The sequence below is a fragment of the Pseudochaenichthys georgianus genome, chromosome 6, assembly GCF_902827115.2.
Source record: "Pseudochaenichthys georgianus chromosome 6, fPseGeo1.2, whole genome shotgun sequence".
Taxonomy (NCBI): domain Eukaryota; kingdom Metazoa; phylum Chordata; class Actinopteri; order Perciformes; family Channichthyidae; genus Pseudochaenichthys; species Pseudochaenichthys georgianus.
In genome coordinates, this window is record NC_047508.1 from 44,809,867 (window position 1) to 44,954,045 (window position 144,179).

A 144,179-nucleotide genomic window follows, 5' to 3' on the forward strand; every position below is an offset into this window, starting at 1 on the left:
AATCTCTATACTTATACCACCTCTGTTTATAGCCTATAAAAAAAACTATTAGAGAACGAAGGCTAAAGCTAACGTTAGCAGATAGTGACAATGATATTGCGACAGAAAAACTTTTCAGTTCACATCACGCTCTGCCGCTCTGCTCTGAACACCTGAACGGCCCGTTCTAACAGCTGTTCACCAGCGGCTCAGTCTGTGCCACAGTGACTCCGCACAGTTAACGAACGCACCGTAGATAATGTAGCTGACCCTCATCCCGGAGCAGCAGAGCTCAGCCGGCCCGACAGGCAGGAAGACTCGAGCACACAGCTCGCGCTTCATATATTAAAAGATAACACCATGCGCGTCATGATGGCACATAACAGCTCGCGACCGCAGATTATTTCGGCGATTAGATAAAATGTAAATTATATTTGACGCAACTTTAGTTACATTTCCATGACTTTTCCAAAACTTTGGGAAAAATATTGTTTTCCAAAACTTTTCCAGAGCCTGGAATTTGCATTTTGAATGTCCATGACTTTTCCAGGTTTTCAATGACCGTACGAACCCTGTATAGTTTAGTTTGGCATCTGATTTAGGGGATTAAACAATACACTCGTTGTATTTGTTACCTGGTGGTTACTTACTTGGTCGTCACTAGGGCACTTTTAATCGTGCTGCTGCACCACACATCCGCCGTGGCCTGTCTGACTGAGTGACTGAGGCCCATTCTCAAACCGCCCCCTACACCCTACCCCTACACCCTACCCCTACACCCTACCCCTACACCCTACCCCTCCGTTTGCGCGTTCACGCGGAGGGTCCGCCATATTGAGGGCTGTTCCAAAGCAACGAGTGTGGAGGGGGAGTGGGCTATCAAGCCCTCAGACAGCGAGTCTGCAGCGGTGCTGACTTGAGACCGGTCTCTACCTGACCGGAGTCACGCTGTGTGTGTCCGTCAGGAAACAAGCTGTTTACAAGTAGTTCCAGCAAACATCCGCTGATAAACTGCGATGTTAACAACCTCATGATAACCTCATGTGTTTTAACTGAGGATCAAACTTGTGTTCAGTCTAGAAAAAGGTAAATGTGTGCATTTTATTATAAAGTTGTGTGTATTTACAGACCGTTGCAAAAACTAAGAAGCTTATAAACATCAGGTTTAAAACTAAAAGAGCTTTGAAACACAATGAAAGATGTTTGGAGTTTTATTTGAGTTATTCATTTAAACTTTTTGTCTCAGAGAAGCTGATTTGAAACCGTTGTTAGAAACAGTTACGGCACTTCCTGTTTGTGCCGGAGAGAGGGGAGGCCGTCCCAAAGCTTGCTGCTGTGTTTACTCCCTCCATCGGACAGGAGGGAGCCTCATTGAGCTGCGAGTGTGGCTGCAGACCGAGTTCACTCCGTCACGGAGGGGGAGGGTCGAGGGAGTGGTTTGGGCAACACACTCTCACTCCCTAAGCGTCCAATAGCGTCGTTTGGTCACTGTCCGTGGCGTCCAATTGTGACGCTCCTAGGCTCCTTCAGCGTCATAAAGGGACGCAAATAGCTTTCAACTGATTGCAATGTATTCCCATCTGCGTCGGGATTTGACGCTCATGGAAGCACGGCATTCGTTTATGCCGGCTGCCCTTAAAGGCAATGTGAGCATCCATTCCCATTGGATAACGGAGAATTTTACACCCGGAAGTAAGTACTCCTCTTACTGTCGATTGATTTTACAGTGATATCTGCACTACTCATGGACTAAAAAACACCAGATTATCCTTGTTAATTACACAACATTGATTGGTTTAAATTGTGTACAATGCTTTTGTATTTTTCCCCTTCGATTCGGAGAAACAAATATGTTTTCTGAGTAAAGGATGGCAGAAGACACTACACTACCCAGAATCCCCAGCTATCGTTTGGCCTACACCATGTGCTCTGTTTGACAAACCCCGTTTTTTTCACCATTCATTCCGATGGCTGGCGTCTATGTCACGTGATCTTCAAATGTCTCCCTGCAGAAAAAGAAAACATGGCCGAACTTCGTTTTATTCTAGGTGTAACATTTTAAAGTTAGTTTGGCCATTAAAATGCGTTTTGATGTCATTTGATGCGAGAAATATGAGTTGTTATTTCAGATTATGTGTGCAGTGGATGTACATGATCTTTAGTTTGCTAGTTATTACGAAGATTACTTCAGGAAATCGCGACGTTTTCATTGTTACCAAGGTGGTTGCTAGGGACGCTGCTATCGATATTATTTCTGTTATGTTGTGTAACTGTTTAATGGTGTTATCTTTATTGCTACCCCCTTCCCCGTCAATCTATAGTGTTGGTCCACAGCCTAAACATATTAGTTTAACAAAATCCGCATCTAAAGATAGCCTACGTTATTTCCCCCCTGTGCAATTCCAGTCTCACATCTCAGAGCACACCGTCATTAACAAATACCGGAAACAGACCGAAATAATAATAATACCTTATTCCGAGTGTGCTTGCTTTTCTCTTTGAAAGTCATCACATAACGGCATTGTAATACACGGTTCGGCTGCATTACATATTACATATCTGCCGTAGTTCTGTATTTATAGAGCCCTGATGAGAAGACAAACATGAGGAACTGAAAACGTGACGTGGATCATAAATATATCAGCCATTAAACAACATCTTACATTTCTTTTCACACAATGCGTCTCCTTGCAGTATCAACACTAATTCGGCTCACTTTTATATTTGATCCAATTGGTAGATAGGCTGTATTTACACCATAAAGGTGCACAGATGATATAAAGGGACACCTGGTGGTTAAAGCATGTTATTGAATTTCAATATTTTTATTATTAGATATTAATACGATCCCTATAAAGTATATTCATTACTCGTTATTCTCTACTAATTGTTAATTAAAGACTGTATGTAATGACTATTTTGCACATCCCTTTCAAGATTTCAAGATTTTCTAAGGTTTATTGACATATCATATAGGCCTACACAACTGTGGTGTAGTTCTGCACTGAATGAAAAACTTGGGTTGCAGGTTCCTCAATAGTGCATTACAAGACATCCAGCAATGTTAACTATGTTGAAGCACTTATTTTAACTGATATTATACATAATGTATTATACTCTTATAGATGTATGTAGATATTTCATCTCCGGCCTTGTCAGGTATTGAACAATCAATAAATAAAGAACACAGAATTGTTGAATATAAAACACAGAATTTATGTGATTATACTAAATGATTTTCAAATAAACACAACTGCATATTTAACTGTTACACATGCTGATGTAACGCAAATGTTCCAACTTGGGATCAATAAAGTATATCTTATCTTAAGCTGATCGATGGCTACTGCCATATTTGCAAAATGTGCCTCTGAACCTTGACAAGTGCATGTTTCAGACGCGGTGGACCCGTTCAAATCCAGTTTTGGACAGTCTGCCGTGGTTCCATCCCATTTCAAGTGCTGTTCGATAATCGGCTTTACCCTCGGAGCACACTCTCCAATCACAGAGCTTGAGGACTATCACGGGGTTTGTCAAGAGCACATGGTGTAGTCCAAACGATAGCTGGGGATTCTGGGTAGTGTAGTGTCTTCTGCCATCCTTTACTCCTGGGAATGGACGCTCACATTACCTTTAAGGGCAGCCGACATAAACGAATGCCGTGCTTCCATGAGCGTCAAATCCCGACGCAGATGGGAATACATTGCAATCAGTTGAAAGCTATTTGCGTCTCTTTATGACGCTGAAGGAGCCTAGGAGCGTCACAATTGGACGCCACGGACACTGACCAAACGTCGCTATTGGACGCTTAGGGAGTGAGAGTGTGTTGGTTTGGGATTGGGCCTGCCTGTCAGCTCTGCGCGTTCACGTTGAGAGCAGGGAAGGGAGGGGCTGTAGCCAGGGCACGTACGGGAGTGCCGCGGGGCACGTGTGGGGATGTCTGACAAAATTACAACGCGCATTTGGGGCATTGTTGTATATATTAGAAACTTTTAATCCAGAATTGATCGATGTTACCATGAGTAGGCTACACTGTAAAAAAAAAAAAAAACTGTAAAAAACGAACTTTCAAAAGGGCACATTGCTGTCCAGAGGGCAAAACGGGCAGGTGCTCAAGCACTACCTAGAGTCTATGTGTGCACGTCTCTGACCATAACACAGCGTTGTGAAATATAGCTATGAATCTCCAGATGTGTAAAGACATGTCCTTTATGTATTGAGAACATATTCCTACTTATGCTCAATTCACTATTTGAAAAGCCTCTTGGATCAGCTGTACAATGCATCGTCACAACAACCTGATCTCACCAGAATGCGTGACTCCACCACGACTGGTTGGACTGCTTCTAATGATTATGATCTCATTCTTCACCTTGAACACACTCCAGCACTGCCTGTACAGGTGAGACTAGGCTTGTTTGAGACACATTGCGGCTCGCCTCGAAAGTAGACGAGAGTAGCCGATCGCAGCCGGGGGAGGTGTCAAAAAGCTCGTCTGAAGTCGGACAGCTCGGACTCGGAGTCGGCTTGACTGGCTGGGTTTGCAATGGCGGAAATTCCATTTTACCCACTGTAGACAAAGGTGATCTCCATTGCTTTATATAGGTTTGTTAATTCAGTCATGATGATGAACCACACCAGTGACTGGGTTCCATAATTAGAAATGCTCCTCCCTCTTAATGTTTGCAAAAAATAGGTGGACAGGCTACAAATGATCAGTCCCTTCAGATCCGCACACATGAAGCTTCATGAGCATGCATTGAACAGACCTGCTGCTGTGTTAATTCTTTAGCTGCCACTTTAAGCTTTATGATGTGTACAACATGGATGTAATTTGATTTAATCTTGCCATTTTAAATGATGTATTCAATAAATAAGGTTAAACCAAATTATTACATTACAATAGATTTTATTTTAATGATTTGGTTTAACTTAAAGAGAAACTTTATTGTTATTGCACAGATTACAGGTACTGAGACAACGAAATGCAGTTTAGCTTCTAACCAGGTGCAACAAGCAGTGAAGTGGAAAGTAATGTACACAATCTACAGAATAACATATAGAATGCATTGAATGATGAATAAACAGTGGGGTATGAACACACTATATATCAGCCTGTGAGCAGTATGAACAGTGTGTATGAATATGCTAAGATATATAAAGTATGACAACGGTAAGCAGTATAGTATAAAATATATAGATATTAATTTCATGATGATAAACATTGTGGAACAATGATGAAAAATGGGAATGGATGTGGCGACGTAAAACTGACACAAAACAACAACAAACTTTTGCCAGCCAATTGGAGAGCTTCATCAGCAGCACGTGGTAAAAACCACCAATGAGCGCTCAGCTCGAGATACCAGCGAGCCGTTTCCCATCAAGCATTTAGCTTCCGCAGCTCGTGGAGAGCAACTGCGCCAACTCGCCTCGCCTCGCTCTCAAGGCTGCGGGCGTCTTTGTCCCGCGAGATTTCAAAGTCTCATATGGGCGAGACTCCAGAGCAAGTCGGACAAAATGACTAACCATCATGCAACGCACTAGCAAGACGTTGATCGCAACTGCGCAGGTCTGCGCAGGTCTTGCTTGTCTCAAACAAGCCTAGTCACTCAGTCAGACAGGCCACGGCGGGTGTGTGGTGCAGCAGCACGATTAAAAGTGCCCTAGTGACGACCAAGTAAGTAACCACCAGGTAACAAATACAACGAGTGTATTGTTTAATCCCCTAAATCAGATGCCAAACTAAACTATACAGGGTTCGTACGGTCATTGAAAACCTGGAAAAGTCATGGACATTCAAAATGCAAATTCCAGGCTCTGGAAAAGTTATGGAAAACAATATTTTTCCCAAAGTTTTGGAAAAGTCATGGAAATGTAACTAAAGTTGCGTCAAATATAATTTACATTTTATCTAATCGCCAAAATAATCTGCGGTCGCGAGCTGTTATGTGCCATCATGACGCGCATGGTGTTATCTTTTAATATATGAAGCGCGAGCTGTGTGCTCGAGTCTTCCTGCCTGTCGGGCCAGCTGAGCTCTGCTGCTCCGGAATGAGGGTCAGCTACATTATCTACGGTTCGTTCGTTAACTGTGCGGAGTCACTGTGGCACAGACTGAGCCGCTGGTGAACAGCTGTTAGAACGGGCCGTTCAGGTGTTCAGAGCAGAGCGGCAGAGCTGATGTGAACTGAAAAGTTTTTCTGTCGCAATATCATTGTCACTATCTGCTAACGTTAGCTTTAGCCTTCGTTCTCTAATAGTTTTTTTTATAGGCTATAAACAGAGGTGGTATAAGTATAGAGATTGTACTAGAGTAAAAGTAGAAGTACTCCGATCTATACTTTAGTAGAAGTACTCAGATCTTTTACTTAATAAAAGTAGAAGTACTCAGATCTTGTACTTGAGTAAAAGTAGAAGTACTCAGATCTTGTACTTGAGTAAAAGTAGAAGTACTCAGATCTTGTACTTGAGTAAAAGTAGAAGTACTCAGATCTTGTACTTCAGTAGAACTACCAGAGTGTAGGAATACTATGTTACAGTAAAAGTCCTGCATTCAAAATGTTCCTCAAGTGAAAGTAGAAAAGTATTATAAAAATACTAAGAAGCATGAAAATAAATGTTCAGTGCTGCCAAAATTATAAACTGACTGCTACACAATTAAAATAAATGCTTTTATATATTTCTATTAGATGTAACTCTTTGGCGTTTCTGTTATTATTACCTGCTGCTTTAGTTGTTCTGACTGCTAAAATCCTCTGTTATTCCTCATTTTAAAGCCGATATTCCGTGGGGTCGGGGGGCTCGGATCCTTGTCACCTTTTTCATACCTGATGAGTTTGCATCCCTGACTACAGTTGCTTTAGTCAGTTGCTCCCCCGGGAAGATTTTTTTAAAATATTGAAGTTAAAAGCATCAATCAGGTGCACTTTGAGAGCAACATTAAGAGATCTATGGATACATCTCTAGTAGTAAGCCTACTATTTGATTTGTTTTAGATAGGCATCAGACAGCATATGGTTATTGAAATAAATATATATGAAATTACGACATACAAGATGTGCCTTTAATAAATCTCACACTACTAAGGCAGCCGGCGGTTCCACCAGGGGCATCAATCCCGGGGGGGGGGGGTGGGTTTCGTCCCCCCCTAGCTTCAGATTGGACGCCCCTAAGTCATTTAGAATAATAAAAATAAATGTTAAAATAATGAATTTTTTGATAATAAATCAGTAAAATCAGGCAAAAGTAAGAATTAAATAACATAACCCTAACCTAACCCTAACCCTAAAACCGAAATAAAGTAACCAAAAACTGAAAATAAACTAACAAAAACCGCCATTATCCGGCAAATATTTGCGCACAATTTCAGGGCGCACAATTTCAGGGCGCACAATTTCAGGGCGCACAATTTCGGCGCGACTGCCACGACGACTCAGAAGGTGCCCTTTTTTTTTCTCTTGAGCACCTGCCCCTATAAATGTCTGTGCACGCCACTGTCAGGTTGGTCACAAAGTTAAATAACAAGCCTCAACAGTTCTTCCTCCACTCCCTCTTGGCAAACTGCCACTGAGAGGTGGAACCACATTGTAAGAGAAGAGTTTCCATTTCCCAGAAATCAAAGCTGTTGTTTGTCTGAGCGACAGCAGAGCAGCAGCCGAGACAAGTCTCTGATTCTCTGAAGAAACACTCAACTGAATCCAGCAGCTTCTTCTCAACAACACAGCAGGACTCTGCAAACACTGGTGAGTTCACTACAGACACATCACTGACAGTGGCGGCTGGTGGAAAATATTTTTGGTGGGGCTATTGATAGAGTGAGTAAAAAAAATTTGTTTGGGAGAAATGACCCCTTAAATTAGGACTTCTGGTGATGTAATGGCGCGTTTCCAGTGCAGCGCGGAGCTCGCTTTAATGCTGCGTTCAGACCGGACGCGATCTGAATATTCGCTTCGCTCTAAACTATCCTATCGCATCGCTCTAGTCGCTCGAGTTTCACCGCAGCTGCCAGCTGTGTTTACTCGCATCATTCAAACAAGACGCGCTGGCTCGGGAGCTACAACTACAACAACATGAACATATTTGACCGTGATTAAATTGTAATACACGTTTCTAAATGATGCCGACGTAACAACATACTGATACCGGTTAGTAAAAACCATGAATTAATGCTTTGACAAGTCTGCAGACAGACGGCAGGCGAAAAACCTTTTAGAATGCTTGTGTCCTGAATGGAGCTTGGCTAAGCTAACGCTATATATGCTCCGACCGTTCACACTCACAACAACGGCCTATACAGACATAAATAAACCAGCGACTGTATTCTCCAGTCTGTGGTTTGTACTTGTTTAACTTTTGTCTAGTTTCTGAACAGATCGTATCTGTCCCCGGCTGTTTGAAGAGCAAGCATGTGAAACAAAAGATAGCATTTACCTGTTTGCATCCAGCTAGCCATGTGAGAAGCCTTGTTGATACGTTTTGTCTTTTTCACGAGCTTGCTGTGATATATACAAATCGGGTTGGTCCGGTCCAAGGTCTTTAAGTATCAATTTATCTCCCAAACTTCTCCTTTCAAAAGGATTGGAGAGTAGCTCTTGGGCGGACCGAGGTTCCGGCGACTCCACCTGCACACCATTCTCATCCAAATACTGCGTCACCTTGGTCACTCACGAGTCTAAAAAACAACTCACCTCAACGCATGTAAGCAACATGGGCGCCAACGTGAGCGCCCACGTGACCAAAATATTTGACGGCGCTGATTGGCTGAAATTATGTTTCGGCGGCACAGTTTACTATTGAGACGTTTGCAACCTGCTGGTTGCTGCTGTTTCGCTCGGGGGCTCTGCCCGGTAATGATAAACTAATGCCATGGGCAAGGCCAGGCGACTTATCAGTAACTTTAGACATCGTAACACAATTTTAAACGAGATTGTATTGTAGATTATACATTTTTGTGATACCAATTGTATGATATTTACCTTGTTCATTAAAAATTAAAATATAAAATATATATTTTTTTTAAATATATTTTTTTTAAATATATCTTTTTTTATTTAATATTTTTCTTTATTTTTTATTTTGTATCTGGCAAGAGGTGGGGCGGCGCCCCTAGCGCCCCTATGGGCCGTCCGCCACTGATCACTGACTAAACATTTAGTCAAAGTTGGATTAAAATCTGACTGTATTACATCCATTTGACCATATAAATAATATTACACAATATAAATGTGTCGGTTAAGATAAAAACCTCAACATTTACTTTAGCAACAGCCACAAAACAACTACAATGTAAACTCTGGTTAAGTTAGGTTAGAGAGCATACAGTCAAAGCTAGCATTAGCTTGTACTGATTTTCCATATTTCCTGTATTTCAAAACATCTTTATAATTGACTCTATTAAAAAAAGTAGAATCTAAATAGTAGATTTGTTCTGGACTGTCCAAAGCAAGGGATCTGGTGTTATGTTACAAGTGTTGCTTATAAAAAGGCATGACAATTACATATTTCATCTTATAAATCGGACAAGTAAAATCAAGCAATCTGATTGGTTCTTAGCTGTGATATACTGAGCGTATACCACGGGTAGAATTGTAAGTTACTTTTCACAACAAGTCAGTATCCCTCCGCGTCTGAGAAAAACAGTATACCGTTGGGCTGAAAAGCATGCTTTTCAAACTGGAACAAGAAAGCAGCGGAGAAGTAACGGGGCAGAAACCCTCCTTTTTACGCAGCGGTCCAGACATAGACATAAAACGGCAAAACATATTCAGTGTGCAGTTCCTTTGGCATGAGGGCAGGGATATCTAGATACTTTCCATGGTTTGACATCATGAATTGTGCTACTTTTAAAGCAAGCAACGATGTTTTCAAATCTGTAATCGCGTCGGGCCGAACCACGCCCCTTAGCTGTGATATAATGAGCATATACCACGGCCTGTCATGAGCTATTACTTAATTATATCATTTGTACACACTGAGGTAAGTAGCCTTGAGCTTTGAACCTGTTTCTGTAGTAACTGCTGTCTGCCTTTTGAAGCTGATAACGTGTACTGTTTTTTAACAACTAGTATCAACTTCAGTGATGTTCAGCAGGAGGTTTCACTCCTCTGTTCAACAACGGCAAAATCCCCCAACAGTATTAAAGCTTACACATTGTGTTTCTTAGAGTTTGAACCGAATGCTGCTATGACTTTCCAGATTTCATTTGAACTTGAATTGTAATTCGTACAGACAAGAAACCTAAATGTGTTTGGTTGTCATTGGTCTACGTATGTCATTTCTAACATAAAACGTTGGGGTAGTTTACATTTTCGGGTTCATAGTAGGACTCAAAGAGAGAATATATAATTACAGTTTTTGGTTTTTTCACACGTTTTGTTCCCAGAGAGACATGTCTGCTGCCAGCTGTCTGCTGACTGAAGATCAGTGTCTGTGCTCCATCTGTCTGGATGTGTTCACTGATCCAGTCAGCACACCATGTGGACACAACTTCTGTAAAGCCTGCATCTCTCAACACTGGGACAGAAATGTCCCGAGTCAGTGTCCCAACTGTAAAAAGGTTTTCAGCATAAAGCCTGATCTGCAGGTCAACACTTTCATCTCTGAGATGGCTGCTCAGTTCAGACAGTCAGCTCAACAGAAAGCCAGCAGCAGCAGCTCAGAGCAACACGTTGTCAAACCAGGAGACGTTCCCTGTGACGTCTGCTCTGGAACCAGACTGAAGGCCCTGAAGTCCTGCCTGGTGTGTCTGGAGTCCTACTGTGAGACTCACCTGGAGCCTCACCTGACAAGAGCAGGCCTGAAGAAACATCAGCTGATCGACCCTGAGGAGAACCTGGAAGGCAGGATGTGTGTGAAGCACGATAAACTGCTGGAGCTGTTCTGTCAGACCGACCAGGTGTGTGTCTGCATGCTCTGCACTGTTTTAGACCACAAGACACATGATGTTGTTCCTCTGAAAGAAGGATATGAAGGAAAGAAGGCTGAGCTGTGGAAGACAGAGGCTGAAACTCAGCAGATGATCCAGAAGAGACGACTGAAGATCCAGGAGATGAATCGTTCAGTGGAGCTCAGTAAGGAAGGAGCAGACAGAGAGATGGCAGATGGTGTTCAGGTCTTCACCGCTCTGAAGGAGTCTGTTGAGAGAAGCCAGGCCGAGCTCATGGACACCATCAAAGAGAAGCAGAGAGAGACAGAGGAACAGGCTGAAGGCTTCATCAAAGAGCTGGAACAGGAAGTCTCTGAGCTGAAGAAGAGAAGCTCTGAGGTGGAGCAGCTCTCACGCTCTGAAGACCAGCTCCACCTCCTCCAAAGCTTCACGTCCCTGAACGCTGCTCCCCCCACCAAGAACTGGACAGAAGTCAGGGTCCGTCCACCTTCATATGAGGGGACTGTGAGGAGAGCTGTGACTCAGCTGGAGAAGACACTCAGGAAACAGATGAAGAAGCTGCTTGAGGTGGAGCTGAAGAGGGTCCAGCAGAATGAGGTGGAGGTGACTCTTGATCCTGATACAGCACATCCCAAACTCATCCTGTCTGATGATGGAAAACAAGTGAAACTTAGTAATGTGTGGAAGGATCTCCCAGACAATCCAGAGAGATTTGATACTTGTGCTTGTGTTTTAGCAAAGCAGAGTTTTTCTTCAGGAAGATTTTATTACGAGGTTCAGGTTGAAGGAAAGACTCACTGGGATCTAGGAGTGGCCAGAGAGTCGATCAACAGGAAGGGACAGATCTCACTGACTCCTCAGAATGGTTACTGGACGATAGTGTTGAGGAATGAAAATGAGTACCAAGCTTTTGCTGGTCCTCCAGTCGGTCTCTCTCTGAAGTCTCAGCCTCAGAAGGTGGGGGTGTTTGTGGATTATGAGGAAGGTCTGGTCTCCTTTTATGATGTTGATGCTGCAGCTCTGATCTACTCCTTCACTGGCTGCTGCTTCAAAGAGAAACTCTACCCATACTTTAGTCCTTGTAACAACTATGGTGGTGAAAACTCTCCCCCTCTGATCATCTCTCCTGTCAATCACACTGAGTAGAACAACCCTTTGATTTTCCTCAGAAAGAGTCACTCTCACTAAATGTAATAAATGTATTCAACTGGGGAAGTACATTGTACACACTGTTAATTTGTCCGAATCTGATCACATATGGTTCACCTTGATGAGACGCACAATACTGATGAGTATGTTCTAATGTACTCTAGTTTATTCTACGGATTGCACTTCCTGCCGTCATGACTTGAAGTGATCAGAAAACTATTTACTCAGAAATAAACTTTTGCCACTTCTTTATATGTCAGGGGGACAACAAAGTATTTATTGTCTCAGAATTGTGTGTTCATTGTGTTTCATACTTTCAGACATTACTAGTGGAAGTAATGCAGTCCTTTTTCATTAGTAAAATACTGTATATACACATATATTTTATAATTTTCAATTGAGGGGAACATGATGGGTCTCTGGTGTGTTTTAAAGGGGAAGTTCAGGATTCATTGTGTGGGTACAAAATGTATTGACAGTTACTTTGAACATCAACAATATCTGATCATTAAACATTAGGCTGCAGTGGTTTAACAAACGAGGGAAATTCAAATGTTACCTCTCAGCTGTCTGTGGTGTTATGGTAATTGTATTGCGTCCACCTCTCTGCACACTGCTTGTAAAGTTTGAACAAAGCCTCAATGGATTAAAAAAAAAGGAACAAAGAATGTTATTTTTTGTCTTTTTTTAAATGTACGAACTGAAGTACAGTTTTCACTAGTTCTCAACTTAGGGAAAGTAGCTTAAAAAAATGTACTTAACTATTTCCATTTCTACTTAACTACATTTGTCTGACAGCTTTGGTTCTTCTGAAGCTTTATAAACTATTTAAAACCCTCTTGGATCAGCCGATCATAGATATTAAGATTGCTGTATATGTCTGCTAGAAATAAGGCCATCAACTGGTTAGCTTAGCTTAGCATAAAGACTGGAAACAGGGGAAGCCAGCCTGTCCAAAGGTAACAAAATCCACCTATCAGCAGCTCTGAATCCAGTTTGTTTAATCCATACCAAATCAGAGGAGTAAAAACATCGATAAGACGTTTAACAGGGGATTATGTGTCGGGCTACTTCTTGACTGGGACCAAAACAAGTTGCCAAATAGTTTTTACATTTCAGTTTTCATACAGAGATATATTAAGTACACTTAAAGGTGTATTTTGTCATTTTTTGGAAAAAGCCAGGCTAACTATTTCCCCCTTTTCCGAGTATACATGCTAAACGAAGCTGATCTAAGTGTCTGATGGCTGCAGCCTGTGTCAGTGAGAGCGGGCTGACTGGTTGGATTGCTTCTAATGATTATGATCTCATTCTTCACCTTGAACACACTCCAGCACTGCCTGCACAGGTGAGACTAACTCTCTGCAAACGTCCCGTCTGACTGGAGATAAATAAAGGGTTTTTTAAATATCAAAATTGCATGAAATATGCTTGGTAAGTCTATGTTATTAATGCCCTGTTTATAAGATGGAGCTTATCATTTGAAATGTCATTATTTTTAAAGAGGTGGATGGTGAATAATATTACAATTAAAATGTTTTAACTTACATCATGACTTTGTTTTTTATTACAGTACACGTTTTCTGAAACAGATGTTATAATCCTTAACGCAATCATCAATAATCACTCAGTACATCTGGCTATTGATGATATATGAAGAAACCACTATTTTAGAAAGTGACAGGTGGACACGCCCCCAATTATGCAAATGAGCTAAGTCTGTCTCCCATTGGCCAATGAACTAAGTCCCGCCTCCCATGTCCCGCCTCCCATTCTTTGATGTCAGATTGGCATGAAAGGCCCCCCGGCGTGATTCTTTTGTTGTATCGATTAAGATAGTTAAGGTATTTGACCCCTGCCCCCGAGAGTGGAGTAATTGCCCCGCAATTAGATTAGCCCCAGGCACCCCCTTTGTGTATAGGTATTTTATTGTATCAATTAAGATAGTTAAGGTATTTGACCCCTGACCCCGAGAGTTGAGTAATTGCCCCGCAATTAGATTAGCCCCAGGCACCCCCTTTGTTCTATAGGTCTTTTGTTGTATTGAATAAGGTATTTGACCCCTGACCCCGAGAGTGGAGTAATTGCCCCGCAATTAGATTACCCCCAGGCAGTCCCTTTGTTGTATAGGTCATTTGATGTATTGAATAAGATAGTCTCTTTGACCCCTGCCCCTCAGAGCCCTTTGTTGTCTAATCTAATTAGCCTTTGATGCCTGCCCTTTGATGTGATGTGTAATTTCACACTGATGAAAGCCTCTGTATAAATGACTAGGCTACGACCAGTGTATAGAGATATGCTCAAAACTAAATTTAAAAAAGACAGACAATTCAGCTTACCAAGTCAACCGTCTGAAGCGCCAGTCAAGAAACGAATGCAGCATCGGGGGATGGGTTCAGAGTACAGCCTCTTTCTGGTCATGTGTGTTGGAGGAGGGGCTCTGTAAGGAAGTCTGAAGGAAGGGGGATATATTTCCCCCCCCCGTTTGTGTACTTTCAAATTATAGCTCACTCGAGATGGTTTCTCCAAAATGACAGGTTTTGCATACATAAAAAGTGTATCTTACAGTTCCTCTTGCGGAGGGGGCCTCGTCTTACGGAGGGGGTCTCATCTTGCGGAGGGGGCCTCAACTTGCTGAGGGGGCCTCATCTTGCTGAGGGGGCCTCGTCTTGCGGAGGGGGCCTCGTCTTGCGGAGGGGGCCTCGCCTTGCTGAGGGGGCCTCGTCTTGCGGAGGGGGACTCGTCTTGCGGAGGGGGCCTCGTCTTGCGGAGGGGGCCTCGCCTTGCGGAGGGGGCCTCGCCTTGCGGAGGGAGCCTCGTCTTGCGGAGAGGGCCTCGTCTTGCGGAGGGGGTCTCATCTTGCGGAGGGGGCCTCAACTTGCTGAGGGGGCCTCATCTTGCGGAGGGGGCCTCGTCTTGCTGAGGGGGCCTCGACTTGCTGAGGGGGCCTCGTCTTGCGGAGGGGGCCTCGTCTTGCGGAGGGGGCCTCGCCTTGCTGAGGGGGCCTCGTCTTGCGGAGGGGGCCTCAACTTGCTGAGGGGGCCTCGTCTTGCGGAGGGGGCCTCGTCTTGCTGAGGGGGCCTCGCCTTGCGGAGGGAGCCTCGTCTTGCGGAGAGGGCCTCGTCTTGCGGAGGGGGCCTCGTCTTGCTGAGGGAGCCTCGTCTTGCGGAGGGGGCCTCGTCTTGCGGAGGGGGCCTCGTCTTGCGGAGGGGGCCTCGTCTTGCGGAGAGGGCCTCGTCTTGCGGAGGGGGCCTCGTCTTGCGGAGGGGGCCTCGTCTTGCGGAGGGAGCCTCGTCTTGCGGAGGGGGCCTCGTCTTGCGGAGGGGGCCTCAAATTGAGGAGGGGGTCTCATCTTGCTGAGGGGGCCTCATCTTGCTGAGGGGGCCTCATCTTGCGGAGGGGGCCTCATTTTGCGGAGGGGGCCTCATCTTGCGGAGGGGGCCTCATCTTGCGGAGGGAGCCTCGTCTTGCGGAGGGGGCCTCGTCTTGCGGAGGGGGTCTCATCTTGCGGAGGGGGCCTCAACTTGCTGAGGGGGCCTCATCTTGCGGAGGGGGCCTCGTCTTGCTGAGGGGGCCTCGACTTGCTGAGGGGGCCTCGTCTTGCGGAGGGGGCCTCGTCTTGCGGAGGGGGCCTCGCCTTGCTGAGGGGGCCTCGTCTTGCGGAGGGGGCCTCGACTTGCTGAGGGGGCCTCGTCTTGCGGAGGGGGCCTCGTCTTGCTGAGGGGGCCTCGCCTTGCGGAGGGGGCCTCGTCTTGCGGAGGGGGCCTCGCCTTGCGGAGGGAGCCTCGTCTTGCGGAGAGGGCCTCGTCTTGCGGAGGGGGCCTCGTCTTGCTGAGGGAGCCTCGTCTTGCGGAGGGGGCCTCGTCTTGCGGAGGGGGCCTCGTCTTGCGGAGGGGGCCTCGTCTTGCGGAGGGAGCCTCGTCTTGCGGAGGGGGCCTCGTCTTGAGGAGGAGGCCTCGTCTTGCGGAGGGGGCCTCGTCTTGAGGAGGGAGCCTCGTCTTGAGGAGGGGGCCTCGTCTTGAGGAGGGGGCCTCGTCTTGCGGAGGGGGCCTCGTCTTGCGGAGGGGGCCTCGTCTTGCGGAGGGAGCCTCGTCTTGCGGAGGGGGCCTCGTCTTGCGGAGGGGGCCTCGTCTTGCGGAGGGATCCTCAAATTGAGGAGGGGGTCTCATCTTGCTGAGGGGGCCTCATCTTGCTGAGGGGGCCTCATCTTGCGGAGGGGGCCTCATCTTGCGGAGGGGGCCTCATCTTGCGGAGGGAGCCTCGTCTTGCGGAGGGGGCCTCGTCTTGCGGAGGGGGCCTCGTCTTGAGGAGGGGGCCTCGCCTTGCGGAGGGGGCCTCGTCTTGCGGAGGGGGCCTCGCCTTGCGGAGGGTGCCTCGTCTTGCGGAGGGGGCCTTGTCTTGCTGAGGGGGCCTCGTCTTGCTCAGGGGGCCTCATCTTGCGGAGGGGGCCTCGTCTTGCTCAGGGGGCCTCATCTTGCGGAGGGGGCCTCGTCTTGCTGAGGGGGCCTCATCTTGCGGAGGGGGCCTCGTCTTGCTGAGGGGGCCTCGTCTTGCTGAGGGGACCTCATCTTGCGGAAGGGGGCCTCGTCTTGCGGAGGGTGCCTCATCTTGCTGAGGGGGCCTCATCTTGCGGAGGGGGCCTCATCTTGCGGAGGGGGCCTCGTCTTGCGGAGGGGGCCTCGTCTTGCGGAGGGAGCCTCCACTGAGCCGATAATGTGGCAAACCTATGCGCTTATGCGGCGCAATTGGTGTGGCGCGGCACACAAAAATAAAGCCCACCCATTTGGAGGGAAGATATGATTGGTCAATTGTACTGTCACTTGACATTGCTCTCTCGTTGAGTTACCCTAGCTGGCTCTCTGTGAATTCATAGCAGGACCACCAATCAGCTCCTCTCTTCACAGTAACTCGCAGAGACGAGCTTCTTTCATTTAACCCTTCACATTCCAACAGAAACTGAACAGGCAGATTCGACGGATTTATTTATTTGGAAATGTTATTTTAGATACAATTAAATCAAGTTATTTTGGTAAAACTAATGAAAAATATAACTAAAAATATATTTTTCAAAAATATATTTATAAAAGATCTTGGGAATATCTTAGGCCCTCAGAGGCCCCGGATCAGGTCCTGGTAGATATGGAATTCCAACAAAGTCTGGAGAAACACACAAAGGATATGTGTTAAAATAGCATCCATCACCAAACCTCCATCAAGGATCCAAACACCAAGAGTCTGTTGTAAAATGGTTTACATTCATAACTAGATGTTCACCACACAGATATATAACCGTTTGTATTGAGTGACTTCCACAGGCTTGATACGATTAACTGAGATAGCACTAACACATATTTCATACTTCCATACATCAGCCTTATTAACACCACCTCGCGTTCAGAGGCGAGTGAGGGAGAGGAGCTCCATCTGGTGGATGAAGTTCAGCATCGCAGTCAGTCAGGGTTCAGTTGATGTGTATTTGCTCTGTCTCTCACAACACCTATGGATATACCTGAGAGGAGAAGAAGACAATAAAGCAACATGTTGTAATCAGTGGTGGCATGTTATCATTGCACTGCTGTGTTTCAGCATGTCAACTGAAGCATTATATTGACATGTTAGTTTCTGGTCCTTGCTGTTTCACTGAGACCTCCACGTGTCAACAGGACAGAGGTTTGCTGACGGAGGCTGCAGGTGGAGGCCGGAGGCTGCAGGCCTGTCATTGTAGGAAACGTGTGCTGGACCTTTACCGGCACTGGATTTATTGTGGTAGCCTGATTAACAACATTCATTTAGAAATATGTAAGCACAATATTGAAAGACTAAAAGTCTAAAAAGCTCTATCAGAAAGGTCAGGAAACAAACCCACCTGTTGGCCCTCATGCCAGGGAATACTGCATATGACCACTCTGATACTGAAACTAATTACATGAACGCATGACTTAAAGGTCCCATGTCACGGCCATTTCCACTGATCATGATTACATTGTTGAAGTCTACGAGAATAGATTTACATTGTTCAATGTTCCAAACTCACATTGGTTTCTCACAGCATCTCTGTAAAGTATGTGTATTCACTCTCTGTCCTAAACGGCTTGTTGGAACTCCTGCCCCCCCTCCCTGTGAGCCCAGTGTGCTCTGATTGGTCGGGACGTTGCGAGGCTCGTTGCTGCGATCTGCTGCGAGGAGCGGAGAGGCTTCCGGTTCGGCGATCCAGCGAGAACAAGCAAAACTCATCCTGAGCACTCAAACACTCACAGCCGAAGTAAAAACAATAAGTGTGGCTTGAATTTAAAATTCTTCTTCTCGCCTACAAAGCCCTTAATGGGCAGGCGCCATCTTACCTTAAAGAACTCATTATACCCTACTGTCCTAATAGGGCATTGCGTTCCAAGAATGCAGGTTTGTTGGTTGTTCCTAGAGTCTCTAAAAGTACAATGGGAGCCAGAGCCTTTTCTTATCAAGCTCCACATTTGTGGAATCAGCTTCCAGTTTGTGTTCGGGCGGCAGACACCCTATCCGTTTTTAAGAGTGCGCTTAAGACCTTCCTTTTTGATAAAGCTTATAGTTAGGGCTGATTAGATTCAGCCCCTAGTTTTGCTGATATAGGCTTAGTCTGTCGGGGGACATCTCACTTCTTCCTTCTCTCTGTCTGTACCTGTGTCCTCTCATGTTCCCATTAACCCAGCTTCCCCAAATGTCTTTCTTTTTGGTGTCTATATACGCCGGGATCCGGAGTCATGGATGATCCTGCGATCCTGAGTCCTGCATCGCGAGCCCTGGATCGCGAGTCGTGGCTGTGGTCCTGGATCATCGGTCCTGGATGGATATCCTAGTGGATTCATCTTCCTATTATACACACATGCATTTCCAAACATTTGGACTACCTATGTTGCAAATGTATTATCTTTTCAATTTACACACGGCATCTATTGCACGTCTGTCCGTCCTGGGAGAGGGATCCCTCCTCTGCTGCTCTCCCTGAGGTTTCTCCCATTTTACCCTTTAAACTGTGGGTTTTCTCCGGAAGTGTTTCCTTGTACGATGTGAGGGTCTAAGGTCAGAGGGTCTAAGGACAGAGGGTCTAAGGACAGAGGGTCTAAGGACAGAGGGTCTGAGGACAGAGGGTCTAAGGACAGAGGGTCTAAGGACAGAGGGTCTGAGGACAGAGGGTCTAAGGACAGAGGGTGTCGTATTGTCATACTGATATTCTGTACACACTGTGAAGACCACTGAGACAAATGTAACTTTTGTGATATTGGGCTATATAAATAAACATTGATTGATTGATATTGAGTAAGAACAAGGTTTATAACGCTGTGAGAACGGGTCTGCGGAGAGCATTTCTCCGCGATCCCAACCTAGCAGCCCGAAAAACGTATACCCATTTAAACAGTCGTGGTAGATACCTTGTATGTTTTAAACATCATAAATACACAAACAACAATGAATACTTACAGGTTGTGTACCCGAATCTCCTGCTGGTCCAAACCAAGTAGGAACAGCATCGTTCTTCAGTGCCCTACGCTGAGCATATCCGACATGAATCGCTGAAAGCTTTGGGAAGCTTTGTTTCGTGAAATGAGGGTGTGGCCGGCTCTGGGTATCCCCACGTCACAGTACCCAGGAAGTAAACAATGGAAAATGAGAAATCTCCAACGAGGCGTTTTGGGGCAGCATAGACTGTATTAGAGTTTTATTCGCTACAGGGTGTACTTTGAGGGGTTTTTACTTTTTTTCAACATTTTAAAGTCAAATGCTTCAATCTGGTGCACTTTGAGCACACAATTACAGAGACCTGATCTAGGGGGTACAACTCTAAACACCCATATGAGAAAGATCGGTTTACATTTTATTAATCAAATCAGTATGTGAACATAACCAGTAACCCGTAGCCAATAACAAATACATGTAACCTATTTTATTTGTGTGGTTCATTCATATCTTATTTTACCAGTTAACATTTTTTTTAATCTCTCCAGTTTTAAACGATATTTTTGGTTTACTGTCTTATAGTACACATTGACATGATTTCAAACCTGATTTTATTTATCACAATAATTATAAAGGAGTGCCTTGGAAATATTTGTTTACATAAATTATGACCAAACCGTTTGAGACCCACTGAGATAACTGAGGGCGCGTTCACACCTGCCTTGTAGAGTCCGGTTGAATCGAACCCTGGTGCGTTTAGCCGCTTGGTGCAGTTCATGTGGGTCGGTGTGAACACAATCCGAGACCTCTTAAGTGAACTAAACAACCGCACTCTGGTCCGCTAAAATAGGTGGTCTCGGAGCGCTTGCTTGTGAACTCTGGAGCGGTTCATCGCTGGTGTGAACGCAGTCCGCACCAAAACATAGGAAGCGTAGTATTTACGAGAACGCGGATGTCTTCAAAATCTTTAGCGAAAGAGTCTTTCAAGACATCCGCGGTTGTTCAGTTAAAGAGTGAAGCAGGATGAAGAGTTGAACAGTGTCATATAAAGTAAAAATTCTCCGTCAGCTACATAAAAGTAAGAACACCTGTCATCGGTGAAACGCCCTCCTGACTGCAGAACGTCTCTCATGTGTTATAATGTTTTTAACGGACGTTGTCTGATTATATAATCATATGCGCGGTCCACTAGAGTCCGTTGATCTCCAGACTAACAGCAGCACGAGAATAACCTGCCGAAAGTGCCGATGCTCCATGGCGGAGGCTCCTGTAGAAGTTGCCGGGATTTGCGTTTTCACCTCCTTAATGTCTGACCAATGGTTGAACAGCATTTCCGTGCACATGACTTGTGTTTAAAGTTTATAGTCCGTTTGAGTTTTGTGAACGCAAACCGAACCTTCTGAAAAATGAAACAATGTAACGAACTGTCGTCTGGTGCGCACCTGAAAGCGGACTATTAAGTGTGAATGCACCCTTAGACTAAAGTGAACTATCTAAACACTCAAGAGTCCTTTACCTCACTGAGCCTCTCAGTCTGACAGGAGAGCTCTCCCTCCACATTATTGTAGAAACAGCTTCTTTTATCCGTTAGCGCAGCAGAAGCTAACAACAATCCCCGCCCTGTCTCTCTCTCTCTCTGTCAGCTGCGGGCGCCTGATAAACCAACATCCCCCACTTTCATCACTTACAGCGCCCATCGTACAGGGTGTAACCCCGGTGTCGTGTCCCCTCGGCAACAGACCATTCAGAGCTGGTGATTACTTCAGTTTATTTACATACCTGCATTGCAATGGACAACATACAATGGACACGTGAGCTGCGTTTCTCAACAGATCCTCACGCGGTATCTCAATCTCCTTTACAAAATAGGTGTCCAATAATCAACAACACAACAATGATCGTATAGTGGTAGTATAAACAATGTGAAACATTAAACATAAAAAAACTGGTGTACAAAACTCACACCTGCATTGCAATGGACACGTGAGCTGCGTTCTGTTGGAGAGATAGCACCACGCTGACGTTAGCCTATTAGCTCAATTAGCTATTGACGATCACATTAATAAATCATAACACAAATAGCCAATCACACAAAGAACATGTTGCTGTGAGCATTAAACGACTAACATTAAACTAAACAAACACAACAGAACGTTATTGTCCTAATAAAATAATAACATACATTTTGTCCACCGACATAATACAATAGCACGGCCCGTCTACACTACAGGCATCAACAAATCTTGAAGCTGGGCGTGTCTGAGGCTTGGCGATTTCTCGCGCCCAAGGCGACCAACAACCAATCAGGAATCTCCCGCCCCCGGCATACAAAGCAATAGCAATGTTAAAATGAAGTAAACTGGATATAAAATCCCCAAACAGGCGAAAACCTACCAGTTTCCCCCACTGTCTCTGCCACCTCCCTCCATGCTGGTTCCTCCGGTTTGTATCCCGTTAATAGTTCTGGTCGTAAAGAACCGGGTGATTTGCTACCGTAATTTCTCGTTTGGAATATGAGGAAATGAACTGCGGTCTGGCTCTCCCAGCTTGCACGCGGTTTGATTGGCTAGCGCTTGTTCTGGCGGGATTTGCATAAACGGGATTTGATTGGCTGATGCCAGCTTCGAAAGCATCGGGAGCATCAAAAGTTGAACATTGCTCAACTTTTGATGCTCACGATGCTCACGATGCTAAGCCACGCTCCGCTCCCCACAATGCAGTTGGGTGAAGATTCAAAATCTTCTACGTCACCCCATTCAAATGAATGGGCGAAGCGTTGAAAGCATTTTTCGATGCCTGTAGTGTAGACGGGCCGTTACTCTCAACAGATCCTCACGCGGTATGATAACCTCCCACAATCCATTGCGGTAACAAAGCTACAGCAATGCAGGCACGCGTTTGTAACACCAGATGGCGTAATTCTCCAATTTAACCCAGATTTTACACCAACCTTTATAACTCTGTTAGGGCATATGGAAAATGTAACCGGGATGAAAAGGGTGTTATCTTTACTTAATTATGAATGTTGTTACATCAAGGCTGAAAATTCGTTTTTTTGTATTTGTATTATGTAATCTTGACGACGTGCAGATTCCCTGTCCTCCATCAGGGGGTGCTGCAGCACCCTCAGCACCCCTACTTCCCACAGCCCTGGTAGAGGGACTGCAAAGGGAGTGCTGTCGCCCATTTATCAGAACACACAGGATGCTCTTATCTTCCTCTGACCTCTTTTCTCACGTCTGTTTGTAATTGTTTTTGTCTGGTTGCTGTTTACTTCAAGCAACGAAGAAGAATAGACTCAAAGTAAACCACTTGTTACAAAGCTGAGTTAATGTCCTCCCCAGAGAGTGACACGCCCTCACTCACAGAGCTACACTGAGAGGAGGAGCAACACTGAAACAGGAGACCTCACAGAAACGAAAGTGAAAATTAGTGTGAGCAGAGCTGCGGTCCAGACAGCGTCTCTGTTTCTCTGAAGAAACAACTGAATCCAGCAGCTTCTCCTCAACCACACAGCAGAACCTCTGCAACACTGGTGAGTGCACTACAGAGACACATCACTCACTAAACACGAGACGAAGAACAGGAACAGCCAGGCGTGCTAACAGCTAACTAGCCTAGCTCAGATTGTTTGGGAGGTCTCTTTTTGTGTAGTCTGTAAGGGCACGACATTTACAGTGTACAACTTATTTAACTGTTATACACTTGGGTCAGCAGCCGTTAACTTATAACCCTTTCTTTCTCAACTTCTCTGGAGTTACTGCTGTCTGTCTTTGAAAAGCTGATCATATTTCCTGTGTTTCAACATCCGGTGTCCAGACAGCGTCTCTGTTTCTCTGAAGAAACAACTGAATCCAGCAGCTTCTCCTCAACAACACAGCAGCACCTCTGCAACACTGGTGAGTGCACTACAGACACACAACGCCTCACTAAACACGAGACGAAGAACAGGAACAGCCAGGTGTGCTAACAGCTAACTAGCCTAGCTCAGATTGTTTGGGAGATCTCTTTTTGTATAGTCTGTAAAGGCACGACATTTACAGTGTACAACTTATTTAACTGTTATACACTTGGGTCAGCAGCCGTTAACTTATAACCCGTTCTTTCTCAACTTCTCTCTAGTTACTGCTGTCTGTCTTTGAAAAGCTGATCATATTTCCTGTGTTTCAACATCCGGTGTAAACTCAAAACCACAGCTCTACTCAGACAGGAAGTTCCTCTCAGGGCAAATCTTCTTCTTCTTCAGCCCCGCCTCAGGTCGGTTAAATGAAATCCTTGGCCCTTTCTCATTTCATCACATGGTAATGTAGGGATAGGATTCACAGATAAATATTCTCACGACAACATTATTTTCAATGAGTTTCCCCTCAATATAAAATTGTGGCAATTAAATCTCTTTCCATGCCAATTGCTTAGCTTTTTATGTTGTTTCAATCATTTTCTACTTTATATTTTCCAATGCACAATGTTTTACTTGTAAAGGATATCACTGCATACTTTAAAGACTACTCGGTTTTATTAAAACTGAAGGTTTTTTTTTAAAGAATACGCCGACATTTCGTTGACGTGTAGTGATTTTAAATTGAAAGCAACACAAATCATTTATCGGCTACGCCGGCATTTTTATTTTAGAAATCGGAGAAACCGTCTTTTGAATTGTATGTAGTATGCTGTACATTTTTGTAATTTATCCTGCTGTAAACGTAAATCGATTTTTCTGCCGATAAAGACGTGAAAATCCCATGAAATGTCAGGTTTCATTTCTAAAATTGGTGAAGGTCACCCTCTGGTTTCAAACTGGAACACCTTTGATACCTTATCTTGTCATTTCGTAAATCCAAGTGCTGGCCCCTTGCCACAATACAATCTATTTTTACCAGGCAATTAAATTAATATCACATTACATTAACGGTAGTTAGGAATTTTGCCTGTGATCAATCGTTTTTGCTTAGAATACTATATATACAAATAACCAAATTAGTGGCAATTTATAAGTTAACGGGTGAGGCGTGTTAACACCGGTTGATCTTCAGCGCGACCTTTTAAACATAACAAGTATTATCTCTTCCATGAAGCTTGTCTACCGCTAGCAAATTATGTTTTTGTTATTAAAAAACAAAAGTTAATGCCAGTGAAGTAATATTCGGAGAATCAAAGCCGTATCGACCATGCTGCAATGATTTTCATGGTTGAACCCGTTAAAGCTGGTCCTGTATATAGCCATTTCAGAGACCTTATATACAGGACCGTCCTGTATATAGCCACTCCCACCAATGACAGCTCTGCATGCATCCCCTGGATATTATTTTATTAACTGCTTTCATCGCGACGCGATGTTTCCAGTGAGAACAGCTGTGAGGTCCGTGCAGAAAGCAGAGCAGAGTGTAAAATATATATCACTCAGTAGAACAGGCCTACTCTCTGTATTTGCTTTAGTTTAGTAGATATCTACAAACAAAGAGTCGATATTTTTCTAAAACCATTCAGTGCTTCACAATAAAATACACAACGGCTGTAGCCTGACTATGCTTTAGGAGCTGTATGTGCGTGTGTGCGTGTGGTGTAGGTGTGTGTGGTACAGTGTTATGTGTAGATGCAGCGGACAGACAGGTCTCTGTTGGTTTGGTGTCCTCTGCTTACTTTTGGCCCGTAATTTATTTCCCTCATTGTAGTGACCAGAGAGGGGGGGGGGGGGGGATATCCAGTCTCTGATAGTGTTACGTTATTATGAGAGTGCTCTGTTTGATTCTGAAATTGTGTGTGTGTGTGTGTGTGTGTGTGTGTGTGTGTGTGTGTGTGTGTGTGTGTGTGTGTGTGTGTGTGTGTGTGTGTGTGTGTGTGTGTGTGTGTGTGTGTGTGTGTGTGTGTGTGTGTGTGTAGCACATTAACATTTTAATAGCACTTAGTGACTGAATGACAATAAATTAAAATGTAAAACGAAAAAAGCGATCATGAAAATGTTTCCAATAAAAGAATAAAATGATTTGTGACCACGTTGTTGTTCAGATATATCACATGTTTGTAACTAAATGAAACATTAATTGAAACAAAACATGGTATAAACTGAGGAGTGACTCTCGTGGGGTTCATGTGTTTTCTTCACTCCGCTGGGAAACTGCTCTCATGTCAAGAAGCATGAGATCAGAGCATGCACTGCCTCGTCCAATCAGTGAGCGATACACAGTAAGGGGGCGGGGCGAGTGTCTGAGGATTTCATCGGTCCTCGATCCTCGGTCCTCAGGCAGAAATAAGAGCCATGGGACGGGACTCAAGATGGCGACAAATCAACTTCCGGTGAGACCGAGACCGAGGAGCGAGGAAATGAAAATAGTCGACCTGAGACAGGGGCCCTTTCTCATTTCTCGAACTCCCCTCCTCCACTCCTATCCTCGAGACTTAGTCCCGCCCACAGGAGATGCGAGCGGAGGAGCCGAGGAGAGAGGAGGGGAACCGAGGAGAGAGGAGGGGAAGCAGCAGGCGGTTAGAGAAAGGAGAACTCCTCTCCTCTGAGCGGTCATTTTAAAGAGACGTCCATTAGTGAGGACAGGAGGCACAGCAGCCTCTGTCTGATGGACAGATGTGTTCATGACCACTTCATATCTACTTTGATTAATTCACAGTGTGGTATAATGAGACAATAACAGGCTACAGATACACACACACACACACACATATAAATATATACAATTTCAGAATCAAACAGAGCACTCATAATAACGTAACACTATCGGAGACTGGATATCCCCCCCCCCTCTCTGGTCGCTACTATGAGGAAAATAAATTACGGGCCAAAAGTTTTATTTACACGTATTAAAAGTAAGCAGAGGACACCAAACCAACTGAGACCTGTCTGTCCGCTGCATATACGCACTGTACCACACACACCTACACACTGTACCACACACACCTACAGCTCCTAAAACAGGCTACAGTGTATTTTATTATGTGAAGCACTAAATGGTTTTAGATATCTACTAAACTAAAGCAAATAAAGAGAGTAGGCCTGTTCTACTGAGTGATATATATTATGCACACTGCTCTGCTTTCTGCACAGACCTCACAGCTGTTCTCACTGTAAACATCGCGGCGTGATGAGAGCAGTTAATACAATAATATCCAGGGGATGCATGCAGAGCTGTCATTAGCTGAGATAAGTCCGGCCGTGCATCATGACTCTTTGAAACATCTCTGTTCCCGGAAATGCATCCACGAAGGAGCCGTGGAGGACCGTGGAGGACCCATCAGTGTATCCTCGGTTATAGCTCCTCCAGAGAGCCTCCTCGACGCTCGATCCTCGGTCCTCGAAGTGCATTTAGAGAAATGAGATGTCCTTCAACATGGCGCACTGAAATTCATTTCCGGGTCGCAACTCTTAATGCAATGCATTAAGAGAAAAAAAAGGTAACGGATAACGGCTGGTCATCCAACGCGATGAATTCGGCTATCTTGGCTGTTATGTTTTTGGCCTTTTCTCTGTTCTGGGGCAGTTTCTCTTTCCTTTTAAAAGTGTCGGTTGTTTCAGTGCCGTTACCTGAGTGGCCGCTGTGTACTCGCCGTGTTGTTGTTGGTGTTTGTTTCTCAGGTAGCGTATTAGATTGGTCGTGTTGAACGTAGCTCTGTTCTTTCCACCACGCGGAACCTCTGCCTTGCAAACATTGCATCTGGCTGTTACACTGCCTTCGCTTTCAATTTTATAATACTTCCAAACTCCTGACATTTTCTCCGTCCCGACTCCCGAGTCACCAGCTGAACGTAGCCTCTCGTTAGCTTGCTGCTACTATTAGACACTGCGCCCACTCTGTTGCCAGCTTTGAGAGGAATAAGCAACCAGGTCTATGAAAACAAGCCCAAAGAAAGCAACACATACATGATGTTGTGTAATTTTAAACCAAAACGAAGTCCTCAGGATGACTTTAAGACGTGAACATGGTCATTTTTGTTTTGTAAAATTAAATTATAAAAAAAAAAATCCCGATCCTCGATCATTTCCTGGTCACTACCGGAGGACCGAGGAGTCGAGGAGGGGGATTTGATGAAATGAGAAAGGGCCGCCTTCTTCTTCTTCTTCTTCTTCTTCTTCTTCTTCTTCTTCTTCTTCTTCTTCTTCTTCTTCTTCTTCTTCTTCTTCATCTTGGAGCATATATCGCCACCTACTGTTGCTTTATTTAATGTTCATGTTAAGTCTTTGTTCTCAGACCAGAGAGGTTTCTCAAGCAGCAGCGTGGCGTGGGGAAACATTGAGGGGAAGCCAATAACACGTCCTTTCTTTTGGGTCGGGGTGTGGTGCTCAATGTAATAACGTAACCAGACGAGTGATGACAGCACCCGGTATCATTTTACACACATTTGTATCAGATGCAGGACTTGCACACGCCTGTTATCTAACCGACAGGTCCGCACGCACTCTCCAGCCCGAACTCTAATAAGCATTCATTCACAAATTAAATCAGGAGCCATCAGTGTCTCCTCGGTTAGAGCTCCTCCTCGATGCTCGATGCTCGGTTCCAGTGCAGTTTTCAGAATGAGTCTTTGTCTGTTATATTCCGGGCAGCTAAAAAAGACCTGATGTATTGTCTCTGGTTGTTGGCAACTATCACAGTTGCCAGTTGGATGTTGTCCAATCAGATGCAGTGATGAGTTTAATCCAGTGACCCAATGTCATCCTGCTGTTAATGTTCTGTTCTCTTCTACTACTCCCGAGTGCTTTCCCTTCCTACCTCCCGTTGCATCTGGTATAAATGTCTGCCTTTAGTGTTTCTGCCCCATAACCTTTGCCATTGTTGCTTGATAATACCTTTCGAAAATGATTTGACTTCTGCTCTACTGATGGGTACTATTGAATCGGTACCGCTTTACAATAAGACTACCCTTATAAAGGGTTTATGAATAGTTTGTAATTAATTTGTTAATTAGGTTGTGAATCTTTAATAAGCTTTGATAAGACATGAGAGAAACAGGGTGACTGTGACCGGTTGCTTGGTCTGTGCTGCTAAGCCTTATTAGAAATGGTAGTAACTCATTAATAAATGGGAATGTGTTTTACACTTTACAACAAGGCTACCTTTTGGCAGTTATAAATAATGATATAATAAAACAATACAATGTTAGTAACTCTTAAATAAAGAAACATCAAGATGGATGGGGGGAGAATCAACTCGGTGAACAACAGATACCAAGGATGCTGGCTGATGAAGAAGACGAAGTAAGCTAGGTAGCCAAGTACCTTTCCCACAATAGTTAATCAGAACTCAGATATATTCGCGTTCACACCAAAAAGCCCCCTGAACTAAATTAGTTCATGAGAACCTTTTCACCCCCTAGCAGGGAATGAAAAGGGGGTGAAAAGGTTCCTATGTCTGATTGGCTGGGCGGATTGCAAACCACGCCCCGTAAAACTCCCTAAAAGTTTGTGAAGCCGCCATTTTATTATCCTCGCATTAGCATTATTAGCATTAGCGCAGCGCAGAAATGCAGAGAGACTAACTTATGGCAACACAAAATAAAACATGGGAGCGGTGGAGATGAGGAGGTGTCGGCGTTCTGGTGATTTACTCGGAAGGCTTCAGTAGAAGCTGCTGGGAGTCCCAGCCGACACTGGTGTAGATCTGACTGCCCCACAGCATATCCTTAGTGCTTGTGCCTGGACTCTATCTAATTGTTGAAGAGAAGAGTATGCAGCTGAACCATACACTATTAGTCCATATTCTATGACTGATCTAATTAGGGCTGTGGATACATTCTTCAAAGCAGCTTTATTAGCCCCCCACTGAGTGCCTGCCAAGCACCTCATAACATTTAAAACCCTTTTACATTTATCTACTACTTTATCAACGTGAGTACTCCATGTGACTCTCTCGTCCAACCATATTCCCAGAAACTTAAATGTCTTCACTTTCTTTAGTTCTTGTCCATAAAGTTTTAACCTCCTCACTTATCCTTTTCCTCGTAACAAATAAAGTTTCAGTTTTCTCCACCGACAATCTAAACCCCCATGTCAGAGTCCATCTTTCAATTTCCGTAATGGCTTCCTGAATCTTACAATATAATTTACATTTCTGCCCCTTCTCCAAATAGCTCCATCATCTGCAAAAAGTGACTTACCTATATCAGATCCTACTTGTGTATACATATCATTTATCATGATAGAAAACAAAAGAGGACTAATTATGGCGCATTTCCACTGCAGCGGGTAGCCCCGTTTAAGCGTCCTTTATCGCCCTCAAGCGGTCAGGCTAGTTTTTGGTGGCCTTTCCATATAGCGTAGCATCGGCTAGCGGGTACTTTTTCCCTCTTTTTCCGGCCCCATAAAATTATGGTTCTATCAGGCCAGGGCCAGGGCTGAACTATTGACGTCAACACTCTCGACTGCTGATTGGTCGGAGAAAATCGTCACAAGATCGCGAGCGAGATCATCCCTAGCGTCGCATATATATCTAGAAGCAAGCTTGCAGCATTTTTATACACAGCATTTTTGTAAACGGAGGAGCTACAAAAATGGCAACGTCAAAGAGAAGCACACCGTGGTCGACCGAGGAGGTGACGACGTTCCTACATCTCATTGGGGATGATAAAATCCAGCAGGAGCTCGACGGAACAACTCGAAATGTGAACTAAAAAAAAGCCGATCGCCCCGCCTACACTGCGTTGCTACCCCAGGTCCTAAACTGTAATGGAAATGCGCCACGGCCTCCGACGGCCAGCGAGGCAGCCTGAGGCCTGAGCGAGGACGCTTAGGGACGCTTAAACGGGGCTACCACGCTGCAGTGGAAATGTGCCATTACACTCCCGTGCGGGGTTCCATTCTCAACTTCATGCCTTCGAGAATATGAATTGCCAACTCGGACTCTGATGGCACGGCCAAACAAAAAATCCATAATCCAATTACATACGTTACCTCCCAGACCCATAATGTCCAGTTTTATTAATAATCCTTCCTTCCACATCATATCATAAGCTTTTTCCACATCAAAGAATACAGCTACACCTAGGGATGTCCCGATCACCTTTTTTTGCTCCCGATCCGATTCCGATCATTTGATTTTGACAATCTGCCGATACCGATTTTTCCCGATCCGATCTTTATGCAATGCATTAAGAGAAAAAAAGGTAACAGATAACGGCTGGTCATCCAACGCGATGAATTCAGCTATCTTGGCTGTTATTGTGTTGGCCTTTTCACTGTTCTGGGGCAGTTTCTCTTTCCTTTTAAAAGTCTCTGAAAGTGTCGGTTGTTTCAGTGCCGTTACCCGAGTGGCCGCTGTGTACTCGCCGTGTTGTTGTTGGTGTTTGTTTCTCAGGTAGCGTATTAGATTGGTCGTGTTGAACGTAGCTCTGTTCTTTCCACCACGCGGAACCTCCGCCTTGCAAACATTGCATGTGGCTGTTACACTGCCTTCGCTTTCAATTTCATAATACTTCCAAACTCCTGACATTTTCTCTTTCCCGACTCCCGAGTCACCAGCTGAACGTAGCCTCTCGTTAGCTTACTGCTACTATTGACACTGCGCCCACTCTGTTGCCAGATTTCAGAGAAATAAGCAACCAGGTCTGAAAACAAGCCCAAAAGAACACATACATGATGTTACATACATGAGGACCAAAACTAGGTCCTCAGGATGACTTTAAGACGTGAACATGGTCATTTGTGTTTTGTAACATTAAATAAAATTATAAAAATATTTTATAAAAGAAAAAAGAAAAACAATCCCAATCCCCGATTTTTTTCTCCCGATTCCCGATCTTTTGAAAATCACGTGATCGGCCCCGATCACGTGATCGGATCGGGACATCTCGGATCTACAACACACTCCTTGTTCGCTTGGGCTTTCCTGACTTCAGATTCCAGGCACAACAGTGGATCTAAAGTACTCCGCCCTCTTCTAAACCCACTCTGATATGGAGTCATTCATTTTTTTCAACATAGTACGTCAGCCTTTCTGTTATCATTCTTTCCATAACTTTCCATAAGTGTGATGTCAGAGCTGTAGGTCTATACCTGCCTGGACTGGTTGGATCTTTCCCAGGTTTTCTAATAGGAATAATGACAGACTCTTTCCATATTATGGGCAGCTTCCCTTTCTCCCAGATCTTATTGTGCATCTCCAGCAGCTTTCCTAATGCAAAATCACTTCATTTGGCCGACATTATGTAACATACATTCTCTTTCCCAGGAGCAGTCATTTTACACTTACTTAGTGCTCTTGAGTAGAAAAAGGTACATTTACAACACTCTGCGTCAAATTTCTTTCCTCATATATACATTAGGATGTTCAGGGCAAATGTTTAACAGAGATCTATTTTTGATCATAGTAAATTATAATATTTGTGTTTAATTCAGTAGCAGCGTTATTATAATATTTATTATTATTTGTGGTATTATTTTCTGTTTACTGGATGAGTAGGGGTTTCATTAGATTACATTCAAGATTTCAACATGACACCAACAATTAACTTGCTCCAAAAATTACTTAAATGAGATAATACCAATTAATGGATGGTCTAGAGCAGTGTTTCTCAAACTTTTTCATACCAAGGACCACTTAACCAATAAAACAACACTCGCGGACCACCTAACTCCACAAATATCCAAAAACACATAGTTTTTTACAAATCGCCTGAAAATGGTACAAACAAGTGGCAACATGTGTGATGAAGGTGTTTATCTGGGCTATATCATGCAATTGAAAGTGAAACTTAAGCTCGCTCCATTGCGGAGATATTCCCGCGAGAGTGTGGAAAACTTAAATTTATTTATTTATTTCAAATGTGAATTTTTACCAATATACTCACATACCACTAGGGGGCGCTCACGGACCACACGTTGAGAAGCACTGGTCTAGATCTATATATATATATATATATAGATATAGACTTTATAGATTCCAATTTGGGAAATTATTTCGTTACAGAAGCTGCGGTGTGTTCAGACATTAAAATACAAATACTTAAAAAGTGGAATAAAGAATTAACGATACAAAATTAAATGAAACATATTATATCAAATATAAACAAAATCAAATATTCTGGATAATTAAAATGTTCTAAAAAAGTTCAAAATACAGCAGTACTAGGAATATAGGCTTAAACTACAGGAGCATGGACACACTGTACTAGATATTAGAGAATGACAGAGTTAATGAAAATGGTTTTCATGCTCGTGCTTTCAAAACAAACAAACACTGACAAAATCACCGACATGCCTCCCTTCACGAACGGACATAAAAACATGCACTCACACACATGCACTCCCAAACACGACGCACACGCTTAATATTGTGCTTAAGGGTTACTCAATATGTTTTGATTCTGGGTGGTTTTGTGGATCATCTCATCTTCGTAAATTGTGCTCCATGAGTCTTATTATAATATTTATGTATTTTACTTTTAATAGTTGCCTCTTTATGTTTGTTTGATTGTTTTTGTTTGCAACTGTCAGCTTTGAAACAATGAGCATTCACAACATATTTTGTAGTTTGACAAATAATCATTAAAAAGACTAACCATGGTTTTGTTTTTTCACTTGCTCTGTCCTCAGAGAGAAGACATGTCTGCTGCCAGCTGTCTGCTGACTGAAGATCAGTGTCTGTGCTCCATCTGTCTGGATGTGTTCACTGATCCAGTCAGCACACCATGTGGACACAACTTCTGTAAAGCCTGCATCTCTCAACACTGGGATAGAAATGTCCAGAGTCAGTGTCCCAACTGCAAAGAGGTGTTCAACATAAAGCCTGAACTGCTGGTCAACACTTTAATCTCTGAGATGGCTGCTCAGTTCAGACAGTCAGCTCAACAGAAAGCCAGCAGCAGCAGCTCAGAGCAACACGTTGTCAAACCAGGAGAAGTTCCCTGTGACGCCTGCACTGGAACCAGACTGAAGGCCCTGAAGTCCTGCCTGGTGTGTCTGGAGTCCTACTGTGAGACTCACCTGGAGCCTCACCTGACAAGAGCAGGCCTGAAGAAACATCAGCTGATCGACCCTGAGGAGAACCTGGAAAGCAGGATGTGTGTGAAGCACGATAAACTGCTGGAGCTGTTCTGTCAGACCGACCAGGTGTGTGTCTGCATCCACTGCACCTATTCAGAGCACAAGACACATGATGTTGTTCCTCTGAAAGAAGGATGTGAAGGAAAGAAGGCTGAGCTGGGGAAGACAGAGGCTGAAATTCAGCAGATGATCCAGAAGAGACGACTGAAGATTCAGGAGATGAATCGCTCGGTGGAGCTCAGTAAGGAAGGAGCAGACAGAGAGATAGCAGATGGTGTTCAGGTCTTCACCGCTCTGAAGGAGTCTGTTGAGAGAAGCCAGGCCGAGCTCATGGACACCATCAAAGAGAAGCAGAGAGAGACAGAGGAACAGGCTGAAGGCTTCATCAAAGAGCTGGAACAGGAAGTCTCTGAGCTGAAGAAGAGAAGCTCTGAGGTGGAGCAGCTCTCACGCTCTGAAGACCATCTCCACCTCCTCCAAAGCTTCACGTCCCTGAACGCTGCTCCCCCCACCAAGAACTGGACAGAAGTCAGGGTCCGTCCACCTTCATATGAGGGGACTGTGAGGAGAGCTGTGACTCAGCTGGAGGAGACGCTCAGGAAACAGATGAAGAAGCTGCTTGAGGTGGAGCTGAAGAGGGTCCAGCAGTACGAGGTGGAGGTGACTCTTGATCCTGATACAGCACATCCCAAACTCATCCTGTCTGATGATGGAAAACAAGTGAATGTTGGTGATGTGATGAAGAATCTCCCAGATAATCCAGAGAGATTTGATTTGTGTGCTTGTGTCTTAGCAAAGCAGAGTTTCTCTTCAGGAAGATTTTATCACGAGGTTCAGGTTAAAGGGAAGACTGACTGGACTCTAGGAGTGGCCAGAGAGTCGATCAACAGGAAGGGAAACATCTCACTGACTCCTCAGAAAGGTTACTGGCTGATAGTGTTGAGGAATGAAAATGAGTACAAAGCTTTTGCTGGTCCTCCAGTCCGTCTCTCTCTGAAGTCTCAGCCTCAGAAGGTGGGGGTGTTTGTGGATTATGAGGAGGGTCTGGTCTCCTTTTATGATGTTGATGCTGCAGCTCTGATCTACTCCTTCACTGGCTGCTGCTTCAAAGAGAAACTCTACCCATACTTTGGTCCTTGTTACAACGATGGTGGTGAAAACTCTGCCCCTCTGATCATCTCTCCTGTCAATCACACCGAGTAGAACAACCCTTTGATTTGAAATCAGGTTCAATATCATGTAATGTTATAAATTAATGTGTTTTATGGGATGGGCGTTGAATACACTTTATTATCAGATTGTGATAAATGCATTTTTGTCTGTAAATATTTTCATTGAGGGAAATGAGCTCAAAGCTAAATCTGGCACTGTTACGCTTGACACATTTCAATGTTTCAAGTGTTTATTACTGTGCATTGTCCCTGCCAAACAAACGGTTAAATAAAAAAAATTACAACATATTCAAAATGAGAAGCAATTGTGCTTTCCTAACATGTCTCGATGCTAAATCTATCACTTGTATTGTCTAATCATTGATTATATAGGAAATGTTGGATATCGGCTAACACAACTGAAGAACATTTTATGAATAAGTCACAAAAATTTTTATTGTTATCTCTTTTCATTGGAATAAACAAAGTAAAATGAACGTCTGATGAAATGTTTCTGTTTGTTATTACAATGAAAAAACAGCTGATTTTATTATAACCAAATAATATAATTAAGAACACCATGAGCTGTTCTCAGATGAGCTGAACATACCTCTTCACAGTTGAGATAGTTTAGTAGGAAGTGTGCCATAATGTTGTTTATGATGTTGGGGTGTGTGTGAACAGCTGATTTGAATACTGCTACATCATTTGGAGGAGTTCATAACAAACTGGTCATATGAATACATGCTCTCAGGGCCGGCCCTCGGCATAGGCAGTATAGGCGAATGCTAAGGGCGCATCAACCCATAGGGGGCGCCGGAAATTGGGGAGAAAAAAATAAATAAATTAGAAATTAAAAAATATATCGGGAAATTGTGTTAAAAAAAATGTGTTCATAACAACACAATTTCCCGATTTTGGATCAACAAAGTACATCTTATTATCTTATACAAACAGAACTACGGCTATATTGCGTATAGCGCCCATACACACACACCCCCCCCCCCAAATCAAGTTGAACTTGAATTTGGGGGGGGGGGGGGGGCGCCAGCTAAAATGTTGCCTAGGGCAGCAAATTGGTCAGGGCCGGCCCTGCATGCTCTCAATAAATAACTACACAGACTGATGCTGAAGATGATACCATTAATACACGAGTCTGAGTGCTCCAATGAGGTGGCACTGCCTCGACGCGATTGTGACAGGTGAGACGCGATTTATAACGTCTCTGCACAATTTCTGAGTTGTTGTAGTTTGTGTTGTTGCTGTTGAGTTGTTGGTATTGTAATGGATCATTATGGAGCCAGCCAGGAAGAGAGTTCCTTCTGACATGTGGGAACACTTCAAAATGTGGAGAAGTTGTGATCGAGAAAAGATACCGGCTAAATCCCAAATCTGTTGGGAGCATTATGCACCTCAATTAAAATGGTTGAGTATTACCAATCCCTAAGAATCACCCCATTCCATAATTACATACTCTCACCCAACCTATGCCATACTTTCCCGGCACTTTCCTCAAAAACAAATACACCTTCATCAATCGTTAGCTCTAAATAGAACATGATATTCAGTCTTAGTGTGTGTGTGTGCATCAAAGACGTTCCGGTTTCTGTTGAGCATCTTATTTATTCAGAATTCTGTTTTTTTTGAGAATTTGGACTTTTGAGATTATTTTTTAAGAACTCCGATTTTCTTATGAGAAATCGAATTTGTTCAGAATTACAACTTTTTTGCTGAATTCGGCCTCGTTGAGAATTTTAACTTTTTTCTTAGAATTCTGACTTTCCAGATGTTTGGGGAAATTATGACTTCTTTTAGATTTATTCCTTTTTTTCAGCATTCTGACTTTTTTCAGATAATTTAATTTTTTTAAATTTCAGAATAGACTAAAAGTAAAACTCCTCTTGTTACAAAGCTGTGTTGATGCCCTCCCCAGAGAGTGATACACCCTCACTCACAGAGCTACACTGAGAGGAGGAGCAACACTGAAACAGAAACTTAGTGAGAGCAGAGCTGCGGTCCAGACAGCGTCTCTGTTTCTCTGAAGAAACAACTGAATCCAGCAGCTTCTTCTCAACAACACAGCAGAACCTCTGCAAACACTGGTGAGTGCACTCAGGGCCGGTTTTTGGCATAGCCTAGGGCGCCATATCTGGAGGTGGCGCTGTGCTGAAAAAACAAAAGTCTGCCCTTGATGTAATACATTTACATTAATAATTGAATAAAGTAAACCCCCTTTGCACCGCTGTAACATTTTTCATTTGCCCTGTACGATGGGCGCTGTAACTGTAAGTGATGAAAGTGGGGGATGGTCGCTTATCAGGCACCCACGGGCCGCGGCTCACAGCCGAAGTGATGCGGCAGCTCCAGCTGAAAGTGTCGGAGATCGCAACGAGAGGCACACAATTATCATTATGAAGAGGTCCAAGCCTTCAGGTGCAACGGGAAGGAAACGGAAAAAAGAACAGGAGGGAACGAGAGCCAAATACAGAGGTACGTCGGCTTGTGTACAAATAAAATCAGTATCTACGGCAGGGTAGACATTTGATTTGAAGCTAGCTAGCTAGCTAGCTGAGGAGGTAGCCATGATACAGCTTTGGTGCCATGCTAGCCGCGAGCCTCTGATACAGAAAGAATGATAAATACCAGCGTTTCCGCCAGAGGGGCGTCTTGCCGTCATTTTGCCTATTCAGCTCGGGACGCCCTGAACTCGAGCCGAGGGCGTCCAAAAATATTAATAATTCGAGAGAAGATCGAGAGTTTTTATCGCTTGAAATAACGAAAAGGAAAAAGGACATCCATCCCGCTGTTGGAGGGGCAAAGGAGTCTGGTGGGATTCTTTTCGGAGTATTGAGGATCGTTTCCCCGACATTGGCGGTGCCTGCCACAGGACAACATGGAACGTGCGCGATTCGTGCCACTATCCGCCTGTTTAAAACGCGCGTTTTACGCGCGAATAGGCTTTCCATATTGGCTTTCCATACTAGTGGAGCACGCGAGTGAGCTGCGAGCACCAGAGCCTCGCAGCGGCGAAACTGAGGCTCCGTGGTAAACTGTGGTAACATGAAGAGCCGCTTGGGAGCCGAAACAGCCGGCGCTTTAATGCGGCTTTCACACCAGCGCTTTTCCCTTTCTAGCTCCGAGCGGGAGCTTTTCTGATTCAGCTCCGGTTTCTCTTTTCAGCTCCCGCTCTGTTCACACGGCCCACTGGCGCCCGAGAGCTGCCCCTGCTGCGTCATGACGTCACCGTTTACATCGCTGATTTGCTCCCCAACGACAGCCATTACGGCGCTCACAACAACAACAACAACAACTGCGTCGGGTCGATGATCGTGTTGCTTTTAATCACACGAAGCCAGAATAAATTGAATAACGACTTCTCCAACCTTATACTTTGCTCCAGAGTGCCGTGGTTCATTGTTTATTAATGTGTTTCTGCAGCATTTACCGACCGCTGCAGTGCTGCTCTTCCACGGGAGTTTATTCTCCCGTTAGCTCCCGTTAGCTCGCACTGCAGCGGCCGCTCTAAAGTATTCACTGTCCGACTCACACAAGCAGCTGATGCATATCCCCAGTTCCCCTTAGCCTAAGTGAATGTGTGTCAGTCTGAATTGACGCTGTTTGGTATCACAACGCTGTTATGAAAGTTTCTCTGGTATAAAACGGGTGATGTTACCATAGCAACCGAAGCTAAACTGACTACTTGCATCCGATAGCTGCAACAAAGCAACACGTCTGCCTCTCTCCACAATGATCGATAACAGTGAACGGATGGTCAAAGTAAGGTACAAATAAACAGAATCACACGAAGCCTGGTTAGTGTTGCCTGACTTTATAAAGTGTGTTTATAGGCACTACTGCTTGTAGGCAGGCATGACAGTCGACCCATGGGAGGTGGGTTTAGTTTCCTGCACGCCTCGACGTGAGAGAGACGTAAGCGACGCCACCTCTTAGCTCCGAAGCTCTTGCCTCTAGACCAACAATTTTTTGGAGCTGGAAGTGAACCCGATTCCGGAGCTAAGAGCCGGCGCCGCTGCGGTGTGAACAGGAAAAACCAGCGCTTTTCAGCTCCAGCTCCGAGCCGGAGCTGAAAAGCTGACACGCCCAGCTCCAAGATTTTCAAGATTTTTGAAAAGCTGCTGTGTGGACGTACCGTTAATGTGGACCGGAGGGAGAGGGAGACGAGCAGAAGTTTCACTTTCCTTTTTTATTTCAATCCCAACTTTGGTCATGCAGAATCTGTTTCTGTGTTGTCCCCGTTCATAGCAACCTGAAGCCTCCTCCATGAACTATTTTGGCCTTGGTCATTCCCCCACGAATACCTCCTCCAGACCCTCTGCGCCCACCCTGCTGGACTCTTTTTGGGATGTGTCATGATCCTTGTTCTTCTGTTTAAATTTCTATTCAATATTTAGAAAAATTATTTTATGTTGTCTTACTTCCTGTCTTTGTGTTTTCTTCCACTATGTAATTGTCTGGGTTCTTTCCACCTGTGTGTGAGCTCCATGCTGCTCTAGTGTTTACCTGCCCTCTCCTTCAGGAACAAAGATTCTCTCTCTTTTTGATCCATTTCTATAAAAACCTGTCTGAAAATGAGCTGATCAGATGTTGGCCCCTTTATGATGTCATAACGATGTTTTGTCTTGAGTAACCATTAGCCAATCAGCAACAAGGTAACCCCCCCCTCCCTTATCACCTGAATCTCCTCCTAGAGCTCCATTGAGTTCTTTGTAACCAGATCTCTCTCAGAGGGGCGTGGGGAGGGGCTCCTTATTTTCATCTAAAGCAGGGGTGTCAAACTCAAGGCCCGGGGGCCAAATCCGGCCCGTGACTTCATTTTATGTGGCCCGCAAGAGCTTGTAAAGAATATAATATGTTTATTATACGGTTACATGACGATTTACAGAAGCACGTTGCCCATAAACTTCATGTCCCACAATGCATCTCAAATTTGACTTTTTTTCTCCGAAATTGACTTTTCAAAATGTCACATTTGGATTTTCTTTTTAAATCATTTTGTGACATTCTCACTGAAGACACTTTCAATGATTTGCCCTAGACTTCTGCTTTCAGACGTAGTTAATTATGAAGTTATTCCCCTATCTGATAATAATCCAATGCAATAATGTAATATAATACATTGTTTTATATATATTAAATATTTATATATGTATTTTGATATATTCTTATATATAAAACTGGCCCTTTGAGTGCAACCATGATGCTAATGTGGCCCGAGATGAAATTGAGTTTGACACCCCTGATCTAAAGTAACAGACAGAGAATCAGCCCCCCCCCGCGGGTCTGAAATGACGAAAGTGAAATGATGGAGCTATTCATATTAATAATAATTTCAATTTTTAATAGCGCCTTTCGAGAAACCCAAGGACGCTTTAAAATAGAAACAAAACAACAAAAATAATAATCACACAGATACAGGTTGAAAAAGAACAGGTTGCTGGGTACTGCCTTTTACCTGAGGCCAAAGGCCCGAGTAAACAGATGGTGTTTGAGTTGTTGTTTGAAAGTGTCCAGATAGTCGGCATTCCTGATATCAGAGGGGAGAGCGTTCCCGAGGGTGGGGGCTGCGACACCGAGCGCTGTGTGGAGAGCAGCTCTAGCCGGCGTGTGTGTTTATTTGCATTGACTGTATGTGGCAGGCTGTGGCTGCCGCTGCCATGGGACTTTGTTTCTGTGTTTGGGACCATGTGTTTTTATTCTGCTGTTTAAGTGGGAGTGTAGCCTCATGCTTAGTGGACTCTGGTTGATTCTACTTACTTGTATGAACAGTTGTAGGCCCCACCCCAGGCCTTCACAAAATGAACAGATCGAAAGAAAATATATGCACATGGTTCTATTGCCAGTTATCAGCACCCCATCACAACCCTGGGTGTGCATTACAATGTAAGGGTTTTATATATAAGTACTTTTACTTTTACTTGTAGATGCTACACTTTTGCTATTTCAAATAAAGGGCAGTACAATTAAACCTGGAGCAGACTGAGAAGACTTGGCTTGTTATGTTATGTAATAATGGTTTACTGATACACATGCTAATATGTAAATAAATGATCATTGGTTTTATTATGAGACCGGAAATTCTGTTTTCAACCCGTAGCTTCACGTGGAGGCTGCCGCATACCTCAAATCATCTTCGTAACATCCATCAAACTGTAGATCCTACATATCGACTGGACGTGGATTCTAAAAGTACAATATACACTTCTCGCCAGAAATCTAATCGAAAAGCGTTTTAATGCCAAACTATCCTACAATTTAGGATTTTCCAGAGAGGGTTATTTGTGAATAAACGACCATCTGTAACGTTTGCATTCAACGGGAGCACTAGAGGGCGAACACTTTAAAACGTAATTATAGGACGTATTAAGCGCTTGCACAATCGGCCCATTTGGTCGTATGAGTTGGAGGACTTGTTGGAATAGTAAGTTGCTCAAAACATGAAATAACATCGACTTGGTGTTGGCTTTTGTGAAAAGAACACATCGTATTCTGAGGCTGTTATAACCTACGGGGAGAACTCATTCCTTCACTTCTCTACAAACTTGAAAGGCCCACCTTAACCTGCCATCAGGCCCTGGGGCTGATAGGTTTTGTAGGCCCCCTATTTAAACAACAAATGAAAGTAATTGATAGCCTCGGCAGGCTCTGTGATCGCACTTCTCCACCAGTGGCGGCCGGCCCATAGGGGCGCTAGGGGCGCCGCCCCACCTCTTGCCAGATACAAAATAAAAAATAAAAAAAAATATTAAATAAAAAAATATATATTTAAAAAAAATATATATTTTATATTTTAATTTTTAATGAACAAGGTAAATATCATACAATTAGTATCACAAAAATGTATAATCTACAATACAATCTCGTTTAAAATGGTGTTACGATGTCTAAAGTTACTGATAAGTCACCTGTTTCCTGCCTGGCCTTGCCCATGGCATTAGTTTATCATTACGGGGCAGAGCCCCCGAGCGAAACAGCAGCAACCAGCAGGTTGCAAAAGTCTCAATAGTAAACTGTGCCGCCGAAACATAATTTCAGCCAATCAGCGCCGTCAAATATTTTGGTCACGTGGGCGCTCACGTTGGCGCCCATGTTGCTTACGTGCGTTGACGTGATTTGTTTTTTAGACTCGTGAGTGACCAAGGTGACGCAGTATTTGGATGAGAATGGTGTGCAGGTGGAGTCGCCGGAACCTCGGTCCGCCAAAGAGCTACTCTCCAATCCTTTTGAAAGGAGAAGTTTGGGAGATAAATTGATACTTAAAGACCTTGGACCGGACCAACCCGATTTGTATATATCACAGCAGGCTCGTGAAAAAGACAAAACGTATCAACAAGGCTTCTCACATTGCTAGCTGGATGCAAACAGGTAAATGCTATCTTTTGTTTCACATGCTTGCTCTTCAAACAGCCGGGGACAGATACGATCTGTTCAGAAACTAGACAAAAGTTAAACAAGTACAAACCACAGACTGTCTGTGTCATGGAGAATACAGTCGCTGGTTTATTTATGTCTGTAGGCCGTTGTTGTGAGTGTTGACGGTCGGAGCATATATAGCGTTAGCTTAGCCAAGCTCCATTCAGGGAACAAGCATTCTAAAAGGTTTTTCGCCTGCCGTCTGTCTGCAGACTTGTCAAAGCATTAATTCATGGTTTTTACTAACCGGTATCAGTATGTTGCTACGTCGGCATCATTTAGAAACGTGTATTACAATTTAATCACGGTCAAATATGTTCATGTTGTTGTAGCTCCCGAGCCAGCGCGTCTTGTTTGAATGATGCGAGTAAACACAGCTGACAGCTGCGGTGAAACTCAGCGACTAGAGCGATGCGATAGGAGCGTTTAGAGCGAAGCGAATATTCGCATCGCGTCCGGTCTGAACGCAGCATTAAAGCAAGCTCCACGCTGCACTGGAAACGCGCCATTACATCACCAGAAGTCCTAATTTAAGGGGTCATTTGTCCCAAAAAAAAATGTTTTACTCACTCTATCAATAGCCCCACCAAAAATATTTTCCACCAGCCGCCACTGTTCTCCACTCTGCTCTACGCGCGCCTGGTCCTCTCCTCCAGATGAGTGACGTATCGGGCTTCCCTCATGTATCTGTCCGGTTGCCGTTGGCTCCCCTCCACGTAGCAAGTCCTCGTCTTCCTCTCCATCTCCTCCCCTCCCTCCCTCCTGTCTGTTTTTCCTCTCCCGCTACTCCATCGCTATCAGAACCAGACGGCCTACTTGGCTCCGAGGCACCGCTGCCGCTCGGTACAGAACTCCTCTGTCCTTCCTCCTCATCCCGGCCTACAGGTTTAAAATCACCTGGAAGCTTCGGCATGCTTTGTAATAGCTGCTTGTCTCGAAACTCCTTTTCCCTCAACAATTTCCTTTCCCGAGCGCCACTCTCAAACTTTCTCTTCTCAAACTTTTTCTCCTAAACAACCTTCATCTGTCACTCAATCACTCGCAATTTGAATACGTCACATCTGAAACATATTCTCATTCTGATTGGCTGTTAAGTGGTGCCCAGTGACTGTTTCGGAGTCATCTCTGGAATCCATCGATCTGATTGATTAGTGGAGCAAATGATCAAAATACTACGGAGGGAAGCTGGGGGAAGCTCGCGAGTGTGTGTGTTTGTGTATTTTTGCGTTTGTGTGTATTGTGTTTGTTTCCCGGAGAAAACCCTCTCGAGAAGAACCGGCTGTTGTTATGCCTGCTGTGACGTCAAGTTACTCCGTTCTCCGCTTGTAATTATGCCAAAGTTGTATTTATCATCTGAATTTGCTGAAACCATTTTAATATTCTGAAAGTCAAGACTTTGTTTATTTGAAACCAGATGAAAACAAACTGTAACGGACCCTGCCGTGTTATCTATGATTACTATACGCTTACATTCATAATGTCAGCCGGAGGGAGGAGGAGTGAGTGGCGAGTGAGAGCTGTCATCTTCCCTTTACAAGCTTCAAAAATATATTTGTCGTGTGATTTTGGATATAAAAGTGTCATATTCTGAAAGCCAAGACTTTGTTTATTTAAATGTTTTTTTAAAAAAATAAAAATGTAAATACATTTTTTTTTTTTTACTTTTTTATTGGCTCATGATAGGCCCCTGATCTCCGTAGGCCCCTGGGCTTCAGCCCAGGTCAGCCCGTGTATTAAGGCGGCCCTGTGTGTACGAGACAAACTGACATAAGAAAGAATGATTATTCTAGGAAAGCATGTTGGTCCTTGTCAGCGTGGTCAAATGCCCCGAGGCAAACTGTACATCCGTGAGCAAACACGCCTTACAGTAAAACACAATCATGTGACAGGTGCAGTCAGCAGGGGGTGGGGGCTCGACAAAGGTGTGTCTCTGATCGAAGACATGCAAGGCTCGTGGCTTCGTCCTCAGTGGGATTCCCGTGGATAATAGGACAGCTGCTGCCGGCTCAACTTGGCTGCAGTCATGGCTCGCCTCTCCTTCTCAGAAGTGGGCCTGCTGCTGCTGTTAGTGCTGGCTTTGGTGAGTATTCATCGACACACTGGGGCATGCTGCAGGGCAGAATGCAACCTGTCTTTGCAGGGTTTATTTTTTAAGTGGTCTAGTTTGCAATTTATTCACTGAGGGCCACATATAGAAAAACATACGAAAGGCTGGGCCCCTCACTAGAGCTATAATGCCTGATAAGTTTATTTATAAGTTCGCAAAATCAACCAAATGTATCGGGGGGGGGTTTATGATATGGATGCGTTTCATTTCACCTTCCTGGTCCTGGAATGCGGGGGGGCGTGTTAAGGGGAAATATGTGTTAAACAAAGTTATTGGGCTTTTTCATCAACTAAGATTTGTTGTCAACTTTAATTTACTGAAGTTATTTGAAAATCGGGCTACAATGAATAATGTGTAATATCTTTTTTTAAATGTAAATATTTAAGAAGTACAATATAAGAGACGCAGAAGTTTCAGGTGTGGGCCATCATTCATTATCCTTTTAGAATTTGCTGCGGGCCAATTCGGAATGGACCACGGGCTGCAGTTGTCCTCCGGGCCGTAGTTTGGACACCCCTGCCTTATAATGTTGACATCTTGAACACTGTCTTCGTCTCTGTTTACCCGCATTTAATTGGTCCACTGCTTCAGTTGCGTGTGCTTTGAATACCCTTTGAATGAAAGCACTGTTCGTCAGTGAAGTATCATCAGTATTACCTTGATGTGCATGTTTTGTTTAAAGTTGAATTCATTCTAACTTGGATGCATGTCTTTGTCACGTTGTCTTGTAACATGACGTCACTTGTTCTTCACTGCCTGCACATGTGGGCGTGGCTGTGTTTTGACACACTAACTCAGAAGTTGATTTATATGTACAGGAAAAACGTCTGCCATAACATGAGAGCTCCAATAACCCACACCAACACTCACAACCAACACACACTTTATTTATCTACAGGGCGCTACATAGAACCAACACATGGACATACATGGAAGGGCTCAGCACAGTAAAAGATGGAAGAAAGAATTATATATATTCGATGAAGAATAAGAGGATGCTTCGGTAAAGGGAGTCCATTGGAGCCTTCGTGGCCTTGCTCTGTGGACATGCCGCTGCACAATCTCTACATGATTTATTGCTTGAGTAAAAAAATGTATGAACATTCCACTAAACCAGTCTGCTCGTAAACAAAGACAGCTACAATTCTCTCACTATCTCGTTCAGAGAGAATCGGTTGAACTGAAGCGAATACAATTTCTAAGCTGGTATAAATGAGGCATTAATGTCGTGTTGATTCAAAGTCCCGATCTGGATCTCGAGGCATGCTTAGAGTTTTACTTTGGTTACTCGACTCGTCTCTGTCTCTCAATGTTTTCACCTTTCTCTGAATTACAGCACATGTTTGTATTTGCTTAATGTGCATTGGACCAGTTTACCGATAGGGTTGATATCATTCGGTCTGAGGGAGGTGAACAGTTGTGTATTTTCAGCATAGCTATAGAAATAGTTGTGTGTTCTCTGAGGATATTTTCCAGTGCGACGTATAGAAAGTGAACTGAACACCGGAGCCACTGCCTCAAAACCAGAATCAGCTTATGCTGTTCCTGATCTCCTTCCCCACACGTTCAGGCTGTGGCTGATCAACTATGTTGACCTGTGCTGTCGTCTTTAAAGCCCTCACATCACCTTTGTTCTTAATCATTAGCTCCCGACAGTGGTTCATGTTTAAAGTCAAGCTTCTTAAATGTAGTTGGTGCTTTAGCGTTGAAATATATTTTATATTTGGAGCTCGTCTTAATTCTGAGGAAGGAAGGATCACTCATAACTAAAGTGATATATAATCATATTGCCCTGTTTCACACCTTGAAGCTGCTGACTGTGTGAACAGTTTGACAATGTTATTTCATATTTGTATAATTGGCAAAAAATGAAACATTCAAAAGCAAATGAAATTGTTCCGTGTGGTTTCCTTTCAGGTGCTCAGTGCCGAGTCGGGACCGAGAAGGCCAAAGACCCTGAGGAGGAAGAAGAGGGAGTGGATCATTCCTCGTGCCAAGCTCATGGAAAACACCGACTACCGACACAAGGAATTCATTGCCAAGGTTTGATCCAAATATTATTTCACACACTTTGCACACAGTCATTATAATGTGTAGACTGGATGAGCTTCGATGGTAAAAAACTAAATAAAAACACTTGTTGCTGTCACCACTTTGCCTGCAGTGAGCCAACCTGTTTAAACTGGTTTCAGTCCTCAGCTGCTATTGGGTGGTTTGGCCCCGGGCTGCAGTACAGGCTAACGAGGGGCGTTTTAACAGAACGTCCCCAAAAACGCTGAGATAAGAAATAGGGTATTGAAGTGTATGTAAGAAGCCACGCCTGCATTGGTGATTTATGAGTACAAATATGTACCCCAAGCAAACCTGTTATTCACTTTTATTTGTGCAGAGTGATAAATATGTATTGCTATGAATTAGCGCTTGGCAACGATTACCATTTTTAACCGTGATTAATCGCATGCTTTTCTTCGATTAATGCGCAAAATTCAATAATGTATCTATAACAAAAGTGCAATAACATTTGGTTTGCAAACACTTAATGTGCTTTTTAACAGCAGTATGTAAACACAGTAGCAGTTAAAAACATTTCTTGTAAATCTCAACATCAACATTAATTAAAGGTGGGGTAGGTAAGTTTCAGAAACCGGCTCGAGATACACTTTTTGTTATATTCCATGGAATGCTCTTAACATCCCGATAGCAATGAATATCTGAAGTGCTTTGACAACAAATCCATAAAAAAATGTCATCTGTAGAAGCCGTAATACTGTAAAAAGTACAACCAATCCGTTTAGCTGGGTTACAACGGATTGGATGGCCTACCTGCCTGTCAGCCTTCCATCGGGGCACAAACTGATCTCGTGCCCTCATTGGTCATGTGCGCATTGGTGTGTGGAGGAGGGGCTCTGTGAGGAAGAGGTAGATTTTCTCCGGTTGTGTATTTTCAAATTCTAGCGATCTCGAGCCGGTTTCTCAAACTTACCTACCCCACCTTTAATGTAATCAAATCAAATATAAAACCAAAGCTATGTGCCACTTAACATGTTATCAAGTTAAAGAGAGACAAGTTACCCTCAGAGTCCAGTGAGAAGACAATTAAACTTTTCAGTGTTTACAAATAACTCCGCCGTCAAATGTCCATGTTTCTGTCCTGCCACTTTCCTTCTGTTCCGCTCATGTGAGTGCTGCAGCAGTCTTAGGCCCGCCCCAAATGCTCTCATTGGTTGAGACGCGTAATGACGCCCATCCTAAGCCAATACTGATCAACATCCCACCCCCCTCATGGTTTGTCTGTATGTGTATTCAGAGCCAGTGAGCAACAGAATATTTAAATATTAATTAAAAAAACTTTAATGATCAGCCTTAATTCATTAAGGTCCAAAACCAAAGTGGCCTCGGTTGAATGTCCTGCAACACTAATGGTGGACTGAAGTTTGAGGTTTAGGTACAGTTTCAATCAACTCACTTTACTGTCGTTCCATCACACAGGATATGGATGTTATCGTCCTGAATAAAATATTGAAAGATTCTTAATAGAACTCTGGTTTGAAAGCTTGGCTTGGCGTCTCCTTCAAAGGTGCTATTGGTTCAACGATAGCCAAACAAGCGTTCGAATTGAACATTTAAACAGCAATCGTCATAACATTGTTAAAGAAGCCCTATCATGCAAATGTGTCTTTATTTTTTTAATGGCAGGCAGGTGGGGACATTTGGGGCGGAGAAACTCCCAGGGAACTCCGGGATTGTAGCCTTTGCAGACCATTCACAAAAACCTAAATAACACACTACATGAGAGGAACACCTGAATAGCGAGTCCATGATTCCTCTGTCTGTGTTTTGTTGTCAGATACACTCGGATAAAGACTTAGGTGAGTCGGTGGACTATTTTCTCGCTGGAGAAGGAGCTGACAAGGAACCCTTCAATCTCTTTGTCGTGGACCGAAACACTGGGTTTGTGCGCATCACTGAATTACTGGACCGGGAGAAATGCCAATTCTACAATGTAAGTCTTTCTTTAAAGTTCTGCTGTCCTGCAACCCGAGGAAGACTGGAGGGAGAATACTCTCACGTTGCTTCAGCCACAGAGCTTTACTGAATGTCACTAGCCTAGCCTTGTGCATATATTGTTTCAGATCAGATCATAAGAGGTTATTATACTTGAGATACTATAGATGAGATTTGGTAGGCTTCTCAATGCATTTAAAAATAACAACTAATACATGTAAGCAGGGATTAAAACAGTGATTAAAAACCGTTATAGCAGCAAAGAGAATACAAATAAAGAAGGCACTAGTAACGGCCAAATATTTCAGATGATTGTCCACGTTTTGTGCACGCAGATTTGTAATGTTAACGAAGCTTCAAATAAATGTAGCGATTAACCTGTATGTAAAGTTTGAACGAGGAAGTTACCTGGCTTAAATTCCCAGACCTTAAGAAACGCATTTGTGACAACCAAGCGCCATAGGGACGAAACATGCTTCCGCATTACAGTTTAGTTTAATAGGTATGCATTTTAAGAGGCTTGGCACACACACAACAGCAGCGATAAGAAAGTGCTGATGTGACAGCTGTGACATCCACCGTCAGGCAATGGATGAAAGTTAATTTTCTTTCTTCTGAACAAACCTGCTCAAAAATGCTCCGGAAGAAATCTAGTGAAGCAACATTGAATTGATTGTCTGTATTCTATCTTCAAAGATCAATAGTAAAGTGTTTCTTCGTGTAACGCATGCAGCTAACAGGGGTCGCAAGGTTCAAAGATGGGACGAAAGCAGAGGAGGATGTCTCACTGGCATTCACGGTTCTGGACCAGAATGACAACCCTCCTTATTTTGAGCTGCAAATGGGCAACATTGCAGAGGAGAGCAAACCAGGTAGTTCTCATTGAACTCAGAATGTGTTACTGTGTATTTCTGCTGTCAATCAAAAGTGACCAAAACACAGTCCACATCAGGGTTGGTCAAAGTACTCGCATACTTTACGTTTGACTTAAATCCGTAAAGCAACATTAAAAACAAAAAAGTCCTTTATTTAAAACTTAATTTAAATAAAAAAGGTTGACAATATAAATATTCTAAAAGTACTTATTTTTCCTGATAGCCCATACCGACAGTAACCAACTAGACACCCCTTGATTATGCGATTAAACATGCGGGGTTTTTATGCGATTTTATGCGGTGAAATTGCAGAAAGTTGCGAAAAAGAATAGATTTTTTTTTAAATGTTGGGCTGTCTTATTTATTCTCTCTCGCACACAACCTGCCACTAACGTTAAGCCCCTTTCCTATTCAATTAAACACATTCAATGTTTATTTATTGTAAAAGCAATTGGGCTATTTTAATCACACTCTCTCTCTCTCACACACACACACACACACACACACACACACACACACACACACACACACACACACTTCTCCGCCTCATTCTGTTTTCATTTACTCGTTCGTTGCCAGCTTCAATCTTGTAGGCTTCTCACCTCGTTTCTTGTAGCCCTCGAAAGGGTTTTGGAGGTCGATGCCTCGGTGAACGCGAGCTGTTTGGCTTTCTTGTCCGCAGCAGCAGAATGCATTTTCGAATGTTTGAACGAATCAAAGTGGGTCGTCACCGTCGATGTTCTCTTATGCTCCAACACACAGTGTCTTTCGTGCGAGACATCGGGAACTGCTTTGCCCCGTCTTTAGCAGAAATGTCCGTCGCTAAATTAAATGGATTAGATTTTTTCATCTTGGTGTTTTCTCTCTCGCGTGAGCTCCACACGTTCACTCTACGGTGTTGTTTACCATCTGTGATGCGCGAGCTGATGACGTCGCGTCATCATCATCATCATCATCATCATCATCATCATCATCATCATCATCATCATCATCATCATCACTACTTCACGTCAAGACGAGTTAACTTTTTTTTTTTGCTCAACTTTGTGTGGAAAAATGCAGGGATTATGCGGCCTTTTGATAAATATGCGCCATTTTGCCGATTATGCGGTAAATTCTGCGATCGCAGAATCGCGTTTTTCTGGAGGGTCTAGCCAACAGGGCCAACGCGTTACAACGGCCTTACATTATGTAGAAGACACTTCAGCTTTAAAAATTCTGCAAAGTTCAAAACTCAACGGAAACGGGGGAACTAAAAAGTGATGCACGCGGCTGGGGTCGAACGCGCTTGTTGATAATCGGGGATTATAAATTCGGCCATAAATTGTTAATTTTATCGGCATATTTTAACATGTGCTGTAATGGCATGATTCCTTCCGATGATATTGCAGATCTGCTGTAAACTAGCTAACGTAGCTAACCTAGCCATATATTATAAATATACTGACAAAGCACACAATTATGAAACAGGCTTACTCTGCCAACAGTGACAGCTAGACAACTTTATAATCCCCGAACGCCAACAAGCGGGCCGTTTCTCAATCTCGAGGATACTGGCTTCCAAGCCAATATTTCAAGGATGCTACGTCATCGAGTCCCGCCGAAGGACCGTTCCAATCTCCAGCATACTTGGAATTCCACCGAGGCCGCGTCCTTGGTTTGGGGAAAATGTCGAGGCTGCGCGTGGGTAGACTTCGCGTCCTTAAAATACCCACAATGCTTTGCGCACGGACCAATTTCAAAAACCCTTGCGGAGAATGGTTGAACCGACGCAGCACACATTGAAATGTAAGTATGTAGTGGCGTAGAACATGTGTTGGTAAATATTATATTATGTTATATATATACTGTATATATATATATATGGTATTATATTTATTTTCGGTACAGTTTATGTTGAAACCGTTAGAGAGAGTGGCACACTTGTTAGCCTGTTCCATTCTTCTTCGTTTTCCAAAGCCATGGCTTGGAAGTATACTTGCTTCGTTTCTGAAGGAAGTGACTTGGAAGTACGCGACGACCAAGCCAGCATCCTCGTGATTGAGAAACACCCGCGCTCTGGTCCTAGCTGTGTGCATCACTTTTTAGGTTCCCCGTTTTCATTGTGTTTTGAGCATCTTGCAGCGGTTTCTTTTTCTTAAGCGTTTTGTCTAAACCAGTGGTTCTCCTTTTTACACCAAGTACCACCTGAGAAAATAGTTCTCTCTCCAAGTACCACCATATGACCAATGATAGACTGTTACAGTCTATGCACACTTCATGCAGGACTCGGAGGCAAATGTATCATAATAACATTATTTATTGTCAGCCACAGCTACATGTACAAAGGTCTCTCTCTCTCTCTCTCTCTCTCTCTCTCACACACTCACTCACTCACTCACTCACTCACTCACTCACTCACTCACTCACTCACTCACTCACTCACACACTCACTCACTCACTCACTCACTCACTCACTCACTCACTCACTCACTCACTCACTCACTCACTCACTCACTCCTCCAGGAGCAGATGAGCCTAAGGGCTAATAGCTCGTCTTCAGTCTGCTGATGTTTGCTATCGCCATTTCTGTGGTGGCAAAGTAAAAAAAGATAACGATTAAGGACAAGTGTGTGCTTTTTCGGCTTTTGACCTCGGCCACAGCCTTCTCTCCATTCTTTGCGCGAATGCCTTCTTCCTGAGTCACTTCTTCGTTGATGACTGTCCTCCTCATTCACTTGTTCACTTTGGCTGGTGATATTCTCCTCTGTACCTCTCTCACAACATCATTCAGCTTTCTTCTTTCTTTAGCTTGCTTGCAACGTTCGCTAATCGTTCGCGGGTAGTATGGTCGTCAATAGCAACGCCAGAAATTTTTTTTTCTAAATCTAAAAACAACAATAGCCTATAAGAATTTATTCAAACCACAGTTTCAATTATCTCAAGCTTATTTTCATTCGTTGTAGTATTTTGATAGTATGATTTATTTTTTAATTAATGTTATTCAATCAAGCCTCAAACTGATGTGCCTGTTTTAAATTGAAGTTGTCTGAAGTCCTTACCACCAGCTGCTCTTGCAGTAATAAGTAGTGTATCTTTCTTACTGTCCTAATGTGCACAATGTAGTGACTGCTTTTCGTCTTTTTGTTTACGTAGTTGTGTTCTCTGTATTGTATATGTCTGTGCAAGAACGTGTAACGTTGCTGCCTTCTTGGCCAGGTCAGCATTGTCAATGAGATTTTGTCTCAATATTTTCATCTGGTTAAATAAAGGTTAAATAAAATGTAAAAAAAAAGGATTATTTTTATTTATTTTTTTATATGTCTGATTCCAAGGCGTACCACAGGTTGAGAACCACTGGTCTAAACTATATCATACTGTAATATTTCATCTTTAATTAACTCAAAAGTTAAACAAAGGCAAACACTGCATGTGAATACTAGCTGTGAACAGATCCTCTGAAATGTTATGGTGTGTGCCGTTTGCTGCAGGAAGCGTTGTTATGCAGATCAAGGCGAAAGATAAGGACCAACCTGGAACAATTAACAGTGAGATCAGCTACAGGATCGTGAGCCAGGAGCCCGCAGGCAGCGGTCACATGTTCACTCTGAACAGAACGACGGGCCAACTGTACGTCAAAGAGGAAAACCTGGACAGAGAGGTGAGGCTTCTGGTCGTTGTACATCAAACACATCTCACATGTGCTGCTGCACCTTTCAAAAGAATAATGCTTAACACAGAGTGGCTGCAAGGTGGTGTTCTTTCAACTGGAAGGGTGTGGGTTTGATCCCAGCCCTCACCATGTCGATGTATCCCAAGATACTTTACCCAAGTCGCTCCCAACGGCAAAGCCAATGTTGTGTGAATGTGTGTGAATGTTTTCTTACTACTCTGTATGAATAAATGGGTGAAAGATGACTCGAATAATTTAAAGCGCTTGGAGGGTTCGTAAAAACTGGACGAAGTGAAATATAAATACAGTCCATTTACCATAAAAGAGTGTGCAGCCCTAATCTCCTCAGGCAGGTTGCTCCAAAGCCAGGAGCCCTTACAGCTAAAGGCACGGACACACCAACCCGATTATCGGCGTTGGTGGGCGTCGGGCCGACGATGAGCGTCGACACGCCCTACTCAGATTGGTGTGTCCACCGTCGTGTCTTTTCAGCCGTGCCGACGCCTTTTCGGCCGAAAACCCGGTCAAAGAAATCCCTCCGATTGGTTGTTCAGCTAGCGAATCAGTGCATGAGAAGCGAAACGGAAGTGAGGGACCCAAACAAACTATTAAGAAGGCAAATGTGAGATTTCATTTAACACCAGCTCTCGACTCAGGTTCGGGAAAGCCCCGTGAGCTTCTCGCTGTAGAGTGAAAATGGAACGCACACGCTATTTGTTGTTTGTTTATATCACGCAGTCTGTTCTTCTTCTCTCGGTTATCACGCAGTCTGTCTTCCGGTTGCCTCTTTTGAATGACGAATACACACTACCGCCGCCTGCTGGTAAGGAGAGGTATTGCCACTCACGCATGCGCTGTTCGTACGTGCTTCTTGGCCGTCGGCTGAAGTCTTTGCGGTGTGTTCCAGTGAGACACATGGCCAAGACGCAGAGACGTGAGGCGACGCAACAGTCGGGTCCGTCTGTGTCAGTTCTTTGTTGTCAGATTGGTGTCTCCGTTTCAATCTGTACCTTAGAACAACCAGCAACGACGCATCCCAGGATCTCAGGTTGTGGGAGTGGACATGGGGCAATAAGAGGTCTGATACATAACTCCAGCTTTGCCTCTCAGGGCTTCTGAAAGGAAGCCAGCATTCCTGTGATGTGGTCGTTTTTTCCAACTTGAGTTAAATTCAAAAGCAGAGTTTTGATTGAGCTGAAACATTTTGAAATGTATGCCGGGGAGGAGAGAGTAATCAAATTGACTGGTAGTAAGAAATAGTCTGAGCTTGTCTAGGGTGAGGTTTTGGTCGAATATCAAGACATTTGCTGAGTGATGGACTGGGACAGAGAACCTATGATGACTCTGGCCGCCTCAGCATCCTCATCCTCCTGGACCTCTCTGCAGCACAGCGCTGTCCTGGTTTACATCCTACCTCCACAACAGGAAACAGTTTGTCTCCATCAGTGGCTCAAATTCACCCCCGGCCCCAGTCCACCACGGTGTACCCCAGGGCTCTGTACTTGGCCCCCTCCTGTTCACCATTTACATGCTCCCCCTCGGCCAGATCATCCGACATCATGGACTCAACTTCCACTGCTACGCTGATGATACCCAACTTTATCTCAGCACCACTCCATCCGCCCAGCTCCCCCCTCAGTCTCTCATCAACTGCCTGCATGACATCAAGACATGGATGTCCTCAAACTATCTGAAGCTGAACAGCGGTAAAACAGAGCTCATGGTTGTGGCACCCAAGGCACTGCTCCAGAAGGTTGGTGACTTCGTCCTTGAGGTCGACGGCTGCTCCATCTCCCCATCTCCTGAAGCCCGCAACCTGGGTGTGATCCTCGACTCCACCCTTTCCTTCCATTCCCACGTCAAGTCTGTGACCAAATCGGCTTTCTACCACCTGCGGAACATTTCCAGACTCCGACCGTCACTCTCGGAGTCGGTTGCCGAGACCCTGGTGCATGCATTTGTCACCACCCGCTTGGACTACTGCAATGGTGTCCTGTTCGGGGTTCCCAACAAAACCCCGGACAGGCTCCAGTATGTCCAAAATTGTGCAGCTCGGGTCCTCACACACACAAAGCCCTGGCAGCACATCACTCCCACCCTCATCCACCTCCACTGGTTGCCGGTCAAGTTCCGCATAACTTATAAAGTCCTCCTCCTGACCTACAAGTCCCTCCATGCCCTTGCCCCCCAGTACCTATCGGACATCCTTCACCCGCATGCCCCACCCCGGAACCTGCGGTCTTCAGACTCTGGCCTGCTCACCACCCCCCGCACCAAACTGAGAACCTTCGGGGACAGAGCCTTCAGTGTGGCAGCCCCCACCCTCTGGAACGCTCTCCCTACGGAGATTCGCAACATCCCCACAGTGGACGCCTTCAAAAGGGCCCTCAAGTCCCATCTGTTCATCAAGGCTTTCGGCCCTTAAATCTATCTGTTGTTTTGTCTGTCTGACCTTTGTTTTGTTTTGTTTGTGCTTGCCCTATTCCTGTAAAGCGACCTTGGGTCCCTTGAAAGGCGCTATAGAAATCCCAGTTATTATTATTATTATTATTATGACTACTAATCTTTTAGCTGCAGATGTCTAGAAGGCATGTTAGCAAGTAGACTGTGTTTTGATAGTTTCAGGATCCCAGGGTTTTTACATAATTTGAATTAAGGTGGGATGAAAATACTTTAGTTTAGTATGTCCTGTTCAATCAAGGAACAATATACAGCAGCCCTGAAGGTCTGACTCACCCTGCACAGTATGATCACATGTCATCAGACGCCTGTTTTCCCTCCAACAGACTATCGACTTCTACAAACTGGTCGTCGAGGGGACCGATATGGGAGGGGGATCCGGGGGCCTAGTAGGGACAGGAACAGTGGAGGTCAAAGTCCTGGACATCAATGACAACATCCCCACCCTGGAAAAATCTGAGGTACACACACACACACACACACACACACACACACACACACACACACACACACACACACACACACACACACACACACACACACACACACACACACACACACACACACACACACACACCACACACATTCCATTACATCATTCCTTACGTTCTCAGGCACCTTGCTACACATGGTTAACGCTGTACAGAAAGAATGCAACAGAACGACTTTTGGATGTTTTGATTTGTTTTGCTCAAAGTGCATTTACTCAAGTACTGTACTTAAGTACCATTTGGAGATACTTGAGTATTTACATTGTGCAACCTTGTACTTTTCCTCCACTACATGTATTTAATACCTTTAGTTACTTCACAGATCTGGATGAATGATATGAAATCTAATCAAGTGTTGAATCAGACTTTAGTTCCACCTGGAGTAAATCCACCAGCTACCCTGCAGTCTACAAAGTACTTCAGACTAGCTGCACCTTCACCAGCTACCCTGCAGTCTACAAAGTACTTCAGACTAGCTGCACCTCCACCAGCTACCCTGCAGTCTACAAAGTACTTCAGACTAGCTGCACCTCCACCAGCTTTGAGAACACTTTCATGATCAATCATTATAAAACATATCGTATATATTAATCTGAAATGGACCAATCTGCACAATGACTACTTTTACTTTAAGTATATTTTGATGCTAATAGTTTTGTACTTTTCCTTGAGTACCATTTTGATTACAGGACTTTTACTTGTAACAAAGTTTTCCTACACTCTGGTACTTCTACTTTTACTCAAGTACAATATCTATACGTCTTCCATCTCTGCTCAAAATAAGTATGTTACCTTATTTCAGTGTCGGATGCAAGGTAGACTTTAATGGACTTTGGTTGTAAAGCAATTGGTTGGAAAGTGAGGAATGCAAACCTGCAGTCGTTCTGCAAGAGGTGACGCTACTTGTTTCAAAAATAAGTTTGATTGTGTCGGAGTCTATAAGACAGTGAGCCTACTGTATTACCTAAAATGTGGGCTCTGATCCCACAAAATGCACTGCATATGGAACAGAGTGCTCCGTAAACCCACAGACAGACACCGGTGTTGTGTATTAACATTAATAAAGCACGGGGCAGAGGATATGGGTACTCGTTTCTTTACTGTTACTCATGCTTAACCACCACAGCATCAACTCCCGGCATACACTTATTCTCTTAACATTGTATGTTACTGTGGTTACACTGTGCCCCCTATTGGCAGGAGTATGTATACACACAACAACCAGCAAGCCTTAGAGAGGTCCTGACTTTTATTTTGGCTATATTGTTGGTCAGCTTGGGGAGGGTGTCTCTCTCGACTGTTTACAGCAGCCGCACTGGATTCTGAAAACCACAGAGCTTGCATCGTTTAAGCAAGCTCTGAAGGTGAGTGCTTTAAGCTGGGCAATGACTATCAGTCAGATGTTTACGGAACAAGATGGTCTTAAGCTAACCACTTAATGTTTGTCTCAAAGTGCATCAGAGCTTTAAAATGGAAACTTTTCTTTAATTATTCCTGTCATTTTTAAAACTGCGACACAAAGCCTATTGCAGAACAAGTTATATAGCAAGTGAGGTGTGAGAGGCAGATAATTAAGAGGGAGAGAGAACAAAGGGAAGAGGTGAATGAAAAGAGAGATGGTGTCTGTCATGTGACACGTTGCCTTTACTTTAACGATTTAACTAAGCATTGACAACATTCATTTTCAGACGATTTGGGATCATTTTAGTCTTTTTTGCAGGTCCAGATTATAATGTTGATTTTTCAATTGATAATTAAACTCAGTTGAATCTGAAGACTAAGGTGAAGACATGGTGAAGCTCTTGGTGCAATCCTTGTTGGTCTAAACAGTCCGGAAGCCATCAATGGAAAAGTGCTAGTCAGATATATTACATTACATTACATTACATTGCATTTAGCTGACGCTTTTATCCAAAGCGACTTACAATAAGTGCGTTCGACCAACAAAATTCAAACTTCAAGAAAACAGAATCATAAAGTACATCAGGTTTCATAGAGCAAAAACATTTCAAGTGCTACTCAACTGGCTTTAGATAAGCCAGCCCTTTATTAGTATATAAGTGCTTTGTTAGTAGTTCTATCGCTCGAGGTGGAGTCGAAAGAGATGAGTTTTCAGTCTGGAAGGTGTGTAAGCTTTCTGCCGTCCTAATGTCAATGGGAGCTCATTCCACCATTTTGGAGCCAGGATAGCAAACCCACGTGTTTCTGCTGATGGGAACTGATGGGCATTCTGGATGAGCTGCAGAGGTCGGATGGCACATGCAGGTAGACCAGCCAGGAGGGAGTTGCAGTAGTCTAGGCGTGAGGTGACGAGAGCCTGTACCAGAACCTGCGTGGCTTTCTGGGTCAGCTGGGGACGCATCCTCCTGATGTTGTAAAGCGTGTATCTGCAGCAGCGGGTTGTAGCAGCTATGTTTGCAGTGAAGGACAGGTTGTTATCCAGGATCACACCCAGAGTCCTTGCAGTCTGAGTCGGGGAAACAACAGAGGTGCCGATGTTGATTGTCAGGTCAAGAGTGGGACAATCTTTTCCCGGAAGGAAAAGCAGTTCAGTCTTTTCAAGGTTGAGCTTGAGGTGATGATCAGACATCCACTGAGAGATGTCAGCTAGACGAGCAGAGATGCGTGTGACGACCTGGGTCTCTGAGCGGGGAAAGGACAGAATTAGTTGGGTGTCGTCAGCGTAGCAGTGGTATGAAAAACCATGCCGGCTAATGACTGATCCGAGCGAGTTTGTGTTCAAGGAGAAGAGGAGGGGACCAAGAACAGAGCCCTGAGGGACCCCTGTAGTTAATTGACAAGGGTCAGACTCAGACCCTCTCCAAGTGACCCTGTAGGTGCGGTCTTTGAGGTATGAGGTGAGGAGGGAAAGTGCAGAGCCTGAAACTCCAAGTTCTTGGAGAGCACGAAGGAGGATCTGATGATTCACCGTGTCGAATGCAGCAGACAGGTCCAACAGGATGATGACAGAGGAGAGGGAGGCTGCTTTAGCAGTGTGCAGTTCCTCAGTGACAGCAGGGAGGGCAGTTTCTGTGGAGTGACCTGCCTTGAAACCACATATATCCTGGTGCAGGTCTGTGCATAAGGTGCAGCCATGTTTTCATAGAGCACATTAAAGTGTGATGCCACTGCTACTCTTAGACGGCTGAAGGGTTAAGGACACACCAGGCCGATTATCGGCGTCAGGGTCAGGCCGACGATGAGCGTCGACAGGCCTTACTCAGATTGGTGTGTCCCGCACCGTCGGGTCTTTTCAGCCGAAAACCCGCCGATTCAACATGTTGAATCAAATCTGAGATTTAATTTGACTCTCGACACAGGTTCGGGAAAGCCCATGAGCTTCTCGCTGTAGAGACACACACGCTATTTGTTGCTATATTTTGAATGACGAATGCACACTACCGCCGCCTGATGGTAAGGAGAGTTATTGCCACTCACGCATGCGCAGTTCTTACGTGCTTCTTGGCCGTCGGCTGAAGTCTTTGCGGTGTGTTCCAGTGCGACACATGGCCAAGACGCAGAGACGTGAGGCGACGCAACAGTCAGGGTCCGTCTGTGTCCGTCTTTGTTGTCAGATTGGTGTGTCCGGGCCTTCAAAGTATGAAGCAGCAGATACAAACTAGTTGCATTAAAGAATATTCAAGTTAATGTTCAAAAATACTATTTTGATTGACAGGTTACAGGTACGGTCAGTGGTTTAGGGGTGGGACTTTCTGGCACAGGACTGAACTGATGTTAATCAGTTATTAGTGCTGAGCAACAATAAAACAATTTAATCGCATGATTTTCTGCGATTAATCACATTGTTATGTGCAAAACAAAAGTTGTGTATTGCAAACTTTTATTTTAAAAGTACTGCTATATTAAAAGTGCAACAACATTTGGTCTGCAAACACTTCAAACAAATAAGGTACTTTTTAACAGTAGTATTCACATTATTACATTACATTGCATTTAGCTGACGCTTTTATCCAAAGCGACTTACAATAAGTACATTCGACCAGGAAGACACAACCTTGAAGAAAACAGAATCATAAAGTACATCAGGTTTCATAGAGCCAAGTATTTCAAGTGCTACTCAACTGGGTATAAATAAGCCAGTCCTTTATTAGTATATAAGTGCTTTGTTAGTAATTCTTTGTAATTCCCTTTACACAGTAGCAGTTAAAACATTTCTTGTAAATCTCAACTTCAACATTATCAAATATCAAACCAAAGCTATTTGCCACTGCAAGGGCATTAACATTGTATCTAGTTTGTTATAGAAGTCACCGTCAGTGATCATAAAATCCTACTTTGCAGTGGTTACAAATAACTCTGGTTCTGTCAACTCCGCCGTCTGGAAGAGACGTAAAATGTCCATGAAAGAGTTCGGTACCTTTCTCCATGTTTCTGTCCCACCAGCCCTAGTAAATACTGAATGTGTAATACGTACATTTCCTCAAGGCTCCTGGGGCCTTTATTCTTTAACATCTACAAGCTAATGTGACATTTTAACTGCACATTAAAAGTAACATCAAGAAGGCTAGTGTCCCAAGGGTCAAGTCAAGGATTCAATTACTTTTCTTATCTCAGCACTGAGTCTTAACATCTGCCACATTACATTTCATTTAGCGACTTACAATTACTAGGGGTGTAACGGTTCACAGAAGTCACGGTTCGGTTCGTACCTCGGTTTGGGGGTCACGGTTCGGTACAACAAGAAAAAGCAAAAAAAAGTCCCAAATGCATAATTCCAGGTTTGTTGTTATTTATTTTTTAACAGTAGTGCACGTTTCAGTTTAACAATAAGGAACTCTGACATTTTTGAATAATTAACTGTATTAAACAGTTAAAAACAAACCATAAACAGTACCACACACACTCAGATGGCCATAGTATCTATAATGGCTGATGTCAAACAAAAAGGTTTCATCAAGCTGTAAAACTAAAAAGAATGTCTTGAAAATATTACATCATAAATAATAAGAAAGTGTTTCAAGAGCGCAAAGTCGTTGAAAAACATATGCCAAAAGCTTCCGTTATTTATTTTGGTCTCACGGCTTTCATGTCTGTTGGCTTCTTAAAAACAGCGGGGATCAGCTGTTGAACTGCGGTTGTCTTTTGCCGGGCTCCGGTGATTGGAAAATCTGGGTGATGCCTTCTGATATGATTTAGCATGTGTGGCGTGTGTGCACCATTAGCATACCGCACCGCTATCGAACAACGCCGACACACCGTCCTCGTCCGATCCACCACTCGCACACTCCATCGTTATTTTAGTCCACAGGGAACCCGAAATGTTCCCACACAGCTGATTTAAAAGAAGTAGGTGGGTTCTAGCTCCTGTGTGTCGTGATGGCAGTTTGACACTGAAGCTTCGAACGGAGTTTCAACCCTGGACTTCCTATTCCATAGAAGCAGTGCTTCGCAGCTTGCTTCAAATCACGTGACACGTGACGTCAGAAGCAGCAACTGCTTCATTTCCTGAATGAATCACTTGACTGGTTCGTGGTTCATTCACGCGATTCAATGCACTGCCTCGTCTCGATTCTGACAGGTGACAGGTTGAAACAGTTTCAAATTTGAGCGCTTCAACACTTTATGACCACTCTAAACAATGCGCAATGTGTGGGTTGTTGTCGTAGTTTGCGTTGTTATTGTTGAGTTGCTGTTGGCATTGCATTTGAATTGTAGTTTCATTATAGAGCAAGCCAGGAAGAAAGATAGGGCGTTCTGGCTCGGGAAACACTTCGAAATGTGGAGAAGCTGTGAACAAAAAGAGAATTATCAGTAATATAAAAACAGTTCAATATTTGAAGGAATAGATAGCCCAGTGGGTAGAGCCGGCGGCCCGAATGCGGCGATGTCCTCGCTGGTTCAAAGCCCGGGATGGATGTATTTTAAAGTTTAAGTTAAAGCCTTTTATTGTCACTATACACAGAGTATGACGAGATGCAGAGTGCAACTCTGTCCCAGTGTGCAAAAAAATATACAAACAAATACATAACACCAAAAAACACAGCAATAGGACATACAATCATACGGGGGAATAAATAGTTAAAAATATTGACATAAAAAATAGTATATAAAGTGCATAATCTACTTTAATAACCGATAAAAGGCCGTCTCCTCCCAAAAAAATGTCCAGCACTCTCTAGTCTCTTCTCAATAACCCAATACACACAATTATCAATCTTTAATTGCAAATAGAACATGATATTCAGTCTTAGTGTGTGTGCATCGAATATTTTTCAAGGCAAAGATACGTTAAACCCACTGCAGCCTTGCACTTCGCCAGGAGAGGTCGCTGTAACTGAAGCTTCGAGAAATGAACCTATTTCCGACACAATTGTCCAAGTGGTTCGATGCTTCATTCAAAGCTTCATTTTGCCATCACTACCTGTGTGTTATCTGAAATCGCCATACTAACTTTTCTTCTTGTATTTTGTATTTTGTTTTGTTGTTGTGTTTCTTCTTGTTCTTCATTTGTTGTTTAAGGGCGGCTGGCAAACAGCTTTTAGGCGCAATACCGCCCCCTGGATTATATATAGTGTAGTAGATACTGCCCTGAATGACAGACCTTTTTTCCACTCGTAAAAAAAAGGCGTATTCGTCGTGTGACTGCATGTGCCGAACCGTGACGTCCGAACCGTGACGGTACGAATACGGATACCGTTACACCCCTAACAATTACCGATTGCAGGGACATTGTGCATGGAGTAACTAAGGGCTAAGTGCCTTACTCTACTTAAGGGCACACTAGTGGCCACATTATGAGAAGCAGCAGTGTTCAGTTTTTATGCAACAGATATCTGATACTCCTCGGTGCTGATTAGTACAAAGTCTAGTCTAGTGCTGTCAAGTCCACTGCACTTAATTCAGTCCCCACACCTCCTTTGTTTATGTTGATGAATGTATCTCTTTCATTGTTCATTCGTGCTCCTCAAATGAAGACAAAAAGACAAAAGTATAGCGATGTAAAACATAGCCACTGGCCTCTGCAACTATGATGAGACACATGCAGTGGCGGCTGGTGGAAAATATTTTTGGTGGGGCTATTGATAGAGTGAGTAAAAAAAAATGTTTTGGGAGAAATTACCCCTTAAATTAGGACTTCTGGTGATGTAATGGCGCGTTTCCAGTGCAGCGCGGAGCTCGCTTTAATGCTGCGTTCAGACCGGACGCGATGCGAATATTCGCTTCGCTCTCAACGCTCCTATCGCATCGCTCTAGTTGCTCGAGTTTCACCGCAGCTGCCAGCTGTGTTTACTCGCATCATTCAAACAAGACGCGCTGGCTCGGGAGCTACAACAACATGAACATATTTTACCGTGATTAAATTGTAATACACGTTTCTAAATGATACCGACGTAACAACATACTGATACCGGTTAGTAAAAACCATGAATTAATGCTTTGACAAGTCTGCAAACAGACGGCAGAGAAACACCTTTTAGAATGCTTGTGTCCTGAATGGAGCTTGGCTAAGCTAACGCTATATATGCTCCGACCGTCCACACTCACAACAACGGCCTACAGACATAAATAAACCAGCGACTGTATTCTCCATGACACAGACAGTCTGTGGTTTGTACTTGTTTAACTTTTGTCTAGTTTCTGAACAGATCGTATCTGTCCCCGGCTGTTTGAAGAGCAAGCATGGGAAACAAAAGATAGCATTTACCTGTTTGCATCCAGCTAGCCATGTGAGAAGCCTTGTTGATACGTTTTGTCTTTTTCACGAGCTTGCTGTGATATATACAAATCGGGTTGGTCCGGTCCAAGGTCTTTAAGTATCAATTTATCTCCCAAACTTCTCCTTTCAAAAGGATTGGAGAGTAGCTCTTGGGCGGACTGAGGTTCCGGCGACTCCACCTGCACACCATTCTCATCCAAATACTGCGTCACCTTGGTTACTCACGAGTCTAAAAAACAACTCACGTCAACGCACGTAAGCAACATGGGCGCCAACGTGAGCGCCCACGTGACCAAAATATTTGACGGCGCTGATTGGCTGAAATTATGTTTCGGCGGCACAGTTTACTATTGAGACTTTTGCAACGTGCTGGTTGCTGCTGTTTCGCCCGGGGGCTCTGCCCCGTAATGATAAACTAATGCCATGGGCAAGGCCAGGCAGGAAACATGTGACTTATCAGTAACTTTAGACATCGTAACACAATTTTAAACGAGATTGTATTGTAGATTATACATTTGTGTGATACCAATTGTATGATATTTACCTTGTTCATTAAAAATTAAAATATAAAATATATATATTTTTTAAATATCTTTTTTTTAAATATTTTTTTTTTTATTTAATTTTTGTTTTGTTTTTTGTTTTGTATCTGGAAAGAGGTGGGCCGGCCGCCACTGGACACATGGTAACATGCGTCTCATCATATATGTGGAGAGCGATCGTGAACTGGCCTCTTTCCCCAAACCCTATCGGTTGCCTTTTACTTCTGAAGAGTAGATGCTTTGATGATAACTGGAAACATCAAGCAAAAAACACCAGTTTTGTAAACAGAACAGCTGACAGTAAGACTTTGACACATACTGTTGATCTAATGTTTCGATTCATATTTTCTGTTTGCAGTACGATGGGGAAGTGGAGGAAAATGTTGCCGATGTAATTGTGATGAGAATCAAAGCTATTGATGAAGACCTTCGACACTCAGACAACTGGTTGACTGTCTTCAAAATCACCAAAGGAAATGAGGATAACTTGTTTTCAATTGAGACGGACAAGGAAACCAATGAGGGCGTCTTGAAGCTGATTAAGGTATTCATGTGACTTTAACACCATTGTACTTTATTTATCACACTTACTGTAACAAGTGTTGAGTGGTGCCCTAACATTTGCTTGCTGCATCGTATCTGTTCTTGTCCTTTCACTCAATTGCTTTTTCCTCTACAATCCGGTCCAAACAGGCTGTGGATTATGAAGATGTCCAGAATCTTGAGCTTGGCCTGATCATTTCAAACGTAACTCCTTTTGTGAGGGGTGATGCTATATTAATGGATGTGGAGGTCAAGATTGGAAAGGGTAATCCTGTGGCTCCTGGAGCGGGTGCTGGAGGTGGAGGTGGAGGTGGAGGCGGAGGCGGAGGCGGAGGCGGAGGCGGCGGCGGAGGTGGAGGCGGAGGTGGAGGCGGAGGTGGAGGTGGAGGCGGCGGCGGCGGCGGAGGTGAAGGTGGAGGTGACGGTGGAGGTGACGGTGGAGGTGAAGGTGAAGGTGACGGTGAAGGTGAAGGTGACGGTGGCGGTGGAGGTGGAGGTGAAGGCGGGGCTGGTCCTGGACTTAAGCCAGATGTTGGGGTTGGGCCTGGACTGGGTGTCGGTATTAAGCCAGGTGTCAAACCAGAAACAAAGCCTGAGCCAAAGAGCTATTCCATTAAGATAGCAGTGAAAAACATTCCAGAGGATCCAGCATTCATTCCAACCACCAAGAATGTTCCTGTATCAGAAGATCCAAATAAAGCACCTGAAGATGGAGTGATCACAGTGTTTGCTGCTATCGATCCAGACACAGGGCTACCAGCTGAAGATGTCAAGTAAGTCATGCTGCAGGAAACATTACTTTAACCACTAATTTACCATGTTCACCATCTTAGTTTAGCAATTTAGCATGCTAACATTTGAGAATTAGCAGTATCCCAAAGTACAGATAGAGTTGATGGGAATTTGATTTGTTTTACAGTTATTTGCTTTACAACCCAATAGTTTTCAAACCATACCACTCAAAACGAAGTCTATCAAACTAATGGTGGCGTTATATGATAAGTAAGGAGATGACCACATTAATGCTTCGTTCGGAACAAAGACTTGCATAATAACGCGTTAACGCAAAATAAAAATTAACACCACTAATTATTTTTACGCGATTAACGCATGTGTATTTTTTTCCTCAGCGGCCCCGTAGTTTTCGAGCGCATCGAGTTTAAAATACCATCTACAAGCTGATGCTGACAGCTTGCTGCAGACCACACTTCCACGCTCACCGGCAGGCACCGACTGGCCACCGGGAGGACCGGGAGGGTGTGTGTGTGTGTGTGTGTGTGTGTGTGTGTGTGTGTGTGTGTGGGGCCCGAGCGAGCGAGAGAGAGACCTTACGCGCATTGTTGTTGTTAGCATCGGGTGCTAGCTAGCTGCGCTAACGGATATAAGGAGCTGTTTCAATGAAAACAGAGGAGCGACATTTCGCCACAACTGCGCCGAGCACTTGACTTGATGCAGGAAGCAGACAGCGGGACATTGTAGGAGAAGTCAGCACACTCAGCGCGGATAGTGCGCAACATGATTGCAGCGTCCAGGCAGCTCCGGTTCGAGCATGTGCCTTGAGTTACACATCGCTCCAACGATCCATCACACACACACACACACACACACACACCCCATTTGTATTGTATGAGAGAGGTTCCAGGTTGTTGTGTTTAATATTCATGAGAATATTTGTCATTGTTCAAATGATAATACACATTAGCATAAAGCATATTTGTCCACTCATATGTTGATAAGAGTATTAAAAACTTGAAAAATATTCCTCTAAGGTACATTTAGAACGGATCAAAAATGTGCGATTAATTTGCGATTAATCGCGATTAACTATTTTAATCGACTGACAGCTCTAATAAAAACATGTTAACATTTGCAGCAGCTTGCAATTCTTATGTTCTGCAGCTTTCTGAAACATTGAACACGCTAATGCGACAAGAAAAGAAACTTCAGTTTTTCCGTAGCTGGATATCATTTGTTCCATCAAGACAAATTGTTGAAGTGAATATCCCTTTCCTCTGCCATGTCTACCGTCTCAGAGGTTCCATTTGACCAGTTGACTTCCCTATGTCCTTAGTTTAGCTAGTTGTCTCCTGGCTTTAGCTTCATACTTAAACACATACCGTACTTTTCGGACTATAAGCCGCGACTTTTTTCCCCATTTTGTTTGTCCAGCTAACGGCCACTAGGGAACCTCCTAAACCTATGGATTTTACCGGTAAAATTAACCACCTTTAACACTACGGGCTCTATGACCGGTCCGCGCCCACCACCTTTAAGCGGCGGGCTCCAGCAGGAAAAGCTGGAGGCCGGAAAAGAGTGACACAGGTAGCGCGCCAAAGTAAAAGTGGAACCGAGAGACAGAATGAGAGCAAGACAGACGGACAATTTAGCTGCTGCGGCTTATATGCAGGTGCGCTTTATAGTCCGAAAAGTACGGTAATTTTCATCAATAAAGTGATGTGTTTTTCCCCAAATGTTGAAAGTATTACTTTAACCAAATCCTTCTTCTCCTTCTTTGGTTTACTGTGTATTACTTATGTTAATGTTTTTTTCCTACTTATTTGTTCCTAGTTATGCCAAAGCCTTTGATCCAGAAAACTGGTTTACCATCGATGAAAAAACAGCTGAGATTAAACTCAACAGGGTACCAGACAGAGAGTCACCTTTTGTGGTGAATGGTACCTACATCGCCAAGATTCTGGCGATCACAGATGGTAATCCCCTATTTACTTCATAATCGTGTTGGCTTCTTGATTCATTTCTGTTTGAATAGGCGCTGTCTTTCCGTACTGGAGGACTCTCAATAACTCAACAAAACAGACCTCCATAACAAATACTGCAGACACTATTAATATAAATATGGAGTTATACTAGGACGTTAAGGTTTTCTCCAATGCCTTGTTTTTTTATGCTGCTGCAACGCAAACATTTCCCAATTTCGTCAATCAATAAAGTACTTCTTATTTTATATTATAATATGCTGTGATGCACTCCAGTCTTTGTGCTGTTGGATTTACTAAACTGTTGTCATCCTCAGACAGGCCATCAAAGACCGCCACAGGAACAATAGCCATTCAAGTCCTCGACTCCAACGACCACTGTCCCACTCTGACCACCACCCACAGCACCCAGTGCGCTGATGAAACAACTGTCTATGTCACTGCATTTGATGAGGATTTTGATCCCAACGGAGCTCCATTCACATTCAGAGTCGTACCTGATGGGACACGAGGGAGCTGGGACGTAGAAGTCGTCAATGGTAAGAACAAGTGGTTGGAGGCAGAAGAAAAAAACTGATAAACGATTTTCTTTCTATTAGCATTATTTGTGATGTGTGTGGTTATATTCTTTTAGTATCACTAAACTGTAATATTACTGAGGTTACAAGCTAAAGTAATAATGATAATACTATGTTTTTTAACAGTGCTTTTTCCTTTGTTGCCAACAGAGACGAGTGCCGCGCTTCACTCTCATGATCCACTCTGGCCTGGCTTATATGAGGTTCAGGTGGAGGTGTTGGATGCTCAAGGTCTGTCTTGCCCATCCAATGAAATTTTTACCGTGGACGTGTGCACCTGTGCGGAGACAAAAGACTGCAAGATAAGGGCAGCCAAATTAGAAACTACTTCAACCGAGCTCTCTGTCCCAGCGATCAGCCTCCTGCTATCGGCAATGTGCTTATTGCTGTGTAAGTTGATCTTTAACAAATGCCTACAGTACACCTTATTAGGGATTATTACGGATGGGTCGATAACACTATTTAATGTCTGATGCCTTTACCATAAGTGCCTTCTTAATCAAAAAACAATCCAATAGTCCTTTATTTCTCAAACTAAGTGCAGTGCTAGTTTTTAAGCAAGCTAGTAAATGTTTTCAGGCCCGAACTGGCCATCGGGAGGACCGGGATGTTTCCCGATGGCCTATGCGCTTATGTGGCGCGGCACGGTTGCGAGGCTCCACGAGCGCGAGGGTTTAAATAGTTAACTTAGTCTAAGTTCTCAGTGGGTCTCAAACGGTTTGGTCACCATTTATGTAAACACATATTTCCATTTGAGGGGGGGAGTGATTAGTAAAATATGCATGAATAAAAAGAAAACAAATTAAATAGGTGAAAAAAGGTAAGATACACTTTTAAAACTTGTTGAGAGCTAAAACTAGTCTTTGCTGCTGCCTCAAAGAGGAGAGGGGGAGAAAGGGGAGAGGAGGGAGAGGGGGGAGAGGAGGGAGAGGAGGAGGAGGGAGAGGAGGGAAAGGAGGGGGAGAGGGGGGAGAGGAGGAGGAGGGGGAGAGAGGAGGGAGAGGGGGAGAGGAGGGAGAGAGGGATAGGGGGAGAGGAGGAGGGGAGAGAGGAGGGAGAGGAGGGGGAGAGAAGGGAGAGGAGGGACAGGAGGAGGGAGAGGGGGAGAGGAGGGAGAGGTAGAGGGAGAGGGGGAGAGGAGGAGGGAGAGGAGGAGGGAGAGGAGGGAGAGGCTGATTCAGGAGCACAGACACACTCACAGCTATAAATGAACCAAAAATAAATAAACAAGTTCCAGTGTTTGGAAATGGGATGTTAGGGTTATGATTGTATGATTATTGAAATGTATGCAGTTCTGTTTCATACAGATGTTCCCGTAGATCTCTTAATTTCCCCCTCACAATGCACCAGATTGATCATTTAAAAAAACATCTTACCAGGGGAGCATGCCCCCGGACCCCCCTAGAGGATTGGAGGTCCACCCCCACTTAAAACATGTTTTTAAATAGTAACCCCTCTCCATATGTTTATTATTGGCTAGTAGATGTAAATTATAGGGCGATCGCTATGGGCAGCACCGCTGTAAATATTCACAAATAAATCCAGCAAAACGGTACAGAAAAAACTGGTAGCGGCTTGGCGGGGTTTAATTCCCGGCCTGATTTATTGTCCCGGTCCGGCCCTGAATGTATTTAATGAAAATCAAACCATTATGCATTGAATTTAGGGCGGTGGTGGCGAAGTCGATAGGGACTTGGCTTGGCAACTGGAAGGTCACCAGTTCAAGTCCCGGAAAGACCAAGTGCTACCGAGGTGTCCCTGAGCAAGGCACCGTTCCCTACACTGTTCCCCGGGCGCTGTTCAAAATGGCAGCCCACTGCTCCTAACACTAGGATGGATCAAATGCAGAGAAACAATTTCCCCACGGGGATTAATAAAGTATATCCAAGTCCAAGTCATTACAAGAAACACGTACTAACAGTGTGATTTATATACAAGGGAGCATACATTCATCAGTGGTGGTGCTGAATAACATAATTAGTCCACTGAGACAAATGTAACATTTGTGATATTGGGCTATATAAATAAACATTGATTGAGTGATTGATAATTGAATAAGTGCCCTAAATAAGTATGGCTTAAAAAATGATATGAAAGTTACTCCCAATTCCCAACTCTCTGTTTTTAGATGTATTCTTAACAGTATGAATAACATTGCATTAGGAGTCAAATCATTAATGGTTATGAACAGGACCTGTAAAATCCCATTTGTTGTTATTTCTTGTAATTGTAAACAGTAATTTCTTTCTGATTGTTTTGTAAAAAAAAAAAAAGATTAACAAGACAAACATGTCGCTGATGACGATAACCTAATGTTTTATGTTTTTTTTTTTGTTTTTTTGGTACTTTGTTATAATTATTAATCTGAGTGAAAAAAAGAGAATATATATATATATATATTATTGTTATATTTTTTTGTTTCTGACATGTTCAATAAATTGACTAAACTAACATTGCTAATATTAAATACTCTTGAAATATTAAGATCTTGGAATAATTGTAAAAAAAGCCTTTGAGCTCAACTGAGCTTGGCTTAACATTGAACTGAATGTTGTGCTTCTCTCTGCAGTTATTCCTCTTCTCGTGCTGTTTTGTCAGTGTGGAGCAGAACTTTTTCCAGACAGTTTTCTTGACATGCCATGGGAGACCAAAGAGCAACTCATCTCTTACCACACTGAAGGCAGAGGCGAGGATAAGGTTGGCTTGCAATGTTGTTGTTTTTGGGAAGAAAAGTATACATTAACTTCTTATTTTTAGTTTATCAATACAGAGAATCAGACAATATCCTAATATTATTGAAAATGAACGTCTGTATAGAGATCAAGGCAAGGCAAGGCGAGGCAAGGCAAGGCAAGTTTATTTCTATAGCACCTTTCAGCACCAGGCAATTCAAGGTGCTTTACAAAAATGAAAGACATTCAGACAAAGACATTTAAAAACAGTAAAAGATAATAAAAGAAACATTAAAAGAAAAACAAAAAACATTTAAAAACAGTCATTAAAAAGAAAAGCTAATAAAATAAACATTAAAAGATAAAAGTTACAGTGCAGTCTAAGATATGAATAGTTCAATTATTTCGGTTCTTGATTTTTTATTTATTCACAGAACCTCCCTTTGGAAATCCGAACATCTCCGTCCCGATTGTTAATTTAGACTGATTGTTTTCACCATGTTATGCTCGCATGACATCCACAGTCGGACCCTCCAGAGGGTGTACTAGCCCCCTACTCTGCTTTGCGTTCCATAACAAAGTCTTTAAGTGTTACCTGAACACCCCGTGTTACCAAAACACTATTGTTCACCCGTCGGTGATGTGATACTTGTTCCTCAGTACAAATCACCCAAAAACTGATCGTAAACCCTGGCTACGACGGATATCCCAAATATCCTACTTTCGAGCAGTCCCTCTCATAAATGTCATGGAGTTTCAGACGGTTTTCACCATGTTTTGCTCGCATGACATCCACAATCGGACCCTCGGGATGGTGTACTAGCCCCCTACCCTGCTTTGCGTTCCATAACAAAGTTAGGCAATGTTGTTGAAAGAAAGCAGTGTAGTGGGTCAATGGGATATAAGATCAGTTACTCCTGTTACCACAGGGACAAACAGGAAGGTCTAATATTGCTAAAACTATAAGCGTTTCTGAGATAACATTGTCATTCTCCTGTTCTTTTTTCAGGAAGTTCCACTCCATAGTATAGCTCCATCCTTGGGTCCCCAAAAGACATTTGGGAAAGCACAAGGATCAAATTCCAAAGGCACTATTACAAAGACTATAAAAAATAACCAGACAATCCATGATGGATTTTTGGAAAGGTTTCGGGACACCAGGCAAAGTTGGATGGAGGTCGACAACAACTCTCACAGGGATTTTGGCTATGGTTATGGCAGTGCAGCGATCAGCATAAACACACCACAACACACGACCTCTCACACAACCGCTCTCTATGAGCATATAGCCTTACCTGACGCGTTCCTGAATGATTACTACTCACAGGTACGTTGTTAGCCTTGCATTCAGCTGTTTTTTTACTTTTACAGAATTTCACCTTTAAAGAAATGCTCCGAAATTAATGACACCAGTGTCTGCTATTCCTTTACCCTAAACAGAAAGCGATGTGTGCTTTGCCTGCGAAGGACTGTTCTTTGGAGTATCATTTTGAGGGCCAGGGATCCTCTGCTGGATCTGTGGGCGACTGCGGCCCCCTGGAAACTGACAACGACCTGCAATTCCTCGATGACCTTGGGCCAAAGTTCAAGACTCTGTCTGATATCTGCTCCCCTCCTAAACCGACACCCACACCTTCCCTGACACACAAAATAGTAGCTGCTGTCCAAACCACAGTAAATAAGGTTGAACCTGTTGTTATGCCCAAAGTTGAGCGAAGCATTGAAACAGATCATACTGATGTCAAGAAAGAGACAGTCATGTCATCTACTAACATCTCCAAATCATCCCTCAATACTGTAAGCACTGCCCATCAATCCATGACACTTCCTAACTCTAAGGTTACTAACATCAGTCATTCCAACACTCTGTCCCATCAAGCTCATCATTCTGCCACTCTGCCCCATCAAGCTCATCATTCTGCCACTCTGTCCCATCAAGCTTGTACAGTTTTCATACAGCCAGTTTATTACGCCACCAACCCTGTACTTCAGCCCATGCACTATGTAGTTCAACCACAGCTACAGAACACGGTTATGCTAGCAGAGGGGTCCCATGGAGCTAATTGTCAAGGCTTGTATGTAGTCAGTGGGCCCCAAGGCTCTCCTCCTGGGCTAGTGATTCAGGGCATTGAGGGCCCAAAAAGCCCTGCCAGTCCAGTTAGCCCCACCTTCTTTCTACCTGGTAGTCCAGGTGTGTCTCCAGGCTCAGGCCCTGCAAAGGGTTGGAAAATGATAGGGCCAAATCCCGATGGTGAATACATGTTAGTTAAAGATAAGAGTAGACCAGATGATGCAGATGAGGTTGACCCATGCTCGTCTCAGGGCAATTTGCCCAGAGGTGCAAATCGTGGTAAAAGAGGGGTTGGGCAGCCAGGAGTGATGGGGTTAGTGCCGGTAACAGCTTTTGGAATGGATGTTGGGAAATCAGGAATGGCACATGTGATGACAGTGAAACCAGAAGTCAGCCAGGTTGGAATGTGGCAACCTGGGGTGACTCAAGTTGGCATTAGGCAGGTCAGTACAAACCAGTACCAAGAAACTCCGCAAACAGCAGATACCAGTGGTATTCTAAAAGCATCAGGAATGAATTCACCAAAGGAAGACACGACTACAACAGTTATAAATACCATCATTTCAGCTGAAACCCATCCATCAAACGAAGAGGTGTTGATATCAAATCAGTTGAAGGATCCAGTTCAGAACATGAATTGTGAAATGGTTGAGGAAAAGCATGATGTCCCCTACATATCAATGCCTCTCGAGACAACACGTGATGATGAGGATCCTGGTAGGATGGTCCAAACTGCATTTGAAGACAAATTGGGTATCCAAGAATGTCCTACACAAACATCAGAAACGGCTCCAACAAACAAATGTACAGATATGGTAAGTCAAACCACAGAATCCGATGTCCCGCAACAAAACTCAGTGGAATCAGAACAGCAGGAAAATCATGTTCCTGCTAAAGGTTTTTTGGAGGAAAATATATCTCTGGTCAATCAAATGTCGACCACAGAAGTGTGCCAACCTGGATCAGATGTCATCGATTTAGTTGATACAGGCAGAGAGAGTATCGAGATATCAACAATTCCTCAAGGAGAGGATCTACTTTAGAACACATCGACATTGTAGACGATCAAATACAAGATATCACAGAAGTAAAAGTTGTTGAAGAAAGGAAGAAAATGGAAAACAATGTATTTTATTATATTAATCTTAAATATGTTAAAAACTGTGTTAAAACTCTGTATGCCATAGTCATGTATCGTATAGTTTAACGCTTTAGCAATATAAACGGGATGTATAACAGAAATCCTTACATGGGTAAAGACCTATGTAGCAAAGTACGCACTTCCTCTTTCGAGGAGATGAACTTTCTACGCACTCCCTCTTTCGGAGTGAACTTCTTACGCACTTCCTCTTTCGAGGAGATGAACTTTCTACGCACTTCCTCTTTCGAGGAGATGAACATCTGTTATGCACTTCCTTGCGGGAAGTGAACATTTAACCACAAAGCAACAAAGAAGGACACCTCTAACGCACAGGATGTGACAAACCACGTGAAAGAAGAGGATATAAGGAGACTGAAGAACATTGGAAATCAGTTCCTCTTGAACTCAGTTCTTCTTGCAAAAGACTGAACCAACTGGCCAACGCTAATTAGTAGTACGGCAAGACGGATCAGCAGACCTAGCAGTTCCTCTTGAACTCAGCATCTCTTGCAGAAAACTGAAGAAACCCCGATACTAACTAGTCGTGGGGCAAACCTAGACGGAGCAGATATAATATGTATCTGAGCAAAAACGCAGTTCATTATTATTAATGTGTGGTGTTATAACTTGTGAAACTTTAAATAAAACTACCTGTTCGCACTTGTGAGAGGAAACTAAAGTTCATGTAGCCCCTTTGATTATTACTGAATAAGTGACAAATCAGACGGAAGTGTAACCTGTTCCCACGTAGCTTGAGTCCTGAGTCCAGATTGATTCCAGCGTCCTGTTCCTTGGGTGAGGATCGATCCCTGACGGAGTACTACAGTCTCCAGAGGTAACAGCTGGTCAGTCGCACCTTGTCAACTCTGTTGCAGAATTGTGTGTCATGTTGGAGGTCGCCGTGATCGATTGATCTGAAATACGGCAGCAGTGCTTTACGGGTATTGAATCCCAAGGTTTCAGAGGTGTGTTCATTAAGGTCTGTGATCAAAGTCTAAAGGGATGAACTAACAGGGTAAAGTTAAATGATGTAAAATTGATGAATGGAGGTAGTATAGAAAGAAGGGAGTTTATCGGTACCTCGAGGTGGTGTGTGAGGACACACCTTTTATGCCCGGACTGAGTAAAAACCGTATCATTTACATGGTGCCCAACGCGGGGCACGATCGAGCAGTTCAAAATTGTGTCGTTCAAAATTGAACAAACCGAAAATTACGCGGAAAGTGCCAGAGCACGAACTTAAACTTAACAACCTGTACAAAGAGCCTCAGTCAAACTGAGTCCTCCGAGAGGTGGTCTGAAGTGGTGCGCAAAAGCTTTTTGAATGGGGTAACTTCACCACCTCGTCTGGGCCTTCGGAACCGCTTTGCGGCCCTGTACGACAATCCGGTCCATCCAGTTGATGCCCCTGCGGCACTGACCCGCCCAGATGATCTGGCCCGTCCAGTTGATGCTCCCGCGGCACCGACCCGTCCAGATCTGCACCCTGCCGCCTCTGCAACTTCTGCGCCGGCAGCCGACAGCATTTGTGCTGCTTCCCAGGCCACTGTGGAGTCAACTCGGCGTCCCTCATCCCGTCCGGCGACCACCTCTTCACGTCGTGGACTCCTCAAAGAGGCCGTGCTGAGACACTCGGGAAGTTTTTCGTGCCTTGAGCTGGCAAGAAAATGCTCTCCGAGACCAGATATTTCTGCTCGGTCACCACATCCTCAATCACCGGCACCCCCTCGTCCCCTGTTCGCCCCAACCACATTAATAATCGGGGATTCCATAATCAGAAACATCCGATTTTTCAACGCAGCCACACGCTGCCTCCCTGGAGCCACCGTCCCGGTTATCCTGGAGGAACTCCCGGGGCTGCTGCACTCACTCCCGTCCTCTGTCAATCCTCTAATCGTCCATGTGGGGTCTAACGATACAGCCCGCCAGCAGTCGGAGCTGACAAAAAAGGATTTTAAGAAACTTTTTATTCTTTTACGGAGCTGTGAAAAGTGATTCCAAGTGCTATCGTTAACAGTCAGAGTGGTGGTATGTCAAACACACTCAAACTGGCTTAACACATTAAATGTCAGGTCTTTAGCAGGTAAATCATTTTTAATCAATGATTGTATCACCAAGCACAACCTGGATTTTATGTTTTTAACTGAAAGTTGGTTAGACCAAAACAACAGCACAGCTGTTCTTATAGAATCAACTCCTCCCAACTTTAATTATATGAGTCAGGCAAGACTACATAAGAAAGGGGGTGGAGTAGCTATTTTGCTTAATGATTTATTTCAATGCAAGCAGACTATGTATGGAAACTTTGCTTCTTTTAAAACAGATAAACACTGACTTATCTTTCTTACAGTGCAGACGCTTTTCTGCTTGCTCTTGCCTCTGCTTACTTTTTATGCTGATTATCCTATTCTTATTCTCTGAAAACTTCGAGCAGCGGCTCCTAGACATTAACTTATCACTGGGACAGTTCATCTTCGTAAATAGACGGAGGATTTCAGCCATATTTCAACATTTTTACGACGACCTCAGTAGCGTGGCCTAGCAACAGCTAAAGCCTGGTACTGCATGCTATTTAGCTTAAGCTAGTTGGTAGAAAAATGCCTCCGTTCTCTACAGATGACTTCCACAAACTTATACAGAAGATGGCTGTGTTGGAAATGAAAATGCAACGGTTGGAAGTTAACGTGGAAGTGAATGGACTATGTCGTGGGAATGACACCACTTTACCAGTGTTGCAAAATAATGGAAAGGGGTATGCTAACTCAAAGCTAGTTAGCAGCTACAAGGATTCCAAGGAACAGGAGGGCTGTGTACCGGGTAATAAATCTACAAGTGGTAGTCCTCCCTCGAACTCTCTGGGTGCAAAGCCGAAGAGTAAATCATTTCCATGGGATTTGGGAGGACGGATAACAGGCAGAGCCCATTGCTCTGAAATCTGTGATGCGACCGGCTGGCCTGCATTGTTATCACCCAGGAAGAGCGCCTCTTCAACCCCTAAACAGCCGTGGACAGCTGCTAAAGGGAGAACTAAAAAAAATCCTCCTAAACCACCAAGTGTGCCAATCCAGAACAGATACGCTCCACTGACCGAGAGCCGGAGATTTCTTTCTGATGACCTGGATAACCTGTCCTCTTCACACAGCAGGGTAAGGACCAATAGCTACTCCAAAAGTAAAAGGCTAGAGGGAAAGCTAACGACTGATTGTGGGTGACTCTGCTGTAAGAGATTTAAAAGGTCTGTGTAGTAAGAACAACACCAAAGTACTCTGTTTCCCAAGGATATGGTCTCTGACTTGGCTGAGCAGATCCTGCATATTGGGGCTGAACATCTGACTGTGAAGAATGTGGTTCTGCACATTGGAACAGATGATGTTGTGAAACAAGAGTCAGAAGTGCTGAAAGAAGACTTTAAATGTTTGTTGGAAACTGTCAGCTCTCTAAATGCAGAGGTGTTCATCAGTGGCCCTCTACCGCCAGTCAGAAGAGGAGTGGAGAGATTCAGCAGATTGTTTGCACTGAACACCTGGCTTTCAACTGTCTGTACTGACCATTCTGTGCATTTTATTGACAATTTTAACTTTTTCTGGGACCGCAGACATCTTTTCAAGGCAAATGGAGTTTGCCTGAACAAATCAGGAGTGAAATTGTTTATCTTTAACATATTCAACTGCCTGCATCATCAATCTGTTCCCTCTGCCAAGGACAAGCGGCAAGAGGAATCAAAACAGGAGAAAGACACAACACATCGCGCAGAAAACCCTGAAGAAGTATCACTGCACCCGCCTGAGGAATGTTCTGATTATGGGAGACCTATGAGACACACGGAGGAGTCTCCACCGCCCATCACCCCCCCTGTCAACGCCTTCGAGGATACTCTTCATTCATCCCCCAGCTCTCTCTACTCTCCGCTCACCCTTTCACCGTCGCCCACCCCCCTGGAGTTTGATGACCGCATGAAGGCGACACGCAGGTTTGGCAGCATGTCCTTTACCCCCGCCCCACAACAACGCCCACCAAAATCACCGAAGCAGAGATGCGCACCATCTCCCCCGGCTTACAGTGTAGCCCTCACCCTGCCCTCCTATGATGAGAGGAGCAGGGTGGTGGGTCCTCCCTCCCCTTCAAAGCCTGATAGGGATGTGTGTGTACAAAACGCTGCAAACTGATATCTGCTGGGTCCAGGCTCAAGGGCGTATGGCACTCTCAACTCTTTCCAGGACATGCCGGGGCCCTGCCTGCCAGTAGCTTCGATATCTGTGTTGATAGGTAATAGATTAAGAGCGGTGAATCATCTTAGATACAGGAAGCGCTCAAACGTTTGTGTGAGTTTATCTAATTTAGCAGTGATTCCATGTCAGCCACAGCTTGTTACAAAAAACCTGACTGATAGTGTGTTTAACGAACTTAAACTAGATTTATTAAATGTCAGGTCTTTGGCAGGAAAAACATTTTTAATCAATGATTTTATCACTGAGCACAATCTCGATTTTATGTTTTTAACAGAAACTTGGATTGAACAAAATAACAGTGCAGCTGTTCTTATCGAATCAACCCCTCCCAACTTTAGTTTATGAGTCAGGAAAGAATGCATAAGAAAGGGGGTGGAGTTGCTCTTCTGTTCAATGATTCCCTTCAATGCAGGAAGACATCGTATGGGAACTTTGCTTATTTTGAATATGTGGCCCTTCAGCTGAAATGCTCCTCTCGAGCTATGTTCCTAAATATCTATAGACCACGCAAATACTGTGCAAGCTTTTTTGATGACTTGAACTGCTGTCTATAGTGTGTATTGACTTTGACCGCCTAGTCATTGTTGGTGATTTTAACATCCATGTTGACAACCCGCAGGACAGAGGGGCTAAAGAACTGTTTTGTGTTCTTGATAGCTATGGACTGACTCAGCAAGTGACGGTGCCCACGCACGATAAGGGGCACACTCTGGACTTAATGATCTCAAAGGGTCTGAATATCTCTAAGGTTGTGGTGACTGATGTTGCACTGTCTGACCATTCCTGTGTTTTCTTTGAGAGCTCTATTTCTGTTCACAAAAATGTTCAAAAAGAGGTAACCACAAAGCGATATTCAACTGAAAATACTAGGGAAATGTTTACTCAGAATTTTTCTTCCACACTTGCCCCTGCTAACATCTCAGTAAATGAGCTAGTAGATCATTTTAATTCAAAAATTCAAAATGTTATAGATGCCATTGCTCCAATTAAGGTAAAGGAAGTGTCTGGCAAGAACATATCTCCATGGAGAAAGCCCATGACCGTGAGAGCAGAAAAAAGAGAATGTCGAGAAGCTGAACGCAGGTGGCGAAAAACAAATCTCCAGGTTCACTTTGACATTTATAAAGAGAGACTTGGCCTTTATAATTTGGAATTGAAAAAACGCACGACAATCGCTCTTCTCTGACATCATTACCAAAAACAACGCACGTGCCTTGTGTGCTACCGTCGACAGACTAACTAACCCCCCAGTGTCAGTAGCCTCTGAATTTCTATCCACCAGGGCGTGCAATGATTTTGCCTTTTTCACTGACAAAATTCAGAAAATCAGACAAGCAGTCAGTGCCTCTGCATCAGGAACAGCAGATGTGTTGTCTCTGTGTCCACTTAACATCAATTCAGACATCATGACACAATTCCATCAGATTAATGATAAAAACCTCGAGGACATTATTCAACTTCTGAAGTCCTCCTCCTGCTGCCTTGATATTATTCCAACACGATTTTTCAAAGATGTTTTTCGTTGCATGGCCTCAGAACTACTTCATGTAGTAAACAAATCTCTTCACTCAGGTATTTTTCCACAGGCCTTGAAAACTGCAGTCATTAAACCGCTCTTAAAAAAGAATAATCTAGATGCTTCAGTAATGAACAATTACAGGCCCATATCAAACCTCCCATTTCTAGGTAAGATCATTGAAAAAGTACTTTTTCAACAGTTGAGTAATTTCTTGCATTTAAATAACTGTTTCGATGTGTTCCATTCAGGCTTTCGTCCAAACCACAGCACTGAGACTGCTCTTGTAAAGGTCTTTAATGACATCCACTTAAACACAGACAGTGGCAGAACTTCAGTGTTAGGGTTATTAGATCTCAGTGCTGCGTTTGACACTGTTGACCACAACATATTACTCGACCGACTGGAAAACTGGGTGGGACTTTCGGAAACAGTTCTAAATTGGTTTGAATCCTACTTAAAGGACAGAAACAACTTTGTTTCTATAGGTAAATACACATCTGAGTTGACAAATATGATATGTGGGGTACCTCAAGGCTCCATCTTGGGGCCTCTTCTCTTTAACGTCTACATGCTACCACTGGCTCAGATAATGAAAAACAACAAAATAAGTTACCATAGCTATGCGGATGACACACCAGGAGACTATGCTCCAATTCAAACACTGAGTAAGTGCATTGAACAAATCAATGAATGGATGTGTCAGAACTTTCTCCAATTAAACAAAGATAAAATTGAGGTAATGGTTTTTGGAGCCAAGGCAGAACGTATAAAGTTAGCGCTGAGCTTCAGCCTGCAATGTTCAAACCAACAGATAAAGCCAGAAATCTAGGTGTAGTCATGGACTCTGACCTGCGTTTCAACAGTCACATTAAAACAGTTCCTAAATCAGCCTACTATCACCTAAAGAACTTATCTAGGATTAAAAGACTAATGTCACAGCAGGATTTGGAAAAACTTGTCCATGCTTTTATTTTCAGTCGACTCGACTACTGCAATGGTGTCTTCACAGGTCTCACTAAAACATCTATTAGGAAGCTGCAGCTGATTCAGAACGCCGCTGCTCGAGTCCTCACTAACACTAAGACAGTGGATCACATCACTCCTGTTCTGAAGTCTTCACACTGGCTTCCTGTGTGTCAAAGAATAGATTTCAAAATACTGCTGCTGGTTTATAAAGCACTGAATGGTTTAGGCCCAAAATACATTTCTGACCTCCTGCTAAACTATGAACCATCCAGATCTCTCAGGTCTTCAGGGACTGGTCAGCTTTCTGTCCCCAGAGTCAGAACTAAACATGGAGAAGCAGCGTTCAGTTATTATGCTCCAAACATCTGGAACCAACTCCCAGAAACCTGCAGGTCCGCTGCAACTCTGACTACTTTCAAATCCAGCAAGAAGACTTTTCTTTTTGTCGCTGCTTTTAATTGAACTATTCATATCTTAAACTGCACTGTAACTTTTATCCATGTATTTTTTCTTTTAATGTTTATTTTATTAGCTTTTCTTTTTAATGACTGATTTTAAATGCCATTTTCTTAATGTCTTTCGTTTTTTGTAAAGCACTTTGAATTGCCTTGTGTTGAAAAGTGCTATATAAATAAACTTTCCTTGCCTTGCCTTAACTAAAGGAGGAAAAAGTGGACATAATGTTACTGAGGCCATGTATCTACAGTTAGCCCTACACAAGCATGCTCATTTCTGACGTGGAGCTAATCTGAACTAAACATTGAATACTGCTTTATATTCCTCCATCTTGTGACTGTGTAACTCTGAGTCCATGATGATGGACTCAACCAGCACCCGACACCACGACGTCATCACCGCCCAGTACACCACACACACATGGGAGGAAACACAGTGTTGGGAAAGTACTGAATGTCCTCTTCCAACATGAGAGTAACATGATGATTCAGCCTCTATGGAGATAGTCATATGACAAGCATGCTCATTTCTGACTTGGAGCTAATCTGAAGTAAACATTGAATACTAATATTCATTTGTAGCAGAAGTGTGTTATTCATTTTTGAGGAATTGTTCGTGTTTCGCTTAATCAGTTTTTGTCATTCTGTGTTTTACTTCCATACATGATTATCACATGTTGTGTTCATGTGGCTGTCATGTGTAAATGTGTGTTAGACTGTAAGTGTGTGTGGACCCCAGGTAGGATAGCTAGTGCTGATTGGGATCCTCTGAAAAGATAAAAGCTATGACTCACGATCTGACTGATGAGCTGCGAGGCCTCGGTCTGCCCGCTGACCGGCAGCAGAGTCAAACCCAGGTCCAACACAACAAACTTCTGCACGGCGGAGAAGTTCTGCTCACTGAGGCGCGTCTTCTCCACCAGCACCAGCTCCTGGAAACGGCTGCTGGTCTGAACAACGGGAGGGACACGTATCACTGTGTTCTTTCAGTCAAAAGTAGACCGGGAAGTTTCTCGTAAAGTAATAACAGTATTTCGTAAAGCAATGATATAGTATGTTTTACAACAGCTGAGGTTCTGAAATGCAATGTCCACAGTCCACTTAGCGCGGTTTGCTGTCTGCGGTAGAACGAAGGAGAGAGAGCGTATTTCTCTAAAACGTCCTGTTGGGGCAATAGCACTCACAACAGGAAAGAATGAAACGGAGAGGAATCAATAAAACACAAACACAGAAATAGTTGAAATCGATCAGTACCAAACAACAACGGGGAAACCTTTCCTGCTCTCAAGCAATCAGACAGCAATGCTCCCACGAATACAAGACACACAGGGCAGATATACGTTTTAACACGTTCCCTAAACGTGTTTAACGCACACACATTGTCAGGTCTGCTAAACTTGGACATGTTCTCGATGTCGAAAGATCACCTCATGACGTCTTTAGGAGTCTTGCAGGATATGAATTATCCAATTAACAAAGACTTAACTGTTTGCACATGAACGCACATACATTTCTTCCTTACATTAACTAACACTTAACTGTATTATAGATATAATAATAATGCATTTCCTCCGAGCTTGGCGTCAGCTCACTTAACGTAATAATTAGCAAAGAGACGATTATCTGGAAACTAATTCAATAACATACCTAGTTACTATGACGAGGTCCAAGATTGATATAACGATCCTTATTTATATCATACAGTAGTCTTCATCTATTGGTTGGCGTCGACGGGGGCGGGTCTTCTTCGGAAGTCCTCTGATGACGTGGCGACGGCGCATCTATTACGATTAAACGCATTATATTAGTAGTAATGCGGCGTCAATGAGTGAGAGTTTGAGACGGTGTGTTCAGTATGCAACTCCACACGTCGTATCTCTGATCGGGTTACGGTATTATGAGAGCGCTCTCATACTTGTTTGAATCTGAAATTGTATATATTTATATAAATATATGTGTGTGTGTGTGTGTGTGTGTGTGTGTGTCCGCACCTGTAGCCTATTATTGTCTCATTATACCGCACTGTGAATGAATCAAAGTAAATATATAAGTGGTCATGAACACATCTGTCCGTCAGACAGAGGCTGCTGCCTCCTGTCATCTTTAATGGACGTCTCTTTAAAATGACCACTCAGAGGAGAGGAGTTCTCATTTCTCTAACCGCCTACTGCTTCCCCTCCTCTCTCCTCGGCTCCCCTCCTCGGCTCCTCCGCTCGCATCTCCTGTGGGCGGGACCAAGTCTCGAGAATAGGAGTCGAGGAGGGGAGTTAGAGAAATGAGAACGGGCCAGAGTAAGCAGACGTTGTTGTGCAGCTCTCACTTTACTCCACTAGATGTCAAAGCTGGCCTTTCCAACACAAAGAGCTCTAACCCACGTGTTGTGCACTAAAAGAGGACCTGAGATTTGACTCCATAAGACTAGAGAGGACCCTTTGAAGATAAACTATTAAAGTGTTAAGTCCTACCTGATGAAGTCCGAGCATAATGCAACGTGTAAAGACAATGACATCATTTGCATTCAAAGGACTTGATCTCAGATATATGCACAGCAGTAAATATAATAAACAAGAACAGATGCACCGTGACTTCATGGCAGCCCTGTGGGTTTTATAACTGACTGCAGCCTGATGCGTGCTTCTTAGAAATGACTGTATGACCAGTCTGACACTGAAACTAATGACACGAATGCATGTCCTGCCTGGGTCTCGTCATACCACTTCCCTGATGGCTTCCACAGGATTGTTGACATCCCCGTGGATTCATCTTCTTAGTACAGACACATGCATTTCCAAACATTCGGTCTATATGCTGTAAAATGTATTATCTTTTCAATTTACACACGGCATCTATTGCACGTCTGTCCGTCCTGGGAGAGGGATCCCTCCTCTGCTGCTCTCCCTGAGGTTTCTCCCATGTTCCCTTTAAACTGTGGGTTTTTCCTTGTACGATGTGAGGGTCTAAGGACAGAGGGTCTGAGGACAGAGGGTCTGAGGACAGAGGGTCTAAGGTCAGAGGGTCTAAGGACAGAGGGTCTAAGGACAGAGGGTCTAAGGACAGAGGGTCTAAGGTCAGAGGGTGTCGTATTGTCATACTGATATTCTGTACACACTGTGCTGTTGTATTTGCTGTAAAGTGTCCTTACTGTTAGGTCATTATTTTATGTACAGCACTTTGGCTCGACGAAAAATAGTTTTAAAATGTTGCTATATAAATTAAACCTGATTTGATTTGACGAGTTAAAGAAACTCTTAATCTCCTATACTTCACATATCTACACATTGAGACATTACAAATCCCTCGTAGACATTAATTCATTACTCTGATTAAACACACATTGGATTTTCCAGTGGTGAAAGTGATTAAGGGCTACTCGATCTGAATAATGAAAACAAGTTATTTGAAAGAAGAATTTTACTGTAATAATGTAATAAAATCACAGAGAAGCCTGAATGTGGCCCGGAGAAAAAAGGTTCCATCTTTGCTTTTATACATTTGTATCAGTAAATAGGATTAAAGCAGGGAAAGCAGTAGAAATGCGACATTACATGTAGGGCAGGGGTGTCAAACTCAAGGCCCGGGGGCCACATTCAGCCCGCGACTTCATTTTATGTGGCCCCACAAGAGCTTGCAAAGAATATAATATGATTATTATACGGTTACATGCTACAGAAGCACGTTGCCCATAAACTACATGTCCCACAATGCATCTCAAATATGACCTTTTTTCTCAGAATTTGCCTTTTTTTCTTCAAAATATGCATTTTTTCATAGAATTCCTTTTTCTCAGAATTAGATTTTTATTTCAAAATGTCACTTCTATTTCTTTTTTCTCCAGAATTTGGCTTTTCTTTTTAAATCATTTTGGGACATACGCACTGAAGAGACTTGCCCTAGACTTCTGCTTTCAGACGTATTTAATTATGAAGGTATTACCCTATCCGATGATAATCCAATGCAGAGGCAATGATGTAATATAATACATTAAATGATATATATGATATATTTATATATGTATTTTTATATAGTCTTAAAGTTACAACCGGCCCTTTGAGTGCAACCATAATGCTGATGTGGCCCGCGATGAAATTGAGTTTGACACCCCTGGTATAGGGGAACAGAGAGTTGGTTATTAGAGGGTCTGTGGGTGTAGAGGGACTGTAAAGGGAGCGCTGTCGCCCATTTATCAGAACACACAGGATGCTCTTATCTTCCTCTGACCTCTTTTCTCACGTCTGTTTGTAATTGTTTTTGTCTGGTTGCTGTTTACTTCAAGCAACGAAGAAGAATAGACTCAAAGTAAACCACTTGTTACAAAGATGAGTTAATGTCCTCCCCAGAGAGTGACACCCTCACTCACAGAGCTACACTGAGAGGAGGAGCAACACTGAAACAGGAGAGCTCACAGAAACGAAAGTGAAAGTTAGTGAGAGCAGAGCTGCGGTCCAGACAGCGTCTCTGTTTCTCTGAAGAAACAACTGAATCCAGCATCTTCTCCTCAACCACACAGCAGAACCTCTGCAACACTGGTGAGTGCACTACAGACACACACCGCCTCACTAAACACGAGACGAAGAACAGGAACAGCCAGGCGTGCTAACAGCTAACTAGCCTAGCTCAGATTGTTTGGGAGGTCTCTTTTTGTGTAGTCTGTAAGGGCACGACATTTAGATAGTACAACTTATTTAACTGTTATACACTTGGGTCAGCAGCCGTTAACTTATAACCCTTTCTTTCTCAACTTCTCTGTAGTTACTGCTGTCTGTCTTTGAAAAGCTGATCATATGTCCTGTGTTTCAACATCCGGTGTTCCGCGAACAGCAAGGACTACAAAAAGACAAACGAGTTGAATGGGGATGTCTGTTCGAAACATTGCGAGCTCGAATAAATCATTTAAACCAGCTATTGTTGCCAGACTTATCACTGAATATCGTTCGTAATGTGATACCAAGTCCGTCTGAGACCTGTGTACACCTCCAGACAGCCTCCCAGTGAAGCGTGCGTTGTTTACTCCCAGTTTGAAAGCAGCGTGGAGAAGTGATCCGCTCAGGGGGAATGGGACCCGCCCAGGTTAAAGTGTGTTACGACTTCTGTGGCTATCTACCAGCGATCATGTTTAATATGAAAGACACACACATTTATCCCTTATAAAAACAGTATTCTGCAGCACTCATCCAGATAACATGTGACTGTTAACTCGTTTTGCAAAGATAGCAGCAGAAATGTCATATTTAGACTTTAAAAGGCTGATGGGTCATTAATGTTGCTCTCGGCAAACAATATTAAGAGTCCTCTATTCAAACATAATATTCAGTGTCCATCGACATGAAAACAACAAAAGTTCATGCTGCGTGCGACGAATCAATACGACGTCATAGTCATAGTCGTTTAACTGTGAGGTGTTGTACAATTGTACTGTAGCTACTCTGGAGAGTTTTTAAGGTAAAAAAGAAACCGCATGATGGGATGTGCAGTACCAAATATGTAAAGCACTTTTTTGTTAATTTATGATTTGCTGCATATGAAGAATAAAACAAAAGTCCTCTGTCGTACCATATTGAAGTATCATTTTTTGCATTGTGTTGAATCGCATCGTATCGCCCCGTATCGCATAATGTTGAATCGAACTGTATCGCAGGCCCGGTTCTACGGGGGTGCATAAGGGTGCATTGCACCCTCAGTTGAGTCGTTATGCACCCTCATTTGAAAAATGAAAAGTAAAAAAAAAAAAGTGAAAAATATTACATTTTGCCTACTATTACTAATAATAAGAAGAAGAAGAAGAAGAAGAAGAAGAAGAAGAAGAAGAAGAAGAAGAAGAATATAGTTGAAATAAAATAAATTGTAATTGTGGTTGAATAGCATTGTCTGCTGCATTTATTTGATCAATTTAAACGGTAAGTAACGTTATTATGTCAGGTGCGCGTGACCTGTGCCGCTGCACATTCATCATCTGCAAGGTGCTGACACAGCAGTCAATGATGGATCCGAAAATGGTTAAAACAACCAGCCCTTATCGCCAGCAGTAACACTGCATCTACTGCAGGTAATAACAGTTCAGATCATGGGGACATTACGGCTACAACAACTGGCGCCATGCTCTTATATGTGATAAGGGACTGGGAAGGCAAAATCAAACAAAGAGCACATAGATCCATAGATCTCTTAATGTTGCTCTCAAAGTAACCAGATTGATGGTTTTAACCTCAATATAAAAAAAAAAAATCTACCCGGGGGAGCATGCCCCCGGACCCCCCCCCCCCAGAGGCGGTGAGGCCCCCCTAGAGGGTGTTAGGTCCACTCCCCACTTATAAAAATAGCACTTTACCCCTGCACCCTCTCTAATCTCAGATGCACCCTGAGTCATTTTGTTCTGGAACCGGGCCTGATCGCAACAGGGGTGTATCGTATCGCATCGCCTGGTGTTTCAAATGTATCGTTAACGTATCGTATCGTGGCAACGTATCGAGATGCGCATCCCTACTGCGTAGACATTAATTCATTACTCTGATTAAACACACATTGGATTTTCCAGTGGTGAAAGTGATTAAGGGCTACTCTATCTGAATAATGAACACAAGTTATTTGAAAGAAGAATTGTACTGTAATAATTGTCAAAACTCAAAATCACAGAGAAGCCTGAATGTGGCCCGGAGAAAAAAGTGTCCATCTTTGCTTTTATACATTTGTATCAGTAAATAGGATTAAAGCAGGGAAAGCAGTAGAAATGTGACATTACATGTAGGGAAACAGAGAGTCGGTTATTAGAGGGTCTGTGGGGTGTAGAGGGACTGCAAAGGGAGCGCTGTCGCCCATTTATCAGAACACACAGGATGCTCTTATTATCTTCCTCTGACCTCTTTTCTCACGTCTGTTTGTAATTGTTTTTGTCTGGTTGCTGTTTACTTCAAGCAACGAAGAAGAATAGACTCAAAGTAAACCACTTGTTACAAAGCTGAGTTAATGTCCTCCCCAGAGAGTGACACACCCTCACTCACAGAGCTACACTGAGAGGAGTTAGTGAGAGCAGAGCTGCGGTCCAGACAGCGTCTCTGTTTCTCTGAAGAAACAACTGAATCCAGCAGCTTCTCCTCGACAGCACAGCAGCACCTCTGCAACACTGGTGAGTGCACTACAGACACATCACTCACTAAACATTTAGTCACAGTTTGATTACAATCTGAATCTGACTGTATTATATCCATTTCACATATAAAGAATATTACACTATAGAAATGTGTCAGTTAGGTTAATGGCAACAGCCAAGAATACAATGTAAACTTTAAACGTCCTTTATACAGCTGATAACTAGTATTAACTTCAGTGATGCTCAGCAGGAGGTCTCACAAATATGGCAAAATCCCCCAAAATGAATAGAGCTTGTTTGGTCTGCACCCGGGATGGGCAACTTGGATGGTGGTGGGGGGCCACATAATGTATGTACTGGCCACCAGGGGGCCGCAGATTCACTTGGAACCAGAGTCCTGCATCAGGTCGGGTACCCGCAGGTACTCGACCCCCAGGTACTCGACCCGCAGGTACTCGACCTGATGTGAAAAAAAAGGCGATTCGTGGGTGGTATTTTTTCAAACGCTTTTTTCCGGGTTCGGTTCTGGGTAAAACAAAGATGATGCGGGTCGGGTCGCGGGTATTGCACAATAATTATATTAAGATAATAATAATTTAGTTTAATGTTTAAATCCTCAGACGTCCTCTCCCCCGTGGGACCGCGCATAATCATAACCTCCGCATCAATCTGCTGCTGAGCACCGCATTGGAAATGGCTGAGGTGAAGCTCTCTACTGGAGAATACAGCATTTAAAATAACACTTCCTCAAGAGCGAAACCCAACGTCTGGAGGCTTTTGGTTCCTAGATGGAGGAAATAACCGACATCCCACGCTTTTTGAGACAAATATGCAACTGCATGTGTTAATAATTGCACGTTTTCACTGCTCATATAGGCTAGGCTACGCGGGTTCGGGTCGGGTTGCGGATCTTGCACCGATGGGTCGGGTTGCGGAACTAATTGGCAATATGTGCGGGTAGCGGGGCGGGTTCGGTATTGCACGTCACGTAAGCTTGTAACGGCATAATTACATTACATTGCATTTAGCTGACGCTTTTATCCAAAGCGACTTACAATAAGTACATTCGACCAGGAAGACACAACCTTGAAGAAAACAGAATCATAAAGTACATCAGGTTTCATAGAGCCAAGTATTTCAAGTGCTACTCAACTGGCTATAGATAAGCCAGTCCTTTATTAGTATATAAGTGCTTTGTTAGCAGTTCTTTGTTAGTAATTCTATCGCTCGAGGTGGAGTCGAAAGAGATGAGTTTTCAGTCTGCGCCGGAAGATGTGCAGGCTTTCTTGATTACAAACGGTAACTTAAATTCACAGCAGGCATAACTACAGCTGGTGTTTCTTGTGAGGGTTTCCCCGGGAAATAAACACAATACACACACACGCTGCACAGATTATTTATATTATTTTGCGGTATTTGGCTGCCGAACAAAATCATGTACGCAGCTCGCGACGTAACTCGGAGTCTAGTGGACGGTATCAGTACTACAAGTAAATCAAAAAATTATTAATTACGTTGTTTATAAATTATGCCCCCGGGCCACCATTTGCCCGTCCCTGGTCTACACCATCTGACCTTCACATTTGAGCCATCTTCAACCCCCTGGTAGATAGAGCTGATTCATGCTAATAACATAGATTATGCTAATTGTGCATTGTGCACAAAAAGTTAGCATCCTGCAGTCTCTATGTGATGGGGACCTTTAATATACATTTCTAACATTAGACGTTGGGCTTGTTAACATTTTCGCGTTCGTAAAAGGACTCAAATAGACATGGCAAATAGACAATATGTAATTAAGTTGTGTTTCTTCACACGTTTTGTCCTCAGAGTGTAGACATGTCTGCTGCCAGCTGTCTGAAGATCAGTTTCTGTGCTCCATCTGTCTGGATCTGTTCACTGATCCAGACAGCACACCATGTGGACACAACTTCTGTAAAGCCTTTTTCTCTCTCTTGATCCTCTTTAGTCTTTATAGTGCTTAACATTGGTCTGTACTACTGTCATATTGACCTCTGAAATGTCCCATTTGACCAATCAGAATCAAGCATTCAACTAAAGGCCCTGACACACCAAACTGACACCAAAGAACACGTCCCGACGGACCCGACTGTTGTGTCGCCTCACGTCCCCTGTGTCTTGGTCAAAAAGTCGCACTGGAACACACCGCAAAGACTTCAGCCGACGGCCAAGAAGAACGTACGCACTGCGCATGCGTGAGTGGCATTAACTCTCCTTACCAGCAGGTGGCGGAAGTGTGTATTCGTCATTCAAAAGAGGCAACAACCGGAAGACAGACTGCGTGATATATACAAATAGCAAATAGCCACCAAATCCAAAGACGCACCGTTAATGGTGACATGGAACAACTCACAGTGATCATGGGAAGTTCTGCACAGATCTCAAAACCGTGATACCCGTCTGCTCTCCATATCATCCGCACCATTTGTTCCTATGACTTACTGATGTGAGCCTGAGGGATAAGTGGAGAAGAGTTGTCAAGACAAAATAAGGACGGAGCATGTTGCCAAGCTTTACCTGGAGATGCTTGCAGCCGGATTATCATTAAGGAGCGGAGCTTTTGCATCTCACAGTTGAGGAAGACCAGTAACAGAGGAACCCAGACTCATGAGGAGCCTGACAAAGGTCTAATGGACTTTACATCATTCAAAAAGAAGAGATGCCAGGTAGGACAGAAGACTGAAAGAGGAGATTAAGGCGAGACAGACTGGAGAAGATAAAGTGAAGGCTACACGAAGGCAAACAGTTTGATAGATGGAATGAGTAGTAGAGAGGCAGGCAGAAATAAAATACTACCATTAAAGAAAAGCCAGAAGAAGATACCGCTCCACGAGAGTACATGTCTAGGCGTATCCAGAGAATAGGTGATCTCAGGTTTGGAAGATCAGCAAAAAACAGTATTTGCGATGTTCATGAACTTCCGTCGTATTCACAAGTGCCAGGTCGTGCAGCTGCTGACCGCATGCATGGTGCTGTGTGTGGTGATGGTCAGCTGGGAGGAGCTGGACCACCATGTGGTCAGCCACATGAGATCCTACACGCACCGCTACCTGGTCAACAGCTACGACTTCCTCAACTCTAACTTCAACATCACCTCCAACCGTCACAGAAAGGATGGTTCTACTAACGTGTTGCTGACCTACCCGTACCTCATCAAGCATCCAGGGAAATGTGTAAGGGGAGATGGGAAAAGCGGGGATGACGTCCTCCTTCTTCTGTTTGTGAAATCATCGCCAGAGAACTTTGAGCGGCGCCAAGCCATCAGGGACACGTGGGGGAACGAGAGGTTTGTTTGGTCCAAACTGGGAGCCACCGTGCGGATGGTGTTCGCCCTCGGTGTGGACGAAGAGCAGAGATCCAGGGTGCAGAGAGCACTGCTGCAGGAGGACCAGACCTACGGAGACCTGATCCAGCAGGACTTTTTGGATACCTTCCACAACCTCACAGCCAAACTGATCACGCAGTTCCACTGGGTCCACGACTACTGCCCTCAGGCACGCTTCCTCATGTCTGCAGATGATGACATCTTCGTCCACATGCCCAATTTGGTGAAGTACCTAAGGCAGCTTCTGAGAAATAAATCAGGGGTCAAAGACTTTTGGGTGGGGCATGTACATAGAGGAGCCCCTCCAGTTCGCCGCAAAGAAAGCAAATACCACATCCCCTATGATCTGTACCCCTGGCCTTCCTACCCGGACTACACGGCTGGAGCGGGGTACGTGGTTTCAGGAGATGTGGCCGCTAAGATCTACCAGGCCACTCAGGTGCTGAACTCCTCCATTTACATTGACGACGTCTTCATGGGGATTTGTGCCAAAGCCATGGGGGTCTCTCCCCAGGAGCATGTGTACTTTTCAGGTGAGGGCAAGGCTCTGTATCACCCCTGCATCTACGACCACATGATCACATCGCACGGTCACGCCACAGACGTTCGGTCACTGTGGCAGGCAGCTACAGACCCTGCCGTGTACGGCAAGTCCAGAGGATTTATGGGTAATCTGTACTGCACAGCGGTGAGGGCGATGATGCTGTGTCGGCCATATTACCAGAACTCTTACTCCTGTAAGGCTGCTTTTACGTAAATGATCCTCAGGTAACGCAAGGACTGCTTAATGCTAAATGTTCGCAGACAAAGAAATGATGGAACTTTACTCAAACAGTCTGCCATGCTGTTTTTCTTTAATGTGATATGTACGTGTTTACTTGGCTAACTTGCCACACACCACCAATGCTACAGCTTGAGCCAAGCAGCACAGGGATGAACTATGCCAATATTTTAACAGTATCAGTGCAGTGCCTTTTCAGTGGGGCAAGATGTAGCAATATGTGTGCCTATCCTGCTATTTGTGTTTATTCTTTTTATCACACAGCATTAACAACAAATTAAAATGTGCCTATAGCTGTCAGCTGCAGCCCTAGCATTATCATTGGTTTAACTACTAACGGTATATTTTTAAAACATTTGAAAAGGACCATCTTGAACAGCTACAACAGTAAAATACTTCGAGGCAGATTGTGGAGGATAATGGGAGAATGAAGCCAACCTCACGTATGAAAGGTTACATGTCAATAGAGGGGCAGAAACCGTCTTGCAAATGTACATTTCAATCTTGAACAATGAACAGCGGTAGACAGTGTTGAAGAAAGGAAGAAAATGGAACAATGTATTATTATAAAAAGCTTGAATATGCAAAAAACTGTGTTAAAACTCTGAATGTCATGTATCGTATAGTTTAGCAATATAAACAGGATGTATAACAACAATCCTTAAAAACATAGGAACTCATAAAGACCTGTACTACGCACTTACTCTTTCGAGGAGATGAACTTTCTATGCACTTCCCCTTTCGAGGAGAACATCATGTTACAGTACACATGTTATGTATTTCCTTGCAGTAAGTGAACATTTAACCACAGCAACGAAGAAGGACACCTCTAACGCACCGGCTTGCACGCAAAGCATGTGACAAGCCACGGGAAAGAAGAGGATAAAAGAAGACTGACGAACACAAAATCTCACATATAATATGTATTCGAGCTAAACGCATTTCATTTTTTATTGATGTGTTGTGTTATAACTTGTGAAACTTTAATAAAACTACCTGTTCGCACTTGTGAGAGGAAACTAAAGTTCATGTAGCCCCTTTGATTATTACTGAATACGTGACAAATCAGACGGAAGTGTATAATGCTTTGTACAATATGCTTCACGCGTATTGAATCCCACGGTTTCAGAGGTGTGTTCATTAAGGTCTGTGATCAAAGTCTAAAGGGATAAACTAACAGGGTAAAGTTAAATGGTGTAAAATTGATGAATGGAGGTAGTATAGAAAGAAGGGAGTTTGTCAGTACCTCGTGGTGGTGTGTGAGGACACACCTTTTATGCCCGGACTGAGTAAAAACCGTAACGTTTAACAACAGTAACACAGTACATTTACTTAAGGGCTCTACTGCTCCACTCCCGTTCAGGCAAATAGTGTACTCTGTACTGCGCTACATTTATTTGATAACTTAGGTAACTTTGAAGATTCAGAATACCACTAAATATAATCAAGAAATAGTTTATCATGTATTATTATAGGTTAGGATCAAATGTTATTGATCCCATGGTGAATTGCACAAGCTACCCAGCAGTATATTACATTACATTGCATTTAGCTGACGCTTTTATCCAAAGCGACTTACAATAAGTGCGTTCGACCAACAAAATACAAACTTCAAGAAAACAGAATCTTATAAGTACATCAGGCTTCATAGAGAAAAAACATTTCAAGTGCTACTCAACTGGCTTTAGGTAAACCAGCCCTTTGTTAGTATATAAGTACTTTGTTAATAGTTCTATCGCTCGAGGTGGAGTCGAAAGAGATGAGTTTTCAGTCTGCGCCGGAGGGTGTGTAAGCTATCTGCTGTCCTGATGTCAATGGGAGCTCATTCCAACATCTTGGAGCCAGGATAGCAAACCCACGTGTTTTTGCTGATAGGAACTTGGGTCCCCCTCGCAGCGAGGGTGCAGCGAGTCGTTTGGTTGATGCAGAGCGGAGTGCACGAGCTGGGGTGCACGGTTTAACCATGTCCTGGATGTAGGAAGGGCCAGATCCATTCGCAGCATGGTACGCAAGTACCATTGTCTTGAAGTGGATTCTAGCAGTTACCGGAAGCCAGTGGAGGGAGCGGAGGAGCGGAGTGGTGTGGGAGAATTTAGGAAGGTTGAAGACCAGACGAGCAGCTGCATTCTGGATGAGCTGCAGAGGTCGGATGGCACATGCAGGTAGACCAGCCAGGAGGGAGTTGCAGTAGTCTAGGCGTGAGGTGACGAGAGCCTGGACCAGAACCTGCGTGGCTTTCTGGGTCAGCTGGGGACGTATCTTCCTGATGTTGTAAAGAGTGTATCTGCAGCAGCGGGTTGGAGCAGCGATGTTTGCAGTGAAGGACAGGTTGTTATCTAGGGTCACACCCAGATTCCTTGCAGTCTGAGTCGGGGAAACAACAGAGGGGCCGATGTTGATTGTCAGGTCAAGAGTGGGACAATCTTTTCCCGGAAGGAAAAGCAGTTCAGTCTTGTCAAGGTTGAGCTTGAGGTGATGAGCAGACATCCACTGAGAGATGTCAGCTAGACGAGCAGAGATGCGTGCGACGACCTGGGTCTCTGAGCGGGGGAAGGACAGGATTCATTGGGTGTCGTCAGCGTAGCAGTGGTATGAAAAACCATGCGGGCTAATGACTGATCCAAGCGAGTTTGTGTACAGGGAGAAGAGGAGGGGACCAAGAACAGAGCCCTGAGGGACCCCTGTAGTTAATTGACAAGGGTCGGACTCGGACCCTCTCCAAGTTACCCTGTAGGTGCGGTCTTTGAGGTATGAGGTGAGGAGGGAAAGTGCAGAGCCCGAAACTCCAAGTTCTTGGAGAGTGCGAAGGAGGATCTGATGGTTCACCGTGTCGAATGCAGCAGACAGGTCCAAAAGGATGATGACAGAGGAAAGGGAGGCTGCTTTAGCCGTGTGCAGTTCCTCAGTGACAGCAGGGAGGGCAGTTTCTGTGGAGTGACCTGCCTTGAAACCAGACTGGTGCGGATCCAGAAGGTTGTTCTGATGGAGATAGCAGGAGATTTGTCTAAAGACAGCGCGTTCAAGTGTTTTAGACAGGAACGGGAGGAGAGAGACAGGCCTGTAGTTTATAACATCAGACGGGTCGAGAGTGGGTTTCTTTAGGAGAGGGTTTACTCTTGCCTCCTTGAGACTGTTTGGAAAGTGACCAGAAGTTAGAGAAGTGTTGATGAAATGGGTGAGAAACGGTAGAATATCAGGAGCGATAGTCTGAAGGAGGTTTGAGGGGATAGGGTCCAGAGGACAGGTGGTAGGGCGGGCAGAGGTAATGAGGGTAAGAACCTCACTTGGAGAGAGAGGGGAAAAGGAGGTCAGTGTGCCGGTTGAAGGTGGCTCAGGTGACCCAGGGTGAGTAGAGGTGAGTCAGAAGAAGAAGAGCGAATATCATCAACCTTTTTTTCAAAGTGGTTAACAAAGTCGCTTGACAGAAGTGAGGAGGGGGGAGGGGCTTTGGGGGGGTCCAAGAGGGTGGAGAAGATGGAAAATAGTTTTTTAGGATTGGAATAGGAAGATTGGATCTTATCTTGAAAGAAAGTGCTTTTTGCCTGAGAGATGGAAGCAGAGAAAGAGGAGAGGAGAGCCTGATAGGTTAGGAGGTCGTCATAGTGTTTGGATTTCCACCGTTTCCGCTCTGCTGCCCTAAGGACGGTTCTATTAGCACGCAGTGTGTCATTTAGCCAGGGAGCAGGAGGGGACTGACGAGCCTGCCGAGATGTGAGAGGACAGAGAGAGTCCAGAGAGGATGAGAGAGGACAGAGAGAGTCCAGAGAGGAGGAGAGAGTAGAGAGGAGAGTTTCTGCAGCAGAGTTTGGAGGCAGGAGTTGGAACGAGTCAGAGGAAGGGAGGGCTGAGAGCACCGAGGAGGCAAAGGTAGAGGGGGAGAGGGAACGAAGGTTACGGCGGACAGGTGCAGGATGAGAAGAGATTAGTTCGTTATGTTTGGAAAGGGGTAGAGAGAATGAAATGAAGAAGTGATCGGATGTATATAATGTCATTTAAATCAGCTCCTCCACTTCAGCTCTCTGAAGCAGAAAGACACAGTGTGAGCAGGGGCGGCGGGTGCTGTAGGCTAGGGAAGGCTAAGTCATCCCAAATATTTGTGTCACTGCATCCTGGTAAAATAAAAAATATAATGTAGCCTATAATGCTTGTGTCTTTGAAGCCAGTTCAACAGACCCTGGATATGTTTGAGTTATCTTAACTAACCCTAACAAACGAGATCTCGCTAAGCGGTCCACGATGCTGGTTATCAACTCGGGAAATCAAGCCAGGGTTTCTCCCACCAGCTGAGAGCGCGTTCACGTGAAAGGGGCGGGGTTAGCTACATTTGACCAATCACAAACGGGGACAAGCGTACTGACAGCGCAGCGTCATACTTCATTAATGAAAAGTAAACTAATATTAGACAAATATGAACTTTAAACATCCATGAAACATACAAAACAAACATATAATCCAGGATACCAGCCACAGAGTTGCACCTGCAAGGTGAATACAGAACAACTGGTTAAAAAATAAATAAACTACCGAGTGTTTGAAAGCGTATAGCAGTTTTTTTTTTTAAAGTAGAGACACTACATACTGATATACACCTGAACATCAGCAGGAGAGGACTCTTTAAAGTAGAGACACTACATACTGATATACACCTGAACATCAGCAGGAGAGGACTCTTTAAAGTAGAGACACTACATACTGATATACACCTGAACATCAGCAGGAGAGGACTCTTTAAAGTAGAGACACTACATACTGATATACACCTGAACATCAGCAGGAGAGGACTCTTTAAAGTAGAGACACGACATACTGATATTCACCTGAACATCAGCAGGAGAGGACTCTTTAAAGTAGAGACACTACATACTGATATACACCTGAACATCAGCAGAAGAGGACTCTTTAAAGTAGAGACACTACATACTGATATTCACATGAACATCAACAGGAGAGGACTCTTTAAAGTAGAGACACTACATACTGATATACACCTGAACATCAGCAGGAGAGGACTCTTTAAAGTAGAGACACTACATGCTGATATACACCTGAACATCAGCAGGAGAGGACTCTTTAAAGTAGAGACACTACATACTGATATTCACCTGAACATCAGCAGGAGAGGACTCTTTAAAGTAGAGACACTACATGCTGATATACACCTGAACATCAGCAGGAGAGGACTCTTTAAATTAGAGACACTACATGCTGATATACACCTGAACATCAGCAGGAGAGGACTCTTTAAAGTAGAGACACTACATACTGATATTCACCTGGACATCAGCAGGAGAGGATTCTTTAAAGTAGAGACACTACATACTGACATACACCTGAACATCAGCAGGAGAGGACTCTTTAAAGTAGAGATACTACATACTGACATACACCTGAACATCAGCAGGAGAGGACTCTTTAAAGGAGAGACACTACATACTGATATACACCTGAACATCAGCAGGAGAGGACTCTTTAAAGTAGAGATACTACATACTGACATACACCTGAACATCAGCAGGAGAGGACTCTTTAAAGTAGAGACACTACATGCTGATATACACCTGAACATCAGCAGGAGAGGACTCTTTAAAGTAGAGACACTACATACTGATATTCACCTGAACATCAGCAGGAGAGGACTCTTTAAAGTAGAGACACTACATACTGAGATACACCTGAACATCAGCAGGAGAGGACTCTTTAAAGTAGAGACACTACATACTGATATACACCTGAACATCAGCAGGAGAGGACTCTTTAAAGTAGAGACACTACATACTGATATACACCTGAACATCAGCAGGAGAGGACTCTTTAAAGTAGAGACACTACATACTGATATACACCTGAACATCAGCAGGAGAGGACTCTTTAAAGTAGAGACACTACATACTGATATACACCTGAACATCAGCAGGAGAGGACTCTTTAAAGTAGAGACACGACATACTGATATTCACCTGAACATCAGCAGGAGAGGACTCTTTAAAGTAGAGACACTACATACTGATATACACCTGAACATCAGCAGAAGAGGACTCTTTAAAGTAGAGACACTACATACTGATATTCACATGAACATCAACAGGAGAGGACTCTTTAAAGTAGAGACACTACATACTGATATACACCTGAACATCAGCAGGAGAGGACTCTTTAAAGTAGAGACACTACATGCTGATATACACCTGAACATCAGCAGGAGAGGACTCTTTAAAGTAGAGACACTACATACTGATATTCACCTGAACATCAGCAGGAGAGGACTCTTTAAAGTAGAGACACTACATTAGCTGATTACACATAACTGATCCCCTCCCCCAATCTGATTCATGATGACATGTATAGCCGCATGTCATCATTTCAGCGCTGTGGTTGTCTTGGTGGTGCCCAGGCAAAACAATGTGGGCTTCGTAAATAATTGACAGCCTTCTGGGGAAAACCTTGGTCTGATTAAGAGACGACGGCATTCACCCTACTTTGAAAGGTGGGCAGATCTCATTTTCGGCAAACATCTCAGGCTTTGGTGGACGTAATCCATGACAACACTGGAGTTGAGGACCAGGAGGCAGAGTCGCAGTCTTACCACGCTTCTCTGCCGGCCTCTTCCTTAGGCAGTCATCCATAGGAATCCCGAAACCCAATAATAATACCCAATATTAGCGGCTGTGTGTGTCTGCCAAGGACCAATTTAAGGTAAAAACCTAATAGAGTGTCATACATAATAACCTAATAAAAGTAAATGTAACAACTACTACAGTGCAACAAAACAGGAAGATTAAATGTGGTCTCTTAAACATAAGATCTCTAGCATCTAAAGCAATATTGGTAAATGATTTAATATCAGATTATAATATTGATATATGCTGTCTCACTGAAACTTGGTTGAGACATGAAGAATATGTCAGCATAAATGAGGCCACTCCACCCAGCCATGTCAACACTCATATTGCTCGAGGCACGGGCCGAGGAGGTGGAGTTGCAGCAATCTTTGACTCAAGTTTACTTATCAATACTAAACCAAAATGTAATTATACCTCTTTTGAAAGCCTCGTTTTTAGTCTTACGCATCCGACCTGGAAAACTTTGCAGCCAATCTTATTTGTTACAGTGTATCGTGCACCAGGTCCTTATTCAGAATTCTTATCAGAATTCTCTGAGTTTTTATCAACTTTGGTTCTTAAAACAGACAAAGTAATTATCGTAGGTGACTTTAATATTCATGTTGACGATGATAAAAATAGCCTTACTGTTGCATTTAACTCTATATTAGATTCTGTTGGTTTCTGTCAGAGTGTAAATAAACCAACCCACTGTTATAATCACACTCTCGACCTTGTTCTGACTTATGGTATTGAAATTGAGCAACTATTAGTCGAACCGCATAATCCTGCTTTATCCGACCATTTCTTAGTAACTTTTGAAGTACTGTTACTAGACTACAAAGCATTAGTCAAAAGCTCTTGCAGCAGAAACCTATCTGTTAGTGCTATAGCCACATTTAAGGAAGAGATTCAACCAATACTTAACTCGATAGCATGTCTGCATGTAGGGGAGGAAACTTATACAAAATGTACACCACCCCAAATTGATCATGTTGTTGATAGTGCTATAGATGCGCTGCGAATAAAATTAGACTCTGTTGCTCCTTTGAAAAAGAAGAAAATAAAACAACATAGATTAGCTCCATGGCATAATGCCGAAACCCGCAAAATAAAGCAAAAGTCTAGACAACTTGAAAGGATATGGCGTTCCACTAAACTTGAAGAATCTCGTTTAATTTGGCATATTACTCTCAATGAATATAAGAAAGCACTGCGTAAAGCGAGAGCAGCCTACTACTCTTCATTAATAGATGAGAATAAGAATAATGCAAGATTTCTTTTCAGCACTGTAGCCAGGCTGACAGAGAGCCACAGCTCGATTGAGCCTTCTATTCCCATAGCACTCAGTAGTAATGATTTTATGTGCTTTTTTAACGATAAAATTGTTACTCTTAGAAACAAAATTAATGACCTCTTGCCTTTGACCAGTATAGTGTTATCAACAGCTCCCGGAATCGTAAGTTCTAATATTACACTAGATAGTAAACTAGAATGCTTTTCAGCCATTAACCTTGAACAATTACATTCAATGATTCTCTCTTCTAAACCATCCACGTGCATGTTAGACCCAATTCCAACTAAGCTGTTGAAGGAAGTTTTTCCATTAATTAGCACTTCTTTATTAAATATTATGAATATGTCTTTATTATCAGGCTATGTTCCACAATCATTCAAAGTAGCAGTGATACAACCGCTTCTTAAAAAGCACAACCTCGATCCAGAGGTTTTAGCCAACTATAGACCTATTTCTAATCTTCCGTTCCTCTCAAAAATTCTTGAGAAAGCGGTCGCAAAACAGTTGTGTGATTACTTAAAAAACAATGATTTATTTGAAGATTTTCAGTCTGGCTTTAGAACACATCATAGCACAGAGACAGCTCTGGTTAAAGTCACAAATGATATTCTAATAGCCTCAGACAAGGGACTTGTCTCTATTCTTGTTTTGCTCGATCTTAGTGCTGCATTTGATACTATCGACCATGATATCCTATTGCAAAGACTAGAGCACTTAGTTGGCATACAGGGAACTGCTTTAGGCTGGTTTAGGTCCTATCTATCTGAACGCTCTCAGTTTGTACGTGTTAATGATGAATCTTCCACGCAAACCAAAGTTAGCCATGGAGTGCCACAGGGCTCAGTGCTCGGACCTATTTTGTTCACATTATATATGCTTCCGTTAGGCAATATTATAAGGAATCATTCTGTAAACTTTCATTGTTATGCGGATGATACTCAACTATATTTATCAATCAAGCCTGATGAAATTAATCATCTAAATAAAATTCAAGACTGCCTTAAGGACTTAAAAACGTGGATGACCTTAAACTTTTTGATGTTAAACACGACCAAAACTGAAGTTATTGTACTTGGCCCGAAGAATCTACGAAACAAATTATCTAAAGACATACTAACTATGGATGGCATTAATTTGGCCTCCAGTGAGACTGTAAGGAATCTTGGTGTTATATTTGATCAGGATTTATCCTTTAACGCCCACATAAAATCAATTTCAAGGACCGCCTACTTCCATCTACGTAACATTGCAAAAATCAGGCATATCTTGCCTCAAAACGATGCAGAGAAACTAGTCCATGCATTTGTTACTTCTAGGCTGGATTATTGTAACTCTCTATTATCAGGGAGTACTAAGAAGTCAATCAAGTCGCTTCAGCTGATTCAAAATGCTGCGGCTCGTGTACTAACCAGAGTTAGGAAAAGGGACCACATTACTCCTATTCTGGCTGCCTTACACTGGCTCCCTATAGAACACAGGATAGAATTTAAAATTCTTCTTCTCGCCTACAAAGCCCTTAATGGGCAGGCGCCATCTTACCTTAAAGAACTCATTATACCCTACTGTCCTACTAGGGCATTGCGTTCCAAGAATGCAGGGTTGTTGGTTGTTCCTAGAATCTTTAAAAGTACAATGGGAGCCAGAGCCTTTTCTTATCAAGCTCCACATTTGTGGAATCAGCTTCCAGTTTGTGTTCGGGCGGCAGACACCCTATCCGTTTTTAAGAGTGCGCTTAAGACCTTCCTTTTTGATAAAGCTTATAGTTAGGGCTGATTAGATTCAGCCCCTAGTTTTGCTGATATAGGCTTAGTTTGTCGGGGGACATCTTACTTCTTCCTTCTCTCTGTCTATACCCGTGTACACTCATGTTCCGATTAACCCAGCTTCCCCAAATGTCTTTCTTTTTGGTGTCTATATACGCTGGGATCCGGAGTCATGGATGATCCTGCGGTCCTGTGTCCTGGATCGCGAGCGCTGGATCTTGAGTCGTGGCTGTGGTCCTGGATCATAGGTCCTGGATGGATATCCTCGTGGATTCATCTTCCTATTATACACACATGCATTTCCAAACATTTGGACTACCTATGTTGCAAATGTATTATCTTTTCAATTTACACACGGCATCTATTGCACGTCTGTCCGTCCTGGGAGAGGGATCCCTCCTCTGTTGCTCTCCCTGAGGTTTCTCCCATTTTTCCCTTTAAACTGGGTTTTCTTTGGAAGTTTTTCCTTGTGCGATGTGAGGGTCTAAGGACAGAGGGTGTCGTATTGTCATACTGATATTCTGTACACACTGTGAAGACCACTGAGACAAATGTAACATTTGTGATATTGGGCTATATAAATAAACATTGATTGATTGATTGATTGAACATGAATAGCATGTCCTTACCTACCAGCAGCAGTGGTTTGTGGAAGAAGCTAAACTAGCAGCAGTTGTATCATATTGTTTATTGTGTGATGTTACAATAAAGGAGGGTTCATGTTGAATTATATTGGGGTTAACATGAAGAAAGACCTTTTGAACATGAAAGCCTCGACTGTGACACGCGTCAAAGGAAAGACACGACATACTGATATCCTCCTGAACATGAGCTTCATGTGTCCTGACTAAGCCACACACCTACCAGACCCCGGACTCTGAGAGCTCAGGTCCAGCAGCAGTGGCTTTGTGGAAGAAGCTGTGGATTTGCTGAGCTGCAGCCTGACCCACGACGGGCTCCAGCTCGTGGGGGGCGGCGCTGCAGAGCTGGTGGACGCTGGAGAACTCCTGCAGCAGCGCCAGAGCTTTGACCCCGCCGACCCCGGGGACTCGCTGCACCAGAGCCAGGACCTCTGGGTCCAGCAGCCGAGAGGAACTCCTCCTCCTGAAGGGGTTCTCTCGACCCTCCCCGTGGACCTGGAGACCGTCAGAGCAGGTTGGAAAACACTGAGTGTCCTCTTCCAGCATGAGAGTAGCATGCTACAAAGGTATCCCAACAATCTAACAGAGCTTTATGCTGTTCACACCACGATCTGAGTGTGCCTCTTTAATACTCAAACAGACTTCCAGATGCAGGGTCGATACGGCTAACATTAAAATGTGGCTGTCATGTGTAAATGTGTGTTAGACTGCAAGTGTGTGAGGACCCCAGGTAGGATAGCTAGTGCTGATTGGGATCCTATGAAAGATAAAAGCTATGACTCACGATCTGACTGATGAGCTGCGAGGCCTCGGTTTGCCCGCTGACCGGCAGCAGAGTCAGACCCAGGTCCAACACAACAAACTTCTGCACGGCGGAGAAGTTCTGCTCACTGAGGCGCGTCTTCTCCACCAGCACCAGCTCCTGGAAACGGCTGCTGGTCTGAACAACGGGAGGGACACGTATCACTGTGGTGTGGATCAAGAGTCAGCCCTTAAAGTTCAGGTACAATATATTGATTCATTTCATCATCATCATCATCATCATCATCATCATCATCATCATCATCATATCAGGCAGAACCACACGGAGAAAACACGGCTTTGTGTCCTCGTTAAACTCACATTTCTGTAGCGCACCAGTTTCCTCTTGTAGCTGTTTCCTGCTATGATGTCGCTCTCCGACACGTACAGGATGCAGCTTTTGTTGGGCAGGTGGAAGTCTGCGACACCGAGCTCATCCTCAAACAGGATGTTCACTCCTCCACCTGCAGCAGCAGAAGAAGAAGAGCTTGTGTCTTAGAGCTGCAGCCACGGAACAATTATCTCAACCTTAACCGTTAGGAGTGGTTTTTCAAACTCAATGGTAGAAAATGCAGTTTTCAGTCCATCGAATATGGAGCTGACCTTTTAGTTAGTGGAACTGGTGGAATGTAACAAAATACATTTACTCAAGTACTGCTTTTCAGTAGAAATGTAAGGTACTTGTGATTTCCACATACTTTATTCTTTTACTTCACAAAATGTTTTGGGCAAATGTTGTACTTTTTACTGTTTTCATTTATTTAAGACTTAAGTTAATAGCTACTTTGCAGATTTAGGTTATGAATACAATTTTAATTCCACAAAACAATGATGGTGTATTTGTATAGGTTACCCAGCAGTAAATAAAATAATCAAAATAAACCCTATCTTTACCGGATGCAACATTAAAGTGATGAACACATGACGCATCAATAAATACACTAAAATACAATCCTTTAATACAAAGATGAGCCGCACATAATGGGTACTTTTAGTACTTAAAGTATATTTTAGTACTTTTACTGTACTTGAGAGCAAATGTAATTGAAGGACTTTTACTTGACGATTTCTACTTTTACTTAAGTAACTATCTGAGTACTTCTTCCACCACCGCCAAGTAGCAGGTAAAGTTGAAGGCTCATTCAGGAGGGGCTTGGACTGGGAGCTGTAGGGTCGCCGGTTCAAGTCCCTGAACAGACTTAGAGTATGGACTGCTACTTGGAGAGGTCCCAGTTCACCTCCTGCCCTGCCATGGTGCCCTTGAGCAAGGCACCAGACCAGACAACCCCCCACTCCCATTGCTCCCCGGGCGCTGTACAATAGCTGCCCACTGCTCCTAGTACTAGGATGGGTTAAAAGCAGAGTCACATGTCACTGTGTGTGCTGTGTGCTCTGCATGTGTGACCATTAAAGAGGGTTTCATCCCTCCCAATATATATATTAAAACAAATAATTAAATCTTTAATTTGCATAATGACACACATCTAATTAAACGAAATGATTTTAAGGAGGCCAAACACATTAAAAATGACTCTAATCACCAATCAATTATAACATAGTTTCTTTTAACTAGACATATTGAACATAATTGAATCCGGCATTAACACCAATAACAAGCATCGCTTCATTCCCATGTAACATTTAGATTTAGATTGATTGTTATGGTTACATGTTGTGGACGTTTTAAATTGACGACATGTGAGCGGAATAGATGAGTGGAAGTATTTGACTGATTGATTGTGAATTATCATTTTCTACGCCTTGTTTTTGTCTGCATTTTATTGAAATGTACATTAAAACAGCGATTTTTTTAACGGGGTTTGGCACACGTATGTAACGACCCAGACGTGAGCGTGATAACACGGTTGGAATTGGGCCGTTAATGTAATACACGGTAAATAAACTCATTACCCTTTAAGCTTTGAATAAGGGACGAATTCCTCCATTTCTCGCTGGTTATAACATGTCCGTAAGGAGGGACCGCATTCAGCAGAGAAGGCGCTTTGCTCTCCATTAAATCACAACTGTTAATACAATATAATATATATATAGAGAGAGAGTATTGAAACTGTATCCATGGAGACGAGTTAGCTGACCGACATGTCTGTTTTGTTGCCTCCAAAACATCAAAATGTCTTCTTCGTCTGTAGTTCAGTCAGTAGTGCGGCAGACGGCTCATCATCGCCCCCTGCAGGACAACTCAGATGTCTTTTTGATCATTCTGACCATTCACATTTATTTTTTAAGAAATTTCAGACTTTTCTGATTTATTTATTTTATTCTGACTTGTCCGATTATTATTTTTAATTTAATTTTTCTGAATTTTGGGGAGATTCAGATATTTTTCATAACCCTGACTTTTTTTTGGAGAATTTTAACTATTTTATTTGAGACTTTTTGTGAGAATTCTGACTTTTTTCCATCATTCAGATTTCTTTTTTAGAATTTCCCCTTATTTTAGAATTTGATTTTTTTGGACAATTCTGAGTTTTTTCTCAGAATTCCACCTTTATTGAGAATTCTTTTTTTTTTAAATGAGAAATCTGACAATTTGTTATCTTAATTCTTAATGTTGAGTTTGTGGGTATACGTGTTTAACACATTTGAATTTCGAATACATAAATTCATATTTAATATTCTATACCGCTAGAAAAATGAATTCATGCTGGGTTATGCTTATTTTTAGGCACACTCTCAGCTGGGTAAAATATTAACAAATAGCCCAGGCAAATAATAAGAATAGGCAAGGCAAGGCAAGTTTATTTATATAGCACTTTTCTGTACGCGACAATTCAAAGTGCTTAAATTAAAATACTTTTTAGGAATAAATAAATTAAAAACACATTATACAATTTTACAACAGACATTACAAAGCAAAGATAATAAAATAATAAAAATAAACACCACAGGTAAACAATACATGTTTAAAAGGCATACTGTAGTTCGAATATGAGCATCTCAATTAAAAGCAGCCAAAGAGATATGTTTTTAGTCTCGATTTAAAAATAGCGTTTCTGCGGACGTGCATGATTTGGGTGGTTTGTTCCAGAGTGTCAGGGCATAATAGCTAAATGCTGCCTCTCCATGTTTTGTTTTTACTCTCGGAGCCGATAGCAGACCCGTCCCAGAAGACCTGAGGCACCTTGATGGCTCGTAATTATGCAGGAGTTCAACAATATACTTTGGTCCTAAACCATGTAATGATTTAAAAACTAACAATACTAGTACTTTAAAATCAATTCTTTGGCCGGGTTTCTAATCTGCTTAAATACTTTTGTTTACTCAGAGGTTACAAAACCGTCAAATTGTAATATGAAATGTTTTAGGAAGAATAATATGTTTAAGTGAGAATGAATTTAACTTCTGTTAGACAGCTATTATACTGAATACATATTTACTGTGAATGTTTGCAACAATGTATGACATATGGCTGTCTAACAGAAGTTAAATCATTTTCTGACTTATTCTGACAATGTACTTAATCCCAAATAAAAGAACCCAATAAAAAGAGTTGTTATATAATAGTGAAGTCACGTTGTAATAACAATAAGTCATCTCTCTCTCGAGTTTTCTTTTTGTGTTTTGCCAAAAGCCACTGTGTCAAGTGTCCTACTTGAGTTGCCGTATGTAGTTGTCAAATATGGCGGACCATCTCGCACATGCGCACTGCAGATAGGGCAGGGCGGCATATCGGGCATTGACAACCACACCTGCAGAAGCTCTGAAACAGGTACGTTTTACCGGTTGAATAAGATGGAACTCAAACGAACGTGAAACATGTAAAACAAAACCTGTTTAAATCAGCCCTTGTCGAATTTGCCTTCGATTGGGAGCACTTTTTTAAAATTGTTTTAGTTATCGGTGAACTAATGCTAGCCCACGTTAGCTAAAGTAAGCACGTGTTAGCCGACATGTGCTTCTCGCTCTTGGGTGCAAAATGTCGACCTTAGCTATTCATTCTTATTTTGATGTTAGTAAACACGTTGCCAGCTTAGTGAACCCGGAAATGTCGAGTACCCCAAAAGTTTAATGATAGAAATGTGTAGTAGGGTCCCTAGCACATAGAAAGTGCCGGATGCTAACCGGCATGTTGGGCAATTAGCACAAGTTGCATGAATTAGCATATAGCCCAAAATAGTCAAACATAATAATAACTTGGCCGATTTGGACATTTTAGGAGTGGTTTTCGGGGTTATTGAGGATGCTGAATCCATTTTCAGGACCCAAAAGGTCAGTTTTAACTATAAAGTGGCGATATTTGTATTCTCTGTGGGCTGATTTTGACTACCATGAGTAGTGTTGCAACCATTGGAAATGGAGAGAACAAGATGAAAAGTATTACCGCTACTGTGGACACATTTTCAAATAAGGATAAGATGAGTTGTACTTTAATGATCCCAAATTGGGACGTTTTTTGCGTTGCAGCAGCATAACAAATGAACAAAGGCAATCTGACCAATCCAAATTATCCAGAGTCCCCTAAATCTGACAAATAGACCCAAAATGGATCAAAATCAGCCCATCGAGAGTACAAATTGGCAGCTTTCTGGTTAAAAATGTAATTTCTGATCCTGGAAATGTCAGAAATGGACTCCGCTTCCTCAATAACCCCCTAACCCACTTCAAAATTGTCCAATTCGGTGAAGCCATTTTTTACATTACATTGCATTTAGCTGACGCTTTTATCCAAAGCGACTTACAATAAGTACATTCGACCAGGAAGACACAACCTTGAAGAAAACCGAATCATATAAGAACATCAGGTTTCAAAGAGCCAATCGTTTCAAGTGCTACTCAACTGGTTTTAGATAAGCCAGTCCTTTATTAGTATATAAGTGCTCTGTTAGCAGTTCTTTGTTAGTCATTCTATCGCTCGAAGTGGAGTCGAAAGAGATGAGTTTTCAGTCTGCGCCGGAAGGTGTGTAAGCTTTCTGCTGTCCTGATTTCAATGGGGAGCTCATTCCACCATTTTGGAGCCAGGATAGCAAACCCACGTGTTTTTGCTGATGGGAACTTGGGTCCCCCTCGCAGCGAGGGTGCAGCGAGCCGTTTGGCTGATGCAGAGCGAAGTGCACGTGCTGGGGTGTACGGTTTAACCATGTCCTGGATGTAGGAAGGGCCAGATCCATTCGCAGCATGGTACGCAAGTACCAGTGTCTTGAAGTGGATTCTAGCAGTTACCGGAAGCCAGTGGAGGGAGCGGAGGAGCGGCGTGGTGTGGGAACATTTTGGAAGGTTGAAGACCAGACGAGCCGCTGCATTCTGAATGAGGTGCAGAGGTCGGATGGCACATGCAGGTAGACCAGCCAGGAGGGAGTTGCAGTAGTCTAGGCGTGAGGTGACGAGAACCTGGACCAGAACCTGCGTCGATTTCTGGGTCAGCTGGTCAGCATTTATAAACTATTGCCCCCTTAGGCTATAATGTTAGTTAATGCTAATCAATTAACACAACTCATGATAATTGTGCAAATTGCTCTACATATGCAGGTTAACATCTGGAAGTTTCTATGTGCTGTGGACCCGTCCCGTACTACACTGTTTCACGAACAAGTAAGAAGAAATATTAATGTTAATTTATTAGGGCTGTCAGTCGATTAAAATATTTAATCGCATGATTGTCCATAGTTAATCGCGATTAATCGCACATTTTTTATCTGTTCTAAATGTACCTTAGATGAATATTTTTAAAGTTTTTAATACTCTTATCAACATATGAGTGGACAAATATTCTTTATGCTAATGTTTATTATCATTTGAACAATGACAAATATTCTCGTGAATATTAAACACAACAATTATTTTCTTTTTTTACATACTTTTTCCGAAATAAGGTCCCATGGCGCTCCCCGAGGGACTTCGCCTCGCCATAATGCTGAATCATCATGTTAACCACATAGCTATCATCTGCCTCAAACAGTCCTGATGCTCTTCCAGGTCATCACACATCCTGTCATGTTCACAGCTACAGTTGATACCTTTGTTAGCATGCTACTCTCATATTGGACGAGGACACTCAGTATTTTCCAAACGGAAAACAATCATATTAACGTCTCCTATATTTCTCCTTGTCCTCAGTTTGTTCCCAGTGATCCCAGGAGGAGTGGGATCCTGGTGCACTCCTTCCTCCCAGTGCAGCCCTGCAGCAGCCTGGACGACGCCCCCATCACAGACTCTCTCCGCTGGGTAAAATATAACGTGCTCTTACTTTAGTTTCAGGCTGTTTGTACTTACATACAACACAGATAGTCCAAATGCTAGAAAAAGCACAACAAATGTAATTTGATAATTGGAGAGAGGGGCTTCGGGTCCTGCGTTGGTCTCAAGTCAATGTAATCACTGATACACGGCGCCATTCAACACATATGGGCTTTAAAGGTGTCCTGTCATGCAAAATGCACTTTTGTACCACAAGGTGGTTCCCACATCTCCAAAAACGGGGGGACAACAGAGCTGATCCAGATTTGCTGCCGATATGACGTAACATCTGAAATGTGGACCCACGGGCCAATCAGAGACATTGCTATCAGAAACAATGAGCGACGTGGTTTGTACGTAATATGGTCTTTGTTTACATTAGCATCGCTAACACTCAGAGCTAACCTGTACTGGAGAGCATGTGTGTGAAGAAGCAGGAAGTAAAAAGAAACTCATCTTGTGGTATAACCGGAAAAAGAGTTTGAGCTTCAGACTGTTTCAGAAATAATCCTTGATGTGGTTTGGAACATGATGGGGAGTTTAATCACGGCAGCATTTAGCTGAGATTGGGGAGAATTTTCTTGCATTCATTATGTTTTTAAAGCTACTGACCCAGAATCAGCTCTTTGGGCTGAAACAGAGGGGATTATGGGTAATGCTGCAATGATCTGTTTGGTGTTTCAGCCAATCAGAGACAGGCTCTGGATACATCTGAGACCTGTGATATGTTGATGGAAAACAGTGTAATCGGGGACCTTTAAGAAAAGATGGAACTTTATTTATCTCCTCTGGAAATCCAGGCGTTTATGGCAGCAACAGGGTCAGAGTTAAAAACAGGATTCACACAAGGTAAACAAAGAGACAATAGAATACAAATTAAAATAATAATACAACACAAATAAAGTGATAATGTAGCTATTGAAACAAGATATCACGGTAAAAAGTTGAGCATTTGAATGAACATGAATATATTTACATAAGTGTGCGGGTGTGAGTGCAAAGTCTTCACAATTCTTTACTCAAGGGTTATTTTTTATGGAACAGAACACCAACAATGAAACGCATGATCCCGTACTAGTTTCAAAAAGCAGGAATAATCCTCAAATGCCATCTGAACTCTGAATGAGCTGATTGTAATCTGCTGTAAAACACGAACAATAATGCAGGAGTGAGTCTGTTTCAAAGGCATTTTTCTTTTAGTTCGGTTGGGTGATATAAACAGAACTAGGGATGTCCCGATCACCTTTTTTTGCTTCCGATCATTTGATTTTGACAATCTGCCGATACCGATTTTTTCCAATCTTTATGCAATGCATTAAGAGAAAAAAAAAAGGTAACAGATAACGGCTGGTCATCCAACGTGATGAATTCAGCTATCTTGGCTGTTATTTTTTTGGCCTTCTCTCTGTTCTGGGGCAGTTTCTCTTTCCTTTTGAAAGTTTCTGAAAGTGTCGGTTGTTCCAGTGCCGTTCCCTGAGTGGCCGCTGTGTACTCGTCGTGTTGTTTGTTTCTCAGGTGGCGTGTTAGATTGGTCGTGTTGAACGTAGCTCTGTTCTTTCCGCCTTGCAAACATTGCATCTGGCTGTTACACTGCCTTCCCTTTCAATTTTATAATACTTCCAAACTGCTGACATTTTCTCTGTCCCGACTCCCGAGTCACCAGCTGAACGTAGCCTCTCGTTAGCGTACTGCTACTATTAGACACTGCGCCCACTCTGTTGCCAGATTTCAGAGGAATAAGCAACCAGGTCTGAAAACAAGCCCAACAGAAGCAACACATACATGATGTATAATTTTAAACCAAAACTAAGGCCTCAGGATGACTTTAAGACGTGAACATGGTCATTTTTGTTTTGTAACATTAAATAAAAATATTTTATAAAAAAAAAATCCCGATCCCCGATCGAGGAGCGGACAGTGTGAGCTGGGTTACTGGTGTCGTTTCCTGGTTGCTGCGTGGGGTCTGCGAGACAGCGACATACCGCGGAACTCAGCCTGAACTGTGAGTGGAGGTCCACGGAGCCGCGGCTGAGAAAAGATAAGGCTGAGTGAGTGTGTGAGGAGCTCCACGGATTGGTCCATTTGGACCTGGGCATGGTTACGACACTATACTCAGGAAGAAGAAAATGGAAAAAGAGAAATCTCCAACGAGGCGTTCTGGGGCAGCATAGACAGGTCTTTTCTGTGTTAGAGTTTTACTCGCTGCAGGGTGTACTTTGAGGGTTTGTGACTCTGCAGACCGTTCACATGCAGAAGAAGCATCACAACACAAGGGGACTGGTCATAGCCAGAAAAGCATGACATGGGACCTTTAAAGTCACAACATTTTTTGTCAAACTGAGTTTATACATGCAGACAGATTTTTCTCATGTGAATTGTCGTGGGACTAACTAATTGTCCTCTTTTTTTGTTGCACATGCAGATTTGACTTGGAAAATGTCAGGTGCAGAAGAGTCTCCAGGGTCAGGTTCAGAAGAGTCTCCGGGGTTGTGCTCAGTCTCAGGTTATAAATGTCGCTGGTTCTGGTCCTCCACAGTCCTCTCCACCAGCTTCTGTTTCCAGGTGTTCAGCTGAGCTGCTGGCTGGGTTCCAGTCTGAGTTTATTGAAGCTGTGAGGACTGACGACCAACACACTTATGTCTTGACCGAACGACTCCAGGTGAGTCTTTTGTCACAAATACTGCAGCTGAATGGTTTCTCTCCTGTGTGGATTCTCATGTGGTCCATGTCATTTATTTCAGAAACACTTTTTGATATATTCTATGGAATGCTCTTAACATCCCGATGGCAATGAATATATTAAATGCTTTGACAATAAATACATACAAAAAATTCATCTGTGGAAGCCGTAGCACTGTAAAAAGCATGACCAATCATTTCAATCAATAGGATACGGCTGTAATAGGCCTAAGGCCTTTTAGTCGCTCATAAATAAGTAGATCACTGTTCTTTATATACTATGGATGCTGGCAACAGTCACATAGTCCAAATGTGGCCCGGCTAAAATAACTGGATGACCTACCTGCCTGTCAGCCTTCCATCTGGGCACAAACTTATCTCGTGCCCTCATTGGTCATGTGCGCGTTCGTGTGTGTTGGAGGAGGGGCTCTGTGAGGAAGTGGCAGATTTTTTCCGGCTGTGTATTTTCAAATTCTAGCGCACTCGAGCTGGTTTCTCCAAAAATACCTACCCCACCTTTAAGACGAGACACGGCGGGCAAAAACATTGTTTTTCATGCACTGGTCAATTTTGAGATGTTGTGCTATTTTGATTCCATAACATGTTTTCTTTCAGGCTTTTGGAAGGAAAACGTACAAAATACACATTTAGATGTTTATTTTTACTATAGTTTGTCTATTTGCGTCTGTAGATTTCTCCTAAATTCACCAAAAGTTAGCATCTGACGTAACATAAAGTACCGCGACCGCTGTTTGCACCATGTCATCAGAGGTATCGTTGGAAAGCTCCGTCTCTCCTGCACAATCTCATCGGACCCAAATATGGTCATTTCCTTTGTATCAGCAACCAATCGTGAAAGTACAAAGGGGTCTTAAACCAAAAAACAAAATCTCATTGGCTGGTGTCAATTTCTGACAACGTGATTCGTTCAGAAGCGTCACGTGGTGTACTAAAACACTTCCTGGTTAGCTTTCCGCTAGAAATTTAAATCTCAAAATGGCAAAAGAACAGCAAAAAAAACATTCACAGAGAAGACGACAACAATTGTCACTTGCACGAAGCAAGATTATACAAAAAACAAATGACCCTGTCTATGAAATACCTTCACGGAGTGCCTCGATGCGCAAGCTGTCATCCAAAGAACAGGAGGGTTTAGCTAGCGCCTCACTGCAATCTTTAAAGGTTGTTTTCTCAAATCGAGTTTTTACTCATATTCTGAGTGAGAAATGTCCACTTCAGTAGCACTTACATTCACCAAACCTTCCGGTTTTATTACTATTAATATTATGAAGGTTTTTACAGAAGGGTTTGTTTATAACATGTTATACCTAAAAACATGGCGACAACATTGATATTTTAGAGCTGTTACAGTATTTTCTGATTTATGGAGTGATAAAAAGAGATCCAAAATCCAAAAACTTTAGATTCTAATTAGTGTTGTCAAAATTATCGCGTTAACGGCGGTAATTAATTTTTTGAATTAATTGTGTTAAAATATTTAAAGCATGTGCCGAATGGCCCACCCCATACGTGCCACCAGTGGCAGCGCCAGGGTATGGCTGGGGTAGGCTACACCCATACCAAGAAATGGCTTAGCCCCGCCATGACAGATTATGTTAAAGTAAGCAAAATAAAGTCTGCCAACTCACGCGGAGTAAATTGCACAGACAGCAGTTAGTCAGATTGATTTCAGTAGCCACGGTTTTGAAAACTTTTGTCACGTAGTGATCGTCTTCTCAATAGAACATCTTTGATAACGGCGTGGTGTTGTTGCAGGAAGTCCCGACGGAGAATACTTTTGCTGTAGTACAAGGGTGCACATAACTGGTACGCAGTACCAGTTATGCAGTACCCCCAGTACCCCCCCCCCCCCCCCTTCACTGGAGAACTGCACTAAAACAGCTGATCACAACGTTCACACTCTGGTCAGGAAGTACTCCACTAGCCCCCCCCCCCCTCTGTCGACTTTCCTGAAGTACTCCCCCATTGATAGAAATCAACACGTAATGAATTAAGACCCCACGGTTTGATGATTGATAGGTGTGTGGGTTGTCTTTCATTTTGACACGCATACAAATGTTATAATAAACATAGATTCTCTATGTTAAATGGCCTATTTTGGACATAGTTCGAATGGTGATTAATCATGATTAATTAATTTTTAAGCTGTGGTTAATCTGATTAATAATTGTAATCGTTTGACAGCCCTAATTCTAATATGACTACAAAATGAAATAAGAATTTTTAACCTGGCTTTATCCAATGTTCAGATTTGTGTTCTGGAAATGTATTAAAATATGCGCATATTTAATGAGATGATGGTACATTTGCATATTTAAACATGCTATTTCAGAAAACTTGTAATACAAAAAACAATTGTCTTAATGCAAGTAATTCACTGGAGAAATCTCTAGTTGATACCTTTAAGTTAAACAAATCGTGTTTAAAAGGTTTTTCTCACAGACTGAGCAGCTGAATGGTTTCTCTCTAGGTCTTGAATCACTGACAGGGTCTTGCTTATTTCTCTGAGAGTTTGAACCTGGTTCTCTGGTCTCCTTCCAATCAGCCCTGTCTTCAGTCCCAGGTTCAGAAGAGTCTTCAGTGTTGTCCTCAGTCTCAGGTTGTAAATGTCTGTCTGGATCTGAGTTCCTAGCTGGTTCTGGTCCTCCACAGTCCTCTCCATCAGCTTCTGTTTCCAGGTGTTCAGTGTGTCTTTGATGAAGCTGAGAGGACTGAGGTTTCTCTTCATCATCTTCACTCTTCACAGGGACAGGAGTGAAAGTGGATTTGGTGACATCAGCCTCCTCCAACCCTTGAAGCTGCTCTCCCTCCTGATTGCTCCTGAGTTCCTCCTGTTCCTGCTTAATGTGTGGGGGGGGCTCTGCGTCCCCCTGGTCCAGACTGGCGCTCCACTCCTGCTGCTCAGGGGGAACCTCTTCTTTAACCACCACCAGCTGCTGGATGTCTGCAGGTAACAGGAAACACATATTCAGAGAAACTGTAGAGTATTAGAATTTTAAATCTAACCACGATTAACACTTAATTAACTCTGCAGCCTTTTTCCATTCCTTAAATGCTTGCCTATCATTTTGCTAAGTCCCGCCCCCTTTGTTTTTCTGTTGGCTCAATAGACTGTCAATCCCCTTTTTCCAGATGCCCTGAAGAGTTTCAGGACAACATGTGAGTTAGTACTGTAGCTGATCTAAAACATAGTTTCACTGCCGCTTAGCAAGGCGTCGTCGTTCACGGAGTGTGAGGCCTTAGCCTTATAGTTTGTGACCTGTCCGCAGAGTCGTTAGCTGAGAACTGGTGTTTCTCAGAGTAGTCGTTTAGCATCTCTCACCGCCTTGCTAAACCTGTACTTGAACTCATACAGGTGCATCGCAATACATTGAATATCATGGAAAAGTGCAACAGAAAGTCTGCAGACGATAAAGTGGATATGAAGGAGAGTGAGGACGGGATGGGAGAGGAGGCTCTGAGAGGTTCCTGTGTGACGGCGAGGGGACGAGCCAGAGGAAGAGAGGCGATGGGGAGGAAAACGCAAGATGCAAGCGTGCAGGTCCAGACACGGGGGAAAGAATGGAGAATTTAATTTCTCTCTTCCTCTTCGTAATCAACATCTTTTGCTTCATGTAATGGACATGGGCTTAAGAAGAAGGACAGAAGGGAGCAAGCTATTCCTTTGTGTGCCACGGACATTATCTGTTTTCAGGAGACACATTGGGATGAAAGGTGTGTCGAGGATGTTAAGAAGGGGTGGATGGGTGATGTGTTTGTAAATAACGGGGGTGTGAATGCTGGGGGGGGGGGCGATTTAAATTACAACGGGTGGTAGAGAATGTGAGGAAAGTTGAGGATGATGATGTGGAATGATTGGTGTTTGAGGATATGGAGGACGTGTCTAAGCTAATCAATGTATATGCGCCGAATGAGGAAAAGGGGAGGGGGATGTTTTTTGAGGGTTTGGGAAGTGTGGGGAAACTGTGGTTGTTGGTGATTTCAATGTGTGGTGTGGGAGAATAGATGTGTTTTAAAAGTGATTCTTCACGGGGTATGTTACAAAAGGTAATGAGGGATAACGGTATGGAGGGAGAGAAATGTGTATGGACGGGTTTTTCTAGGAAGCAGGTGGTTGAGGGGTTTTAAAACAGACTAGGATTGATCTATAGCATTAAGTATAGTAGTGTGAGAAATAAGAGAGGGAGAAAAGAGTTGGATAAAGAGGCAGAGAAGGTTGAGGTAGAGACGGGGAGAGATGTAGGAGAATATCATGGGTTGAGGGATGAGTTGGGTGAGAGAGAGGACGAGGTGTGTGGGAGCAATAGCTCGGAGGAGGGCTAGATATTTAGTGGAGGGGGAGAAACGTACGGGTTCCTTTTTGGGGTTGGAAAAAGAAACATGGTGCCTCTACTTCTGGAGCTATACAAACGTTTAGAAGAGAGGGCTGAATTGCCGGCTACCAACGGGGGTGATCAGTATTTTGTTTAAAAAGGGTAGAATTATAGGCCACTGAGTATGTTACATAGTGATTACAAAATGTTAGCAAGGGTGTTGGCTAATGGGATCAAGAGGGTGATAGGTACAGTAGTGGGGAGCGCGCAGGCATGCAGCATACCGGGCAGGGATATTAGTGACTCAATCAGTAGTATAAGGCATGTGATAAGTTATCTGAAGGGAGCTAAAGGTGGGGTGGTTGTAAGTTTAGTTTTGAATAAAGCTTTTGATAGGGTGAATCATGGGTATTTGTTTAAGGTGTGAGAGAAGGCGGGGCTTGGGAGGAGGCTAGTGGGATGGATCAGGAGAGTTTATGGTAGAGCGGGTAGTTGTGTAAAGGTGAATGGGATTTTAACTAATGTGTTTAGGCTAGAGAGGTCAGTCCGGCATGGAGGCCCTCTCGGCGATGCTGTATGCGTTGTCAGCGGAGCCACTGGCAGGCCTGCTGCAGCAGAATGAGGATGTGGAGGGAGTGGAGGTACGGGGGAAAGGAAAGCTGGGTGTATCCGTGTGCTCATGACACCACGATAACAGTTAAGGATATGGGGCGCATGAAAGGAGTGTTTGATAGTGTGGGTATATATAGTAGGGCTTCAGGGGCGAGGGTATATGGAAGGTGTTTTCGGGATGTGTTAAATAAGTGTGGGGGATAGAGGTATTTTGATGAGCTTTAAGAAAGGGTGGATGAGTGAGTTTCAGAGGGAAGTGGTGAGTGCTTGGTGGGGGGTTTGTCGAATGTGTGAGCGCAAAACAAGTGTGGAAGCAACCCATCTTCCTGAATCAAAGGATTGTGAAGGAGCAAAAGGTTATCTTCAACAGAAGATACATGTTTTTTGTTTTAATCATTTTAAATTGAGGGAGAAATGATGGGTGTCTCCGATACGTTTTAAAAGGGTAGATTCATGCTTTAATTACTGTATGTTGGTACAGAATGTATTGACAGTTACTGCGAGAATCAACAATATCTGATCATTAAACATTAGGCTGCAGTGGTTTAACAAACGAGGGAAATGAAGTTGTTACATCTCAGCTGTCTGTGTGATGTTAACTTTATGTTGTCCACCTCTGCACACTGCTTGTATAGTTTGAATAAAGTCGACAAAGAGCCAATGGATTTTTTTTTTAAACAATTTTTGTCTTTTTACAAATGTTTGATCTGTTTTCACTAGTTCTCAATTTAAGTAAAGTAGCTTAAAAAAATGTACTTGACTATTTCCATTTGTATATTTCTACCTCACGACATTCAACCCAGTCTCACGGCATTTCGTGTTATAGTCACGACATTTAATCGATTGATTGATTTCGCGTTCACCAACACGATTTCCCCCTTTTTTTGTGACGATTTTTAAAGCAATGTATTTCTATTGGTAGTATGTTATTGTCTTTTTGTCCGGTCGGGTCGTGGAAGACCGGAAGCGGTGTGGTTCATAAAAACATGTTCTCACTCAATATCAAGCCACGATTATTGTTTTTATTTTACATCGTATAATGTCGGACTTTTTTTGCCTTCTGTGAGGAAAAGCAATGGCTCAGTCTCAAAATACTGAAATCTGTATTTTTTTTAATCTTTTTCCTTCTAATTTGTTATTCTTTTCTAATAACATTATTTACTCACCAATAACACACAATTATCCTTGTTTTTATTTATTTGTTTAATTCCATAATCTCTGGCTTTTTTGGCGTCTGTCAGGAACTGAATTTCAAAATAAAAATAACCGGAAACAGACGTAGGCCTATAAGGGACATTTCGAGCATCATTGCGATACACAGCAACTGAACTGATTACCCAATATCCTCAGCTTGAAGCTCGCTGATTGGATGTTTTAGCCGCAATGCATGTAGGGATATGGTGTTAATGCATACTTGCCAACCCTCCTGATTTTCGCGGGAGACTCCCGATTTCATAGCCCTCTCCCGTTTTCCTCCCGGGGTCATATTTCTCCCGATTTCTGACAAAATCAGATTTACTCACGACGGTTTCCACTCTGACTTTATTACAGCTACACCATTGTTTGGTTTCCATGGTAGCGCGTCTCTTTAGTAGGGTGCAACTGAAAGTCTGAGAGGGTGAGGAAGATAGTCATAGAAAACAGAACAAGAATCAACAACTCTACCCTCTGCTCACTCCTTTCCATATGCTCCATCAGGGATGGTGCTAGGCCGTAAGGCAGTGCACTTACAACTACAATAAGCATGTTAATGTTAATCTAACAGCTCCGGCGATCCACTAGCACCCCCCCCCCCCCCCCCCCCCAACGGTGGTTTTGAAATGCTCCCGATTTCGGAGGTCTCAGGGTTGGCAAGTGTTAATACAATATGAAATCCGAAAAACATTTCGGACTTTAGGATGGCCTAAGACACTACACTACCCATAATCCCCAGCTATCATTTGGGACTAGTCCTCGTGCATGATCTTCAAGCTCGGGGATCAAACAGCTCTTTGAAATGGAACGAAACCACGGCAGACTATCCAAAACTGGATTCGAACGGGACCAGCCTGGATGTGTATTATGTGTGTATTATGTGTATCTTCTGGGATTCAGATTTTTTTTTTTTCAGATATTTTCATTTTCCCATTAGCATGCAGCGCTAACACTCAGAGCTAACGCTGTACTGTGTAAAGAAGCAGGAAATAAAAAAAGGAACTTTGAAAAGAGTTTGAGCTCCAAACTGTTTCGGAAATAATAATTGATGTGGTTTGGAACATGATATGGAGTTTCTGCTTCTCTCTTCAGTTTTCTGCACACATGCAGCTCTGCTGGGGGCGTGGCCTCGTAGCTACTCACCCAGAATCAGCACTTTAGTAACAGGCAGAAATAGAAGGGGTGATCTGTTTGGTGTGTGGAACAAAACACTTCATAGACATGATTATTTATTTTTTTATATATATATAACTATACCTATAATATATGCCTAAAAATAGTATAATTGGAGATCTTTAAAGAGGACCTGTTTTGGTAGGTTTTCCCCCTCCTGTAGTGTTATAGAGTATTGGTGCATGTAAATGGTCTGCAAAGGCTAAAATCCCCTGGAGTTTCTCTGGTGTGTTAGTGTACCTGAGCGTCACTATGCTGCTCTGACTCTGGCGGAGACTCGAGGTCTGCTCACGACCTCCTCGTTGCTCTCTGTGTCGGAGGTGTTGGGAGAATCAGATCCAGGAACTCGTCCTGTCTCTGGCCCCGGAAACGGATCCTTTCCAGATGTTTCCGCATGGTGGGCGTCATTTAGCCGGTTGTTCTCTACCTGAACATGACTGCCGGCAGCACTGCAGACACTGAAGGAGGACAGGAACACATCATTAATATTAGGGTCTGAGACCAGAGGTCGGTGAAGACCCTATTGAATTGATAAACCTGCGAAAAACACCCAGAACAGAGAAAATGACCGGCAAAAGCACAGAAAAGGTTCGGAAATCATGACGGCTGATGGGCCGCGCGAGCCCAGACTGCAACTCGCATAATTGATATCGTTACGATCAATTTAGTCGCTCGCAACGCGAGCGATAACCATGCAAAACCCACAAAAAACAGGGTAAACGAGGGGCAAAAGCCCATTAAAAGTCGCCTAAATCATGACAGTAGGTAGCCCATGCGACTACAGTGACGTGGGCGTCAATGTAAATCGGAAAAACGCGATTTATCGCGTTTTTCGTCCTCCGCACAAAATCTATCTTCTCTTAGGGACTCTATCTGTACAGACTCGAAATTCGTCGGGTAGCATCTCGAGACATGGGCAACTAAAAGTTATGACGGAAGTTTTTTTCTTTCGCACGCCGTAGCCGTGATTTGGCGCCAAAGTTCACGTTCGCTCGATGCGAGGCGATCCCTCGCCGTGGAACACGATGATGTCATAATTCAAACTGACATACTCAGAACGCCACCAAACTTCCAACCTGATCTCACCTGAATGCGTGACTCCACCACGACTCCTTAACACCACAATGCGTGGTGGAGTCACGAACTTTGTTACATTTGCGTGTCTGCACCACGCAAACAACCCCAATGTAAAGTGAATGAGGCTCCTTTGTCGTGGTGCACACACGCATTTCTACAACGTCCCGCAGTGAGCTTTTATTCTATAAAACGTTTTTTTAACTCTACTTTATAGCTTGTAGTAACTCACGGGAGGCTTCTTTTATTTTATTTGTATTCATAATAATTAAAAAAATTCGTCAGAATGTAAAAATTACATTAGTTACGAATTTGTGTTCTCAAAAAACAGTGCATTGTGTGTAATGCAACTGTGATTTTTATTAAATTAGTTAGTTTTTAAGGAATGCCAGAGCTTCAGCTGTGTCAAATAGATTGTTCCCTTTAGTTAACGTTATTTAAAAGATAATGATCATGTCCCCTGTATTGTATTACGAGCGTCCATTCCCATTGGATAACGGAGAATTGTACACCCGGAAGTAAGAATTCTCCTTACTGTCGATTGATTTATGTGATATCTGCACTTGGAGGTGACTCTTGATCCTGATACAGCACATCCCAGCCTCATCCTGTCTGCTGATGGAAAACAAGTGAAAGATGGTGATGTGTGGAAGAATCTCCCAAACAATCCAGAGAGATTTGATACTTCTCCCAATGTCTTAGCAAAGCAGAGTTTCTCTTCAGGAAGATTTATTGCGAGGTTCAGGTTAAAGGGAAGACTAAGTGGGATCTAGGAGTGGCCAGAGAGTCGATCAACAGGAAGGGACAGATCTCACTGTCTCCTCAGGAAGGTTACTGGCTGATAGTGTTGAGGAATGAAAATGAGTACAAAGCTTGTGCTGGTCCTGGGGTCCGTCTCTCTCCGAAGTCTCAGCCTCAGAAGGTGGGGGTGTTTGTGGATTATGAGGAGGGTCTGGTCTCCTTTTATGATGTTGATGCTGCAGCTCTGATCTACTCCTTCACTGGCTGCTGCTTCAAAGAGAAACTCTACCCATTCTTTTGTCCCTGTAACAACAATGGTGGTAAAAACTCTGCCCCTCTGATCATCTCTCCTGTCAATCACACCGAGTAGAACAACCCTTTGATTTGAAATCAGGTTCAATATCATGTAATGTTATAAATGTATGTGTTTTAGGGGATGGACGTAGTTTACACTTTATTATCAGATTGAGATCAATGCATATTCTTCTGTAAATGTTTTCATTGCTGCTTCATCAGCAAACCCATTCGACTACACAGTTTGAACAAATCTCATGAATTCTAAAAACTCTATTACCTGCCTTTGAAACTGTAATATCATAGAAGAAAAACATATTGAACGAGAGAATGCAATTCCTGAAGAAGTGGGAATGCTTTATGCTGAAATGTAATGTGTAAGAAGAAAGTGAAGAATTGAGATTGAAATGATACATGAGAAGAAAAGAAAGTAAAAAGGCACCAAATAATATAATTAAGAACACCATGAGCTGTTCTCCGATGAGCTGAACATACCTCTTCACAGTCGAGATAGTTTATAGGAAGTGTGCCATAATGGTGTGTGTGTGTGTGTGTGTGTGTGTGTGTGTGTGTGTGTGTGTGTGTGTGTGTGTGTGTGTGTGTGTGTGTGTGTGTGTGTGTGTGTGTGTGTGTGTGTGTGTGTGTGTGTGTGTGTGTGTGTGTGTGTGTGTGTGTGTGTGTGTGTGTGTGTGTGTGTGTGTGTGTGTGTGTGTGTGTGTGTGGCTGATTTGATATGAGGGACATCTGAGGATACATTTAATTTGTTTTAGTTTTTTCATAGATCTTTTCTTGGATGTATTTTCTTTCTTGTTGGTATTAGTTCATTTAATTATTTGTGGAGCAAGTACATGTTTGGTGTCATGTTGAAAATAATCTTGAATGTAATTAAACCCCTACTCCTATGCTCAATAAAAGTATACAGAAAAATATGAAAGTCCGTTGTATGCACTATTTAATTTCTATTCTGTTATTTCTTTCAATATTTGTATTTTATTTAATTGTTTTATGTTCTATATATATTCATGTTGCATTGTGGGAGGAGCCCGGGTTTTGCATTACCATGTCTACACTGTAGCTACTGTGCACACGAGGATAACGTCTTTGAATTTGTCAGAAAGACACCTGAACACAACACAGAGGAATATTAAAGTGGCATTTAAAAACATTTAGCCTTCTTCAAATGTAATTTGACTCTAATAGCAGAATAAGCAGCATGGTAGCTGTGTTATCACATGAATACATGGCTGATGTGACAGTAATGGAGATGGACACATTGTGTTTTTAATGGTTTTCTATTGAATGTATTTAGGACCTTACACACGTACACAATTGTGATGTTAACAAGAACCATCAAGCTCCAGATGATATCACAGCAAAAAGGCATATGATTAGTTAAGTTTAGCCTAAATGCGTTGTTACCATTAGCTTAATAACCAACAAGCAGCTGAAATACAAACGTTAGTTTTGAAAGTGAATTTCAGCAGACAGGGATCAGCCAGACAGCCTTAATGAACGATGTGAAACTACAGAGAGAGGAGTGATCAAACTACTCTTGTTTAGTCTTAAAACATCTCTATTAAACTTTATACTATTAAAAAAACACAGTCTAATCTTTGGAAATACTCAGAAATGGTGGCGTTGACAGGAAACCCAGAGCTCGTTGACTCTTGCTAAACTAAATGAAAAGCTTTCAGATGTACTTTAAAACTGAGCGCTGTTTTTATCTGTGTTCAACAAGCTCACGCTGCAGACCAGTCGGACTTGTTCAGCCACATGTTTTTATAGGGCGATACATTTAAATGCTGGTTACCATGTTGACAACCAGTTTGTTGGCCCCAGAAAAAGAGATGCACACCAAATGAGAAATAATAAACTGAGTTAGATTACAATTATTTACAAATGAAAGGTACACTCAGTATGGAAGTTGGAATTAGTGACGTCAACGTAAAAAACAAACTACCGACTAAACCCCAATATTAATCGAACTGATTTTATTGACTTGAAAATGATTGTATAGCTTCCTCTAAGAAAGTAAACTCCGCTCCACGGAGCACCAACGTCTGGACCTCCGACAAATGAATTTAAAATGAAGGCAGCTCTGATCCATTTTTTATGTCCAAGTCTGTTCACAGTTTCCACAAACAAGTCCTTAAACACTACAGAGCCCTAACCTTGTTCCTGTTAGTGTTCACTTCCTGTCTGTAGCCCTTACCGTGTTCCTGTTAGTGTTCACTTCCTGTCTGTAGCCCGTACCGTGTTCCCGTTAGTGTTTAGTTCCTGTCTGTAGCCCATACCGTGTTCCTGTTGGTGTTTACTTCCTGTCTGTAGCCCTTACCGTGTTCCTGTTAGTGTTCACTTCCTGTCCGTAGCCCTAACCGTGTTCCTGTTAGTGTTCACTTCCTGTCTGTAGCCCGTACCGTGTTCCTGTTAGTGTTCACTTCCTGTCTGTAGCCCTAACCTTGTTCCTGTTAGTGTTCACTTCCTGTCCGTAGCCCTAACCGTGTTCCTGTTAGTGTTCACTTCCTGTCTGTAGCCCATACCGTGTTCCTGTTAGTGTTTACTTCATGTCTGTAGCCCTAACCTTGTTCCTGTTAGTGTTCACTTCCTGTCCGTAGCCCATACCGTGTTCCCGTTAGTGTGTACTTCCTGTCTGTAGCCCGTACCGTGTTCCTGTTAGTGTTCACTTCCTGTCCGTAGCCCATACCGTGTTCCTGTTAGTGTTTACTTCCTGTCTGTAGCCCGTACCGTGTTCCTGTTAGTGTTTACTTCCTGTCTGTAGCCCGTACCGTGTTCCTGTTAGTGTTCACTTCCTGTCTGTAGCCCGTACCGTGTTCCTGTTAGTGTTCACTTCCTGTCTGTAGCCCATACCGTGTTCCTGTTAGTGTTTACTTCCTGTCTGTTTGCTTCTGGTATCCGACGTCCAGCACTCCATCTTTTAACCTCTTTCTCTCTCTTGATCCTCTTTAGTCTTTATAGTGCTTAACATCGGTCTGTACTACTGTCATATTGACCTCTGAAATTTCCCAATCAGAATCAAGCATTCAACGAAACCGTGTAATAAGCAGTGTTAAATGTACGCAGCATGTTGTCAGTGCCAAAGAAAAGACAACAAATATAACTAACTATCTTTGTCACGAGTCTGACACAATGGCGTTTAGGCATCCATTACATGACTGTCTGAAGTGCTTCACTCATACTGATGTTATCTCCTCTAACCTTCCTGTGTCACTGACAGCGACCCAGGCAGGCAGACCAGCTGCAGACAGAGTGCAGAAGGGATTTACAGGAGCCACATGCAAGGTCGTTTAGGAGCAAAAACAAGAATACATAGGCCTTTGACTTTATTAACAGAACGAAAAATTAAGTGGTTTGGCTGTAATAATAAACACAAGGATGATTGAGGATACATGTACATCAATTTATAGCGGGGTAGGAAGTACTCGATCATTAATTGAAAACATAAATAAATAAAAATAATGTCCTTTTTTAAAAGTCAAATATATTATTGAATATATAATTATTGATACAATTTTATTAAATCACTATTTAGTTGATTCATTTATTTTGTACTATCTGCAGTAACAAACTACCTGTGAACAATTCATTTATTGGAGTGAAAAGTGCATTAGGTCCTGCTGATATTTTTGTGGGAAAGTACAAATAAAGATTTAAATGGAAAAGTGGAAATATCTCAGTACACAAGTACAGTACCTGAACACATGCACCTTTTTACTCTCCCTGTCATGGTCCTGTGTGCTTTTTAACTATATATTCTAGTTGGCTCAAATTAATGTTTGTAAGTTAATCTTTGTTATTTATTCCTAATAAGATTTAGTCTGAACAATTTAATATCATATTTGATTCATTTATTAGTGTTGAGAAAAAGATCTCTATGGTATCTCTTACTTTCTCAGCACATCTAATAATAATAATAATACATTTATTTTGGGGGGCGCCTTTCATATCACCCAAGGACACCTTACAGGGTTACGGATTTACAGTTTACATTTACAATTTTACCTTACAAATTAAAACAGTGGATTTAGTGAAGTATCAGCCGTGGTAAGACAAGACAAACAACAGGAAATTGACTACAAAAGGACACAGGGTACAGATTATAGAGAAAATGCCAGTTTGAACTGGTGGGTTTTGAGTTGGGTTTGGGATGTCGTTATGGAACCAGACTGTCGGATGTGTCGTGGCAGGGTGTTCCAGAGTCTGGGAGCCGAGCAGCTGAAAGCTCGAGCACCCATGGTTTTGAGGCGATAGCTTGGGACGGTGAGAAGTCCTACGGACGAAGAGCGGAGGGTGCGGGAGGGGGTGTACTCCTGAAGGAGGTCAGAGATGTAGATGGGGGCAAGGTTATGGACAGCTTTGTATATGAGTAGAATGTGTCTGTAGTCAATACGGTAGCGTACAGGAAGCCAGTGTAGCTGAGTGAGAACGGGGGTGATGTGGTCGGATGAGTTGGTGCGGGTGATGATCCGGGCAGCAGAGTTCTGGATTATTTGCAGTCTATTGAGGAGCTTGATGGGAAGGCCAGTCAGAAGTGCATTGCAGTAATCAATCCTGGATGTGACGAATGAGTGGACCAGGATTTCAGTGCTGGGTTGGGACAGAGATGAGCAGAGTCTGGAGATGTTCCGAAGATGAAAGAAGGCGTTGCGGGTGATGTTTTTTATGTGTGGTGCAAATGAGAGGGAGCCGTCCAGAATGACACAGAGGCTTTTCACTTGGGCAGCGAATGGTATGGGGAAGCCGTCGATGATAATGTTTGATGCTGGGGTGATATGTGAATTGGTGAGGGTGGATTTGGAGCCGATGAGCAGGGCCTCAGTTTTGCTACCGTTAAGCTTCAGGAGGTTCCTGCTCATCCAGCTCCTGATGTCCTCAAGGCAGGTGGTGAGGGAGGTTGGGGGGAGGGCAGTGGTGGGTTTGGAGGAAATGTAGACCTGTGTGTCATCGGCGTAGCAGTGGAAATTAACCTCATGGTGACGGAGGATTTTGCCCAGGGGGAGGAGATATATTATGAATAGGAGTGGACCCAGTACTGACCCCTGGGGGACACCCAGTGAAATAGCACTTTCTTGTGACTTGTGATTACCGAGTTGTACAAACTGTTGTCTGTCAGTGAGGTATGATGAGAACCAGGATAGTGCAACACCAGTGATCCCAATGCCAGCCAGGCGGTCCAGGAGTAGTGGGTGAGAGATGGTATCGAATGCAGCGCTGAGGTCAAGGAGGATGAGGATGGTGAGAAGTCCGGAGTCAGCTGCACGGAGGAGGTCGTTGGTGATTTTAACCAGGGCTGTTTCAGTACTGTGTTTTTGGTGGAAACCAGATTGGAAGGGTTCATGGAGGTTGTTTGTGTCAAGATGGGACTGAAGCTGTGCGGCAACCACCCTCTCAAGGGTCTTGGAAATGAAGGGTAGGTTGGAGATGGGCCTGTAGTGGTTTAGATCGGCTGGGTCAGTACCGGGTTTTTTAAGGATGGGAGTGATTGCAGCCAGTTTGAGGGAGGTGGGTACAATTCCAGAGGTGAGGGAGGAGTTAATTATGTCAGTGATCATGGGTGATATGGCTGGTAGGCAAGCCTTGACCAGGGTGGTGGGAAGAGGATCAAGCTGACAGGTGGTGGTTTTAGCTTTACGGATGAGCTCTGAGATGGTGTATTCCGATGCTGGGGTGAAGATGGAGAGGGAGCTGATGAGTGATGGACCAGTGGTAGACATCCAGGGTGGATCACTTGAGGAGGTGCATGCTGAGGCCAGCTCTAGGTGAATGGTGTTAATTTTGGAGTGAAAAAATTGCAGAAAGTCAGTACATTGGTCAATGGAGATATCTGGAGGGAGGGTTTGAGGAGGCTGAAGTAGGTGACTGACTGTGGAGAAAAGAACTCTGTTGTTACCAGTGCTGATGAGGTTGGAGTAATATGAGGACTTGGCATTGGAAAGCGCGTTCTTGTAGAGGTGAAGGTGATCCGAGTACATTTGCGTGTGAACTGAGAGTCCGGTGCTCTTGCACAGCCGCTCCAGTCGGCGGCCAGTTGTTTTGAGCTGACGTAGCTCAGAGGTGAACCAAGGGGGTGAATGAAACTTTGCGAGTTTTCAGGGGAGCCAGGGAAGTGAGGGAAGAGGAGAGACAGTTATTATAGTGATTCACCAGGTCAGCAGGGTGGGTGGATGTTGGAGGATTGGGGTAGAAATTAATCAGAGTGGTGAGATCTGTGGGGTTAATGTGTTTAATGTTTCTGAAGGTGATGGACCGTTGTTCTTTGGTTTTGGAAAGGGGGGCATGGATATCAAAAATTACAGCTTTATGGTCAGAAATTGGGAATTCAATGACAGCAAGGTTAATGGGAGTGATGCCAGTGCAGCAGAGTAAGTCCAGTATGTGACCTTTGTTATGTGTTGGGAGGTTGACATGTTGTGTGATATCGAGGCAGTCCAGGAGTGAGATGAAATCATTTGCAAAAACATTGGATGGGTCGTCAATGTGGATGTTAAAGTCACCTAAGAGGATAACAGTAGGGGACATTGCACATACAGATGTTAGTAATGATGAAAATTCAGTGAGAAAAACAGCAGAGGGCTTCGGCGGTCTGTAGATGGAAATAATGATGATGGGTTTGGGGCCAGTGAGTTTTACAACTAAGCATTCACAAGAGGAGTGATGGGGGACAGTGACAGCAATGACTTTAAAGTGTTCACGGTGCAACACAGCAAGCCCCCCCCCCTCCCAGTGGCACGGGGTTTACTAATAAAAGCATAACCCGGAGGGACAGCTGCATTAAGCTGGGAGAAGTCATCAGACTGTTGCCAGGTCTCAGTGAGGCATAACAAATCAAGCTTTTTGTCCATAATGAAGACAGAAACCAGCTGGGGCTTATTGGTGAGGGATCTTATGTTAAACAGACATAGTTTCAGACAGGTAAGTTGTGCGTATGTGGATGCTTTAGACAGGGGGGATAACACACTGTGATTGAGAGCACGGGCAATGCGAGGGGGGCGTGGCTCAGTGGACCAGAAAGAGCAGATTGTTTTGTTATTGCTGTGTTTTGTGTACTCAAAGTTTCGTCCACATCCACGGTGAATGTATCTTGGTCGTTTGAGAATAGTAGAGTGATGGGCAAGCAGAGCTGGAGGGGTCCTGGAGTAAGACCGGAGACGTAGCAGCTCCGTTGCAGAGTAACGCAGCGGAAGAGACGTGCTCGTTACCGTGAGACACAGAGCGCTCCATATGAGCAGTTTAAAAATCCACATGATGAGTTCAAAACAAAAACAATGTAATCCAGCGGTTTGATGATCCAATTGGTTGAAGTGAAGCGACAAACCTGCACTGCTGAGGCGGGCGAGTATTCGTGTTCGTTGTAGCCGCAGGTTTTCTCTCGAGGCGGAGAAACCAGATGTATGGCGCTGGGGACGAGTGACAGGTTAGCCAGTAGTAGCTAACCTGTGTGGGGCGGCCTTCGTGTTGGCAGCAATCCACAGGGGGATATGTGCACCCAGGAGAGCTGGCAGAATGGCAGCGGACAGATCCGAACAGGTGTGCTTTGCAGGGCGCACCAGATCAGGCCATCAGGTGAAATAGAGCACGGCCCAAGTAGTCCAGTACGGTGAGCCGTGTACCGGCGCGGCTAGCTTCAAGCTACCGAGTGACAGCACAGTAGCATTAGCACGTGTACGGATTGTTAAACGGCTAAATTAATCGTCACAATCTTAGATGGGACAGACGGGTTTGTAGCTGACGGATTTGGAGTCCAGTTGCACAAGACAACATTCAACAGAAACAGCACGAAACAATCGACAGACAACAGGAGGCGCGGCAGCAACTTGCCAGCGGTCCCTCACTTCCGGGGAAAAAAATAAAAATAAAAAATCTGGGCTCTAATTCACTTTCACTCAGTTTGATTCCAAATAAACAAATTATTAAAAATATATGTTTTTAGTCCTCAGAGTGAAGACATGTCTGCTGCCAGCTGTCTGCTGACTGAAGATCAGTTTCTGTGCTCCATCTGTCTGGATGTGTTCACTGATCCAGTCAGCACACCATGTGGACACAACTTCTGTAAAGCCTGCATCTCTCAACACTGGGACACTAAAGTCCCCTATCAGTGTGCTAACTGTAAAAAGTTATTCTACTCAAGGCCTGAACTGCTGGTCAACACGTTCATCTCTGAGATGGCTTCTGAGTTCAGACAGTCAGCTCAACAGAAAGCCAGCAGCAGCAGCTCAGAGCAACACGTTGTCAAACCAGGAGAAGTTCCCTGTGACGTCTGCACTGGAACCAGACTGAAGGCCCTGAAGTCCTGCCTGGTGTGTCTGGAGTCCTACTGTGAGACTCACCTGGAGCCTCACCTGACAAGAGCAGGCCTGAAGAAACATCAGCTGATCGACCCTGAGGAGAACCTGGAAGGCAGGATGTGTGTGAAGCACGATAAACTGCTGGAGCTGTTCTGTAAGACCGACCAGATGTGTGTCTGCATGCTCTGCACTGTTTTAGACCACAAGACACATGATGTTGTTCCTCTGAAAGAAGGATATTAAGGAAAGAAGGCTGAGCTGGGGAAGACAGAGGCTGAAACTCAGCAGATGATCCAGAAGAGACGACTGAAGATCGAGGAGATGAATCGCTCAGTGGAGCTCAGTAAGGAAGGAGCAGACAGAGAGATAGCAGATGGTGTTCAGGTCTTCACCGCTCTGAAGGAGTCTGTTGAGAGAAGCCAGGCCGAGCTCATGGACACCATCAAAGAGAAGCAGAGAGAGACAGAGGAACAGGCTGAAGGCTTCATCAAAGAGCTGGAACAGGAAGTCTCTGAGCTGAAGAAGAGAAGCTCTGAGGTGGAGCAGCTCTCACGCTCTGAAGACCAGCTCCACCTCCTCCAAAGCTTCACGTCCCTGAACGCTGCTCCACCCACCAAGAACTGGACAGAAGTCAGGGTCCGTCCACCTTCATATGAGGGGACTGTGGGGAGAGCTGTGACTCAGCTGGAGGAGACGCTCAGGAAACAGATGAAGAAGCTTCTTGAGGTGGAGCTGAAGAGGGTCCATCAGTCTGAGGTGGAGCTGAAGAGGGTCCAGCAGTCTGAGGTGGAGCTGAAGAGGGTCCAGCAGTCTGAGGTGGAGGTGACTCTTGATCCTGATACAGCACTTCCCAGACTCATCCTGTCTGCTGATGGAAAACAAGTGAAACATGGTGATGTGAAGAAGAATCTCCCAAACAATCCAGAGAGGTTTGATACTTCTCCCAATGTCTTAGCAAAGCAGAGTTTCTCTTCAGGAAGATTTATTGCGAGGTTCAGGTTAAAGGGAAGACTAAGTGGGATCTAGGAGTGGGATCTAGGAGTGGTCAGCGAGTCGATCAACAGGAAGGGAAACATCTCACTGTCTCCTCAGAAAGGTTACTGGACGATAGTGTTGAGGAATGAAAATGAGGACAAAGCTTGTGCTGGTCCTGGGGTCCGTCTCTCTCTGAAGTCTCAGCCTCAGAAGGTGGGGGTGTTTGTGGATTATGAGGAGGGTCTGGTCTCCTTTTATGATGTTGATGCTGCAGCTCTGATCTACTCCTTCACTGGCTGCTGCTTCAAAGAGAAACTCTACCCATATTTTGGTCCTTGTTACAACGATGGTGGTGAAAACTCTGCCCCTCTGATCATCTCTCCTGTCAATCACACCGAGTAGAACAACCCTTTGATTTGAAATCAGGTTCAATATCATGTAATGTTATAAATTAATGTGTTTTAAGGGATGGGCGTTGTATACACTTTATTATCAGATTGAGATCAATGCATATTCTTCTTTAAATGTTTTCATTGCTGCTTCATCAGCAAACCCATTCGACTACACAATTTGAACAAATCTGATGAATTCTAAAAACTCTATTACCTGCCTTTGAAACTGTAATATCATAGAAGAAAAACATATTGAACTAGAGAATGCAATTCCTGAAGAAGTGGGAATGCTTTATGCTGAAATGTAATGTGTAAGAAGAAAGTGAAGAATTGAGATTGAAATGATACATGAGAAGAAAAGAAAGTAAAAAGGCACCAAATAATATAATTAAGAACACCATGAGCTGTTCTCCGATGAGCTGAACATACCTCTTCACAGTCGAGATAGTTTATAGGAAGTGTGCCATAATGTTGTTTATAAGGTTTTGGTGTGTGTGTGTGTGTGTGTGTGTGTGTGTGTGTGTGTGTGTGTGTGTGTGTGTGTGTGTGTGTGTGTGTGTGTGTGTGTGTGTGTGTGTGTGTGTGTGTGTGTGTGTGTGTGTGTGTGTGTGTGTGTGTGTGTGTGTGTGTGTGTGTGTGTGTGTGTGTGTGTGTGTGTGTGTGTGTGTGTGTGTGTGTGTGTGTGTGTGTGTGAACAGCTGATTTGATATGAGGGACATCTGAGGATACATTTAATTTGTTTTAGTTTTTTTCATAGATCTTTTCTTGAATGTGTTTTCTTTCTTTTTGGTATTAGTTCATTTAATTATTTTTGGAGCAAGTACATGTTTGGTGTCATGTTGAAAATAATCTTGAATGTAATGTAATTAAACCCCTACTCCTATGCTCAATAAAAGTATACAGAAAAATATGAAAGTCCGTTGTATGCACTATTTAATTTCTATTCTGTTATTTCTTTCAATATTTGTATTTTATTTATTTGTTTTATGTTCTATATATATTCATGTTGCATTGTGGGAGGAGCCTGGGTCTTTAGTTTTGCATTACCATGTCTACACTGTAGCTACTGTGCACACGAGGATAACGTCTTTGAATTTGAATTTGTCAGAAAGACACCTGAACACAACACAGAGGAATATTAAAGTGGCATTTAAAAACATTTAGCCTTCTTCAAATGTAATTTGACTCTAATAGCAGAATAAGCAGCATGGTAGCAGTTTTATCACATGAATACATGTATGATGTGACAGTAATGGAGATGGACACATTGTGTTTTTAATGGTTTTCTATTGAATGTATTTAGGACCTTACACACGTACACAATTGTGATGTTAACAAGAACCATCAAGCTCCAGATGATATTACAGCAAAAAGGCATATGATTAGTTAAGTTTAGCCTAAATGCGTTGTTACTATTAGTTTGATAACCAACAAGCAGCTGAAATACAGACGTTAGTTTTTAAAGTGACTTTCAGCAGACAGGGATCAGTCAGACAGCCTTAATGAACGATGTGAAACTACAGAGAGAGGAGTGATCAAACTACTCTTGTTTAGTCTTAAAACATCTCTATTAAACTTTATACTATTAAAAAACACAGTCTAATCTTTGGAAATACTCAGACATGGTGGCGTTGACAGGAAACCCAGAGCGTGTTGACTCTTGCTAAACTAAATGAAAAGCTTTCAGATGTACTTTAAAACTGAACGCTGTTTTTATCTGTGTTCAACAAGCTCACGCTGCAGACCAGTCGGACTTGTTCAGCCACATGTTTTTATAGGGCGATACATTTAAATGCTGGTTACCATGGTTACAACCGGTTTGTTGGCCCCAGAAAAAGAGATGCACACCAAATGAGAAATAATAAACTGAGCTAGATTAAAGTTATTTACAAATGAAAGGTACACTCAGTATGGAAGTTGGAGTTAGTGACGTCAACGTAAAAAACAAACTACCGACTAAACCCCAATATTAATCAAACTGATTTTATTGACTTGAAAATTATTGTATAGCTTCCTCTAAGAAAGTAAACTCCGCTCCACGGAGCACCAACGTCTGGACCTCCGACAAGTGAATTTAAAATGAAGGCAGCTCTCCACAGACCACTGAAGCCTTTAAGAAAAGGCCTAAAAACCTTTCTTTAAAAAAAATTTGATTAAACTTTTGTTTCTTTCTTTTACGCCTCTTGTAGCACTTTAGGATTGCTTTTAGCAATGAAAGGTGCTTTACAAATAAAATGTATTATTATTACCTGAACACAACACAGAGGACTGGCAGACAGACACCTGAACACAACACAGAGGACTGGCAGACAGACAGCTGAACACAACACAGAGGACTCAGAAAGACACCTGAACACAACACAGAGGACTCAGAAAGACACCTGAACACAACACAGAGGACTGTTAGAAAGACACCTGAACACAACACAGAGGACTCAGAAAGACACCTGAACACAACACAGAGGACTGGCAGACAGACACCTGAACACAACACAGAGGACTGGCAGACAGACACCTGAACACAACACAGAGGACTGGCAGACAGACACCTGAACACAACACAGAGGACTGGCAGACAGACACCTGAACACAACACAGAGGACTGGCAGACAGACACCTGAAGAGAGATTATTTTCAACAGTGGAACGTTGCTAAGCAACCCCACAGTGACCAACAACATTAAAGTACCGCTTAAATATTATTACATCAGGTATAATTATCCAAAAATACAATCCTGTAGTAATCCTAGTGGTTTTATTCAAGTGACAGTTTAAATGCAGAACTTTCACTTGTAATTGAGTATTTTTCAGTGGTTGAAATATTTAAACTAAGAACGGTTTCTCAATTGCTATTCAAGTATACATTTGAGTTACTTGAACCTTGCTTTTTAATTTTCTATGCAACCTTATACTTCTACTCCACTAGCTTGAGTTACTCTTCAGATTATAACAGCAAAGCACTGACTCAACATTTTACTGCACGATAAATTACTTTTAGATGTGATGAAGTGTATTTTACTAATAGTGCCGAACTTTGACTTGTCCTGGAATATTTTCAGTGTGGTATTAGATCTTCTACTTCAGCTCAATCAGGAAAGTCTTTTTTGGGTTAAAGAAATGATAGAAATGTTAATAGTCTTTGGCTACCCCCCGGGGTCTAGACCAGAGGCGGATTTAGGATTGTAGGAGATCCGGGGCTTAGCCCAGGAGTCGTTGGGTTGGGGGGGGGGTGCAGGGGTACAGTGCTATTTGGTGGACCGAACATCCTTTAGGGGGGTCGTCGCCTCCTCTCGGGGGGTCCGGGGGCATGCTTCCCCGGGAAGATTTTTTTTTAAATATTGAAGTTGAAAGCATCAATCTGGTGCACTTTGAGAGCAACATTAACCCTTCCTTAATAACACCTTAAAGCGGACAAAAGACACTTTAGAACACTCATTAACACCCTTTAATGAAGCAAACTAATGCCTTAACTCACTCAAATAGTCGTTTACTTATTAAAGGGATAGTGGAAATTGAACCACAAATAGTTTCGTTTTAACTTATATACAAGCATAATTACGTACCAAAACAATCACACCTGATTAAAAAAATATAATAATTGCCTTACGCATGTTAGAAGCACTTTATTGCAGCTTCCCCGAACTTTTTTAGAAACGAAATGATGAGTCAGCCAAACCGGAAGTGAGGAAAACTCAGGAAGACGAAACAATAACAAACCACGGCGTCTATGCAGAATGAACGTGGAAGGGCAAATATACCAGACAAAGAAGAAGGATTGTACGAGGTATCCAGTGATGATAGCGAGTCAGAAACATCCTCTCGGCTTTCCTGCGAAAATGTAGTTTTAGGAACTGAATCTGAATCCGGTTCAGTAAGCGACGATGGTGAGAATATTGAGCCAGACGATGGACCATTACGTCCTTATTTGTTCGAGCCCGAGGAGATGGAGTTAGTTCACGGCATGGGCAATGGCGAGGATGACCAGGACCAGGCGCCAGATGATGCACCCCTACGCACAAATAATCTTGACTGGTAGGTCCCTAAGCATAGCTCACGCTAGGCGCTATATTATATATTGCAAAAGTTGGCATGCATGCACTGTAGGCCTATGGCTATGCGCGAGGATGACTGCATGTAGGGTACATTTCATAACATACCAGGGTCAGGTTCACATAAATTATCTTGTCACATTTATTATTGTATATGTAACAGCCTTATGGGCATTAATTACATGAATAAATGTAAATGAATTGTATACTAGCATGATATACAGCTAGAGCCAATCGGTCTTTTGACGTAGTATGGTCCTAATCCTAGGCTAGCCAGGCTGCCTGTCAAGTGTAGGCTGTACTCACAGTACTGTTAGTCTATCATGTCTATATGATGACTGTAGTGTACACATTCGAAACTGTGTACCGGATTATCGGATGACGAGGCCTCCGGTCGCCTAATCGACAGGCAATAAATGGCGTTGTACACAATGGTACAGGCTAACGATGCATTAAATCAGCCAGAAAACATAATAAAATACTCGTGCCTCGTCCAATGTTTGTGCCCGTCTTCCTTTGTTTTCGTCATCACCCGAAGATTCCCGAAGTATTTCGTTTCATTGAGAGGGCGTGGTCGGGAGCAGTAAAATTGAAAATAAAATGAAACTAGGCGCATGAAATATAAAAAAATGGTTTATTATGCTTATTTTTAATTAAAATACATAAGTTAAACCCAAAATTCGCGGATTTCCACTATCCCTTTAAGGTGAAACGAATGTGCGTAGAGTTTTAAAGGATGCGGATAGTCTCACCTTGATTCTGGCGCATTGCTTATCGTTTTATAGATCTAATCTCATCCACCATCTTTGTTTGTGACGTAAAGAGTGTAAGAGTCACGTTTCTGAATCGGACACTCTGAGTGGATGCAGTCACAGCCAATCGGAGTCTGATTCAGAGGGTTGCCTGTCAGTTCTGTTGTTATGTGTACTGAAACGAGAGCCGGTATAATTCCACGCGCGAAAACAAAATAGAAAATGTAATACGTTATTTTAGTGTCTTAAAAGTAGACTGAGGTATGAAGGGTTAACGTTACATCTTAGAATAATTTTTAGTCATGTTCTGTATACATACTAACATATAAGGGTATTGACTTAGTGTGGTTACTCCATGTTTACTAGCTATAACATTAACGTTACATCACTCTTTTTCACTTCTTACTCAGTGCAGATATCACCATTAGATTAATACACCTGAAACATCATCCATTTCTTGACTGCTGGTGATGACATTGTTGTCAGCTGCTGATACTGCTGCTGCTGATACTGCTGCAGCTTTTGGCGCCTGCTTCGATGACAATAACTTTCTAATATCCATAACTGTATAGGCTATTAGCTTAAAACTCATCAGGCACTAGGAAGGATCACTTCTTCTTCAGGGCAGGCTACGCAGTACGCAGGCTAATGCCCCACAGTGGCTGCCTCTCTGGTGGACTCCGGTACTGCACATTACTCCCGAGACGTTTTTAAAAAAAAAATATAAATTTTTTTTTTAAAAATTAAGTGAAACATCCAGGGCTTTTCAGAAAACATCCGGGGCTTGAGCCCAAGTAGCCACCCCCTAGCGCCGCCACTGATCTAGACACTGGTGGGGATGTTGAAGATCTGGATTTGAAGAGGAGGAGGGATGAAGAGGATGCTCAAGATCTGGATTTGGGGAGGTGTGATGAAGAGGAAGTGTGATGAGGAGGAGGAGGGATGAAGTGGATGCTGAAGATCTGGATTAGAGGAGATGTGGTTGTTGGATTAGCTCTCCGGGCCCTGGAGGTGGATGGGGTGGAGGTGGGCCGCAGTATAAATGCCTGAAATCACAGCTGACTGCATGAGAACCATTTTAAAGTTTGACTGCAGCATGATGATTGGCTGCTGGAGATTGAGGTGAAATGTAATTGGTTCAAAGATGATGCCCATAATGATCTGACTACATGCAGCTGTGGAGTAAATTCATGCATTCCCAGTCTTCCCGCTTGAACTTGAGCTGAGCTTCATTAAGTTATTTGAATATTCCCTCCTCCACTCCCTCTTGGCGACGGGCCACTGAGAGGTGGAGCAACACTGAAACAGCAGAGTTATAACTTCACAGAAATGGAAAGGTAAAGTTAGTGTGAGCAGAGCTGCGGTCCAGACAGCGTCTCTGTTTCTCTGAAGAAACAACTGAATCCAGCAGCTTCTCCTCAACCACACAGCAGCACCTCTGCCACACTGGTGAGTGCACTACAGAGACTCACTACATATTTGAACACGGTTTGGTTTCATCAGAATCTGAGGGTTGTAGATCTGTTTTTATCAGATATCAAGTTTTAGGCCATAGAAATGTAACATTTAAGGTAAACGTGTGTCCATTGAGCCTCGAGTACAAAGCAGAGGTAAAACCAAACACAGGGACTGAACTCGGCTAGCGAGGGTTAGAGAGAACACAGTCACAGCTAGCATTAGCTTAAGCTCATTTCCAGACCTGTTGGCTGTATGAACTCAAAGCCTCAGCTCTGCCCAGACAGGAAGTGCCACACAGGGCCGCAGCAGGAATATTAAAGTGGCATTTAAAAATATTTAGCCTTCTTTAAATGTAATTTGACTCTAATAGCAAAATAAGCAGCATGGTAGCAGTCTTATCACATGCATACATGTATGATGTGACAGTAATGGAGATGGACACATGTATTTTTAATGGTTTTCTATTGAATGTATTTAGGACCTTACACACGTACACAATTGTGATGTTAACAAGAACCATCAAGCTCCAGATGATATTACAGCCAAAAGGCATATGATTAGTTAAGTTTAGCCTAAATGCGTTGTTACTATTAGTTTAATAACCAACAAGCAGCTGAAATACAAACGTTAGTTTTTAAAGTGACTTTCAGCAGACAGGGATCAGCCAGACAGCCTTAATGAACGATGTGAAACTGCAGAGAGAGGAGTGATCAAACTACTCTTGTTTAGTCTTAAAACCTCTCTATTAAACTTTATACTATTTAAAAACACAGTCTAATCTTTGGAAATACTCAGAAATGGTGGCGTTGACAGGAAACCCAGAGCTCGTTGACTCTTGCTAAACTAAATGAAAAGCTTTCAGATGTACTTTAAAACTGAACGCTGTTTTTATCTGTGTTCAACAAGCTCACACTGCAGACCAGTCGGACTTGTTCAGCCACATGTTTTTATGGGGCGATACATTTAAATGCTGGTTACCATAGTTACAACCGGTTTGTTGGCCCAGAAAAAGAGATGCACACCAAATGAGAAATAATAAACTGAGTTAGATTAAAGTTATTTACAAATGAAAGGTACACTCAGTATGGAAGTTGGAATTAGTGACGTCAACGTAAAAAACAAACTACCGACTAAACCCCAATATTAATCGAACTGATTTTATTGACTTGAAAATTATTGTATAGCTTCCTCTAAGAAAGTAAACTCCGCTCCACGGAGCACCAACGTCTGGACCTCCGACAAGTGAATTTAAAATGAAGGCAGCTCTGATCCATTTTTTATGTCCAAGCAGAGGTCGCGTTAACCGAATATTTTCCGTCAATGACGGATTTTTTCTAACAATGACGGAAAAATCTGAAAGCAGTCCGTCATTTTGACGGATTAGAACACAACTTGGAACAGCGCCAACATGTCCACCAGCGGCCCACATTATATTACATCCTTAGGGGCCAGGTCGACTGAGGCCGATCTACTCTACTGTAGTCTGTAACTATTATTTAGTCATTCACACCCCTGTCCAGTTGGTGGCGAGTGTGTGCATATTAAGTAGCTATTGTATAGTCTTGTTTTTGACCTCGTTGTTTAACCGGCTTTAGCAATCGCAAAATGTCACGGCAGCTGATCGTCCGAAGCTTTTTTAATAAGCCCAGTGATTGTGATGGTGTGGATAAACGAGGTGGAAAGAGGGATTGATGCGGTGGAGGATGAAGGACAAGCCAGTAAGACTCAAACTGACAGCGTTCAGCCAGCGGCAGAGGGGCAAGCAAGTGGCAAGGAGTTCAAGCGGGAGTACCGGGTTCAGTGGGAGCAAAAGTTTAGTGGCTGAGGAGGGAAGACGGCAAAATGTTCTGCGACACCTGTAGAAAAGCTAAGATGAGTAACGGATTTTTCCGAGGGGGCACGACAATGCAGAAATCAGCGTTCAGGCTACAGCAGGTCAATAGAGTTGTTCTTGTAAATGTTTTGTTCATATTCTGATTGTAATTGTCTCATTTAAAACAATGGCATTGTTCATATTTGCCTGTTTAGGCACAATGGTCGCGGTGTTTTTAGCGGCCTCTGCCCCCTCTGCTGTCTGTCAGGAACAAATAAATCATTCATGTTCGTGTTGACATGAAAAGTGACCACATGGTCGGTGTCTCTGTTCATCTTTTTGTTTCTCCATGCCCTTAAAGATTCTGGATGAATCGTTAAAAAAAAGAATGAATGAGCATTTGCTGCTCGGTACCCAAACACAAATATGAAATATGTCTCATCTCATCATTAAAACATGAAAAATAAAATGACGGGTAATAATGGATTATGACGGAAATGTTACGATCCTTTCCGTCAAAATGACGGACAACGAAAAAGTCTAACGCAACCACTGTGTCCAAGTCTGTTCACAGTTTCCACAAACAAGTCCTTAAAGACTACAGAGTAGGGGTGTAACGGTTCACAGAAGTCACGGTTCGGTTCATACTTCGGTTTGGGGGTCACGGTTCGGTACAACAAGAAAAAGCAAAAAAAAGTCCCAAATGCGTAATTCCAGGTTTGTTGTTATTTATGTTTGAACAGTAGTGCAAGTTTCAGTTTAAAAATAAGGAACTCTGACCCCTTAGACACTCGAGCTTATCCCCAAGTTGATGGAAGAGGTTCTGGTGATTTGGGAGCTCCGTTGACCATCTCTGAAGTAACAGAGGCTATCAAATCTTTACAGAGCGGTGAATCGCCTGGTCCTGATGGCTACTCCACAGAGTTTTTTAAAACTTTTTGTTCTGTACTTGCCCCGATCCTGGTGAGAGTATTCAATGATGCCTTTCTGAAAGGCCAGTTACCACCTACTTTGTCTGAGGCATCAATCACTCTACTGTCGAAGAAAGATAAGGACCCACTCTTGTGTGGCAGTTATCGGCCGATATCCCTTTTAAATGTAGACTTTAAGATCATGGCTAAGGTTCTATCTAGCCGTCTCCAGAGGGTGATGCCGGGCCTGATCGATCCCGACCAGACAGGCTTTATCTCAGGACGACAGTCATTTTTTAATACCAGAAGGTTGTTTAACATTATGTATTCTCCCTCTACTAGTTCCCCTGAAGTTGTTCTCTCGTTGGATAAGGAAAAGGCATTCGACAGAGTAGAGTGGGGATATCTGTTCTATGTACTTAACAAATTTGGTTTCAGCAGGGACTTTGTTTCATGGATTCAACTCCTCTATACATCTCCGGTAGCTTCAGTTAACGTCAACGGTGTTAAGTCTGGTCTGTTCTCGCTCTCTCGCGGAAATAGGCAGGGTTGCCCTCTATCTCCGTCATTATTTGCGCTCGCCGTCGAGCCTCTAGCCTTATGGCTTCGTAGTGAGGAAGGATTTAGGGGCATCACGCGCTTCGGTTTTTTGCATAAGCTCTCTTTGTATGCAGATGACCTTTTATTGTACATTTCCAGCCCATCGTCCTCCCTTCCTATAATTCTAAGCATTTTAGAGCAATTTAAAAAGCTATCTGGCTACAAACTCAACCTCCAGAAAAGCGAGTATTTCCCTGTTAACACCCTCGCTGAAAAACTTCCCCAAGTTTTCTTTCCTTTTAAGAAGGTCTCAGAGGGATTCAAATACCTGGGTATCCATATTACTAAATCGTTTACAGAGCTTTTTGCCAAGAACCTTAGTCCATTAGTAGAGCGCTTCAAAGCAGACTTAGCTAGATGGTCCTCCTTGCCTTTCTCCTTAATGGGACGCATTAATTTGATAAAAATGGTGGTGCTACCTCGGTTCTTATATTCCTTCCAACACATTCCAATATTTATAAATAAATCCTTTTTCTCAGCACTTGACCAGCAGATTAACTCTTTTTTATGGTGCAACAAGAGGGCTCGTATCAGAAGAGTAGTTCTTCAACTCCCTAAGTCTGAAGGTGGCCTGGCCCTGCCTAATCTCCGCCAATATTATTGGGCATGTAATATTAATAAGCTTCTTTTTTGGAACACTAATTTGGCACAGGGCGAACACCCTCGATGGGCCCAGATGGAGGCTTCCTCTTCGGGTCTCCCACTTTGGTCGGTGGTATGTTCTCAATTGCCCTTTCCAATTAAACAAGTTGCTCGCAATCCGATTGTAACTAACACTTTAAAGATGTGGGGTCAGTTTAGGAAGCAGTTTGGCTTACAAGCGTCATCAGGTCTAGCCCCGGTCTATCGCAATCACCTTTTCCTACCGTCGTACTCGGATCCTGTCTTTCGGACTTGGTCAGACAAAGGCCTGTGGTCTATTAACGACCTTTATGCTGGTGGTGTTTTCCCTTCGTTTGCAGATTTAGCCAACAAATTTGACCTTCCAAGTTATCACTTGTTCCGATTCTTTCAGATCAGGCACTTTGTGGAAAAGAAATACGCACAATTTCCAGGCCGGCCTCCTGATTCGATAATTGATTCTTTCTTATCACTTAAGACCGATTCAAGGAAGCTCACCTCCATTATATATAATAACATTTTTAAGATAAATCCTACTTGCTTAAATTCCCTTAGAGTTGTATGGGACCAGGACCTTGGGATTTTCATGTCAGATGATCAGTGGGGACGTATATTAGACTTGGTACACACCTCTTCTATATGTGCAAGGCATAGCTTACTGCAGTGCAAGATTCTGCACAGAGTACATTACACTAACGCTAAGCTGGCCAGGATATACCCTGACAGGTCTGACACATGTAATAGATGTAAACAATCTCCGGCTGACTACATGCACATGTTTTGGTCGTGCCCTAAACTATCGGAGTTCTGGTCTGCAATATTTGATTCACTTAGGGAGGTCTTAGGTGAGACAGTGGACCCTAGCCCCCTCACTGCCCTTTTCGGAATTCCTCTGATGCCCAATGCACCCATTACCTCAAAACGAGTTCTCGCATTCACCACTCTGCTTGCCAGGAGGCTTATTCTCCTTAAATGGATACATTCCTCCCCTCCCACCCATAATAGATGGATTCATGAAATCTTGTATTTTGAGAGGATTAGGTTCTCCCTTAGGGGCGCCCTGACGACGTTCCACGATACCTGACAGCCTTTTCTGGACCACATTGACACCCTTACTATTGTTGAAAAACCCAATACTTAATTCTCAGCAGAGCATCCCCCCCTTTTTCTTTGAAATACTATTTACTATTCACCCTTTATTTAATTTTGTTTTTATTTCCTTGCCCCCCCCCCACCTTGTATGTTTATGTGAGTGAGATTGCGGGGTATTGGGGTTCGTGTTTATTTGTCAACTGTACTAGGAAAACACAGTATTTTACATGTAATGTCTTGAAAATGTCCGTTTGATATCTGTGCGAAAATTAATAAAATAAAAAAGGAACTCTGACATTTTGAATAATTAACTGTATTAAACAGTTACAAACAAACCACAAACAGTACCACACACTCAGATGGTCAGATTATCTATAATAGCTGATGTCAAACAAAAAGGTTTCATCAAGCTGTAAAACTAAAAAGAATGTCTTGAAAATATTACATTGTAGTGCCAGGAAAAGGGAGTCGGAGGCGATGTATTCAACACACTCTCACTCCCTAAGCGTCCAATAGCGACGTTTGGTCAGTGTCCGTGGCGTCCAATTGTGACGCTCCTAGGCTCCTTCAGCGTCATAAAGGGACGCAAATAGCTTTCAACTGATTGCAATGTATTCCCATCTGCGTCGGGATTTGACGCTCATGGAAGCACGGCATTCGTTTGTGTCGGCTGCCCTTAAAGGCAATGTGAGCGTCCATTCCCATTGGATAACGGAGAATTGTACACCCGGAAGTAAGTATTCCTCTTACTGTCGATTGATTTTACAGTGATATCTGCACTACTCATCGACTAAAAAACACCAGATTATCCTTGTTAATTACACAACATTGATTGGTTTAAATTGTGTGCAATGCTTTTGTATTTTTCCCCTTCGATTCGGAGAAACAAATATTTTTTCTGAGTAAAGGATGGCAGAAGACACTACACTACCCAGAATCCCCAGCTATCGTTTGGACTACACCATGTGCTCTGTTTGACAAACCCCGTTTTTTTCACCATTCATTCCATGGCTGGCGTCTATGTCACATGATCTTCAAATTTCTCCCTGCAGAAAAAAAAAACATGGCCGAAATTCGTTTTATTCTCGGTAGAAAATGCCTATTTTAAAGTTACTTTGGCCATTAAAATGCGTTTTGATGTCATTTGATGCGAGAAATATGAGTTGTTATTTCAGATTATGTGTGCAGTGGATGTACATGATCTTTAGTTTGCTAGTTATTACGAAGATTACTTCAGGAAATCGCGACGTTTTCATTGTTACCAAGGTAGTTGCTTGGGACGCTGCTATCGATATTATTTCTGTTATGTTGTGTAACTGTTTAATGGTGTTATCTTTATTGCTACCCCCTTCCCCGTCAATGTATAGTGTTGGTCCACAGCGCAAACATATTAGTTTAACAAAATCCGCATCTAAAGATAGCCTACGTTATTTTCCCCCTGTGCAATTCCAGGCTCACATCTCAGAGCACATCGTCATTAACAAATACCGGAAACAGACCGAAAACATTTTTAAAAAATAATAATAATACCTTATTCCGAGTGTGCTTGCTTTTCTCTTTGAAAGTCATCACATAACGGCATTGTAATACACGGTTCGGCTGCATTACATATTACATATCTGCCGTAGTTCTGTATTTATAGAGCCCTGATGAGAAGACAAACATGAGGAACTGAAAACGTGACGTGGATCATAAATATATCAGCCATTAAACAACATCTTACATTTCTTTTCACACAATACGTCTCCTTGCAGTATCAACACTAATTCGGCTCACTTTTATATTTGATCCAATTGGTAGATAGGCTGTATTTACACCATAAAGGTGCACAGCTGATATAAAGGGACACCTGGTGGTTAAAGCATGTTATTGAATTTAATTATTTTTATTAT

At 43.2% G+C, this 144,179-nt stretch overlaps 5 protein-coding genes and 1 pseudogene across 11 annotated transcripts; 5 read left to right on the forward strand and 1 right to left on the reverse strand.

Moving 5' to 3' along the window:
• The first annotated feature begins 7,666 nt into the window (after positions 1-7,666).
• LOC117448358 (E3 ubiquitin-protein ligase TRIM21-like) lies at positions 7,667-12,274 on the forward strand. Its single transcript, XM_034085639.2, has 2 exons — positions 7,667-7,724; positions 10,364-12,274. Exon 2 carries the CDS (start codon positions 10,370-10,372, stop codon positions 12,011-12,013), a length of 1,644 nt encoding a protein of 547 aa, XP_033941530.1. The 5' UTR covers positions 7,667-7,724; positions 10,364-10,369; the 3' UTR covers positions 12,014-12,274.
• Positions 12,275-22,858: 10,584 nt separating this feature from the next.
• LOC117448356 (E3 ubiquitin-protein ligase TRIM21-like) lies at positions 22,859-35,079 on the forward strand. 6 transcript variants are annotated; one of them, XM_034085635.2, is made up of 4 exons: positions 22,859-22,982; positions 23,205-23,346; positions 23,570-23,704; positions 32,982-35,079. In XM_034085635.2, the coding sequence occupies exon 4, from the start codon at positions 32,991-32,993 to the stop codon at positions 34,632-34,634; it is 1,644 nt and encodes a 547-aa protein (XP_033941526.1). In that variant the 5' UTR covers positions 22,859-22,982; positions 23,205-23,346; positions 23,570-23,704; positions 32,982-32,990; the 3' UTR covers positions 34,635-35,079. The 6 variants fall into 6 exon arrangements, with proteins under 6 accessions (XP_033941526.1, XP_071059449.1, XP_033941527.1 ...); XM_071203348.1 differs by having other exon boundaries at positions 23,229-23,346; XM_034085636.2 differs by lacking the exon at positions 23,570-23,704.
• An 8,952-nt stretch (positions 35,080-44,031) lies between these two features.
• On the forward strand, positions 44,032-74,191 carry LOC117448536 (desmoglein-2.1-like). The gene is made up of 14 exons (XM_034085845.1): positions 44,032-44,093; positions 46,038-46,163; positions 47,968-48,123; positions 48,859-48,997; positions 52,471-52,640; positions 55,439-55,573; positions 64,182-64,367; positions 64,517-65,139; positions 66,935-67,077; positions 67,401-67,622; positions 67,812-68,051; positions 70,231-70,358; positions 71,343-71,660; positions 71,774-74,191. The coding sequence occupies exons 1-14, from the start codon at positions 44,037-44,039 to the stop codon at positions 73,445-73,447; spliced, it is 4,317 nt and encodes a 1,438-aa protein (XP_033941736.1). The 5' UTR covers positions 44,032-44,036; the 3' UTR covers positions 73,448-74,191.
• Positions 74,192-85,103: 10,912 nt separating this feature from the next.
• LOC117448387 (lactosylceramide 1,3-N-acetyl-beta-D-glucosaminyltransferase A-like) lies at positions 85,104-92,949 on the forward strand. Of its 2 annotated transcripts, none has more exons than XM_071203346.1 (3): positions 85,104-85,240; positions 87,688-87,834; positions 89,840-92,949. In XM_071203346.1, the coding sequence occupies exon 3, from the start codon at positions 90,726-90,728 to the stop codon at positions 91,899-91,901; it is 1,176 nt and encodes a 391-aa protein (XP_071059447.1). In that variant the 5' UTR covers positions 85,104-85,240; positions 87,688-87,834; positions 89,840-90,725; the 3' UTR covers positions 91,902-92,949. The 2 variants fall into 2 exon arrangements, with proteins under 2 accessions (XP_071059447.1, XP_071059448.1); XM_071203347.1 differs by having other exon boundaries at positions 87,755-87,834.
• Positions 92,950-102,257: 9,308 nt separating this feature from the next.
• Positions 102,258-105,153, reverse strand: LOC117448378 (Fanconi anemia core complex-associated protein 24-like). The gene is made up of 4 exons (XM_034085666.1): positions 104,938-105,153; positions 103,348-103,490; positions 103,010-103,165; positions 102,258-102,720 (listed from the first exon to the last, which is right to left on the reverse strand). The coding sequence occupies exons 1-4, from the start codon at positions 105,038-105,040 to the stop codon at positions 102,445-102,447; spliced, it is 678 nt and encodes a 225-aa protein (XP_033941557.1). The 5' UTR covers positions 105,041-105,153; the 3' UTR covers positions 102,258-102,444.
• Positions 105,154-129,913: 24,760 nt separating this feature from the next.
• On the forward strand, positions 129,914-131,076 carry LOC117448537 (E3 ubiquitin-protein ligase TRIM21-like; annotated as a pseudogene).
• Positions 131,077-144,179: the final 13,103 nt, after the last annotated feature.

Coding starts and splice junctions, on each gene's coding strand:
- LOC117448378 (XM_034085666.1), bottom strand. CDS start 105,040: ATGGAGAGCAAAGCGCCTTCTCTGCTGAATGCGGTCCCTCCTTACGGA. Junction 103,166..103,347: donor AACTGGTGCGCTACAGAAAT/GTGAGTTTAACG, acceptor CCCGTTGTTCAG/ACCAGCAGCCGTTTCCAGGA. Junction 102,721..103,009: donor CGCAGCTCATCAGTCAGATC/GTGAGTCATAGC, acceptor GACGGTCTCCAG/GTCCACGGGGAGGGTCGAGA.
- LOC117448356 (XM_034085635.2), top strand. CDS start 32,991: ATGTCTGCTGCCAGCTGTCTGCTGACTGAAGATCAGTGTCTGTGCTCC.
- LOC117448536 (XM_034085845.1), top strand. CDS start 44,037: ATGGCTCGCCTCTCCTTCTCAGAAGTGGGCCTGCTGCTGCTGTTAGTG. Junction 65,140..66,934: donor CTACCAGCTGAAGATGTCAA/GTAAGTCATGCT, acceptor ATTTGTTCCTAG/TTATGCCAAAGCCTTTGATC. Junction 68,052..70,230: donor GGCAATGTGCTTATTGCTGT/GTAAGTTGATCT, acceptor TTCTCTCTGCAG/TTATTCCTCTTCTCGTGCTG.
- LOC117448358 (XM_034085639.2), top strand. CDS start 10,370: ATGTCTGCTGCCAGCTGTCTGCTGACTGAAGATCAGTGTCTGTGCTCC.
- LOC117448387 (XM_071203346.1), top strand. CDS start 90,726: ATGTTCATGAACTTCCGTCGTATTCACAAGTGCCAGGTCGTGCAGCTG.